The 121,896-nt window shown below is 42.0% G+C and overlaps 10 protein-coding genes across 18 annotated transcripts; 6 read left to right on the top strand and 4 right to left on the bottom strand.

The window, feature by feature from the left end:
• The first annotated feature begins 4,554 nt into the window (after positions 1 to 4,554).
• LOC109989978 (interleukin-8) lies at positions 4,555 to 5,883 on the top strand. Its single transcript, XM_020641909.3, has 4 exons — positions 4,555 to 4,725; positions 4,876 to 5,002; positions 5,140 to 5,226; positions 5,499 to 5,883. The coding sequence occupies exons 1-4, from the start codon at positions 4,674 to 4,676 to the stop codon at positions 5,509 to 5,511; spliced, it is 279 nt and encodes a 92-aa protein (XP_020497565.2). The 5' UTR covers positions 4,555 to 4,673; the 3' UTR covers positions 5,512 to 5,883.
• A 6,919-nt stretch (positions 5,884 to 12,802) lies between these two features.
• Positions 12,803 to 21,810, top strand: fbxo10 (F-box protein 10). Its single transcript, XM_020641860.3, has 11 exons — positions 12,803 to 13,039; positions 13,391 to 14,020; positions 14,651 to 15,469; positions 15,674 to 15,823; positions 16,790 to 16,926; positions 17,896 to 17,966; positions 18,137 to 18,289; positions 18,378 to 18,728; positions 18,825 to 19,135; positions 19,328 to 19,515; positions 20,691 to 21,810. Exons 2-11 carry the CDS (start codon positions 13,436 to 13,438, stop codon positions 20,869 to 20,871), a joined length of 2,946 nt encoding a protein of 981 aa, XP_020497516.2. The 5' UTR covers positions 12,803 to 13,039; positions 13,391 to 13,435; the 3' UTR covers positions 20,872 to 21,810.
• Positions 21,806 to 26,615, bottom strand: polr1e (RNA polymerase I subunit E). The gene is made up of 12 exons (XM_020641862.3): positions 25,420 to 26,615; positions 24,998 to 25,101; positions 24,818 to 24,894; positions 24,637 to 24,722; positions 24,380 to 24,435; positions 24,133 to 24,277; positions 23,311 to 23,415; positions 23,077 to 23,173; positions 22,850 to 22,980; positions 22,531 to 22,612; positions 22,129 to 22,260; positions 21,806 to 22,037 (listed from the first exon to the last, which is right to left on the bottom strand). The coding sequence occupies exons 1-12, from the start codon at positions 25,493 to 25,495 to the stop codon at positions 21,884 to 21,886; spliced, it is 1,245 nt and encodes a 414-aa protein (XP_020497518.1). The 5' UTR covers positions 25,496 to 26,615; the 3' UTR covers positions 21,806 to 21,883.
• Positions 26,616 to 26,618: 3 nt separating this feature from the next.
• On the top strand, positions 26,619 to 35,044 carry LOC109989950 (zinc finger and BTB domain-containing protein 5). 3 transcript variants are annotated; one of them, XM_065958923.1, is made up of 4 exons: positions 26,619 to 27,070; positions 27,808 to 28,021; positions 28,243 to 29,100; positions 30,219 to 35,044. In XM_065958923.1, the coding sequence occupies exons 1-4, from the start codon at positions 27,027 to 27,029 to the stop codon at positions 31,377 to 31,379; spliced, it is 2,277 nt and encodes a 758-aa protein (XP_065814995.1). In that variant the 5' UTR covers positions 26,619 to 27,026; the 3' UTR covers positions 31,380 to 35,044. The 3 variants fall into 3 exon arrangements, with proteins under 3 accessions (XP_065814995.1, XP_065814998.1, XP_065814999.1); XM_065958926.1 differs by having other exon boundaries at positions 26,620 to 27,070; positions 28,243 to 29,094; XM_065958927.1 differs by having other exon boundaries at positions 26,620 to 27,161.
• A 1-nt stretch (position 35,045) lies between these two features.
• grhprb (glyoxylate reductase/hydroxypyruvate reductase b) lies at positions 35,046 to 39,333 on the bottom strand. Its single transcript, XM_020641902.3, has 9 exons — positions 39,081 to 39,333; positions 38,101 to 38,234; positions 37,931 to 38,003; positions 37,111 to 37,227; positions 36,921 to 37,009; positions 36,721 to 36,825; positions 36,390 to 36,525; positions 35,942 to 36,072; positions 35,046 to 35,816 (listed from the first exon to the last, which is right to left on the bottom strand). The coding sequence occupies exons 1-9, from the start codon at positions 39,251 to 39,253 to the stop codon at positions 35,695 to 35,697; spliced, it is 1,080 nt and encodes a 359-aa protein (XP_020497558.1). The 5' UTR covers positions 39,254 to 39,333; the 3' UTR covers positions 35,046 to 35,694.
• Positions 39,334 to 41,882: 2,549 nt separating this feature from the next.
• On the top strand, positions 41,883 to 56,827 carry uba6 (ubiquitin like modifier activating enzyme 6). Of its 2 annotated transcripts, none has more exons than XM_065958915.1 (32): positions 41,883 to 41,932; positions 42,448 to 42,539; positions 44,094 to 44,188; positions 44,291 to 44,319; positions 44,458 to 44,552; positions 45,527 to 45,638; positions 45,725 to 45,805; positions 45,977 to 46,099; positions 46,265 to 46,388; positions 46,570 to 46,673; positions 46,777 to 46,839; positions 47,565 to 47,641; positions 47,788 to 47,854; positions 47,950 to 48,093; positions 49,221 to 49,367; positions 49,463 to 49,543; positions 49,648 to 49,725; positions 50,441 to 50,622; positions 50,813 to 50,918; positions 51,018 to 51,107; positions 51,202 to 51,282; positions 51,379 to 51,507; positions 51,622 to 51,673; positions 52,214 to 52,277; positions 52,361 to 52,430; positions 52,516 to 52,587; positions 52,676 to 52,799; positions 52,996 to 53,189; positions 53,340 to 53,467; positions 54,127 to 54,214; positions 54,348 to 54,442; positions 54,974 to 56,827. In XM_065958915.1, the coding sequence occupies exons 2-32, from the start codon at positions 42,499 to 42,501 to the stop codon at positions 55,113 to 55,115; spliced, it is 3,078 nt and encodes a 1,025-aa protein (XP_065814987.1). In that variant the 5' UTR covers positions 41,883 to 41,932; positions 42,448 to 42,498; the 3' UTR covers positions 55,116 to 56,827. The 2 variants fall into 2 exon arrangements, with proteins under 2 accessions (XP_065814987.1, XP_065814989.1); XM_065958917.1 differs by having other exon boundaries at positions 41,912 to 41,932; positions 42,468 to 42,539.
• Positions 56,828 to 57,310: 483 nt separating this feature from the next.
• polq (polymerase (DNA directed), theta) lies at positions 57,311 to 77,560 on the bottom strand. 2 transcript variants are annotated; one of them, XM_065958900.1, is made up of 35 exons: positions 77,283 to 77,560; positions 77,008 to 77,107; positions 76,513 to 76,931; positions 76,129 to 76,370; positions 75,455 to 75,631; positions 74,176 to 74,306; positions 73,936 to 74,092; positions 73,745 to 73,856; positions 72,783 to 72,984; positions 72,536 to 72,677; positions 71,589 to 71,735; positions 71,287 to 71,499; positions 71,039 to 71,181; positions 70,761 to 70,950; positions 69,695 to 69,837; positions 69,371 to 69,564; positions 69,051 to 69,175; positions 67,841 to 68,084; positions 65,148 to 66,624; positions 63,496 to 65,056; positions 63,207 to 63,347; positions 62,900 to 63,102; positions 62,030 to 62,237; positions 61,730 to 61,923; positions 61,150 to 61,278; positions 60,894 to 61,068; positions 60,271 to 60,394; positions 60,099 to 60,190; positions 59,918 to 60,000; positions 59,730 to 59,831; positions 59,539 to 59,650; positions 59,075 to 59,199; positions 58,830 to 58,965; positions 58,250 to 58,347; positions 57,311 to 57,703 (listed from the first exon to the last, which is right to left on the bottom strand). In XM_065958900.1, the coding sequence occupies exons 1-35, from the start codon at positions 77,339 to 77,341 to the stop codon at positions 57,590 to 57,592; spliced, it is 8,214 nt and encodes a 2,737-aa protein (XP_065814972.1). In that variant the 5' UTR covers positions 77,342 to 77,560; the 3' UTR covers positions 57,311 to 57,589. The 2 variants fall into 2 exon arrangements, with proteins under 2 accessions (XP_065814972.1, XP_065814978.1); XM_065958906.1 differs by having other exon boundaries at positions 60,099 to 60,187.
• A 1,479-nt stretch (positions 77,561 to 79,039) lies between these two features.
• Positions 79,040 to 90,735, top strand: ptpn9b (protein tyrosine phosphatase non-receptor type 9b). The gene is made up of 13 exons (XM_020641903.3): positions 79,040 to 79,155; positions 81,641 to 81,784; positions 82,303 to 82,392; positions 82,500 to 82,624; positions 83,066 to 83,171; positions 83,297 to 83,407; positions 83,511 to 84,379; positions 84,518 to 84,614; positions 85,895 to 85,964; positions 86,071 to 86,149; positions 86,266 to 86,416; positions 86,684 to 86,891; positions 87,899 to 90,735. Exons 1-13 carry the CDS (start codon positions 79,123 to 79,125, stop codon positions 88,120 to 88,122), a joined length of 2,307 nt encoding a protein of 768 aa, XP_020497559.2. The 5' UTR covers positions 79,040 to 79,122; the 3' UTR covers positions 88,123 to 90,735.
• A 1,678-nt stretch (positions 90,736 to 92,413) lies between these two features.
• On the bottom strand, positions 92,414 to 100,357 carry adamtsl7 (ADAMTS-like 7). 2 transcript variants are annotated; one of them, XM_065958891.1, is made up of 12 exons: positions 100,179 to 100,357; positions 99,232 to 99,361; positions 98,935 to 99,110; positions 98,711 to 98,819; positions 97,687 to 97,848; positions 97,106 to 97,235; positions 95,619 to 95,841; positions 95,291 to 95,464; positions 94,993 to 95,166; positions 94,647 to 94,826; positions 93,438 to 93,582; positions 92,414 to 92,935 (listed from the first exon to the last, which is right to left on the bottom strand). In XM_065958891.1, the coding sequence occupies exons 1-12, from the start codon at positions 100,314 to 100,316 to the stop codon at positions 92,781 to 92,783; spliced, it is 1,896 nt and encodes a 631-aa protein (XP_065814963.1). In that variant the 5' UTR covers positions 100,317 to 100,357; the 3' UTR covers positions 92,414 to 92,780. The 2 variants fall into 2 exon arrangements, with proteins under 2 accessions (XP_065814963.1, XP_020497539.1); XM_020641883.3 differs by having other exon boundaries at positions 97,687 to 97,875; positions 100,179 to 100,356.
• Positions 100,358 to 105,919: 5,562 nt separating this feature from the next.
• melk (maternal embryonic leucine zipper kinase) lies at positions 105,920 to 118,348 on the top strand. 4 transcript variants are annotated; one of them, XM_020641901.3, is made up of 18 exons: positions 105,920 to 106,062; positions 106,319 to 106,480; positions 108,187 to 108,272; positions 108,839 to 108,955; positions 109,068 to 109,211; positions 109,919 to 109,987; positions 110,181 to 110,273; positions 110,532 to 110,630; positions 110,983 to 111,051; positions 111,309 to 111,407; positions 111,738 to 111,824; positions 111,972 to 112,103; positions 112,710 to 112,874; positions 113,030 to 113,324; positions 115,927 to 116,020; positions 116,939 to 117,095; positions 117,184 to 117,287; positions 117,433 to 118,348. In XM_020641901.3, the coding sequence occupies exons 2-18, from the start codon at positions 106,402 to 106,404 to the stop codon at positions 117,608 to 117,610; spliced, it is 2,067 nt and encodes a 688-aa protein (XP_020497557.2). In that variant the 5' UTR covers positions 105,920 to 106,062; positions 106,319 to 106,401; the 3' UTR covers positions 117,611 to 118,348. The 4 variants fall into 4 exon arrangements, with proteins under 4 accessions (XP_020497557.2, XP_065814953.1, XP_065814956.1 ...); XM_065958881.1 differs by having other exon boundaries at positions 105,936 to 106,062; positions 106,322 to 106,480; XM_065958884.1 differs by having other exon boundaries at positions 105,976 to 106,062; positions 106,344 to 106,480.
• The last annotated feature ends 3,548 nt before the right edge of the window (positions 118,349 to 121,896 follow it).

The following is a 121,896-nucleotide window of genomic DNA, read 5'->3' as shown; positions in this document are numbered from 1 at the left end:
AATATGAATATACTGGACAGAATAGACTGAACATACATCCTGCAGCAGTTTCATTACGGACACAGATCGAACCAGTTGCGAGCGTACTGCCTAAAGGTCATGTGCCGGAAGCAGGATATTAACAGACCACTTGTGCTGATTTCTTTTTCCTGAATATTTCCTGCTGCTTTCTCCCATCAGCAGCTCATCCTAACCTCACACAGGACATTTACTAAGGGGGGCGGGCAGGAAAACATTCTGGGTATGATCGCAATAATGATTGAATTTGGCTGTTTGTGTTCACACATGCAGTTTAGAGCCCGACCGATAACATGGGTATCAGAATCAAAAATCTGTTATCAGTCTGACCCTAATGCAGCTCACCCCAAACATTTGAGGACATTTTCAGGAGTTTTTTTTTGCTGCGAGTGGGAAAGCCCCATGCCTGAAGTTTTCTAGACATTTTCAGGAGTGCATATGTGAAAACAGAGAAAAGTGTTCAGAATGTTTGCATTGGCATTTCTGCATATGTATCCCAAAGACAAATTATGAACACATTCCTCCAACCTTTTATTGGGCAGATTTACTTTCCAAGACACAAATTGGAGAACAAGCTTCATGGTAACAAAGAGGAAGTATAATGAACTCTAGTTTGACAGGATAGTAAAGAGATTTGGATATTACAGAACTTCCCTTTCTTGACCTCAGCTGAAAGTTTTATCATTGCAGCATAGAAAACCGCTGAATTTAGGAAAATGTTCAAGCTCAAATAAACTCAAGTTGCCCTGCATCAGGATAAGGTTTCTTGTTTATAGGGGACAGAATGGTATGATAACATCTTTGAGGGATTTCGGTAAAAAAAAAAAAAAAAAAGAGCAGAAGTCTGCGGGTGGGTCAGTTTACAACTTTGGTGTCGACAGTAATAACTCAAATGGAAATTCATATTTCAGATATTATAGCCTCTCGACTTTGTTGATTCTCTAACTTTTAATTTTTCACTGGCTCACATTTCCACCTCTGTTTCTTCTTGCGGTCATGCTCCATTCAAGATAAATTGCTTTATTTTCCTGAGAAGGGTTTCAAGCTCAAATGTCTCCAGTGGCCCCCATTTGTTTTTGGGATGTGTTCTCAATTGTCCATGACAAACCAGCTGGGCAGACACTTGAAATGTTGAGGGGATAGATTGGAGATTGGACTGAAACTCCACATTCAAAACTCAGCCTTGTGTTGGTTTGTGGCAAACTATCTTTGAAGCTTGTATCAGGAGATTTTAACTGTTTTAAAATAAAATAAAAAGTCTAATACTCGGATTTAGACCTTTACCTGAACAGCAAAAGCAAATGAGACCATCAGCAACAAGACTAAACATTTCTTCATAGTTCTTTATAATGCCTGAAACTTCTTCTGCTGCATGGTAAGGTTTCAGATGAAGTAATAAAGAGCAACTTGAAGAAACGGAATTAGTTTTATAAATTCCACAGAGAGCTTGTTGATGAGTGAAACATTTGACTGTCTAAAGAAAGCCAGAGGAATGTCAGCACATACAGGGCAGAAGCAGCAAAGAGATCAGATGTACTGTTTTGTGCCAAACTCCACACACCAAAAGTTCATCACAGGGGCTCTAATGCAAAGTTTCATGTTTAAAAACTGTAATCTTTCAAAAGTAAAAAAGGGATACATTTACCAGTTTCAGTGGCCCAACTCGTGCTTTAAGTGCATTCAGTGGTTTTAGGGACAAGTGCAGAAAACTAGCACCTGACTTTGAGACTGTTGCACTAAAAGAAATGTCACTTGAATTATTTTTTTGACATACTTTTGTGCCAATTTAAAGTAGGGCAAAATTGTCGTTCTTGAAAGGACTGTATAGTTCACATTTAGTTATATTTATTTTGGCCTTTTTCACCTTTATTGGAAAGAACAGCAGAAGAGAGACAGGAAACGATGGGAGGAAAGAGTTGGGGAGGACACGCAGCAAAGGGCCGAGGTCAGATTCAAACCCACGGCCGCTGCAAACAAGGTCTACAGCCTCCAAACATAGGGCGCACAACGTCCTTAGGCTGTTGAAGTCTTCTTTTTTTTTTTTTTCTCCAAGTGTTGTGCCACATATTTCCTACTTTAGCTTTTGCAAAGCCTTGCATAGTGCATAACTGATATAAGGACATTACTGTTATCTTGATTGACTCATGTAATGTTTACAATAACTGCTGTATCATTATCAGAGTGTGGTTTAAAAGCTAAAATGTGATGGCTGCACACTGAAACCAAATACACAAAAGAAAACAGCTGTGAAGACATTGTAAACAGCAGCTGGGAAAATCTGGAATGAATCATGAACCGGTCATATCCAAGTCTTTTTTTCTTTCCCATTTAGCGGCAGCCGGAAAGGTGTGCTGGAGCAGCACTGTTAGAAGAAAACATGCTCTATTGTAATGACTAACAATAAGTTTCAGCTGGATTATAGTTTGACTGTTGTTGGTATTAAACATGAGGAAGTGAGAGTCAGAGACAGCCAGTCACTCTGGATTACAAGAAATGTCACGGGCTTTTTTGGATTGACAAACAGCTTGGAGAGGGGATTGAAGAGTCACAGCTATAAGCCCCTCATGTACAAAAAAAAAACTCTGAGTTGGGGTTACGTATGTGACGGTGGGTGTTCCTGCAGGGGCTTTACATTCCACATTTGTGTAACTGGAACAGCACTCACTGCTCTGACGTTGAGCATCATGTCAGAACAAGATCACCATGTTGTCATTCTTTTCACCTAACATGAATTTTACACATTATGGGCCTTCAGTAAATGCCAGGCTTTAAATCTTCTTTTTTGCATGTTCAGATGCACATACTCAGAACATACTTTCATTGGAACTTGTGCTTGTTGAAAGTACTATACCCCTAATTTACATTACATTACATTTCCAGCATTTAATTATGAACCACCCAGACCGCTCAGGTCGTCCGGGACAGGTCTGCTCTCTGTCCCCAGAGTCAGAACCAAACACAGAGAAGCAGTGTTCAGCTTCTATGCTCCTCATATCTGTAACAAACTCCCAGAAAACTGCAGGTCAGCTGAAACTCTCAGCTCTTGTAAATCGAGGTTGAAGACTCACCAGTTTACAGTTTTCATTTGTTATTTTAATTTTATCTTTTCAATTATTTAAATTAGGGGCTGCATGGTGGTGCAGTGGTTAGCGCTGTTGCCACACAGCGAGGAGGTTCCTGGTTGAAAGCCCTCTCAAACAGGGCCTCTCTGTACAGAGTTTACATGTTCTCCCCCGTGCATGTGTGGGTTCTCTCAGGGTACTCCGCCTATCTCCCACAGTCCAAAGACATGCTCGCTAGGTTAATTGTTGACTCTAAATTGTCCATAGGTGTGAATGCAAGTGTGGCCGGTTGTCTGTCACACTCCAGGGAGTAACCACGCCCCTCACCCAACGACATCTGGGATTGGCTCCAGCCCCCCCCCGTGACCCCAAACAGGAAAAAGTGTTTGCTAATGTTTATTGTTTCCCTCTGTCATGATGCGTTTGATGTCTTGTGTGAAGCACTTTGAATTGCCTAGCCCTGCATGTTTGTATTGTCACTATGATTATTTGCACTCCACTGACTTGTTTGAGGGAGAACAGAGGCTACATGTCTTGATGATGTTGCAAGGTTTTTAAGGGTTTGTTGGAAATAAAGACGGCTGAATTTCAGAATGCTGAAATAAAACAAATAAGAGACGGATCAGATTACTACTCTGTTGGCCAACTAGTCATATTTATCTTCCAGGCATCTGAACACTAACTCACCAACAATGCAACATTGTAGGGGCAATTTTCATGGGGAAACTAGCTATTGCATGAGATACAAATCTGCTTATAGATTTGACAACTTCAACTTCAGTATGGCTTTCCCAAGGAGCATTTTTTTGGGTACTTGCAGATTCGTCCCTTTATTAGGGAGTCTCCCCTCCCTCGGTACTCACAAAATGAAGAGCCCTAGAATCCTTTCTTATTAACTGCAAGAACTCCTCCCATTTTAGCATGAAGAAATTAGGAATTTCATGTTTAATTTGATTTGCCTCGTCTGGTTTCACTTATTATTATTATTATTATTATTATTATTAGTTTAATATTATACTATTATATTAGTCGTAATATTATTGTCTGTTTTGGTTTGTTTTTTTGTAGTGGTTGATTTTGGTCCTTTGGTGTCATTGTACATGTCTTCTAAATGTTATACTGTTTGAAATTTTCAATAAAATTGTTATTGAAAAGAAAATAGAAGACTCTGCTCAGTCTTTGGAACTCAACCAGTTCTTTGGCACAGAAATCAACAATTCTAGCAGGGACCACATTCAACATGATATGTCATGCTTGATTGCTTTGCAAATCACAGAAAATCAAATGTGAAAATGATGCAACAGGAAGAAAAAAACCTCTTGCCACTGTAACTGATTCCCATGAATCCAGACAGCCTCAGTTAAGTGGGGAATAATGGAGCTGTTTTGATTTCAGTCCAGAAACCCAGACTCCACCTCTTCTCGTAACAAATGGAATAATAAAAACACTCATGCTTAAAAAGGGGTTTGTGAGGCAGACCTGCATCACAGTTTAGAGCTGCAGGGAGAAGAGTTGAGCTGGATATCTGCAGTTTGCTGAACGACACTCCTCCTAAGAATTTCATTGTTTCTCTGATAAAGCCTCAGAGTAGATATGTCTGTCATCAGTATTGTTGCCCTCCTCGTTTTCCTGGCTGTCCCTCAAGGTGAGTTTTTGTGCAAATCTTTATTTTTTCACACTTGCTATGCCTTGCAATACTTGCAATGCATGTTTGTGATATGCATTTAGCATGAGCTGTATGCTTCACCTTGTTTCTGATCCATTGACGGCCTTCTCTAACCTCTCACAACCTCAGCAATCAGCATCGGTGAACTGATCCCACGATGTCAGTGCATCATCAACGAGAAGAGGCCCATTGGACGGCATGTAGGACAGGTGCAGGTGATCCAGCCCAACTCCCACTGCCCAAACATGGAGATCATGTAAGCCCTTGGACAAAAGACATATATAGTTTCTCTGCTAATTGGACACAAAGGCCTGAAAATGTGTTTTAGTTGATCACCAGACCTTGCACAACACTGCTGTATATGAACTCTTGTGCCTTCCTTTGATTCTTCAGTGCCACCTTAAAAACGGATGGGAAAATGATTTGTCTGGACCCTAACGTTCCCTGGGTTAAAAGAACTCTTCAGAGTCAACGGGCGCAGTAAGTGTATCCTCACTATATTTCAATGATTGTCATTAAAGGAAGAGAAAGCACACTTTATTGTTATATAACAGTTGAAGTAAAAGTGATTCAGGAGATGAACAATAAAAGATAAGAATGTTTTTGCGAGCAGGAAGCTGGATGACTGTTTGTAAGTCACTGGCTATATGAGCCGGGGGAGGGGGGGGGGGCTATGATTTCCATATTTAGGCTGTGTTTAACTAAAGGGAGATCAGCTACCTTAAAACATGTAATTTTTTTGTTTTCTGTAGGCAGACTCTTTGAAATGCAAACCACTGCTTTGACTGACAGAATGAGAAAAAGCTTTCGAGACCCCATTTCATCCCCACTGAGGTTCAAACTGGAACTGCACTTACGGAGCACAAAGAGCTCCTTTTCGCTCAATGAGGATCGTTTGGCAGCTGGTGTGAGAGTCAAGAGGTTGTGCACAAATTATCTACACAAACTTTCCAATGACCTGAGAGGCTGCTAGAATGGATGGCAGGTTAATACAAACCTATAGTCTGAACAATATGTTACATATAACATGTTACTGTCAACGTTATTTTCTGTAAGCATTTACCGTGCATGTAGCAAAATGAATGTTTGAAGATTTGTTACAAAAAGTGTATTAAATGTCCCAAAAAAATACTCTAATCCATGTGTCTGACTACAGGTTATTGATACTAACAGCATCTGTTTGAGTCCTTGTCTTAAGAGATGTTCATAAAACAACTTGAATCTCTCCATGAAGACTACTCTGTTCCTGATGTCCTCTTCTCTATCCTCTGTGAAGTTTGTCGATGGCTCTTTCTGTGGTTTGTCTGAAGAGAAACTCTCCAAACTGATTTTCTTGGGTTGTTTCATGAAGAAGGACATACCAGCAGCGTCACACTGAGTTTTCAGTGGAATAACATCGCCACCTCTTGGACAAATGTGCACAATGTCAGGACTAAGAACAGCCCCTCCTGGCAGTACTCACTGCGTCTAGTTTTAGTCCATTATTATCCCAAAGTTAAATGCACTTTTATTGTGTCATTTCTAAAAAGACACCATCTGATCAATTACTTAAGTGCTCAGAACAACTGTACAGTCAGTCTGGTTATGTTTTGTGTTGTTTATCCTGAAGAAACTCAAATAAATAAATGTAACCATTGCTATTCAAGCCATACTACTGAAACTAGGCTCTAAGCTAGATTTGAATCTCACGCTTACTCTTAGCAGGTTCATCTAACTAGGTGCATAAATATGGAAAGACAAAGAAAAGGGAACTCCTCAAGAATCAGGATTCAAACATTTTTTTTTTTTTTTTTTTTTCAGTTCATGTTTCAGTTTATTTAGCATATGTAAGTCGTAGTTTGTAAACCGCATGTGCATGACTTTCCTGAGCAGTAAACACAGTCTCTGTAAAGAACAGATATACAAAGAGAATGTTACTAAGAGTATGTCTAATAATCTATTTGGAGTTGGATAAATGAGGGATGAGGTGTACTTTTAGAAATAACTCTGTGTTGAGTAAAAAAGACGTTGGAAAGTCAGGAGTCAAAGCACCTGGGGAAGAACAGTATGTCTCAACATTCCCCATTTCTTTATATGGTCTTTCTTGCCTGCATGGCATTAATGCTGTAGCCACTCCCACCTGTCCTCCAGTCACCCCCGTTTTCCCACCATTTACCCGATACTCGCAGCCACCAGCACACCTCAACCCCCTTAATCATCTAAGCTTTATTTAATTCCGGCTCATCCATGCAATGCAATCCAGACAACACTCGATATGTTGAGTCACGACCGACTCTTGATGTTGAAGTGCTTAAAATATTAACCAATCAACATTTTAAGTACTTCAAAAGCCAGACAGAAGAAAACGTCAAAAACAAACCAGACATCTGGGGCAAAATGTAAAGAAAAAAAAAACGTTGTTTAAAAGTGGTGTCAGTCCTACAGTAAAACTATTATTAGAGATGCAACGATCCACTTCTTTTCAGTTCCGCTCCAATTCTGATACACATGCACTGATACTGATTCCAAAATATTGTCATCATAACTAACAGTGTCATTGTTGTTGTTGGTGTTATGTGTAAGGCTTCACAAAGCCGTGGTTAAACCTGGCATTGCATTGTGCTGGCTTCACATACAAACAGGAAGCAGCAACAACTGTCAGGTTTTTAAATTCAATCTTTTAAGCTGAAGTGCAATAATTGAAGTTTTATAGAAGGAGCTGTTCCATCGATTCTGAACGTCGTCATGGAGACGGTTTGATGACACTTTTTACAGTCAATTCTGAATGTCTTCAAAGTGAGACTGTGTGAACTGAGAATGTTGAAAGTGCCCAACCATCTTTTCTGATCAGTGATGTGGATCGGCTGCGTCAGTCCGATATCTGATTCTTAACCTATGTCGATATCCGACCGGATACCGATATTAGATTGGATCTGTCCCATCTCTAACCATTATTATGCAAAGACCACAATAATTGTTTCCATAATAAGCAGTTTCTCATAGATGGACATTGAACAAGACGTGCATTTATTTATTTTTTAAAGAAATCATTAATTTTCTTAAGGTTAATTCCATTACAGCATGAAAAAACAGCAACATACTACGCTGCTTATACAACCCCTTTTTTGTGATCATACAGAAAATTGTTTGAATTAATTTAATCCAGTTTGGTTCCAATCGTTACCTGTGGTCATGGGTAGAGAGTACAGATGTTCATCAGGCCTCAATGTGGAGGCGAACCTCCAACACTGAAGAGGAAAAGAAGAAATGGTAAATTGACATTATCTTGTAGTCCTCTTACTACTCAAAGCACTTTTATGCCGCAGGTCACGCCAACACATTCACACACTGATGGCAGAGATTGCTATGTAAAGTGACCATCAGCGTTAACTAATTCCATTCACACACACTCATACGCCGCCAACGAAGCAGTGGGAGCAACTTGGGATTGAGAGACGACTGACTCTACCATGTGAGCCACAGCCGCCCTTGAAAACATACCATTTATCTAATTGTCAATGGTTACAGTGGAATTTAAAAACATGTTACTTTTGCACATCGACTAAGTTGAATTCCTTTTTTTCCATGCATGTGTCACCAGGGATTTCTAATGATTTATAGCATGTACACCATCCCACATCATTCATGAGAAAGACCCCATATGTGTTCTTGCTATAACATTAAAAAATTTGATTATTACTTACGAGAATAAAGTCGTAAATTTACGAAATATTAAATTATTATTTTTTTTTTAATTTATTTATTTTACGTGGCCCTAATCCTCCGTCGTACACTTGTATCGTAAAATGGGTTTTTCATAAAATACACACCTTCTCAAAGACTGAAAGTGAAAGTCTGCAGGCGTATTTCTTGTGCAGGTCCAGGAGCTGACGGAGTCGGGACACCAGGGACTTGAGATTCTCCACCTCTTTGGAATCATAATTATCTTCCTTAAAAAGAACAAAATTAAAACGTGGGTAGGGTATAGGGCTGCTCAAGTAAGTGCAGTTACATCGTTCTCCCAATGAAAGGATTTGCAACAATCACATCGCTATAGTCAGAATTTATCACAAGAAAATGTTATTTATGCATACAAGCAATGCTTTCTCACTCAGCATGTGTACATTTGACTGTGATTGGTTCAAATCAGCCTGTAGACAGTGTGGTTATATGTCAGTTACATGCAAAGGCTGCACATTTAATTGTACTATCATCCAGAGCTCTGCCGATAAATCAGCCAGCCAATCTGTGAATATTAGCATATCCAGTGATCTGCTCAGAACAGGCTGTTTCTGTGTCTGTAGCTTTAAATTTAAATGAGCTGTGTCTGACCCCACCCCTCTCTGAAAGAGGATGTGGCTCTTTTTGTGGACTTTCTCGCTCCATGCCCAATTTTTTACACCAAGCTGCAGTAACCCCTGTGGAGCAGGCAAAAGAAGAGGATTTACTTTTAACTGGGGGTTTGTAGACAGACTAAGGACACATTAGAGAAAGAAAATGGTAAAATGTATTTTGCATAATATTTGACCTTTAAGTTATAGACACAGACCCTAACCATTTTGGTGCCCTAGGCAAGACTTCAGCGGTTGGCCCTTATATTATACTGTCAAAGTCTGTCAAAAGTCCCTTATAAATCACTATAATGAGTCTATTTTTCTGACTTTGATGTCTTTTAAAAAAAAATCTTCCATAAGTAGACAATGATTCTGATATGGTTGGACTTAGTACTTCTTAGACTACATGCACAGGTACTATGAAGTACTTTTACTGTGTACTGTTTGAGAAATCCACTGTCTTTATAAATCACTATAATGAGTCTTTTTTTCTGACTTTGATGTTGAGGAGCTGTGCAGTGGTGCAGATATGTGCATGATTTGCAGTCTAAAACAGAGTGCAATGTAAACTAGTCTAGAAAATAGTCCAGTGAGCGTTAATGTATCGCATCAAATCAGTTTCAGCCTTATTCACATTACTGTCATGTATTGAGCTGAACTGTACTTTTGGCAGAAACCGGCAGCACTTCTATACAGAGGTGTTCCTAAATAAAAAAAATTGGTCTCAAAGGCTCAATGTGGGACATCTTACACACACTGTAAATATAGCAGAAATCCAGTATATCCTCTGTAAATATCTCTGTGAGTCATGACTGTCTACAATGAGTGTGACACCCGAGTCCCACTGTCTGTGATGTCGTCTGAGCCGTATCTACAGCGTGTTTACATGGACGGGACGGGACGGGACGGCCGGCTCATCCCCTTGCTTATAAAAGTTGTTTGTAAGTGAGGGACTATAGAAAAGAAGAATAACATACTATACTCACTGCTTATTTGAATGTCACATAAGCGTTTTTAGATCATCAAACACAACAACGCAGCTCGAGTTGTTTTGGTTTCATGCTGGTGCTCAAGGGCGACACATCTACTGGATCAAAAAGTCGCATATTCTTCCTTTAATGTATCATAAACATAAGCAATGTCATAAAACAAATCCTACCTTTTAGAATACACATGCTCAAAAGAGTCAAACACATTAAATTCTGCTATTCTAAAATAATTTATTTTCGAATAGTTAAGGACGAGACCTCTCGTTCAGTATTCATGAAGGATTTGGAGGGCCAAGGTCTTTGTTAGTTATAGATGGATGGATCCTTTATTGTCATTGCAGATCACAACACAATGAAATTCAGTCCAGCCTCAACCCCTTGATACTTTAACAAAATGTTTTTAAATAATTCAAAGATATAGAAAGTAAGCAAGTTTGTGGCACATATGGAAAAAAAGAATGCTTGAAATTACAAGGATTTTTACAAAATCAAGAAAAAGAAGCTGTCATGTGTTACCAGAGATTGTACTCTTTTAAAAAAACAACCTCTTCTTCATCATTCCCCCTACAAATTAAAAAATAAATGCATATGCTCAATAATGATATTAAGTCTTCTCATGGGAGATAGGAGCTCAGTTGTTGAGTAGATGATAATACATTATAAGGAGATGGATTTTATTGCAAACTTTTGCAAAGAGTAATGTAGTGGACACAAATTCCCACATACAAACCTCAATAGAAGATGATTGTGTGTATAGATTGCCCTGCCTATAGAAATGCTTCTCTATTCCACAAGATTCTCTATTCCTGACAAGTTCATAAAGGTTTGCACATTTTATTTTACAGAAACAGTGTGACACATGCCAAAGATGGTACCATGAGCAGTGCCTAGCCATGGATGAACAACAACTCCAACATGCAAGGGTGAACAATTGGGATTGTGCTTGTGAAAAGGTTCTCCCATACCTTTCACCTGCCCCCACCTTCCCTACACTGGCCTGCAGAGTGATTAGGCTGAGGGAAATCACCTGAACTTAATCAGACAGAGTGAGGCCAGTTGGGTTTTTTCTTGTATAAAGCCAGACTCAGCCAGAGTCTGGGGGAAAAATGTTTGTTAGTGGCAGCTTTCTGTGAGGCTGTGGTTTCTTTCAGTTTATGTAATCTAGTTGTTTTATTAGATTACCCGGGACTTTAGTTTTGTTGTTTTGTGCTATTTTTGGTTAATAAATCAACCACCTTATTTTGCATTGATTTCTGCCTCCTGACATCTTTTTTGCTCGCCACCAGTGCCAAACAGCCACACTTAAATCCCAATTTTAATGTGGACTTACAATCAGTTATGTTACAGTGCTCTTTGCAGTTAGTGCAGAAAATAAAACACTTAAAAATGTCATGTGGTCTTACCAAATAAAGACATGTGAGCGCTTGGGACAAAACGTATCTCATATTTTTAATTTGATGGCTGAATTTTTTGTTTGTTTAAATCTTTGTTAATATTTGTATTGGTTAAAATTTGAAGAAAAAAGATAGATGTACATAGTTGTTGGTGTTCACCGTCTTTGTAATTTCATATGTATGTTCTAAGAAAATGTTCATGTTTATAATAAATGTAAAAAAAAATCAATAGTAATTTTTTATTCGTGAAAGATTATTAATATTTGAAAAATGCTTGTATGTGTGTTTATTGCAAAATATTAAAAGTGCAACATGTCTCTGTGAAAGAGTGAATCAAATTGGTACTGTCGCATTCAAAACACTGCAGAGAGCTGTGCTGTGTAAGGGAGCTTGACAGTGGATTTCTCAGAAAGCACACAGTAAAAGTACTTCATAGTACCTGTGCATGTAGTCTAAGAAGTATTTGGTCCAATCAGAATCATTGTCTACTTATGGAAGACTTTTTTTTTTTACAAGACATCAAAGTCAGAAAAAAAGACTCATTATAGTGATTCCAGAAACTAAATAAAAATGACTGAACTAAATCAAGACCGTGTGTTTGCTTTAAGTTAATTCATACTCTGATGTGAACTGTTACTTAATGCTGACACAAACAAACCCGGGATAGTAAGAGCTGCAAGCTGTTACGCAAGCCAAAATAAATTAAATGCAGAAAAAGAAAGACAACTGTTTAGTTTTTTTTGCACATTCTTGGGTGGAAATGTTTTTACCAACAAGCCAGCACAGTATTTTATGTAAAATATTAAGATGTGCTATTTAATCTGTTCTGCCAAAGGTTGAAGAACTTAAGTTGGTTTCTATGATAAAAACTGATTACGTGTAGAGATGAAACCTTTTTTTAAATTGTTATTTGAAGGGAAATTGAAAGCTTCCACAAAAGCAAAGACAATCACTAAGAGAGCTGGTTTATACAGGGTCACAAACCTCCTCTGGGGCTTGATTCATGTTATATTTTGACCACAGCACAGCACAGATGTTTCATTTAATACCACAGGGGGCTGTTTTAATAGGTGGAAAATGTGTACAATATGTCCTCTTTAAGATGTAAAGAGGATGGAGATGAGATGGAGGAAACTTGGACCAAAATGAAAGTGTATAGTGAAAGACTGAATCAGAGCTGGATGCACAGATGTGAGAATTAAGATGTGGATGCTTTCTCCAGCATCACATTTAAACACACTCATATAGCATCTTTATTTAAGCAGTTAAAAAAACACCAGCTCGGCAGTCCATAGGTTAATACCCACTTTTTTGGAGGCGGAAGACAGACCAGCTCTCTCTCTCTCTCTGTCTCTCTCTCTCTCTCTCTCTGGTTGTGTTTCGTGGTGCATGTAAAGCTGCAAACTGGAAGCAAGCAGCTGAACTCCATTTCGATGGCACATCAGCACTCACCAGGCGATGTTATGAACTCTGCAAGCAGCGAGTCTGCACAAGTCGCTATCGCAGACATGTAAAGATAGAAAGACAGACACGATGCCTATCTGAAGCTGGAGCAGACATGTGTTGATGTATCCAACTATGGCGAGCTTTTAACGAGGTAAGGCTTCCTCTTTTTTTTAATTACGTTTACGATGCTGTTTACAGTGCGTTGTGATGTGGTATGTTGTTACGTGACGTCGTTAAAACGCTCACCACAATTGTACAGTCAGTATACGTAAGATAACGACCTAAACTGGAGGAAATTGCAACAATGTATTTTTCGCTAAGTGCTGTTTTCCTGCTGAAACGACAAAAGCTTGCAAGTGGTAGCAACAGCTAACTACTGTAGCATACTTAAAACGTGTGCTTTATCATTCAAAGCCCATGTTGTGTGCATGTTTATCTGTATTGTTGTTGTATAATTGTTGGCGCGAGGGGTTTCCTGTTATGTGTGTTCGACTGTTTCCAGGTGCCCCTCCCGTCACGGTGCTCCCCAGCCGGTGTCTGCGCTGCCATGGAGGTGGGCAGCCTCCCCGTAGAGCTCTGGAGGGTTATCTTAGCCTACCTTCCTCTCCCTGACCTGGGCCGCTGCTGCCAGGTGTGCCGTACCTGGCGGGAGCTCGTCATCTCTCTCGATAACACCCGCTGGAGGCAACTGTGCCTCCGCTGCCCCGAGTGCCGACACCCCAACTGGCCCAGTCAGCCACACCTGGAGCCCCCGTCCTGGAGAGAGGCCCTGAAGCAGCACGCCATGGCCACCAGGACCTGGACTCAAAACGGACCAGAGCTCCAGTCCTCTGCCTGTCTGCTCTTCTTCCGTCGTCGCAAAGACCGCAGGGTTTGGCACGTGGGACCCGGGTTGGAGTTTGAGACGCTGCGCGGGGCCCTCGGAGCGGTGGGGCCGTATGACCGTGTGGTTCTCCATCCGGGAGTGTACGAGGAGCAGGCTGAGGTGGTGCTGAAGATGCCTGTGGAGCTGGTCGGGCTGGGACGACTGGGAGAGGTGGCTCTTCTGGTGTGCATGGAGCAGCAGTGCCCCACCGCCAGGCTCTGCAACCTGGTGTTCATGCCACCCTGGTTCTCCACTGTGGTCTACAAGGTGAAGAAAAACTTTACTACTAGAAGCACTACTCAACAGTTAGTTCAGACTAAGGCGTGTGAATGGCCAGCAGTCATTCCATAAGGGCTACAGCACTGGGACTTTTTTTTACTGTGTGTATCACTCCTCCTCTCAATAAACTGTTCATTACCATTACAGCAAATAGTCCATTTTAATTCAGCTTTGAATCACACAGGAGCACCAAAAGCAATTGGCAATATGCTATTTCACGAGAAACTTACAGATAAAAATACATAATAGAATAAGCTAGTCTGAAGTAAGGTGTAGAAACACACTTGTGTTGCACTGATGGGCCCAAACACATTTTTAAATAAACCAAAAAAAAGGATAAATCTGTTGTTCTGTTTTACTTTTGACTACGAAATGCTGATTTTCCAGTTTTATGAATCCTATATCACTCTTGAGGTTCTGCCTTTCTGAATATCAGCACGACCGATTCTTTCAATTTGCAACAGTGCTAATGATAAGTAAAAAAGCACTCATTCTCATGTGGTGTTTTAATTAACCTGGCCATGCATGAAGTCTTATGTATACTAGAGTGAGGTCTTATTTTACTTGTTGATATCCTTGCTGAATCTACATCAATTTTCACTTCTCTATTTGCTCCAGACATCATGGGGCCACGTCCAACTTGATAACTGCAACTTCGAGGGGGCCCAGTTGCAAATCCGCGGCCCAGGAACCTGCCAGGCTCGCTTCTGCTCCTTCTCAAGAGGCAGCTCCGCCCACTTGGTGGGCGTCGTCCTCAGTTTATTTGACAGCTGCGACTTCTCGGGAAGCGACACGGCTTCAGTGACCGTTGAAGGACCTCCGGTTTCAGAAAGGAACTGGGCTTGTAAACACTTGGCGGCTCTGGCTAGGACGTTCCCATCTTGTGGCATGTCCGGGAGTTTCAATTGCCCTCCGTTTGCCGGCTCCAATGCTGGGCGCAAGCAACTTGGAGCTAATGACAAAAAGGAGCCAGTGAGCCTAGAAGACTTTCAGAGGAGGGCTGGGATAGACCCTGTGTGTCAAGGCACAGTGATTGAAGAATGCTGGAGTGATGGTGAACGCAGCGAGGGAGAGGAGGAGAATAGAGAAGGAGGAGGAAATAACGCCAAAAACTCATGTACAGTGGATTACAAACTCCAGTGTGACCACCATGGCCTTTCCCATTTGCTCAAACCTCGGCCGGAGGGCTCTCTGCCACTGGCCTCCTCCCCAGACCCCCCATCTGTGACCCCTGAACCCCTCACCCTTCAGCAGGAATTAGACAGGGACCCAGTGGCTCAGATGTTGGCAGCATCCACTCTTGGCTGCATCCTCAGACGCTGCCTCTTACGGGAAGGGAAGGGTGGTGTGCATTTGTCTAACTACGGACAAGCTCGCCTGGAAGGCAACATTCTCCGTGGGCTGAACTATGCTGTGCGCTGCATCCAGAACTCCACAGTAAATCAAATCAAATGAACCTTTTTCAGAATAATCAATGTCACTTTTAATTAATCTTAACACATTTAACTTTTAAATTTAAGGCGGGGTGCATATTTGAGTGCTGTATCAAGTGAAGAAGTAGCTCAGATCATGACTAATTAATTAGTAGTTTGCCATTCAGTGTTACCTGAGCTGCCCTTGTTTTTCGCTCACCTCCTTCAGATAGTGATGCTGAGAAACGAGGTGTGTGAGTGCCGGGCCTCGGGCGTGTTCCTTCGCCTCTCTGCTCAGGGCCTCATCGCAGAAAACAACATCCACTCCAATGGGGAGGCGGGTCTGGACATCCGAAAAGGGGCTTACCCGATCATCGTGGTAAGGCTGAGCCATCGTTTATTGAAGTGAAATGTTTAAAAAGAACGAAGCGATTTCCATGTTTGACAAAATAATGTTGAAACAAATTTTATTTGCATCTCATGGTTAGTTTCCTGAAACATGTTAAAAGTGATTTACTTACAGGCAACGCTGATTGCCTAGTGGTGAGGTTGCGCCCCATATACGGCGCAATAGTTCAGGTTCAAATCCGACCTGCGGCCCCTTTCCTGCATGTCATTCCACAGCCACTCTCTCTCCCGATGTTCTGCTCTATCCACTTTCTGACTAAATAAAGGCATTTACATTTAAAAATATGTGATGTTAAAAAGCAAACTTGTGTATTTGTAACAGTATGAACATTGCAAAATGTTACTGCTCATAGTTTGCTTCTACTAATACTTTAAATAAAATGGACAGCACAAGAGCAGGAGAGAAGTGAAGCCAAAAGATTTAGACCTTCCCATGCTTACTAGCAACAATTAAGGTCATAAACCCCGCCTCCTCCATGTTAACCGATGGGGCAGACTTTAAAATTAAAATACACATCACATACATTTTGTCTTAAATATGGTTTCTTTCTGTCATCATAGTTAGTTCTTATGATGCTGAGTCATGCCCAGCTGTTCACCTTTCTGAAAAGTTTAGTTTTATTTGTAATGTGTTGTATCATGTGTGTTATTTCCTAAAAGCCTAACCAGGGACAAGGACTGCAAATTAACCATGGCTAGACGTCCTATATACAATGAATAAAATGGATGTAAAGTTATGATTGAAGGTTCTGTTGACAAATGGAGATAGAAAATCTTGAGGGTATTTTGGCTTCAATTAAGTAAAACTCAATGAGAAGAAGACACCATGTCCATATATATATATATATATATATATATATATATATATATTTTTTTTTACAGTTTTTGTTCTTTCATACAAATGTTTTGCCCTCTTTTTCTGTCCTTCATTCCACAGTGTAATAAAATCCACAGTGGTTTGCGGTCCGGGGTTGTTGTCCTTGGCAATGGAAAAGGTTCAATTCGGAGCAACCAGATCTTCAACAACAAGGAGGCAGGCGTGTATATTCTCTTCAGTGGGAATCCTGTGGTCAGGTGGGTAAGACTCAAGAAACATCCAACCTACCCCAAAAAAAAAAAGTCAAGTACCTCCTTTTCCCACAGTAGCATTTGGATTGTAATCATTTTTGTTGGTATCCCATGTTGAGTTTTTCTTTGCCAGGATGAAAACTAGTTCATTTGAGAATGTAGCAAATAGTTTCTTAATGCATCAGATTTTAAAAAGTATTTTTTCAAAACCATCACTACAATTGGATTTTTTGACTCATAACAGAAAAGCAGATGTTTCCCTGTAAGCCATTCCACAACTGCTGTTCGCTAGAAATCCCCAAACCAGGGTCCTGCCACTGAGGCAGCTGAATGGAATGCAGCCATCCTTCATTTTACTTTTCACACCTGTGCTTTATTTACTGTAACCTGGACAAAAACCTGTGGAAAGATGTTCAATTTCTCTTGTGTGGAACTCTTCTCAACATGTAACATGCAGTAATGGAGTGTCATATGCCTTGATAATACACTCAAATAAATCACCATCCCTTTACTGCTGTAGTTCAGTTCACGTTTTGCTGCCATACATAACCCAACATGTTAAAGACTGAATGTGCAACATTTTACACATAAATGTAGCAGAACTCAAGTATATCCTCTGAAAATAAGTGTGTGAGTCATGACTGTCTACAATGGGTGTGACTCCTGAGTCCCGCTGTCTGTGATGCTGTCTGAGCCGTATCTGATCAAAATAAAGAGCGCTAGCATTAGCATGCTAACACAACAATGCAGCATGAGTTGTTTTAGTTTCATGCTGGCGCTCAAGGGGCGACATCTACTGGATCAAAAAGTCGCATATTCTTCCCTTAAAGTGAAGCAGTGATTTAAGCAGTGAAATGTATGTCATGTTGTGATTTCTCAGGGTGCTTTAGATAATATATACAAGCCAACCTAGCCAGGTGTTTCTGTCCTGTGTTTGTTCTCATCCACTCATTTTCACTTCACTTTTCTCCTCAGTGGGAATCACATCTTCCAGGGCCAAGCGGCGGGAATTGCTATCAACGAGAATGGAAGAGGAATGATAAGCGGTGCGTTTCTACAGTATCTGTACCGTCTGCTATTCAACATCAACATACTACATAATAAAATATGTTCTTTGCCCCCCCCCCCTCATTTCAAGAGCCACTAACAAAAAGTTAAAGCGCCATTTGTTGTTTGGTTATTTATTTTTTTTAACATGTAAAAAATGTAATTCCAGAAAACGTGATCAAAGAGAACCAGTGGGGAGGTGTAGACATCCGAAGAGGAGGTGACCCAATCTTGAGGAACAACTACATCTGTTACGGATACTCAGACGGCGTTGTGGTGGGAGAGAGGGGCCGTGGTCTTATAGAGGGAAACCATGTCTACTGTATGTATTTTCAGCCTGATAAGTTACAGCATCATACATTCATCTTGATTAAAAAAAAAACAACTCACCTTTTGATCTAATCCTTCAGGTAACAAAGGCTGCGGCGTGTGGGTTATGTCGTCCAGCCTCCCGCAGCTCCTGGGAAACTACGTTACCCATAACTGCATGTATGGGCTGGCCGTGTTCTGCAGGAAGGACCCAGAGAATATGGATGCCAGGGAGGGGAACTGGGCCGGGCAGGAGAGGATCGGGGGAGAGGACGGCAGCGGGGAGAGGAGGGGGGTGGAGGGAGAAGGCAGAGAAGGGCAGGAGAACTTGAATGAAGAGGGCGAACTGTTTGCATGGGAGAGTGATCTGGACAGTGAGGATGAGCGACACTCTGCGCGTCGTTCCATCAGTGTGGCCCTCGTGGAGAGCAACTGCATAAACTACAATGGAGGTAAGTCTTTGACCTGTTAAAAACAGCACAGTCTCCACACTAAGTTACTCCCCTCTTGTTGCTGATTCTCTTCGTCTTTCTTCTTCCTCCCTGCAGCGGTTGGTCTCTATGTGAAGAGCAGTGAACCCCTAAATGTTTTCGCCAACCTGGTAAACGGTAACCGCGGCACCGGCGTCGCCGTGCTGCAGAGCAGTCAGCTGACCCGGCTGGTTACAAACTGCATTCTCGAAAACGCTCGAGGCGGTGTCACTGTGGAGAAGGACTGCCGAGTGGAGCTTCGCGGTAACGGCATCTATAAAAACTGTGGCCATGGAGTCACTTTTACTGGGAACGGGCAGATTGTGGAGAATGATGTGGTCGGAAACCGTGGTTATGGGATCCAAGTCTCTGGCAGCGTCGACATTAAGGTGAGACTGACGGAGACATGAGCTTGGAGTTTGAGTTCATTATGTTTGTTGTTGGTTTTATCGCTGTATGGATGTTTTTGTAGTTTTGGTTATTTTTTGGTTTTATGCTTTGTTCTTGAGTGTGCTTTTTCTTGTTATTATTATTATGATCATATCTGTAATGGAATATTATGACATCACTTCTCATTTTAGGTGTTGCGTAACCGTGTGCAACCAGCACAGGGCTGTGGCATTGCTGTGCTGGGTCCGGTAAAAGGGGTCGTCCACGACAATCTCTTGTTCCAGGGCCACCCTGGGAACAAGAAAATGTTGCTACATATGGATCCTGGCAATGACAGCTGTGTGCTGCGCAACAACAGTGTTCTAAGGCACAATAACAGGTAACTAGGCAACCAGAGGAAAGAGCCAGAGATTCAAAGCCCAGCAGGAGCTTTATGGTCTCTGCTTTCTCTCTGCTGTCCTCACACTTAACGCACTTATCATACATACCTGCAAGCAACACATCATTGGCTTTGGAGTCCTATGCCGAGTTTCAGCAAACTTTTAGCGTTGCATTAAAAGAGGTGAACTAATGTGCATGTAATGTTTCATGGAAATGCTGAGCTTCTACCTGTAGAACATTAAGCAAAGCATGAAGCAGCCAATGTGTCGGGTATTTATCTGTCAGGCATCGTTAGAGAGCTGAAAGGAGGGTGACTGTTTGACCAGCTTTGCTAGGTGGCTAGTAACCGTACACTACATGGATAAAAATGTGAAAAAAACACCTCAGAGTTACATATTGCTCCTTTCATTACGATATCTGACATTTACTGACACCTAGTGTTTAAAATGGGTACTGCAGTCCAAATTCAAAACATTGCAGAGAGCTGTTTCCCCCCGCCCCCTCCTCTCTAGAGTCGATGCTCTCAGGTTGATGTGTTGCAGACACTGAAGCTTCAGTGTTTATCCAGCTCTGCATCAGTCTGTAAACCTTTCTGTGTTCTAACCTCTCTCCATTTTTCAAAAAGCATCTCCAATAATGATCCTAGTTTGAGCACGTTTCTGCTCGTGGAGCTTATTAGAAACATGCAGAGGCTTTGTAGGTCGGGTAGAATAAGTTCTATCTGAACCAGTTTGCTTGCCCGCTTCCATCGCTGCAACTCCTGCTGGTCTCATATTTTGTAAACCAAAAGGAAGTCCAAATTTGCTGTGTGGGGGTTGCCTTAAAGCCGCCTACCTTCTGTGGTTTAAAAAAAGACCATTCAGGACCAGAATATAATCTCAGGAGGAGGACACACTGGCTGCTGCATGTTGTCAGAGAAGCCATCACTTCAACATAGCATGTTTCCTTAATGTCTGATGATACAGGTCATATCATGATTTAATTAGGAAGATATCTTAAACATTTTTCCTTTAAGAATGTTTTGCTTGAATGTGGTATAAAATCTCACCAATTAAAAGGGGATTTGCACAACTTGTATATGCTGCCTGTAAGTGGACACACTAGTGGACAGTTGTTGAAGGTCTGACATCAGAACTTCTCATGATTTATGCTTATCTTCTTTTTTTTTTAAAGCTGTACATCTGCTCCTCCCTGGGTTTTGGAAAACCCTCCCCCTCGTCCACTGGCCAGCTCCCCGTCAGGCCTCTCCTCATCGCAATATCCCTCACGACTTGGGATTTCCATGACAACCAGGATCAGCGCCACTGTGGAAAGCGGTTGCCACAATGGCAGCATGTTCTGCTCCATTCTGTGAACGCTGGCAAGCACATAGAAACCCATTTTAAAGGACTTTTAAAAACTTTTGACTGAGTTTAAATCAAAACATTTGAAGCGCTCTGACCTTCCTCAGAGAAGATCTTCCTGAAGTGATTCCCTCCTGGTGAGGTGGAGTAACCGCTCCAAGAAGCAGGAGGTTACTCTGAGAATAACCACTAAACAGGACATCCACTTTCCAGAGTGCTGGGCTCGCACATTTTGTAAATCTAAAATCATTCTTTTGTAATTTTAATGATAAATATTCCTCTGCATTCATACAATTAAGTGAAGCTGGAGGGTGGAAAAAAAAAATCACCCTCTTACATTTCCAATCTAAAGCTTTAACTAAAATGTTCTTTTAAATGCAGATTTCATGTACAGAGCTGTTGACTTCTGTGGTGTTATTAGTTTGCTTCTGAGACTCCTTGGATAGGAAGTGCACATTTATGAATCCTAACAGGAGTTTAAGGCTTCAGAGACGACAGCTTGAACCATGTCACGGTAGCTGCCATGCTACCATCATGTTACGTAAAGCTGTGCCTTGGTTGACTTTTTTTTATAAATCAACGATTGTAGCTAGGGACGAATTGTAACAGTGTGAGGTGCTTATGCAAAAAAAAAAAAAAACTAAAATATAAAGCCAAACTTAAGCTTCTGCCTCTTGCACAGAGCGAGCTGCTGTTTCCTGCTGAGTCTGTGTTTTTGAATCCCGTCCTCCATGGGATGCACTAAAAGCTCTCTTTGACATTAGTGAGAGAGAACTTTAAACAACCGCACAGACTCACCCGGTTACGAGCGGTTCCAGGAGGCAAAATGATGTTCAGTGTGCAATATGTGCCGTCTACAAATGTGCCTACACGTTTTGACGTTTTCTGCTTCTTTTTTTATTTGTACCCTGCACAGCAAGCATTCATTAAAACAAAAGCTCACCACTTTATTTGTCTACAAAATGTTTTAATGAACAATCCTTATTTATGGCATTTTCCTCCACTCTCAGTCAGATGTTATCTTCAGCGCATTTTCTTGCGTTTGCGTCTCTCCATGAACTGATCATATTTGACCAGAGGTAGAACCAGAGAGGCGTGTCTGTGTTCGTCCTCCGCCGCCTTCCATCGGGCCGGCTTTGATAGAGTCAGGCCCATTGACTTTGCGATTTCAATCATCCTGTTTGAGCAACAACAACAAAAAAAAAAGAATCAGTCCCTGCTGCTATGTTCATCTTTGACCCCTCCCCCTTTTAGCGCTCTCCTCTTACCTCGCCTCGGTGACTCCCAGGTCCCGGTGCAGTAATGTGAGGTCGGCGGTCATGTGCCCCATATGCAGCAGCAGGGCGAGAGAAAAGGCTGCTAATTTGACCTTCATCGATGAAGACACCATGTTGTGGATCCTAAACAGGAAAGGTACAATGAAGAAAAGAAAAAGAAGTAGACTTAGAAGCCAAATAACTCCACTGTGTAAATTAAACCAGGGCAAGAACAAATGTATCTGCAAAACACTGCACCAGAAAATCACATCTGGAATGCAACATTAAAAGCAATCACCATGGATTTTATATCTAAAGTTAAAACTCTATCAACAGTATCAAAGTCCCAACATCGCCACGGTGATGAGACAAGGAAATGAACAATGAGTGGGGACATCTCCGTCACCATCATACCTGCCGTCTTTGAAACTCTCCGCTGTGAACGTTCTGAACAGTTTGCCCTGAATGACGCGAGGGCAGCCGTCCTCCTGGCCAACTGTGAAAGTAGACAGAAAACGTGAACAGCCTGTCCAGCAGAGACATTAACTAACGATCAGGGTGCCAGTGGCCTAGTGGTTGGTGCGCTCGCCCCCTGTGTAGCAAATGGGCCCAGGCTTAAATCCCTGGTTTCTGACTCTATCCACTGTCCTGTCGAAACTAAAAAGGCATAAAAAGCCCCAAAATAAACCATTTGAAAGACTAATGTACGATGGAAGCGGAGACGGTTACTCACACTTGCGCGTGATGCTTCTTTGCCGTGCCAGTTTGAGGAGCAGAGAGAGGTAGAAGGCGCAGCGGGCCGTTTTCTCTCTGGCTTCACCTGCAGCCGGCAGGTTCTCCAGGAACTTCAAAACACTTAAGCACCTAAATCAAAACGGTAGAAACCAATATAAGAACACAAGGACAAAAAAAAAAAAAGTAGCTTCAAACGTCAAAGTGTGAGTGTCTTTTTCAGCATACCCTCCTTCATCCCTCATCTTCTTCAGCTCCTCTGAGGTGAGTGCTGCCATCTTGGATCCACCCTGTTCCAAAGCTTCAAACTCTGCTGGACTCAGGACTACAGATATCGATTAAGGAAGGTGACCAGAACAAACTGCCTCAGATGAACATGTTTAACGCCGCCTATTCCATTTGCTTCAGCATCTAAAGTTCCTTTAATCTCTTATTTGGATCGCACACAAGACAAAAGGATACGATCGTCGAAGAGGTAGACGTTCTCAGCTCTGTCAGCTTCTTTAGAGCAAGGTGGGAGGTGGAGCGCGATGTCTTCCTGGGAGTCAGCCACTTCCTGTTGTAGAGCTAAGGGGAGAGAGAAGGAAAGAAATGAAAATGATGAGACAAAAAGTAACCAAGTGTTCAGGGTCAGCCTGACATCTTTTAGTTTTTCATTAAAGCTCCTGTGTCCATGTTGTCCTCCCCCTGAGGACCGTGCTACCCTTTATTCTTTGCTGATCTTGTCCTGTACATGTGATAGTAGTGTTTTTTGACCTCACTAAGTGTCTTTTTTAAAAGTCAAACACGTCACTTACTGATAATCTGTCCCGTCGAAAATGTAAACAAAGTCTGTTTTAACATGGTGCTCAACCGTCTCATCTGACAGCTACCCTACGACAGCATTCACGGGTTTTAATAATGAGCATCACCGAAATAATCAATCTGGCTGCTGGTGGTTTTGTTTAATCTTGTGGGTCGCCTGGTGCATTCATGTGGGGTGGGACACATCGGAAAAAAATGAGTTTCCGAGTCATAACACGCACATGAGCACGTGTTGAAGTCGGAACAACAACTTGGAAACTCAGAAAACACTTAGATGCCCGACTTGCCGACGGAAAAATGTGTTTTGTTAATGTTAAACTTTTTATTTATTCATGTTTGCACATCAATTTTTTGCTCAAATATAACTTGTAACAGAGATCTTATGTTGTAGCTAGCAAAAAACTCCTCACAGGTGCTCTAAGCGACCCTCAATTGACTTTACTTTGTGATCATTTCAAAGCGTCTGAGTGTGTGCCTTACCTTCCAGGCCCTTCTGATCGATCACGCTGCTGGCAGCTTTAGCCACGGCTTGATTCAGCGTGTCGCTGCCCACCTGGTTCAGCCTTCGGGAGCTCAGGGCTCGCTTCTGTTTGTTGGTGCCAAACGCCTCAATCAAAGAGTCGACCTAAGGTGAGAATGGAACATAAGATTTTAAACATTAATACTTAAGATTGTGGTTGATTGAGCCATGTGTTCTGTTATTGTGTGAAACACAGGGAAGGCCTGCCTTGTCTCTGTAGGTCTGTGTCGTATCCAGAGCAGTGGCCGTATCTGTTTCCTCTCCTGAGAAGAAAATATATTGTCATACATTTCATTCTTATGGTTTGAAAAACAAATAGCAGTTCATAAAAAGTCATTCTAAAGATTATTATGTTTTGATTGTAACAAGTAACTGTAGTTATAAAGACTCGTCATAGGCAGCTACATGAGATTTATGGTAAATTCAGCATTATAATCAAAACATGCTTGATTATTTTATTTTACCTGGTATGACAGGCTGCATGTTGAACAGCTGAGCACTGTGCACCTCCATCTGCATGGTCTGCTTGTTCAACACTCCTACATAATATCTAAAGGGAGACACCAAAAGTATACTGTATTTACTCACACTCACAGTGATGGCAACCCGTAAGCACAATATCTTGCAATATGTTAAAAAACGTACTTGCAAAGGTTGTTGCATTTCATGGACCCTACTCCAAAATTATTTCCAACATAGGAGAGTCTGTCTGATTCTGCAACCTAGGAAGAGAAATGCATACCACTGTGTCAAACCAACAAAGATAAACAGATCATCTTCAGCTAGTGGAGAGATGAAGGTAGGCATCTTTTTCTCCTTTCTCACCACTATCCGTCTGCTCTTCTTCCTGGGGTTGTTTTCATCTGCGTTTTTGTACATCGTGAAATCCAAACTGTTTGCATTGTTGACGTTTCCGTTTGAAAAGCGAACTGTGAGAATGAGAAACACAATCACAAACATGTCAGAGACACATGATGCCATAATGAGATAATTGAGACAACAATGGAAGCATCAAATACATAGAAAACATATGCTTAATGTAACTCTGAAATAGGATCTTATAGAGACATAAAGACACTTTATATCGACTTTTATTTATACACTGTTAATGCATAAATGCCCACGTGTTTAATACAAGAAAGCTGATTATAATAGAGAAGATGTACAGGACGGTACTTTAACTGGCGAGATTAACTAAACAATATTCCTCTAAATGTTTTTATAATAACAAAGTGTTGGATACTTACCAATCACAGCTTTATTGGAATCGCTCTCCTCTCCACAACACACTAACGAGCAGGAGGCAGCCATACTTGTTGTCATGAGTGTCCTTATGACGCAAGAGGTTTCACTCTATCCATTTCCGGCTTCGCCAAAACACAGCCCACTCTGAAAACACTCGCTCGAAGACATACGGATTTTTGACAAGTTATATATTTTTTTCCATTCCAATTTCCAAATCTAAGTTGGAGAATAATATCATAAAAATATATAAATTCAAACTCTGAATACAGAGAGACGCGGAATAAGTTTCGACATGTGGAAACTATTGGATTTTAGGGCATTATCTTGATATTTTGTGCTATATATTTGGTACATTGGGTTTTGTGCCAAGAAATGCATGCCAGGACAGGACAGAATATGGCAGACACAATTTCTACACTGCCAAATTTTGCATCTCCCTTTAAAATACTATGCTGCCGTATTTTGCATCCATTTAATTTACTCTGCAGACACTTCAGAGTCAAACACTGCAGGTCATATTAACGCAGGTTAACGAAAACACGCCTTTTGTTGAGTATACAGAATAATAAGTAAACTTAACTTTATTAATTATATACTTTACATACTTTGTAATCACAGATTTATTTTTATTTTTATTTATTTATTACCGACTTTATTGACACATTTAACATTTACAAAAACATGTTTATACAAACTCTTAAAGAGGATGAACATACAACAGCAAAATACACAGGAACAAGTTAATTCAAACATAAATCAAGACTAGGGGGGATTATTACATAAAAATAAATAAATAAAAATCTAACTTTTCCAAAAGAAAAACATCAGGAAAATGTAAGCAGACAACAAACTGGAGCAAGGACAAAATAAAATTCAACAAGGGCCAGAAAAGAATTTCAATAAGTCAACACTAATCTTTCTAGCAATCCTGCTAGATTTCATTTTTTTCCAGAGATAAGAAAAAAATATTTGAAATAATTTATAAACCAGTCAAAGGAGTAATCACAGATCTGCCCCCAGAAATAAGATTTTTTTTTTTTTAACACTTCCGCGAGATGCATGCATTGTTTGGCAGGGGCGCATTTCTCGTCACAACACCGGCTCAGGTGGCAGCCAGCGACATCCTGTGGTAAAAAACACATACTGCAGCCTTTTACCTAGTCCAGGTCATGAACACGTATCACAGCACAGCGCCACCCTGTGAGTCTGGCTGGTAATAATCCGTCTGAGGCGTGACAATTAACTAGAAAGCATAACAAAATGAATTGGATTACAAATCTGCATTTGCTTCGCCAGCGGTGATGATTTCTGACCTTGTCTCCCGGGGCGACCGTTGTCGTCTCCCATAGTTACCGTGACAGACGTGTCCCTTGCGCGCGCTCGAGACAAACGGACAAACAGCTACCGTGTGTGACCTCACATCACTGCCAGCTTCCGCCCTCACTGCCAACCCCATCACATGCGAGTGAATTATCAGGCAAGTAGGGACCGCGAAAAGATGTGGGACGCAGCAGCAGCAGCAGCAGCAGCAGAGATGTTTGCGACCTAAAGCGGCATTTGATGGGAGACGCTCGTCGCAGATAAGTGGAGCGGGGTTGAGGGGACCCGGATGCTAGCTGCTATCTCTGCTGTGGCTACCTTGGCTATTTTCTGGTCAGTAGCCAGCTAACTTTAGCCTTGTCTGTGTCTTGTCGAGGCCCCGTTTCTGCCTCTAATTTGCCTTCGTTCCTTCGGATAATTCAAGGTAAAGTTATTCATTACTGCATCTCTCATCATGATAACGTAATGCTAAATATTTGCAGTTTTAGGTAGTTATAATAGATTTACAAAAAAAAAACAACCCTGTTTTAGCCCATCCTGAATTGCTAGCCTACTCTCTAATATGTATCTTGTGAACGGTATTGCAATGTAAAGCACACTGTGTACTTCTGTAAAGTTAGATAGATATGAAGCTTAAGCATCTGCACACAGCTGGATTCGCCAAATTGCAAGTTAATAGGAAGCCTGTAACTTCAAATTAAAGATGATAAACATTGCTTTCTGGGACATTAACTACTCTCACTGACAGTTTTGTAGTTCTTTATTTGTAGAACTACAACTTGTGACTTTTTGTCAGTGTTCAAGTTGGATCATTTACTTGCCCTTAAACACATCTGGCCCAAATTAACTACTTTATCTTGTGTAATACCCTCCTCCATCCATACTCTCTTTAAAGGCCTTTTTATTATGACACTCTCTAAAGTTGCAGCTGTTCTAACTATAAGAAAATCTGTAAGTTAAAAGATTAGAAATCTTAAAGGGTAAATGTCTGATCTCTTAATGTTGCAGTGTAACAATATTTAAAAAAAATATCTCTCCTCTGTCCAACCGTTCACCCCCTGCTGTTTCAGGACCATGGATTTCCCAGGCCACTTCGATCAGATCTTCCAGCAGCTCAACTATCAACGCGTCCACGGTCAGCTGTGCGATTGTGTCATCGTGGTGGGCAGCCGACACTTCAAGGCCCACCGCTCGGTGCTGGCAGCCTGCAGCACTCACTTCAGGGCCCTGTTCACCGTTGCAGAGGGAGACGCTAGCATGAACATGATCCAGCTGGACAGCGAGGTTAGGAACGGAAAATGATTTGTAAATGAGGCAAAGGATGATGATGTTACTTTAATGTTTATGGCTTTGAGTGTGATGCTGTTCAAAACAAGAGACAGGATCTTAAGAGAGAGTAAATGTTTTACGTTAAAAGCGAGGAAAGTATTAAAGTGTTAAAACTTTCTTTAGCTATCTTTTGAAACTGTGCCATCTAGATTAATCCTGCTCTTGTGCCTCTGCAGGTGGTGACAGCTGAAGCTTTTGCTGCTCTAGTGGACATGATGTACACCTCCACACTGATGCTCGGGGAGAGCAATGTCATGGATATTCTCCTTGCAGCCTCACATCTGCACTTAAACAATGTTGTCAAGGCCTGTAAACACTACCTGACGACACGCACCCTTCCCATGTCTCCCCCCTCCGACAGAACCCTCCATCACCACGCTCAGCAGGAGCAGCAGAGGCACAGACAGCAGCAGCAGCAGCAAGTAGCAGATGCGGCAGTGAACCCCACTCTAGCAGCTAATGCCAACCTCAGTGCAAACGCTGCCACATCGAAGATGCAGCGCTCCTTCCTCCTGCAGCAGCTGGGGCTCAGCTTGGTGAGCTCAGCTCTAGGTGGGATGGAGGAGGACGGAGTTGGAAATGTTGGCGGCAATAGAGTTGAACAGCGAGCCTCCTTCCCAATCAGACGCTTGCACAAACGCAAGCCCTCTCTAGCCCTGGGCCTGTCAGAGGAGAGACCAAGGCAGAGACAGCGCCCCTCCGCCCCTAACATGGGGCTGTTAGGTGAAGGAGCAGGGAATGCAGACCGTGAGGAAGGAGGGCTCCTCTCACCAGACTCACACAAGATGGGGGATGACTCCAAAAAGGATGGCGCTATCACTGGTCTAGTAGGGATAGGGGCCCAAGATGATCCTCAGATGCCCAGCCAGTCGGATAGCGGACGCTGCGAGGGGGAGGATTTGGGGAGAATGCAGGGAGGTGTGAGCAAGGAGGAGGACATGGAAGACCAGGGCCACCAGGACATCAGAGCAGGGGTGAAGATCAAATCAGGGACAGAGGAGGACGAGGCTGAGGAACAGGAACTGAAGGTAAAGGTGTGGCTTGATTTGTTGATTTTGACCGGCTTACTTACTCTTTTTAAGACTCATCAAACAACATTTTAATAATTTGCTGTTACTAGAACAGAAGAAAAGAAAAATATTACTCAAGTTTTCCATGTAGTATTTCCAAAACGTTCCCCCACCACTCAGGTTTATTGTTGACAAATCTCATATTCTGACCTCATGCCACTGTTTAGAACTACTGAATCCTCAGAGCAGAGCCTTACTGACTCAAATGGTTTGACTTGAGGTTAGCCGTAACAAACATCTTGCCAAATCAAAGGATCCAATGACTCTTATGCAGATTGGCAAAGGAGTACATTGTAAATAATGAGACACTATTTGGTCCAACAGTGGATTATATCACTTTATGTAGACTTATGAATGGCTTAATGTGTGATTATTCTAGATAAGTGCTAAAATGTGGAAGTCTCCATGCCAAGCTGTGCAAGTGACAAATCCTAATTTGAATGTGTCACGTCTCCTTAGATTGTTTGTGTGTGCTGGGGAAGAATAGGGTTGTCACCATACCAGAATTTGAATAACACATTACTGGTAATAATCAAACAATATCGATACCTGTTTCAATACCATGGCAACAAATGTATACTATATAGTAATCCAATTTGGGGTCATTTTAATTACCAAATTTTGCAAGCAAACTCATGCACACTGTCTAAATTGCAGAAAAACGTGTTTAGGAACCAACATATTGCAAATGTATTTCCGCAATTTAAACAGTGTCACCTCCTCTGCTCTCTGTAACAGACATAAATATAACTTTAACGACAAAATGACTTGAAAATCCTGAATGCACCACAGACCACACTCTTCATTTGTTTGTGGAAGCGTTGAGTTAAAATACGGCTGAAGGTCTGTAGTTTTTTTTTTTTTGAAGTTTGCGTAGGCTGAACATCATATTTAAAAAAAACAACCGAAGTAAACAAAAATGATCTGTGGTTCTTAAAGGAAACTCATTGACATTCATGTAAGAATTTAACACATGCAGGAGCAAACCACGCTGCTGTAGTTTAGCTGCTGTCCTGAATGCACATTGACTTTTTAGAAATCTCCTTTAGCTTTGATTGAAACTCCTCTTCTGTTTTATGTAGGTGGTGGTTAAACGAGAGCCGCTTAGTTCACCAGAGCCGACGGATGAAATCAGTGATGTAACATCGCAGGCTGAAGGCAGTGACCCAGCTGAGCCTGGATGCCGGGAGGAGGACGAGAAGGCGGAGCTTAGCCCAGAGAGCAGCGACCGCAGCTTCACATCCGAACCCCAACACAGCTCTGACTCGCTGCTGCAACCCAGCTCCCAGCTTCTCCTTAAGAACAGCATGGGAGGAGGCAGCGGAGGGAGAGGCGGCTATGGATGTAATAGTGGACTGGTTAGCAAATCTGGTTTTAGTATTTCTAACTTTCTCAGCCCTAAGGATTTTGGAAGTGCCAGTGCTGGGATGGTTGTTGGAGAGGATGAACTTCCAAACACAACCACCGGTGATGCGGTAACACATCACTTCCTGCTCAGACAGGAATCTGCTGGGCCATCTGGCTCTACTTCTTCTTCTCTCCTGCAGTCAGGTCCGCTTGGTGCTGAGAGTCGGAACGGATTTGGAGACAACCTACAAGCAGATTCTTTATTCCTCCGTCCTCTGCATGATGGTTTAGGGAACCCAAGAGCGAGTGGAGGGAGTGGTAGTGGAGGGATGGATCCCTTCAGTTTGGACTTTCAGCACTCTAGTCTGGGGCTTCACTCCTTCGGGCGACCCTCTCGAGGCGCTGGAGGAGCGAGTTCGGCTTCTATGGGTTACCCAGGCTACAGGCGTATCGCCCCCAAAATGAACACTGGCATGGGAGGAGACGAAGGAGTAAGCGGTGTTCTCCAGGACGCCGCCTCTTCCTCCTCAAGCCTGGCAAACCCTCTGCTTCTAAACAAGAATGGTGGGTATGAGATGAACAGCGGCAGGCCCACCTCCCTCCCCCCTCAGCTGACCCGAGCCTCAGCCGACGTCCTGTCCAAGTGCAAGAAGGCTCTGTCGGAGCATAACGTCCTGGTGGTGGAAGGAGCGCGGAAGTACGCCTGTAAGATCTGCTGCAAAACCTTCCTAACCCTAACTGACTGTAAGAAACACATCAGAGTCCACACAGGAGAGAAGCCCTACGCATGTCTCAAATGTGGAAAGCGCTTCAGTCAGTCGTCACACCTCTACAAGCATTCCAAGACCACCTGCCTGCGCTGGCAGAACAGCAACATGTCCAACGGCATGCTGTAGGATTGATGTTACAGCACCTGAGGACAGGAGGAAACTGTTACAGATGTAAAGACTAAAACATATTTCTGAAGCTGAGGCAAAGAGCTGGGATCTGATCAGCTGTTTGGTCCATAAGAATCAGTCCTGATCACAGACCAAAGACAGGGATGGTAATGTAATCATACGTTTTCTTTTTTCAAGAAGAAACTTTTCATCTGTGTTGCTGAAATCTGTAGTTGATGGTACGATTATTGATGCATGTTTAGCTCAATAACCACACACTCAATCTGAGCTCTGCAGATCACAGGCAGCTGTGCAGCACTAACATAATAAAGTAAATATCATGTAAAGTAGTGTGCTTATCAGTTCCAGACCGATATTGGATTTTCGGGGCAGATACAGATATCAATATTATAAAGAAAAAACAGCCAATACTGATATATTGGCCGATAACTTTCTTAGATCAATGTCCGAGATAGATATAGATATACACATTTATTGCATTGATCCCTCAAATGCAGTTATCAAACACAACAGGAAAGTAACTGCACATGGACGTGCATCACCTCTTGACACTCTGGAGAGTGATAATGCTTGTTTTAATCCATATAGCGCCCTCTGCTGGTGTAAAAGAACTGCTAGTGTCATTCAATGAAACTCAAATGAAATGCTATTTGACTGGTGGATAGATCTAGTAATATCAGCGCATATCTGCGATAACATCAGCCGATACCGATAGTCACTTGATACACTAATATCAGCCGATATTATTGGCCGGCCGATTAATCGGTCGGGCTCTGGTGCTTATATGTCGCTTTTTCATTGCACATTTGAAAAAACATGTAGCATTACCCAGCGTCAGACTGTTGAATCATTTTTAACTGGACATATTGACTGTGCTTTGTATTGTTAACGAGCAGCAGTCATATAGACTGAAGGCTAACTGATTCAAGTCAGTCTGAGCCCCAGAGATTATGATGGTGCTTCTGTAAGAACTGATCATGGACGTGTTCTCTTTATACCTACTGTAAAGTACAAACAAAGATGGTTCAGTCCTGTGAGGCAGACTTAGGCAATGCTAAGATCTGTCTTCTTTATTTTTTTCAACACACAATTTTCAAGTTCAACACACAGAAGAGATTACTCCCGTTTGCATGCAATGGAAATATTGTGCAAAAGGGACTTGTGATATAAAACTAACTTGATCGACAAAGTGACCATGACAGAAAGAGTTCAACCACAGAGCTCAGTGTTATCAATTGAGCATGTTGAACTTCTGTAGTTGCCTTTGAATGACCATCAATGAAAGTGTTGCTGAACTCAGTCAAGGTCGAGAAAATGATTATCAGCTTTGGAGAAACATTGATTTGCTCTGATTTAACTTCAAGCCTCCAACATTAGAATTAAATTGCATTGTTTATAGGAGAAAAATATGTTACACTGACACCGTTGTTGTTATAAAATTAAGGGAATAGGGATTTTTCTAAAACCTTTCAGTCCCTTTTTAAGTCCTTTGTCTATATATAATTGCATCACATTGCAATTTTAGTACCTAAATAACATTATTTTTTATTCTGTTATGTGAAAATCTTAATCTGATGTGGTTTTCATTCCTCCATGATTGAAGTGCACTAAGAAAATTTTCCTTTATTTTGGATCCTGGCCTCAAAAAGATCCCTTGTGGCAGACGAGTTGACTGGCCGTCCACACATCAGCACGGCTTCCCCCGCTCACTGGTGTACTTGTGTGTGCAGTTTGTCATTTAAAAAAAAAAAAAAAAAATAGATGAAGAAGAACGAAATATATATTGCACATTATCTGTTGGTTTCATGGATTCCTCTTGGAAGAGAGACAAAAAAACTCTTAAGCATTAAGTGTTTGTTTGCTAACGTACTTGATACATGTGCTTTATACATATATCTTTATACATATAATGTTCCATTTGTTACAAAAGCACTACGACAAATCATTCTTTCTCTAACTTATGTGTTCACTGGAACGTTGAACTACATGGAAAAATTGCTGCGTTGCATTTTTTTTTTTCAACTCTGCCCTCTCTTCAAGGTCCTATTTTACAAGCGAAGGGTTGAAACATTTCTGCCAACACTTGATCTTACATACATGATTTTCTCAGTTTGTGCAATGAGAAAAAAAAAAGAAAAGAAGAGGAGCTGACCCATTTTGGGTTGTCAATAGGAGCAGCTTCAAGTGTAGAAAGTTGGTCTATGAAATCAGTGTTCTTGCAGTTGTTGTACAGTTCGGTTTTAGTGAGACCAGATTGGAAAAAAATAACACTTTAAAAAGGCAGGGTTGGTAATTACCTCCAGATGCACTTTTTTTTAAGATTTAGGTTGAAATTGTCTTTAGGTCCTGACAGACATTAATAACTCATGTTCTCTGAAAAAGGAATGAAGAAAATCCGTCATCTGTAGCAGATGTAAGCCTGTAAAAACTTTGACCAATGTCTGCCACGAGGTACCAATCTGATGAACCAATCAGATGCCTCCCTGTCTCCCTGCTCATTCTCTAACCCTTGCGTGCTCTAGCCCACACTCAAAGCTTGTCACCGATGAAGGAGTTTGTCATTGGCTGTTGTGAGTAGTAAAATAGTCACACAGTTTTTAACATGTGTTATGATAAAGTTTAGTGTTTACTTTCCGCTGAATGAGAAATGAGACGACGTAGTTTCTACACAATGCAAGCGATGAGCTGAGGTTAGTAAGTGAGGGGCGTGGCTTTTGAGGGAGCACAGAGGGGAGGGGGTCGATGAAGACAAAGCACTGAGGGAATGCTACTTTCAAAATCATGCTAGTTTTTGAAAATGACCAACCCTGCCTGTAAGTACATGTTTGCCTTTTTGTAGACTTCTTTTTAGCTTGCTGTATCGTCTCACCTACACTGTCAGTGTGAAACACATACTTACAGCTTCCACTTCTTGTCGGCACCTTATCGTACTGTAGAGTCATTACACTGTCAGCCTGTACAAAAGATTTTAATACAAACATATGATAATGGTTAATCTTGACTTGTGACTTCAGAAAGCTGTTCTCTCTGTAAACATAAGCTAACATACCGTTGCCGTACCCCCGATGGTCCTGACACTATGGAATCCATTGTGAAGTCTTTTTTAAAGCTTCGCCACAGATGAAATGACCACTGACGATGAAATCTGTCAAAAAATCGAATCACCTTCAGCCGTCTCCACCTGCTGCGGTAACCTCTTGATACATGGAGTCTGAATTAATGTATGGAGAGTTGTTTAGACCAATAAGAGATGTGACCCTAATCCAAAATAGTGTCCATGTCTCACACAGTGGCCTGTGAACGATTATTATGGTGCTGTCTTCTAAAGCTGTTCTGCATAAACAGTTAATGTGAATCTCGGAAAAATGCACTGACTGTATCCACCCTGTATGAATATGCCAAAATGTAAGAATTAAAAAAAAAAAAATGGCCTAAATTGATCCTTAAATTCACTGCCTTACGCCCTGAGCTTAAGAAGCTGGGCTCTTGTTGATATGCCAAATCTGAAGTTTTTCTGTTTGTCTTTCTGTGTACTGTACGTAACATAGTGTAACCATGACGAGACGTACTGTTTGTCTCTTTACTGTTGAAGGCTTTTAAGATGGTATAGTATGTTCAGTTGTTGTAAAGACTGAATTAAAGAACAAAAACAGTGAAATACAGTTTTGTTGCTCGGCTCGTTTTTTATTAAATTTGAGCGAAAAAATGTCACAGAAACTGTACAAGAATGAAGCAAAATCTGACATAATCGTTTTAATGAAGTTAAAATGTAAAGCTGCTGTGAGGAACTTTCAGATTGTGTTGACTTTAGCACCCTCCTGTGGACAAAGCTATACCTCTTCTTTCCTGATTGAGTCCTGTTGATGGTTTAAGTCATTTTCACGTGCAAATTTCTGGGCAATTTCAGGCAGGTTCCCCCCTGAAATCTTCCCAAGGTGCTTGTTAACACATGCACCTCACAGCAGGAATCTATCCTAGTCGGACTGGGGGCCATGGGGGATCTCAGGAGACAAGACCGCGTCAAAAACATGACCTGGAAGCGACAAAGGCTGATGCTGTGATGACAATTTGCCTTCATATCAATGCTAGGTGTATTTGGGTATATTCACATCATCAACAAATGGCCGCTGAAGAACATACCGGCCAACAGAATATATCTAGAAGCCCTTTTAACTTAAAATTCCTCACAGGAGCTTTAAGCACAAAATAAATCTTTGATTACAAAACTAAAGTCCTGAGTTTGCGTTTGAATCCTCCAAAGCAAAAATGAGTAATGTTGGTTGAAGTGATGAAGGAGTGGAACCAGCTTCCCTCACAGTTTGAGTTCTTTGATCATCGGCTTCCCCTTCAGGCCGAGGAGGAGGTTGTTTGCCGCCATGGAGGACATGGCGTTACGGGTACTGTAAGAGGCACTAGCAACATGTGGAAGAATCACTGTGGGCACAAAGAATAAGGAAGACAATCAAGTGAGAAAAGTGGTAATGTCTAACACTTAAAACAGATTTCTGAAAAAAAAAAAAAAATTAAGGCTTTTATAAACAGTGATCAGACAGCCTCACCGCAGTTTTTAAGGGTAAAGAGTGGGTGGTCTGTTGGCAGGGGCTCAGGAACAGTGACATCTAATCCAGCTCCTGCAATCTGCCCAGTGGACAGAGCCTCATACAGGTCTTCCTGGTTCACCACACCACCTCTGACACATGACACAAAGACCAGAATCACAAACTGAATCAAAAAAATCACAGACACCTCACTCATGGCTAGATAAGCGTAAATTAACCCCACCATGTAAATTTCCAGAAGGTAAAGGCCAAACACTGAGATAGACTGGATATATTCATCTATAATAAACATGAATTGTTCTTAGATTAATGAGTGTGTGACATTTTGCAAGCCACTCCTGGTTTTAAATCCAGCTGTTGGATCTTAATGTTTGTAGTCAGGTGATGTATCCACATGCCGTGCAAAATAAGTTAAAAGAAATTGTGTTTGTGTTCAACATGAGGTTACCTGCTGGTGTTGATAAAGATGGCGTTACTTTTCATCTTGGAGAAGAGGTCCTTGTTGCAGATCTCCTTTGTTTCAGGTGTTAAAGCACAACACACAGCCAGGAAATCGGACTGCTTTGCCAGCTCATCGAAGGAGACTACAGAGCGACAGTGCCACCGCATATCAAAATCATTGGATTCGATTTTCATTTTATTAAGTTGCTTAAATAATGTATGAGCATATTGAGTAACTGTGAGGTTAAAATTATCATATTGACATTGTGTGTTAAATATAAGAACAAATAATATTAGCATGACTTAATGGATACAGACGATAAATCTGCAGTCCTTACCGTACTCTGCATTGATGGAACTGGCCAGCTCTGGTCTGGGTTCTACGTCTGTGTAGATAAACTTCTTAACTTTGAAAGGTGCCAGACGCTCAGCGATGGCAACACCTGAATGAGCACAAAGACATTGTATAAGATGAATCAGGCGTAGAGAAATGGCGGTTAGATGGTAAGCTAATCTTGATGTCCTGTTCATAGCGTACCAATCCTCCCCAGGCCCAGGATTCCCACAGTGCTGTTGGCCAGCTCATGTCCACACAGCCACAGAGTTCTCCATGTGCCCCAGCCTCCACTGATACAGAGGGACATAGAGAGAGGTGTGTATTTTAACCTCTGTTCAAAAACAGATAAACATGGATAGATTTGAGTACCAGTGTGATTGTGTAGCATTACGTCTTGGCTTCATGTGTGGCCTCTACAAGCCTCCTGGAGGTCGTGAGCAGCAGAGCCACGGTCAGCTCAGCCACAGAATCTGTCAGGACCTCAGGAGTGTAACCCACACGGATCCCTCTGAGGGAAAACACACACAAAACGTTTGACCAATCTTATCAATATCAACAAAACTGTCTCTTCTATACCACTGTAATATTTATCTTTATGCAGATGATGTTGTTTTGTATTGTTCTACTGACTCTTTCTGTAGAGGAACTGCAACTTGCTTTTAAAGGTCACATATTATGCAAAATACACTTTTCAATGTTTTCCAAACACTAATATGTGTCCCTAGTCTGTCTACAAACTCTCCAATTATGAGAAAAGTCCATCCTCTCTGTCTTTTCAGAAAATGTGTGCTCACAGGCCGTTTATAGATTTTCCCTTCATGACGTCAACAAAAGGGCAGTAACCCCTCCTCCAGGTGGGTGACACTCCCACAGCTAGGTGTTTGTTCTGACCTCTGAGTCCACGTTTCCATTAAACAATAGGGCATGGAGCATAAAGCCGTTGCTCCAAGTTTCTTGGAGAAATCTGCATTTAGCTATTTTGCTTAAAAATGGGGAATAATTTACAAAACAATCTCAAGATTGACTCTCTTGTTACTCTTTGACAAATGAGGACAAATGATCTTAAACCACTTCATCACAGTGTGCCATTTGTTTACAACTGGGAGTAATATTTTCTTGGTTTGTTTTAATTGTGCTTTTTGTATCTTGACGTCATTGATCAATGATTTACAAAGCTCAAAAAAAGATTTGAATTGAAGTTTAGGAATTACCTTTTTTTCAGCTCCTCCAAATTGAGATGGTCAAACCCCACTGACATAGTACTGAGGACCTTCAAGTTCGGACCTGCAAGGGTACACCAAAACCAGACATGCACAAATATGAGACTTTTTCTTTTTTAAGTTAGCATAATTCAAATGGCTCCAAGGGAATGTCTTCAGACCTGCAGCATCCAATAACTCTGCATCAATCTTCTCTGTCAGCATACAGAGCAGACCGTCGACACCTTTGACCTTCTGCAGCAGCTCCTTCCTGGGCACAGTGTCATCATCGGAGTTCCACAGCTCGAACTGCACCCTGGGAAAAGGGAAAGCATCACCAAAGAGGAAACCGTTCTTTTAATAATCCTCTTTTAAAAAATGTATTCAGAGTTTTTCAAAGCTTCCGTGAGGAATCTTTGTTTTGTGACATTTTGGCACCCCTTGTAAACAAAGTGGTAGTTTTATTTTCAGGGTTAGTGGTAAAGTCGGCTGTCTCTCAACCACTCAACTGTGTATGAATTGATTAGTTACTTCTGATGGTCACTTTACACAGCAGCCTCTACCATCAGTGTGTATATGTGTAGGTGTGACCTGCAGTGTAAAAGTGCCTTGAGTAGTCAGAAGACCAGAAAAGCACTCTACAAGCTCAAGTCCTTTTTACCATAAGTATTTATCTTTACTGATCTTGTACAGCACATGAAAAAGTAATCTTGTATAAACAAATGTATAACTCACTGCAAACTTAGAGAATGTAAACAAAAGCTGTTTCTGAAGTGTTTATCTCACCTACCCGGTGGCAGCAGCTTTAGTCATTACAATAAATTTGAATAGAAATACTCTTTCTGCTGATGGTCTTGTTTGATTTCATAGGTCATAAAAGTATAACGTGCCTCAGTATGTATTCTGTAGGCCCTCGTAAAAACACAGGGACTTTAACTGAACTGGGGGAATACCCTTTAGGCTACCAGTCTTATCTGACTAACCTGAGGGCAAACATTAGCAGCCCTGTTTACTTAAAGTAAATGATGAACTTTGAAAAAAAAACAGACATTTCAAATTCAGAAAAAGTATCATTCAAAACAACAGTCATATTTTCCAGAAGTTTGTCTTACTTAACGGTGTAGATTGCCTCAAATTCACTTTTAAAAACTCTATGACTCACTGTCCAGATTCACGGAGGATTTTCAGGCCATCGGGTGGGATCTGTCGGGTGACATACACCCGCTTCATGGTTGACATCTCCCTGTGCACACTGCCTGTGAGACCCCCGGTGATATTCAAAGGAGCAACAGCGATCCGCTGGAGCCGCCGCAGTGCTACAAGGCTGGACCACATCTCCAGCAGAGAGTAAATCTGTGGGCAGGTGTCTGAGAGGTGGAAGTGGTACTTTGGAGTTCAGAGTCTGGTGTGTGCATAGTCAGGATTTTGGCTCTGGCTAAGGGGGGAGGTTCCTGTCTGTTTTTGACCAATATGATAAGAGGGAGGGTGTCTCTGAAGTCCGAAGTTGAGGGGAAACACGTAAACACAAAATCCCTTGAGTTAATCTCTCCTCAGCTTTGTTTAGTGAAATTTGAGGTAATTGATTCACCGTGGTCAAATAGGAAATGAAAAACACATACAAACCAAAAAAGACTCATAAACTCTACTCAAACTTTTCCTTAAATCATCACCCCAAATAAGAGCCAATAGGATGTCAATGTTTCACTTGGCTGTTGACCTTTGCTTCTTTAAACAGTACAGGACCACAACTCTGTGTTCATTTTCTGCCCTGTCTCTTTGGCGAGGACTTGATCAGCAAATGACTCTTTCAAGATTTACTTTACCAAAAACTGGAACTGATGTAGCGACTCCCTGAGATACAAAATATATGTTTTACCTTTTATTAACAAAACAAATAATCAACTTGTGAAAAAGTGCATTAACACATAATCAAAGTAACTCAAAGTTATAAAAATAAATCACAGTGAGCTAAAAACAAAAGCGGTCAACAAAAAATAACGCAACCCTGCTCCCCCTCTGTCTATCACTGAGAAAAGAAATGAACAGGTGATTAAAATCAATCATCTTCCTGCCCATACCCATGTGACCACCTACTCAATATTATCCTAAAATAAATATCATAAACAAATAACCCAAAAAACCAAAAGAATATAACACATTACATACATTAACCTTAAACATTACACTTCAGATTATTCATGGAGTTTGATACAATATGATACTTTTTGGGGGAAATTCAAATGATAAGCCTCCTTCAGTTTTGAAAAGCAGCCTAACAGTCCAAAATAAGAAATACATGTAGCAAGAAAACAGCAGTTTTCTCTGTAGCAACTGAATTTATAGAAACACGTGTCCCAAGAAGATAGACAGACTTTTAAACAAAATGTAATATTATTGATTGTTTGGGAAGTTATGTCACAATTTAGATACAGTCTGCTTAAGCATCCAACCAAGATCTGATCTGAGTTCCAATCTGTGAACCTTTTCTCTCCTATTTACACGAATTGATAAAAGTTGCTGAAGCAGGCCCAGCTCCAGACACTACTGCTAAACTTCTACTGGACCACCACTGAGAACATCCTGACCAACCGCGTTACTGTGTAGTATGACAGCTGAATGGTTATTGAGTGAAAGAGCCTGCATGGAGTGGCAAAGGCAGCCTAACATGTTGGGTCGAGCACCCAAACCTGGATACCATCTATTCCACACGTCTCAGGAAGCAGACCACCAACATCTGCATGGAACCACAGACACTCACTGTCTGTATGGCAAACGGTTAAGGAACATAAAATTTATCACAATCAGACTCAGGCTTCTCCCGCAGAGCTGTGGCCTACAATAACCAACTCAGAATGAATTCCAGAAACAATGAAACACACACACAAAACACACCAAAGTTGCTGTACTTGCACATGCACATTGTTAACTTCAACATGCGAAATACATACAGGAGAGCAGCTTTAAAGCACATTGGTTCTTTATATAGCTTATCTGCACATTTATTACTTTTTCTGTAGTCCATGTAATGATTGAGTGTAGTGTTCAATTTCTATTTTGAAATAGATAGAGAGATAGATAGAATCTTTATTATCATTGTATACAAGGACACAATAAAACTTGGTTAGCAGCAATCTTAAACAGCAGCGTTAACAAAAACAACAAAAATACATTTGTGGTGATATGAGAGAGAAGTATGCAAAAAGTGACCAGAGCTATTGCTGTTCAGTGAATGAATGATAATAATAATAAATAAATAGACAGTTGTGGTGACTGAAAGAATATATACAGTTATTATTTTTGCAGTGACTGATTAATTAAACAAATATAAATATAAAGATAATGCTGTTTTTTTTATTCCATTTATATTCATAGTTGTAATACTTCACATATTGATTGATTGATTGATTGATTACATTTATTTCAGACATATCAAATAAAATCAAACATATGAAAAATACAAAACAAAATGAAAAGCACGAAAATACTACAAACAAAAAACAATGTTCAAATTATTTCACAAAAAAAGAAAAAGAAAAAGAAAATCACATATATTCAATTGATATGCCTGAAAAGGAGTAGGAAGAAGTATAAAACTTATTTAATCCTACCCCTTTTCCACAGCTCAATTATTAATATTTATTCAATTAAATTCCTGTGTTCCTTATAATCTCTCTACATATACAGTTTTCTATACTATATTTATGATACTACAATCCAATGATTTTCCATACATATATACAACTTGATATACTATGATTTTTTATAATTTGTATATTTATACAATCCTACAAAATCATACAAAATGAATACATTCAAGATTCAATAACACATTATATTTCTTTATAAAAGGGATCGAAAATAAATCAAAAAAACGAAATCACAAACGTCTCTTAAAATACTGTAAATCTATTGGATGACTTTGATCATGTGACTGTGGTAACCCGGAAACAATCCACATTTTTTTAACCAGTCACAGCCATTCATTCGGGTATAGCTCGTCGCGCATACTGACAGGTAGGTAGCTACGTGTGATTATACATTTGATTTTTTACAATAGTTGCAATTAAAATATTTACACTGACTGATAGGATGTTTAAAAATGAAACCGACTGTCTTCCCTGGACAGTTATTTGCAGCCTAACTTCTGTGTCATGACTTTTTTTAACGAGTTTTTTGACAACCGGTCGTCGCCACCGGCACCGGGCTGCAGTGATGGAGCACTCAATGCTAACTAGCCGTAGCTGCTAATGCTGAGCTTCTCTGCAGGTTCACACATAAACCAGCGTTAATGTGGTAATCATAATCACCGACACTTTATTAGTTATATCCTTTTACTTTTTTTGGGGGGGGGGTCGACTGACGGTTGTCACGGCAACAACACAGCTGACCGGCATTGACAGGCAGTTAGCCTTGTAGCTAGCTTACCTACAAACAGGGCGTTGTTTTGTAAGATCATTACAGATTAAAATTACAATGTTTATAACGTTGGTAATCTTTTTTCTTTATACACTTCTTGTATGCTTTAACAGGTGTAGTCGTTATCTCTCAGACAGTTAAACCCCCCCCTCTCCCCTCCCGGCATGGCTGCAGACTCCATGGAGATTGACGACTCTCTTTACAGGTGAGTCCACCTTTTTGTCTCTGTGTGTTCCTGCAGTGTGATCTGCCTTTAATAAAACACCTACAGGTAGCCTTACATGGCACCTGTCAAGACAGGAATCGACTGCCATCAATACAGATATTGCTCCACACCAGCTTCCTTCTCCTCCTTCTTTCTCTATGGTTGTTTTTATTGTTTTTATTGAGGTATGTTCTCCACTGCTGCCCCCTCCCCAAACACATCCGTGACTCTATTGACCTGTCACTATTTAACTCCCTGATCACCCCCCCCCCCTTCAGACTTGTTTTTAATTGCTTATCTTGCTTTTTGTGAATTTTTTTTATGTTTTTGTCTCCTTCAACTCTGAATGTAACTCTGTAAAGTGTCTCTGAGCGTCTTGTAAAGCGCTAAATAAATAACATTATATTATTATTATATATTGTATCATGGATAAAGATTATGCCTTGACCAAAACAGGATTACCAGACACCGTCATTAATTATGAGGGACAAAAAATGACTAAAGAATAAATGAATTAATAAATAAATAAATGTTGGGAGAAATGCATACAATAATGTATAAATAAATAATTAAATAAATGCATCAATAAATATATAAATGCTGAAAACAATACATCAATGAATATATAATAAATACACTTTGTTAATGAAAAAAGCTATTTATATATTTTTACATGTATTTATTCATTTATTAGTGTATTTCTACAGTTATATATTTATCAATGCATACATTTCCACATTAATTGAGTTATTAGTTTATTTCCGTATTTTTACATTTACACATCTATTTATTTCTGTGTCCAGGTCGTAAGAGGAAAAGTATATATATGTAAATGTGCTTCTCTGTTTTTCAAAATTTACCAATCCTACTTCAGTAATGTTAGGACGGCCCATTTAATTTACATATTTACTTTTCCTTGTACAACATGGACACAGAAATACATAAATAAATATATGAATATATTTATTTATGTATTAATTTTTATATGAATTGTTGCATTTATTTATTTATATATATATATTTATTGATGCATTTATTTAATTATTCATTTATTTATACATTATTGTATGCATTTCTCCCAACATTTATTTATTTATTTATAATTTAGTCATTTTTTGTCCCTCATAATTAATACAAGTAGACTGGAAACCAAAAGTAGACACTAAACAATAATAACAATCACAACAAAAAAACAAATTGATGTTTCTTCCAAGAATTCGAGACGAACATGGCCAGCTGATGAACAGAAATTAAAAGAAATTAAACAACCCTCCCATCCTGTCATCATTAGTGCTCCAAAACGTTTCAGGTTTTTTAGCGTGCATTGCATTTATGATAGGTGTTCTTAACTCATCAAAAAAGGGAGAATACAAAAGAAAAGGAAATTCATTCTCGGCTTGTCTTCAGTCACATGGCTCACACAGTTTGTGTTTTTCTGGATGTTTTTAAATGTAATCCTGTTCGAATGGTAAATTATTTCTGTAGATGTATTGTATTGTCATGTTTTTTTGCCACTTTCTCTCACATTTCCTCTTCCTTTCCTTTTCCTCACAGCCGCCAGCGATATGTGCTGGGAGACAGTGCTATGCACCAGATGGCCCAGTCCTCAGTCTTTCTCAGTGGAATGGGAGGACTGGGAATTGAGATAGGTAAGCTAAATATCACATTATACACAACAACAACAACAATAAGGACGTTTCAGTGTATTCACATGATCTTAAAATGACACGATGCAACTTCTGGTTTCACAGCAAAGAATATCGTATTGGCTGGTGTCAAGGTATGTACTCTTCCTAAATGATATAACTAGAGTCATGTCAGAATATAATGTTTTAATGTTGACTGTCTAAACAGTCAGTCTTCCTTAACTGTTGTATTTGTGTGAGTGTGTTCAATGTATTTTTTCTTCTACAAACAGGCAGTCACACTTCATGACACAAAGCAATGTGAGACGTGGGATCTGGGCTCCAACTTCTTTATCCATGATGAGGATGTGTTGAGCCAGAAGAGGAGGTAAAATATCCTTTTTTTACTTTGTAGTCTGAATTCCAGCACTGGAAAAAAAAATGAAGAGACCACTCCATAATTCCCTTGAATTAAGATCTATATATAAATGGAAGCCAATAATGTTACAGGTTCACCTTATTCTACTGTCTGAGGTACCTGATTTGACAACCTGGCAAGCCATCTATTGGAGCTGAGCTGCTTGAATTGAAAGAGTAGCATAAGGTCACCCAACAGGAGTGTGCAAAGACACATAGAAACTGTGATTAAATCCGGATTATTTCACCAAGTATTGATTCCCGAAGTCTTCCAAACTTAAAACATGAGTAATCTGTCATTTTTTGCGTTATTCAAGGTCTGAAAATACTGAACCATTTGTTTTCTTAACCAGTTGGGAGGGGGAAATGTTGTGTAACATGAACAGGGAAGTTAATGTTTTATTTTGTTTTACCTGCCAATTGTAAAAAAGATGCTAATCCATGCTGCGCTTAATTAAAGACACACAGAGCAATTTAAGCACATGGCTTATCACTGTCTGTGTAGATTCACAGTCTCATAGCCTATGATGGTACACACTGACATGAGGAGGGGGCGGAGCCCTATGGCCCTCGTTTAGGACTGCCTGTCTCTGCTCATAAAGTCAGAGGGGAACAAGCAGGAGACCGAGATTCAATTTACGTTGTTTGTTGTCACAAACCATTCTGTTGTGTTACTTTTATTAACCCGCCACCATGACTGGTAGGTTGATCAAATTCACCCGTCACTGCCAAAAGACACCCGTATTTGGCGGGGGGCAGGTGCTAATTTCCAACCCTGAACATGAAACTGGAGACTAGTTGTCTCCATGTGTTCTTGAGCTGTATATCTTACACTCGGTTTTTGTATGAATTCATATACACAAATGCAAACCATTCTTTTGTCTCCCACTACCTTGTCTGTATTTTACACATTTGTAAATATCCTCTTTGATGTTAATGTCGCAGGGTGGAGGCGGTGTGCCCTCGAGTCGCAGAGTTGAACCCTTATGTCCACGTTGACATGTCTTCCTCCGCTCTGGATGACAACACTGATCTCGGCTTTCTGAGGAAGTATCAGGTAAGGCTTCCCTTTTCTGCACGGTTTAACCAAAAATATCCACGGCTTCAAACTGGCTTACATCTGCTGTGTGCTCTCTCCTCCAGTGTGTCATATTGACTGAAGCAAGATTGAGCCTCCAAAAGAGAGTAAATGAGTTCTGCCACTCACAACAACCCGCCATCAGGGTACGTCTACAGTCCTTTTAGAGGTTATACATGACAGAGCTTTAACTTAACCTATTGATAACACACACAGAAAGTTATTATTATTTTATATCTAAAGTGCCACAGAGTACATAAAAGAGTATAAAACAACATGTACTGAACAGATTGTTTAACTTGTCTCTTCTTTGCCAGTTCATCGGCTGTGATGCGTATGGCATCTGTGTGCGGGTGTTCTGTGATTTTGGAGAAGAGTTCGAGGTTTCAGATCCCACAGGAGAGGAGCCCAAAGAGATTTTCATACAAACTATCTCTCAGGTGAAATGAACACTTAGGACACTCTCAACAGTCCTGTAGGTCCCACAATTTGTAGCCTCAAAATAAAGTATATAAAAACAGCTGGGGGGAATGAATTCTTTCCTATTGGGTTTTCATTTTACATTTAAAAAGTTAAAATGTTTAATAATATAATTTTAATTTTAGGACAATCCTGGGGTGGTTACCTGCATGGACAACCAGCCACATGGCCTTCAGACCGGCCAGAGTGTTGTCTTCAGAGAGGTCAATGGCATGTCCGAACTCAACAGAACTTCACGACAGGTTTCAGGTATTAACGCTACACCGCAGTTAATGACTTCAATATTATATTTGCAAGTTAGTTATTGTATTTGCTTTCACCAGCTAACCGTATGTATTAATGTTCTGTTTTAGATTACGAAAAAGAGCCTTAATCTGAACTATTTCTGTCTGTTTTTGTGTCTGATGTTTGAATGTGTGGGCGGGATTAGTCCTTTCCCCTCACAGCTTTGCAATAGGAGACACATCTGGACTACAACCATATGAACACGGAGGCTTCTTTGTTCTGGTGAAAACCCCCAAAACGTACAGATTTGTAAGTGAACTATTTCTCACATCAACAAAAAGTGTCAAAGCTGGACAAATATATAATGCATACGTTTTACACCTCCCTGTGTTTATTTCCTCGTTTATTTCAGGAGACCTTAGAGAAACAGTTGTGTGACCCTCAGGTCCTGACTCCAGACTTAAGTAAACCAGAGGTGAGAATTTAAAACTATTCCTCGAGACCGCATTACAAAACAGAATATATAGGCTGCTAAGCTAGCTAACTTAAACAATGGGCATCAAATAAAAAGCATGATCTATGCTTCATAACCTGGGTGTGTTTGCATTGTATCGAACTATTCTAGACATGTAGACTTACCTGGCTTCTTAGGGTGACTCACACTAGGCTCGGTTTTTCCGTATTGTGCTGAAGCATGATCGCCCTCCCCCTCCTAGTTCCCCGCTGGCCTGCACTCACACTGCTCCAGGACTAACTGGGCCTGAGCACGCTAACCTCTTGTACATAACGTCTTTAATACAAAATGCATGGCTTTACACTTTACATGATCATGATTATTTTACAAGACAGGCAAATGAACCCATCTGATACATAATTACATCATTTATTGTCCTGGTAACTTCAGCATCTTTTTCACTCCTCCCCCATGCACTATTGTCTTATATAGACTTGTCTATAATAGTTCAACCACAGTCAAACTCCTTGTTTGTCGACACAAACCCAGCCAATAGAGGTGATTCTGATTCTGTGTCATTGTGATAACCACTTTTAATTATTCAGGATTTTTAACGTTAGTTTTTGGGTGACACCGGATATCTCCAATTGGTCTTCCTAATTCAACCTTTGTATGTGCTACAGCCCCCTCATCATTTATGTTACCAAAGCAGCTTCCTCACAATCCTTTTTAAATCTCCCTTTCAGGCCCCACTCCAAATCCATGCGGCCATGTTGGCTCTGGACACCTTCCAGGAGCAGCACAGTAGAATCCCTAACGTCGGGTAATCAGAATATTTCTCTTCAGCTTGAATTCACTGCTCTCCTTCCTGTTCTTCACACTACCTGAGGATAGAATTAGTCATGGCTGTGGTTTCCTTGTGCAAAGTGTGACACATTCAATGAAGCAGTTTCCCTTTGATGTTATCAGGTGTTTACAGGATGCTGAGGTTTTACTGAAGCTCACCCAAGAAGTGAATGCGACTCTCAGGAACAAAGTAAGAGAGTTATTTATTTGCACAGTATTTTCGTCTTTGACAGATAATTGTCCGAAGATGACCTCACACCCTCCTTCCTCTCTCTCTCCATTCAGGCTTCTGTAAATACTGAGTTGGTGCGCTGTCTGTCAAGAACAGCCCGAGGATTTCTTCCCCCCTTAGCGGCAGCTGTAGGAGGTCTAGCCAGCCAGGAAGTTCTTAAAGCCATCACAGGGAAATTTGCACCTTTGCAGCAATGGGTGGGTTAAAAATGTGAACGTCTGGTGATTATTGAAGAGGCTTGTCCTGATACCATAATTCTACCTCAGATTAGATACTGGTCAAAACAATCAATACTGAAACCTGTTTAGATACCATGGAAACAAAACTAGAAATCCCATGCACCAGATATAGGGACATTTCATGTTTTTTTTGTTTTTTTATCACTGATCTATATACAGTGCTGATACAGAAAATGTCAATGAACACAAACCAACTCTTTTTAAATACAGTTAAAAGTAACATAAGCCAAAATTTTTCCAAAAATTGGGTATAGAAGCATTTTTAAATATTCACTCATAATCTAAAGCAGTGTGTGGTGATGTCTATGTCTCCACAGACACGACACTCTGTCTGAATTATTCAGTTTTTGTCATTATGTTGCTGTGTTTCTGACATTTCTGCCTGTCAATCATTGAGCGGTGGTGTGGAGCTCGCACCCAGCACTCAGCCGGTCAGGACGTGGTGAAGATGACCAGATGACTTTGCTGTTTCTCCGCTCTGCTCTCTGTCCGTCTGCACCAGATGCTAAAGTAACTTGTCCAGTTTTCTGAGACGCAATAGAAACTTCACTAAACGTTGGTATTGTTGCCCCGCTGTGACAGAGAACGGTCTGCTCTGTGGGAGCTGTGTCAGCGCTACAGCTCTGACAGAAGCGGAGTGAAGCGACAACCACAACTGAAGAGGGCGAAGCGTGACAGCATGTAAACAACATCCGGCACCTTACTGCGGGGTTTTGCGGCGGTGCAGACGTGTTTATAAGTTCTTCAGACTGTAACTGAAGAAACAATCAGAAAACACCTTTTTATTTTCAGTTTCATCGCTTTGTTTTCAGTTACAACACTCGCCTCCTCCACTTCCTCCCTCTGTCACTCGACCACTGTGCTGCTCTCTTTCTCTCTTTTGCTCACAGCAGCTTTGGGTTGATAATAACTAGATGTTTAGTTTTCTAAACCTCTTTCCAATTCTATCAAACCTGAAATGAGTGGAGATTGTATTGTTTAAAAATGTGCTTTAAGACTCTTATTTATAACAATGTTTTTTTTCCTTTTGGATTATTTCCCATAACTGTTGATTTGATCTCCTTCTATGTTCCTTCTTTCTTTAGTTTTATCTAGATGCCACCGAGGTAGTCAGGCCGCTTCAGTCTCTCTCTGCGGAGGAGTTTTCCCCACGGGGCGATCGATATGATGGATTACGAGCTTGCATTGGGGAATCAATGTGTTTAGAACTTCAAAAGCTCAGGGTCTTTATGGTAAGGCGTGTGTGGTCAATATAAAGTCTTTTTCTTTGTATTGGATTCTTTGAAAGGTTTTTAACTGAATGAAACCTATAACGTGTGTCCTCCAGGTGGGCTGTGGGGCCATAGGCTGTGAGATGCTGAAAAACTTTGCCCTGCTCGGAGTGGGATTGACCAAGAGCTCAGGAGAGGTGGGAGTTCTTTGAGTTTACTCTCGTCTGTTTGACTGTTCTCTTTCTGTTCTTTACAGTCCATTGCTTTGTGATACCGATTCAGTGGATGTTTCTATTTTCAGGTATGCATCACAGACCCAGACCTTATAGAGAAATCCAACCTCAACCGACAGTTTCTCTTCAGACCACATCACATACAGGTGAACACATCTCTATTTCCTGTCTTATTTTGCATCACCCTACATTCCACTTGTTTCTTTGTTCAGGCAAGCTCAACCTCACACTCACACTCTGCAGGGTTCTACATAACTCAGAAACTTTGATGCAGCTTTCAGCCAAATGTACTCACTTTTACTAGTTGATGTAATCTGTCTTTGACCGTGCAGCGGTGTAATGTGAGGAATGGAAAAGCATTGGATCTGACTAAGTATGTACAGACTAATATGACATTTACTATCTCAATACAGACTCTGCTGTTCCTTGCCCATAGACTTCAGACTGTATAAAGCATAGATGTAGTTCAACAATGTCACCCAACGGTTTCTGAAGCAGAGCTCTGAAGTCGAACACTGGCAGTTTTGGTTAACCTAGAAACAGGAAACAAGAATCATACAGTTCTGTCAGTCAACTAAGCCATGCCCCTAACTAGGCATATTTCTTAACATTAATACAATCAAAACACAAAATAATCAAGAAATTGTTAAGTTATTTTTTGGCCTTTATTGTAGAGATAGGGCACGAGGGGCAGCAGGTGTTGATAGGTGTTACAGATGTTTTATGTCATGGGTCTTGTAAAATGCTAATGGATGCCTGACAAAGTATCTATTCATCCATCCGTCCGTCGCACAAGAAGAGCAAATTAGAGCCAACCACTCAGACATTCACACTCCACTTTGGGGTCTCCCTCTCTCCCAGAAACCGAAGAGCACCACAGCAGCAGAAGCCACCTGTGATATCAACCCAGACCTGCAGGTGGACGCTCATCTAAACAAGGTGTGCCCGGCTACTGAGAACATATACAGTGACACCTTCTACTCGCGCATGAACATAGTGGTCACTGCGCTGGACAACGTGGAGGCCCGGAGATATGTAGACAGGTAGGTGTTAAAGTTAAAGTAGGAGAGGCTACTTTTTAAAACACTTAAATGATTTTGGGTTTTGCTTCCCTGAGCTGTAGCTCCAGTTTGATTTTCAATGACTGAAATAAGAGTACAGTTGTATTTCACAAAACGTTGCTAGTTGGGCATTGATTGATCTTGTGTTTCTGCGTTCTTTTTTATTTTTAAGCCGCTGTTTATCCAATCAGAGACCTCTCCTGGACTCTGGCACCATGGGAACCAAAGGACACACAGAAATAATCGTGCCAAATTTGACAGAATCTTACAATAGCCATGTGAGTATGAAAGAGGGTTTGTTTGTGACCATGGTTACTTTTTCTTAGAGATTAGTTGCCTCAGTCTTAACTCATTTTATTCTTTCCTTTGCTTGCCAGAGGGACCCCCCAGAAGAGGAGATCCCGTTCTGCACTCTCAAGTCCTTCCCTTCTGTCATAGAGCACACCATTCAGTGGGCCAGGGACAAAGTCAGTCTGCATTAAATAAGTGATTATCACTCCTGATAGTGTCTCAGAGTACTCTCAGAGTCCTAAACCTTGTCCCTTTTTTTTTCTTTTCTAGTTTGAGAATGCATTTGTCCACAAGCCCTCCATATACAACTCATTCTGGCAGACCCACCCCTCCGCTGAAGTGGTGCTTCAGGTCAGACATGTCACAAGTGGTTTAGAATAGCTTGGTGTTAATCAGTGCCAGACGTTTAAAACTTGTGTGTGTGTGTGTGTGTGTGTGTGTGTGTAGAGGATGCAGACAGGGGAAAGTCTGGAGGGATCCTTCCAGGTTATTAAGCTGCTGAGCAGACGGCCCAGTCAGTGGGAACAGTGCATCACTGTTGCACGTCTGAAATTTGAAAAGTATTTCAAGAGAAAGGTAATAACGTCTCCTCCTGAAAATATCCACTCATAGAGTGTATGAACATGTTTGTTGGTGTAAGCTCCATAATATGTTATTAAGGGTTTACATGTTGTTTATGTTTTCTTGAAGGCCCTACAACTGTTGCACTCTTTCCCCCTGGACACAAGGTTAAAAGATGGAAGTAAGTTATCGAATACAAAGCGGTTCCAAAAAGGAGTTGGGACTCTATGTAAGATGTAAATAAAAACAGAATGTGAACAACATGGCTCTGTAGTCAAAGAGCTGATACACTGGACTTCCTGCAGTGCTGACTCTGTGCTGAAGAGTAAAATAAGAGTAATGAGACCCTGAGCTGTTGGAACAGCTGTAATTCAACATAAAGGAAGAATGGTAAAACATTCCACTTTGAGTTAATACAGTAATAGAAAAAGTGATTCAACAGAGCAGGAAACACGACCCTGTCCCAACTTTATTTGAAAAGGGTTGCAGGCATTAAATTCAAAAATAATAGAAACCTTAGCTTCAGCCTACTGCATTATGCTTTGCTCTTTTTTCAATCAAATATTAAGAGCTTTACATTCTGTTTTTGTTTTATATTTCACACTACGTCCTCTACCTTTTATTTGAAATTGAGCTGTAATTTCAGAACTATTTGATGCAAAACTACTAAAATAAAAACATAGAATCGAGCAGTCTAGTGAATTGTTCTTCTCTTTCTTAGGTTTGTTTTGGCAGTCCCCCAAAAGACCTCCAGCTCCTTTTGATTTTGACTTGACAGACTCTATGTGAGTATTCTCTGCGATAGCTTAATCTCTTCTTGTTGACTATGTTCTCAAATCAAAGCTTGCAAATCCTCTTTTCCCATCAGGCACTTCACTTTCATTGTCAGCACTGCCCGACTCTTCGCAGAGACTTACAACATCCCGTACTCAGAAAAGGTAATTCACATCCCCTCACTCGCTCTTAGTCTTACACACACACGGTATTATATTTACTGACTGGCTGCTCCGTCTTCTTTCTCAGGATCTCTCTAAGGAGGCGGTGGCCCGGGTTCTCTCAGGTGTCAGGATTCCCGAGTACAGGCCCTCCCAGAAAGTAAGCTTCTCCATCGATCGGATCCTTGATTTCTGTCCGTGTGAGACTTCCTAATCCTGTTGATCTGTTCTCAATCTGTTCCTTCCAGAGTATAGAGACGGACGAGACGGCAAAGAAGCCCGATCAGGCGAAGATGCCTCTGAGCAGTGAAGAGGAGAGGGAGGCCATCATGCAGCTGGAGCAGGCCATCGCTACTGACAACGTCACAGCAGGTACACATTTCATCACAACAAATTCCCAAAAGGCCGATTTGTAGATGGACACTCAAGATGGTGGTTTAATTTGTATCCATAACTAAGGAGGATCTGGTTAGGAAACACGATGTTACCATCATTAGGACATGAAAAAGAACTGTCCGTCTACTTTGATTCATCACGTCTCATGTGTGTGTGTGCGTTCCTCGTGTAGAGCGGTTACGGATGAGTCCACTGCAGTTTGAAAAGGACGACGACAGCAACGGCCATATGGACTTTGTGGCGTCGGCATCTGCGCTCAGAGCCAGGATGTACTCCATCGAGCCCGCCGACAGACTCAAGACTAAACGCATCGCCGGCAAGATCATCCCTGCCATCGCCACGGCAACAGCTGCTGTGGCTGGATTGGTGAGAAGTGTTTCACATTTCAACATCAGCTTTCCCAGTGATTGACAGAAAACGTTGATGGATGTTAAGATACACCGTGTTGGTCTGAATATAGTGCAGGGTTTTATAGTACTAGTGTATCAGCTGTTTTGTGTCTTGTTCTCTACTCAGGTGGCCCTCGAGTTGATCAAGGTGGTTGGAGGCTACGAGTTTGAATCTTTCAAAAACTGCTTCTTCAACTTGGCCATTCCTGTCATGGTGCTCACAGAGCCCGCCCCCGTGAAAAGGGCACTCATCAGGTAAGAGGCATGTTTACAGTGTGTTTTAAACCCTCTTTAAGTTGAAGCTTGGTTTCACATTAGGGACCCGGACCCAGATCCGAGTACCCTTGACCCCCAAAAGTCCGGTTCATTTGATCTGTGTGAACACAAATGTTCCATACTCGGGTTCTGTGCCCGCGTCACGATCCATGTGTACTCTGCGGGAGATGCGAACGCACCCGTGCTCAAACAAGGAAGTAGACCGTTATATGACGTCATGCTTAACAGCTCCAGTCGCTACAAAAACCATCAGCACGGGCTCCTTACATTCTCTGAGCTGCATGATAGATGTGGAAGTAGGAAGACGGTTTCCGAAATAACAAAAACATCGGCCATGTGTGGGTCTTCTTCGTCTTCCTGCTTCTTGGCGGATTTGCAAACCAACTATGTGCATACTGCCACCTGGTGTATCGACTGTGTACATATGAACGATGTTACTAATGTGAACACAGACCAGCGGGGGAGCGGGTGGCAATCATTCTTGGGCACAGTACAAAACAATCGTGTCTAATGGGAAAACACCCTGAGATTCACTTACTAATATTCCTCCAGCAGCAAAGTGACACTTTTTTTCGGCTACAATAAATCAAATGCAGAATCTTTAATCTTATTTTATTTATCTGTGGCTGATTTCCCAGGGATAACATCTACTTCTCCATCTGGGACTGCTGGACTATCTTTGGCCATGAAGACTTCACGCTCTCTGACTTCATGAATGCAGTGAGGGTGAGAATCATTTACTATTATTTCACCTTGATGTGGTTTGACCTATTCTGATGCAATAACACAATAAACATTTGGAGGTTTTGGATAGCTTCTTTGTAGTCTGTCCTTTTGATCATTTCTTTTCTTTTTACAGGAAAAGTATGGAATTGAACCCACGATGGTCGTCCATGGTGTGAAGATGCTCTATGTGCCTGTGATGCCTGGACACTCAAAGAGACTCAAACTAACGTAACTGTTTCCTGATTTCGCTCTCTCTCTTTTTTCACCCCTGTGTCCGTCCTCTTACCCTCTCCCACAATAAGACTTCTGAAGGTTGTAAGAGATTCACACACTCGCTTAAGCACATCTCAGCATGGTGGATTTTATTCCTCATCCTTGTACCCCCCTATGAGCCTTTGCACGATTGTGTTGTTCAAGCTGTCCTCTTCAAAGGTTACTGAGAATCATCAAGTGCTAGTCTGCTTCCTGTCTGTGGTAGTTCTGTAGAAGCAGCTGAATGTTTGCAGCACTTTGAGTCCAAGACAAATTCCCCCCAGAGAACAATAAAGTGTATTATATCATAATAATTAATGGAGAAGGGGTGGGATTTAATTATGTCTATACTTCTTTCCGCTCTTTTACACTTTCTTATGCATAATGCTTTTCAACGTCGGTAAATATGAGGGTTTTTTTTTTCTGAGCGTCCGCTTGTACGGATGTGCATTTATCTTTTTTACATGTTCAATCATTTTCATATTTGAAACCTCCATCTCTCTGCAGGATGCAAAAGCTGATCAGGCCATCCGTGGACCGCCGCTACGTCGACCTCACTGTGTCATTTGCTCCGGAGACTGACGGAGACGACGACCTGCCCGGTCCTCCGGTCAGGTACCACTTCAGCCGCGACGGAGAGACTCCCTGACACCTTCTTAGATGTCATCCTCTAGCCTCTCGTGTCCTTACTTATATCTCATGTAAATTGTTCTACCCCTGATAACCTTGGCCGGGAGCCTTCTCGCAGGATGCTATCTGACACGGGAAAAGCTCTTGGCCCCAGCTCAAGCCCCTCCCCCCCCAAAATCCCCCCCCAAAATCCCCCCCTGTACTTCGTGGAGCAAGCAAAGGCGAGTCCTGGTTCCAGTATTTCTTGCCACAGATCTAGCCAGTGGAACACGAGGCTGCTGAAGTAGCACTTAACTGTACCTGTGTACATATATTTTCTCTCTTATGTTTTGTACTCCGGTGAAATGCACAGCTCTGCCTGTGTCGATGCCTTAATTGATTAATGATTTTATTTCTGTTTGTGGCAGTGAGTCTGACTAAAATCTATGTTTACAGCAACCTGCATACTCCCAACACACATCGGTCTCTGTTCTGTTTGAAGTCGGCTAGACCCTGAAGGGGGCTGTGATTGGACTATTTGGGCAGTGAAGTGGGATTGTGATTGGAAAGCTTCACATCTTCTTCTTCTTCCCAAATGTCCTCTCAAATGATTGCCAACTACAGAATTTGCCGGTCACCTCCCAGTTTTAGAAACAGGTCAAAGCTGATATTTGTTGTATGATTTGGAAGTTTAACAAAAAAAAAGGTCAGTATAAAACAGCAAAACCACCAAAGATACTGATGATCATTGTGTGCAGATTTGTTTTCATTTTTGATCACTTTGGCGGCCTCAGAAATCACATTTGGATCACAGGGGACGGGTATTATGAACCGACCATTACAGAGCAACACACACCAGCAGCGTCTCGAGGAAATCCATTGACTCCTTGAGACTTAGAACTTTTAGTGATGTATACAATTTCTCACACTGATCCCCAGCCGATGAAGCTGCCGACATGTGTTGCACTTAATACGATGGGTGATACCACTTATTAACTGTAGCTGCTAGTCAAAACCTACCACTGAGGTTATGACAGCTTGAAATTGTAAACATTGTCCTTCGTTATATTAAGTAACAACATGAGGTCAACGGCTTTTTCACACACAGGAAGCCTTCTTTTTGTTTCACAGACATGAACACCTTTATCATCATCTGGAAAGAAACCATCCCTCTTCTTTTTTTTTTAAGAAAAGAAAATCTGTTGATGATTTATTTGTTGCATTTGTGGATGTGTGCCCATGACATGTATTTATTTACTTGTTTCTCTTTTTTTCTGTCAAATCAAAGCGTGTGTCGACGAGCTCTGTTGATTGGTGGCACACTGGTTAATTGTGAATCAACAAAGAACATTTGTCCTGACAGTTCTTATCCAGACATGTCATTTAAATCTTCTATTTAGTTCCTGATAAACATCGAGTGAAGGGTTGAGCTTCTGAAATAATGTTGATGTGGAACCTTTAAAACGTTTTGTTTTGACGTAAAGATAGTCACCAAACGTTTGATCATTCGATTCTTTAAAACACTTGAGACTGAAGTCAGCCAAACTCGTTCCTCGACCACATTTATTTGTCTCCCTACGAGCAGAGGTGGTGAATTTGACGTCAGGCGGAACAGATCTCTCATACGGACAATACTTCTTGTGTAAAACAAAACAGTGTTAAAGAGTGACTGATGATGTATGTTCCTGTGACAGACAACTCAACCAACGGTCCAATAAAATGTGAGATTTCAGGATGTCCTCGATACTAAAACGGCTTTGTGTCTTTCTTCTGAGAAATGTAATCAACTGGATCGGAGTTTGTGAGACCTGCCTCCCCCTCCCCTCCCCAGGGGGCGCCACTGGACTTCAGGGGAGGGACAGCATGAGGGGAAAAAAAGATTTGCAGACATTCTGTTTGGTTAGCTAACTTCTGCTTTGTGTGTGGGGGGAAAAAAAAAACATTTTTTTGTTCTTACAGGGGAGGCTCACTCTCCCAGACTTCAAACCCCCCCGACCTCGATCACTGTAATATTCTACACGGCAAAAAAAAAAAGGTGGAAAGAAACACGACGTTCTTAAGTTCAACTCCACACGTAGGCCGTATTTTTGAAAACAGGTTTTTCTGTGCGTTTTGGCCTTTCGTACGCAAACATACTTCCACATTTGATTGGCCACTCTCATCACAGTTTCCTTTCTATTCGATGATGAAATTGTTTCCTTTCAGTAAAAGAGATTCAACATGGAAGAACAAACAGGAACTTGAATATTTATTAAATGTCATGACGTATTAGAAAACGTATAAATACAATATATATCCTCCTTTGCTTTAAAGTTATTTGTGACACTTAGAGAAAAAGATAAATAAATACATTTCATAGTTAAAGTTCAGCTCATGGTGCAGCAAACCGACTGAAGGTTTATTTTACATTTCATTATTCAGGTGTTTTAGAAATTATAAGTGATATTAACATGCGTATCAAACATGAAGCACTACCTGCATGGTATTCTGACACCACTTGTCGACACTTTCAGATTAGATATCTATGTCCTGTAAGTTTCCCCAGCTGGGGCCCACCTTGACTTTGGCCTTGAGCTTCACATACAGTTTCACGGCGGTCTCCATCTCCCTCTTGACGATCTGGGCAACCTGACGGAGAGGGGAAGTCGGTAGAAAACAAAGAAGTCAGCACGCTCCATCTCCTTTAAAGTTTCTATTATCTGGGTAGAGCAGCAGCGGACGCGTTTCAGCACAAAGCCTTCAACAGCGTTACAGACAGTGAGAGGAAACGCGCCTTTTAAACAGGAAGTGTTTCACTGACAAGGTTTTTTTTAACACAAAAGGGGGCTGCCCTCTACAACAGGAAACAGAGCAACACATCAATGCAATAAATACATAGAAAACTCTTTACACTCACTGATTACATGAGAAGAACCTGGACATCATCATAATGCATATTCTATTGGGTATCTTAGTTCTTTGTAAAATACTTGTTTAATAAGTAGACCACTCTTTAGGATATTGAGCCGGTGGTCCGCCTCTCAACTCCATATAAAGGTAACGCCTCCACACACACATTTACAAATACACTAAGAAGAAATATAGTTACTGAGGTGGTAAAAAGACAAAGGATTGTGTGTATACATAAGGTCTTTTTCTTAAAGTGTTTCTGTAATAATCCAATAATCTACACACCTGTATGAGGTCTTCCTCTGTGGTTTCATAAATCAGCTCATCGTGCAGCTGCAGCACAAAGAAGGCTCCTCTAGGGCGACTCCTCCGCACGATGTTGGCTGTATAACGGACATAGACAGATAGATAGATAGATACTTTATTGACCCTGAGGGAAATTCAAATCATCCAGTAGCAGCTACCAAAAACACTCCTGACATGAAACATTTGTGACAACACCCACTGATTCCCCCTCCTGTATGTATATATGAACCCAAGCAAAGATTTAAAGAAACTCCTACATAGTCAGAATTAAACTCATACAATAAAAAATTTGACCTATACCAAGAAATGTACATAACCTGTGCAGGAATAAGAATAGTACGGAGCCCCTGAAGTCCCAAAAAGTAAAAAAAAAAAAAATCTGCGCACACAAGTTATTATCTTGTGTAGAATAGAAACCTGTAAACAATGTAAAAACAACAGTGAAATGAGACCTGTAGACCTACAGCTGCAGACATGTTACATCATAGACTTGACGGGTTGTCTCGTTCTGGTGCAGCGTTTATACAAAGTGTGAAAAACAAAGTGAAGATGAAGTCACCTGAGCTTGTGTGCTGGTGAGAGAGTGGAGCTGCAGGATATGTGTTCCTCAGTCGTTTCTGGATGTTCACTGTGGCCAGTTTCACAATGTCTGCTGCTGATCCCTGAACCGTTGTGTTCACAGCCTGACGCTCTGCCTGTTATGAGAGAGGAGGAGATAAAGACGAGTCCTTAAGTAGGGAATACATTTAAAAATGATACATGTATTTAACATTTGACAGCTTGACACGAATCCCGATGACTTACATGTGCTTTGATGTGCGCGTTAGTGTTAGTGATCCCCGGTAAGTATCTCCGGCGGCCCATTAGAGTCTGAACGAAACCGTTCTTTACACACTTCTTCACAGTTTCTCGAAGGAAAGCATTGATCCCTGAAACACAGGGGAAAAAAAGTTCATTCATTTCGTTTCTTCTCTAAATCTTGATGTTTAGTGGACTTTCATGTGTACAGGTACCCATGCAGTAGGTTTCTCCAGTGCTGCTTTAACAACTTAAAGGTCTTTTAATAATGATGAGTTTAGAGTCAGTTACCATGGTGATCTAGCCTGTTAAAAATAAAGTGAATTTTCCACCATATTGATTATTATTTAACTTTCCCCTCTTAAAGACACTTTCCTTTTTCGCCCTCAAAATCCACCAAGAAAACACTGAAAGTGCACAGAAAATATACATTTAGGCCCCTATCAAAGTAATGATTTAAAGTTGTGTACCTTTGTATCTGGCCTTAAAGCTCTCTATGTAGCAGGCTGCATCATTCTCCTCCACTCCCATCTGCTCCCCCAAAGACTTGGCTCCCATCCCGTAGATGATGCCGTAGCAAATCTGAAAAGACCAAAACATGAACACAGTGTTTGTCCGAACACTGACATAATAATGCATGTCTTGTTCCTCCTTCTCGTACCTGTTTGGCCTGCTGTCTGAGGTTGTCGTTCACAGACTCTGGGTCGATACTTTTCCACTCGGCAGCGATGCAGCGGAACACGTCTGCTCCTCCATTCAGCACCTGGGACAGTTCATCATCTCTTTACATATCACTGATGTTCGATTTTTTTTATTCATGCCTTTTCCCTATTTATCTACACCACAGACCTGTAGGAGGCGCTGGTCCTTGGAGAGGTGAGCCAACACTCTCAACTCCAGCTGGGAATAATCTGCTGCCAATATCATCCCACCTACAGATCAGTACGGTGCACAACGACACAGCTTATTGAGCGGTCTGAGACAGAATCACAGTCAGAAATGGTTATAACCACTCTCTCATAATGGTCACCTGAAAAAGGGACGAATGCATGTCTCATGCTCACAGAGAAGGCCGGGCCTTGTTCTGCACGGCCAGCTGCAGTCACAGAGCGTCTTTTCCTTCTGAAACAAAACAGTAAGAGGTAACCTCACTCTTAAACAACAGAAGCCCGTCATGAGCCCCCTTATTCCCCTGAACCTACTCTGGTTTGGCGTTCATGTGGCGGCTCTCCTGTGAAGGCGGGCTCTCACCCACTACTGTGGCCATTTGGATCTCGAAGTCTTTGGGGACGTTCTGTATGTTGGGCTCAGTGAAGCTCACTCTACCTGACAACAGAAAAGAGACGAGTCACTGCGTGCTGTACGTACACCTTTCACACATCTGGGTCACAACAGTGGACAGATGTTCCAAAGTCATTTTCTCTCTCCATGATTTCTGACTCTATCCACTGTCCTGTCTCTTAAACAAAGTCATAAAAAGCCAAAAAATAAAAACTTAAAACTCAGATTCAAGAACTCAAATGAATCCTCTTCACCTTAGTGGACTTGTGACAATCTGGAAATAAGTTTGTGACAAGTGAAAGAGAAAACTATTTTGTGTATGCATTTAAAAATAAATCTTGTATTAAAGCTGCATGATGTCAACTCTAGTGGACACTGACTGAAAAAATAAATACATTTGAAAATCTCTTTCCTTTGTAAAGTTAACATCTGAACTCAATCTAACTCTGCTTTTTAATAATTCAAGCATGAAAGGAATATTCATACAATTGTACAGAACAATATAATCAACTGAGAATGAACTTTGTGTGTGTGTGTGTTTTACCTGTGGCGGTGTGTGTCTGGGCGATGGGGTATATTCTGTCCATGTTCAGTGTAAGGTGGCGTCGCTTCTCTCTCTGCAGCGGGAAGACCACTTTAGTCAAGGCGTTAGTGATGCGCCTCCACTCCAGAATCACTCCTGGTAACGGGTGCAGTGGGCGGAGCTTCTCCAGAACATCCTGCAGGTATCATTTTGGTTTATTTTGAGACCTCTGACATTTATTCCCTTTTTTTCACTTGCAGCAGCTAAGTAGTTTCACCTTGGTGGTGCTGAACTGCTTCCCAAGTCGTACTCTGCCAGCCCCTCTCCTGGTGTAACCCAGAGTCTTCTTACTCTTTGATCCACTCACGTCGCCGTTTGGAGGAAGATGGAGCTCTAAAAACAACACCTGCAGTCCAACGGTTAAAAAACATGAATTTAAAGCTCCTGTGAGGAACGGTTTGTCTCATTGTGGTGATTTTGGCGCCGCCCTGTGGACAAAGCGGTCTAATCGCTTTGCTGATTTTGTCCTGTACGTGTGTGAGTAATGCTTTTTTTAAACAAGAAACACATCAGTTATCACGAATCTTCCCCTTTTTAAAAAAATGTAAATAAAGGCTGTTTTGGGAGCATGTAGTTAATCACTTTGTCTGACACCTACCCCGACGCTTTGGATTCAGGCATTAAATATAACTTTGTAGAAATGATTCATCTTGCCCCAGATGGTCTTGTTTGCTATTTTAGGTAAAAAAAGAGTCATAAGTATATATTTCAAACTGTTTCATGACCAGCTGAAAATTCCTCACAGGAGCTTTAAGCTACATATAAACATTTCTGGGATAAAGAAGCCGGGGTCCGACCTGCGCGATGTCGTCGATGCTGGTGAGGGAGAATGTGTGTCCAGCCAGGTTATAAGCCTGAGCCTCCAGCGCTGTGAGTTTGGCCTGCATCACATGTTTCTGTCTCTCACACTCCTCCACACTGAAGCCGACGCCATTCAGTTCCAACAGGGCCAAACACACCTGGGAGGGCATCTCGATGCTCCTGAACACATCTGACACACGCAAACAAAAACAAAAAAGCAACAAGTTAAAACATCTTCTCTGATTGTCTTTCCCTCTGAGGAGTTATATGTGCGTTAAGAGGATTTATACTTGTACCCAGCATGCCGTCTTTCTCCAGCAGGCCGGTGAGATGGTTCATGACAGCGAGGACGAGCACACTCTTAGTCGCAGCCCTCAAACGAGGACAGTGTGAGTGTGGGTTCCCGAGTCCGTCCAGCAGGGGTAACTCTTCAGGACAGTAGACGGTCACCATGTTGGGAAGAGTCCTCTCCTCACTGCCGGGGTCCTCCATCCAGCACGCAACCTACGTTTCACATTTAAAAACCCGGTCAGCTGATTTATTATTTTGTTTCTGGCATTTTATCAAAAGGTCTTTTCAGCATATGGAAATGTCCAAAAATTAAAGAATTTAGCATATTGCAGGCTAAAAGACCAATAGCATTAACATGGAAAAACAGTGGTAGGCTGAGTATTACACAATGGTTTATTGAAATGTCTGTTCTTGGCTCTGGGAAAGATAACATATACACTTAAAGACAAACAAGAATTATTTGACGATATCTGGGGCCTATATATTAATTCTTTCAGGATAAAGATCCGTCACATATTTTGAGCTAGGCCGGTAAAGAGTTGGCAATGTCTGTAATTGTGGTCATTTTTGCAGAATATTTGTGATTAACAAATCATCTATGGCAATGCACTCCATTTGGTTATTTTTATTTAATACGGACAGTAATAATTTTAGAACATTTTGTAATTAATTTTTTTTTTTTGTATTATTATATTTTACTTTCCCCCCCTTATTTTATAACTGTGTATATATGTGTATGTGTTTATCTTTTTTTTTTTTTCCTTAGAATTTATTTAATTGTAATTGTGTGTCTTGGAAAAATGTTTAAAACTCAATAAACATATTGTTAAAAAAAAAGAAGAAGGTATTTTCAAATTATTATTTTATTTTTTTACCTTTGGGTCTTCACAGTTTCCCTCCAAACTGATGCCACAGCTAAGGACTAGCGTCTTGTACACCTCGATGATGTCATAAGTGACGACCACGCCCCCCTCCTGACCTTCCCTTGACCTGCTCAGACACGCCTTCACCTTCTCCGCCCTCTCACTAACTGGCAAACCATCATCAAGTGGAGGTGGAGCTAGACTGGCGCTCAAACCTAAGGGGTAACAGATGAGGTTACATGAGGACACTTTTTGTTTTGGAAGGGGAGGGGGGGGGGGGGGGGCTTACAGTGCATGCATACAGGAGAGTGTGATATACCTCTGCTCTGCTCTTGCTGCAGAGATATGTAGTATGCATCTCTGGCTCCCCAGCAGACAGACAGTCCAATCAGCACCAGTCCATCTCTGTCTCTTAATGGAAACCCGTCGACCCTGTGGATCTTCTGATGAGCCGCTGACGCTGCGCAGGAAACACGTGGAGAGGGATGATTTTCATACAACAGTAAGCGACTGTGCTTGCACAACAATGAGGAGTTTGTATGAAGAATCTGTGGGGCAAAGATTAGAGGAACAGTGTGAATCTGAAAACGACTTTTTTGAGCACTGACCTCTCTTGTGTTTCCCTCCTATGCCCCCCTCTGGCTGCTCTCTCTGCTCCCTCTTCTCGCAGGCCAAAGCCAGAGAGAACCGCTCCTTCGTCTTCCACTCGGCGACGAATGTCTCGAAGAGGCGCCTGTCGCTTGCCACGTCTATGATGGAGAAGGCGCCCGGGTTGCCGGAGCAGAGAGCGGCGTCCTGGGACAGCTGCAGAGTGAAACCTTCATCCGTCACAGGTGACTCCCCGTCAGACGGAAGCCTCGGTTGAGGGGAGGACGGAGAAGCTGCGTGTGGTGGAGGGTTGATGAGAGGCAGGGGCTTTGATTTTGAGAGTGGAACAGGTGCAGTCTTTATGTTATTGCCCCGTCTGTCACTCCATGTGGATTCAGGCTGTTTGGATTCTCGATTAGATTCGGCACATTTGGCGGTCGCTGGTTTGCGCGTCGAAGGCGTCGACTGGTTAAGCGGCCGAGTGATCAGAGGGGATTGGACGGACGAGGTGGTCAGTTTCACTCTGGGTGTGACAGGTGCCGTTTCCTGGGTTGGGGGAATGAGATCAGCAGGAGAGCCCAGTCTCTCTGTGACGTCCTCGGTCTCATGTCTTAAGTATATTTCCTCCACAGAGTCTCTCCCGGCAGCTTCGACCTGCACGTTTGGTTTTGCAACTTTCCTGTCCACCCGAGGTAAATCCTGCACTTCTGCCGTTACTGCTTCTTCAATGTGTTTATTACTGGCTGTGTGACCGGCTGTTGTGTGGTTTGAAGGCTGGTCAGACATGCTAGGCCAGCGGTCAAAGATATCTTGTAAACCAGGGCTACAGTAAAGAGTGCTTTCAGGTGCCTTTTTTAAAAGTGCATTATGTGACATCATAGCGCTCGTTTCCTCAACCTCCTTTACCTGCTTCCTGTTTCCTCCCTCTGTCTCCTCTCTGATGTCTACGTTATTATGATTTTGTGCCTTATTATGCTCTTTCAGGACTTGATCATTACTGGCTCTATCCTTGTCCTGCTCGTGTTGAGTTGCAGAATGTGACTGTGCCTGCATGTGACCGGGTTTAGGCCGTGATTCTGACGCCTGTCCTCCAAGCAGGGAACGGTCCACGTTAGGTTTTTCATGACTCCCTTTTTGCTCTTTTCGAGCACTCCCCGTCTGCTTCGGCAGGCTCCGCCTCTCCAGGAAGTGTTGGCCCACGTAGAGCGAGTCGCCCCACTCGGACAGGTTGAAGGAGGACTCGCCCCACTGCATCGCCTCCTGCTCTTCCGCCTCCTGATTGGCCAGAAGCTCGCTGCGTCTGCGCTCCTGGCTTGATGGAACGGGGAACTCCTCTCTGATCTCCTGGCCGGCTGATTCCTCCTCCTCCTCCTCCTCCTCCTCCTCCTCATCTGATTGGTTAAGAATCTGTGGCGGGCTCAGACCAGCCAGCAGAGAGCTGCTGTACAGGCTGTCGAACAGGAAGCTGTTGCTCCTGTTAGCGCTCTCTGATTCTCCCTGATCGACACCGAGGGCCTCATTCTCTTCGGCACCTTCGTCTTTATCTTCAACTACGTCATCGACAGCTGGACCAGGAGAAATCTGTCAACACAAAATCATAGCTTTAGATTTTTCAGATGCAAACTATTGGTACACAAAAGATGTTAAATCAACATGTTAATGGATGACTCACCTGTTGGCTGGTGTTGAGGAGGAGCTCCATCTGGCTGTCTGTGAGAGATATATTAAATCTGGGACATGCATCTACAGGAGCTTCCAACCTCTCCTCGTTTGTGTCTCTTTCAATCTCTACAGCCGCTCCTCCTGTTCCCTCCCCTCTTCTCTTAATCGTCTCTACTTCTTGGATAACACATCTATCGTTTCCGTCTCTGTGTTGGCTCGCCTGCTGAACAATGATCCTTTCCGTCTGAGTGTCCAATTCAAAGCTTTCCCCGAAGCTATCCTCTCCTTTTTTAACGCCTCCCTCGGCGTCTTCCTCTCCATCACTCCCTGCGTACAGCTCAGGAGACGAGAACTTGTCCGCCTCTTTGCCATCTATCCTTCTGCGCTTGGCTTCAGGAGAGAATAAGGGGACTGAAGCAGGAGACGCGGACATGGGAGAATCTACATCTGCATTGGTCGGTGTGGAGACACACAGTGGTTTTTCTGTAGATGTTTGGCCTACAAGCCCTACATTTTGGACACTTGAGGGGTGTGGGTGGGATGTTTGTGCAGCCTCCACGTGATCTTGTATTCTTCTGTCAGTCTGAATAGAGTGGAGGACTTTGCTTAAAGCTCTTGAGTGCTTCAGTCTACCCGGCTGCACAGGTGAGGCAGAAAACCCTGCGCTGCCCTCTCCTCTTGGCGTCACACTGCGTTGCTCTTCCGCTCGGGCCGCCGGAGCTCTGAATCGAGGTGGGGGCATCGGGGAGGGGAGGGGCTGACGAGGTGGTGTTGGTTGAGGTAGAGGGCTGGATAGAATCTCAGCCAGTTCCTGTGTCAGACTCTTTTCAGGAACAGGGTGATCTCCTTTGTGATTCTCAGATCCGGCAGAGTTATTCTCTTTATTCGTCTCCTTTTCTTTTGCCTCTGTTTTCCTTTGCGTTTCTGTTTTTGGATCCTTAGCTTCAGACTCTCTTTCCATTAATTCTTCTTTATTTGTCTCATCTTTCTCCGCTGCTTTGCTTCTTCCCACTTGCACTTCACCGCCCTTTTGTCTGATTTCTGGCTCATCAGACATAAACGTCCCTTCTTCCTGTTTGACTTCTGCCTCAGCTTCTTCTATTTTCCTTTCAGTCGTCCTTTTCTCACGATTTTCATCTTTTGCTACCTCTCCACTTTTACTTTTCTTCGCCTTGTGTTCTCCCCGACGGTCTTTGCTGTCCGCCTGTGCTTCATGAGGGCTGACACTGGACGCGGACGATGAATCAGAGTTCCTGCTGTGTCGGTCACGCGGGCTGTGCACAGCAGGAGCCTCGGGAGGAAGTGACGCTGGGTCCCATTGAATCCCCAGCTGGGCCAGGTCTTCTTGAAGGAGGAGCCTTGCCTCGGACACGATCTCAACAGCTGCTTCCTGTTCGGTCAGGGCGCGACCACCAGCGACCCAGACGCAGCGGAGGCTCCGTCTCTCGGCTGCCTCCATCTCACTCTCATCCACGGCCCGCTTAGAGCTGAGGGAGACAGGTGGTGACAGCGTCAGATCACAGTGTTGTCAAAATGTTGTCTAGTGTGATCTAGAACCATATGATCTCTGTCATTTTAATGATGGACAGTAGTGTTATAGCCAAGAACACACTAACCAAGACCAAGACATACCAGAGACCAGACAAAGACCAAGGCAGGGCGAGCACTCCAACTTTCTTGGATTTATGAACTTTACACAGTTTTCATTGCACACTTTTTGATTCCTTCGCTGATCTGAGATAATAATCGACTAACATGTTAGAGAGTTAACCTGAGAGGCAGCCTCCAGTGTTCAACAACTGCAGAAGATGTGAATCCCCACTCTGTCCCATACTACAACACACATTTCAAAGCAGAAATAAACATGTTTACAAGCCTGGTTCAAAGAACTAAATTGGTATCGATAGCTCATGTCTTTATTGGTCGACACTCTACGGGAGGGGAATTTATTTCTTATTTCTTCAATAATTTGCAGAATCTTGGGCATGGATAAGTTGGCCGACAGGTGGACATGTAGTGGATGTTTGCTCAGCTCAAACTCTGTGCTTGTTTCTAGATTGATCAAAACTTATTTCAAGATATCATTTCCAATACGGCAACCGCCAGTGTTGGCCTTTAAAACGCCACTTCAGAAACCAATGGCTGTTGTCAGTGAGATACGTCCATCTTTCACACAGTCTATGGGTTAACCACACATCACCACAGAGCCCATTACTTGATAAGTAAGAACAGTATGAGGCGGTGACTAATGATCAAAATGATACAGGTCTTTGTCCCGCTGAAATCAAGTTGTGGTTTGCTTTCATGGAATAAAAGCAACATTCATACATATTGAAGAGGTATGCATTAAAACCCTTTCATTCATCAGGGCTACTTTATGAATCTGTAGCCCTGATGAATTAAAGGTTTTTAATACATACCCCTCTGAGTGCCCCAGACCTCTTCAATATGTATGAATGTATTGGTGTTAATGCATTAAACCCTTTGTATTTGTTTTATGAAATAAGGGCAAAGTCGGCTGTTTAAGCTTTTTTTTAAATCACTTAATAAATGTGTCAGCTGACAGTGGGAACAAACCCTCAGCAATTGGTTCTTACCTTGTAGTAGCTTTTGCACCGTTAAGGGCCTCAAATCCTTATTTACCTTAACCCATTATGCATTCATCTTGTACACAAACACACAAGCAAACAAACACAGACACACCTCTTAAACGGCACAGCGTTCCTCAAGGCTTTCTCCACATCAGCGACAGAAGCTCTGGCGAGTTCAGCTACAGTGCAGAGGCCTTGAGCGTACAACGTTCTGGCTCGTGTCGCATTCAGCAGGGAAACTCTGACCAGGTCCACCAGCTCCCTCTGGACTCCGAAGCTCAACCTGGTCTGGTACTGAGACAACAGCAGCTCCATGTTGTGCCAGCCCAGGCGCTTGCAGAACACTGTGACCATACCTGCAGGGACGGGGACGGGGTGAGCATTTAAGGTCTGCTGCAGAACTGTGCATTTGAATAAGAGTTATACCCACATGGAGACAAACACACGGCCCTCAGAAACCCTCTCAGAGTAACTTGATGCAGGAAACATTTGCACTCTAGAATGATTGATACATGGCTCTTAAAGAAGCATGCACGGGATGAAACACCAGCTAATGGAAGTCCAGGCTGTTTATCCATCAGTCTAGAGTGCTTCTGCTTCTTGCATCATGTTACTTTACCTGTAACAGCCCTACCTTTGGATTGTCAAGTCTTGTGTAGAATTCTATGGTACGCTGCTCGCCCGTAACATTATGACCCACCTGTGCAGCTTAATGCAATCTAATCTGTCAGCTCTACCATAAATTCTACTTTGAAGAAGCTTCTACATTTTCATTTTATCTTGACAAGGTCAGATAGGTGATCACTGCACTTTATATCTATAAATTAAGTCATAGTGGGTGGTGGTGCAGGTGTACTGGGGTGCATTATTTTGAAAGGTGTTTTAAAAATGTTTTGCTCCCCACGACTTCAATAATCTTGTAATTTATTTTTTATTTAACCAGGAAAGAAACTCACTGAGATGAAAAATCTCTTTTTCAAGAGTGTCCTGGTCAATACAGGCAGCAGCACACAGCTGTGTGGATTTCATTATGCAGGAAAGGAATTTTATTTTAAGGAGCATTTTTATTTATAAAAAACAATTGTCACAAAAACACTGTTTATTTTATGTATTTTCACAAAAGTACCTCGGTGACATTTGGCAAAAAAATCTAGATATATACATTGTGTACCGCCATTCAGCTCAAAAATATTGAGATATGATTTGTGGTCCATAGATCAGCCCGAGTAGAACTAATGTATTGGATTGCATTAGATTGCATAATGGTCATAATGTTGTGGCTGCTAGTGTTTTTTCATTCTGCAGTGTAACATGAAACCTACCTGCATATGTAGAGGCAGACTGCTGGAGAGACTGTAACTGACCACGATTGCAGTTGTATTTGGACGCCACTGTTGCGAGAGGCACCTCGTTCACCAGATCCTGTAGCACAAGTGTGGTGAAAAACCTGGGAGGAGACAACAAAACAGACGTCCCAGGTGATCAGAAACACACTGGAAGCTGTTTCTGTTTGGATCAATCCTTTAACAGTCATTTCTCTTGGTAACAATGTTGGGAGGCGATAGGAAAAGGCAGAATAAAGAAATAAAAAGCAGTTGGTACAAAATAAATATACTCGTCATTGTAAAAACATGTTCGTTACCTTTTATGGACAGCCATCTGTCTGCGCTGCTTCTCTGTCTTGGCTACAAGTTTGCCGCTGACTGATCGGGCGAGAAAACCTTCCTGAACGCCCACCAGCTCTGCCACCCTCTTCATGGATGACGACAGCTGTTCCCACAGACGGAAGAACTGATACCAGTCTATGGTGGTCCACTCTGCGTACAACGGCGTTATCTGAGGAGCATTGAGGCATGATTTTGAGTTTGATTTTTTTTTTTAGCTCAAAACTTGAATTTAAGTTTTTAATTTATATCATGAATGTATTGTTTGAGGGTTCAGGAACGATGGTAATTGCATTAAGTACCAGGTATAATATGTGCAAGTCGTTTTCCAAAACAAAGCCCTTCATGGCTCGCTGGAGATCCGCAAATATTCCCAGAGCCTCAGGAGGGGAGAGGGACGATGAAAGAGTGGCAGCACCCAGCTGGGTTGGACAGTAGCGCTCCTCTAGATATTTAAAGACACACACAAAAAAAGAAATCACATCAGCCCAGAATCCAAATAACTTTACATATCCCAGAAAGGCAATTCATTTTCTCAACCATCTATCCAGTACATCCATGCATTCTTTTTTTTTCATCTTATAAAAAGGTCAGGTCACTGTTGCAGCAGGCTAAGCAAGTAGACCCAGACATCCCTCTCCCTTGCAGTTTTTCAAGCACTTCACAGCCAGATTGGATATTCAATCCCTCCAGCAAGTTCTGGGTCTACTCTGGGTTTACTCGCAGTTTGACGTGCCCAGAAAACCTTCAAAGGGATGCTTCCAGGAGGCGTCCTTATCAAATGCCCGAATAACCTCGGCTGGCTCCTTTTGATGGGAAGGAGTAGCAGGTCTACTCCGAACTCCCTGACTTTTGTCCAGCCACCCTTTGGAGGAAGCTCATTTCAGCTTCTTGTATCCCCGCTCTCATTCCTACCCAACGCTCATGACCTTAGGTGGGGGATGGGAAAATACATCAGCTGGTAAATCGAAAGCTTTGCCATTAGGCTCAGAACCTTCTTCACCATGACCGTCTGGTTACAACAAGCACATTACTGTCAATCTCAAGATCCATCTGGAGGAAGCAATCCACCGTTTCCCATCAGTGAGCCATCGCCTCAGACTTGGAGATGCTGACCCGCTTTTTCACAACCAAACCAAACTGTATACATTAAGAAATAAATCTAAAATAAAATCAGCACAAACAGTAAACAGCAATCAGACATCAATGTGTCAGAGACACTGGATCAATTTGTCACAGCAAAGGTGGCAAATCTTTGGTTTGTACACTTTATAATGCTGAGGAAAGAATACAGAAAATTCCTGCTCTTGTTTCATAAAATGTCAAAAGATGCTCATTGAAGATGAAGAAGAGCACAATTGGCCGTACCTTGTTCTTCTCTCTGGATGCTGATGAATTCATTCTCCATCAGCCATTCCACGCAGGCCTCAATAGCTCCTTTACTGGTCTCTTCATTTGAGTCTTTCTCGCTGTCACTTTTCATGCTGGCAGCCAGTAGAGAGCAGGAAGCGTACAAAGTCACGTCCTGTGGAGTGCTGGCTACTCCTCCGACGATAATCTGCAAGTAGGTATTCATCATGATGTTTTTACTTTACTTTCTTAAGTCTTTTTCATGTGTGCTCGGGTCATTGAGTTTTCAGGCTTACTTCTAGGATGGCTCTCAGCATGCTGGTGGTGACTCCCTCTCCCTCCCTTCTCACCAAGCAGCTGCTGATTGGCTTAAGGGAACCTGTAAGGAGACTAACGCCTTTCTGCCGCTCTGCCTCCTTACACACCAGCACACTCTCACCTGGAAGAGATCAAAACGCACAATGTGTTTTCCTTTGATAAACTTATTAACTTATAATCAGGTTCTTGTGTTTTTACGTTTTTTTTGTCCAAACTCCCTCCATACCTATCGTGTCCACTCCCTTCCTCCCAGCTCGTCCGGCCATCTGTTTGTATGTGAGTGGGTCCAGCAGGCGTCCGTTGAAGGTGGGTGTTCGAATGATGACCCTTCGAGCGGGGAGGTTGACCCCTGAGGAGAGGGTGGAGGTGGCGGCCAGGACTCTGAGCATGCCCTGTCGAAAAGCTCCCTCCAGCACATCCCGCTCATCAAACGTCAAACCTGCAGAATCAAGATGTTTCTCATTTTATGAACGGGTCACCCTTCACTGGAGTTTGTTATTGTAAACAGGTTGTGTAAAGTGGGTTCACCTGCGTGGTGGAAGGCCACCCCCCATGGCACAGTTCGCTGGAGGATGGGGTCTAAACCAGCTGGAGTTCGTCTCAGCTGGGCGATAACATCCACCAGTCCCTCCTGATCCAGACTTACAGGCTCAGGCGCTGCTTCACCCTGCCGATCTGGAAGCAGGAGACCACAGTTTGAATACATTTCAGCCCCAATTCTAATCTCCAGTTTTGGAATCATGGACCCGTAAAGGCTTTGATGTCGACTTTTCAAAGTAAAATTCTGCCCTTTTACTGAGTCCACACAATCTGCAGACTTTCCTGTGCAACTTGCAGATAGTTTGAGCTACATTTTTGATATATACAGCCAGAGATGTTCTGATACCAGTAATGACACCACGATCAGTATCTGCCCTTGTAAAGGCTTTGGAACTGACGTTTTAAAGAAAAAACCCTGCTCTCCCATGAATCCACACATCTTCAGAATTTCTTGTGGAACTTGCTCAAAGGTCAGGAATCTTTTTTTTTTTTTTTTTTATACTGCCCAAGTTGTTCCAATACCATTACCAGTATACCAATACCAAAGACAGTATCGGCACAAAATTGATGAAGCCGTGCATGGGTGGTATAGACAATAAATCTGATGAGAAGTTAACTTGTAAGTGACAGCATTGGACTTCTCAACTGCACATAGTAGCTGGATCCAAAGGCAACTGGACTTGGTTGAAGATTTTGAAGACGTGTCACCTCCCCTTTGAAAGGCTTCTTTTAGTACTGCAGTTCTTGAAAATGCTTCGATTTAACATTAAGGTTATTAAGCCCCTGAGTTCAACTTGACTCTCAAACCAAAGGCCATCCTAAAAATCCACAATGCTGCACAAAACAAGAACAAGGTAGTTTGACTTCTTCACACTATCAAAAGCAGCATGCATAAAGGCTAAATGATTATTAAAGGATATTTAAATCCAAGTTACCCATATGTCTGAGGTTGTAGAACTCTCTGGCGATGCTGTCCACCAGTTTCTCACACCAGTTCTTTGAAGGGCAGAACAGCAGCACAGAGCGTCTCTCTCTCACCGTCTCATAGCACAGGCTAACGATGTGGTCACCATCCCCCTGAATGAATGTGAAACATGGAAACAAACAGCGCGTCAATGGTCTCATGAGACGAGACACCCTCATGACAGCACACGCTTTGCATCGGAAACTAGATTCCATTACCTTAACGTGGAGCACAGGCGTGAACTGCCGCACCACAGAGAGGCTCCTGTCGTAGATGTTGCAGCCCACCTTGAGGTGCTCCTGCAGGGGTACGGGTCTGTAGTCTGTCTGGTAGAGCTCTGCGCCTAACCAGCTGGCCAGGAGGGAGAGGTTGGGCAAGGTGGCGCTCATACCTATGATCTGTACGCCCTCAGAGAGTGACCTACGGAGAGAGAGTGGATTCACTCAGTCATACATGTGGCAGAACACACTCTAGTTATTACATAAGACCTATCTGTTGTTATTTAAGTGTTCTTTATGTACGTCTTCCTCTCTGTTTGTGTGGTTGTCTCTCATTATGTGTGCTATTTTACAATCAAATATGGGGTTTCGATGTTTGGAAAATCACATTCTGTTTGTTATCTTACACAGTTACTGTTTTCCCACTGGCAGAAATTGCAAAAGTGGAGCTGAGAATACAGCCGAATTATTCACTCTGTCTTCCCCCGGAGTTTCTCCTGCCAGACCACTAGTATTTTTTTCCGCAGCAAGTCCGAGTGGGCTGATGTGAGAACACCGCAGGATATTCCCCGGAGAATTCACCTCGAGCCAATAGGAGGGGGAGTGACGTTTCTATCCTGGGACCGCTGCACGGTGCATAGTGTTGTTCTCCGCTCTTTTTTGAGAGAACCCCCCGCCCCCCTCCCCTCCCGTCTGACAGTGATAGTCTCCAGCTGTGAGGAGCATATGTGAACAGCCAGGTCTGGAAAATCTCTGGAGCAGTCCTCGATATTATCCTGAGTGCCTATGTGAAAACTGGCTAGTGTCTCAACCTTTTTTTTTTTTTTGAGACAGGGTTGTGATATAACAAAGAGAACGGTCTAAAACTGAGCGATGTGCAAAGTGCCAAGAGATGACTTTTGTTGTGTTGTGTTGTGATGCTACAGTATATTCGATATATTCATTGATAAATGGACACTAACCCGCTTGTGTTCTGCTTCTGTGCAACGAAGCGGATTTTGGTCAAGAGCAGTTCCAGTAGGTATCCTCTCCCAGAATCTCCGACCATATGCAACTCATCCACGACCACCACACCTGGTAAAACACACATTACAAACGACTTTAACCTATCATTCATACTCAATAAAACACAATCATATTTCTGGTATATTACCTAGCAGACCCAGACTGTCCTCTTCAATCAGTCTGTTTATGAGAGAATTGGCCTTTTCGATGGTGCAAACAGCCACATCCAGAGCTTTGAAGCCTCCTGCAGCCGAGGTGCTGCCCATGTATCCCTCCACTCGGACTCCCGCCTCTTCAAATACACTCTACAAAAACCCAGAGGTACACACCTGTTATCAGACTGAGACGGATAACGTGTACGTTTTTTTATGTCCACCTTTTATGTCACCTGAAGGTAGTGCATCTTCTCTTTGGCCACGGAGACAAACGGCAGAATAAAGAGAGCTTTCCTTTTGGTCTCCAACACACGTTTCAGCATCAGCAGCTCTGACACCAGAGTTTTTCCAGCACTAGTGGGGGCTGAACACAAAGGCATCATAAGACGAGAAAAAAAGGTTACCCACCCCTGTGAGCTGCCTTGTAGAGTAAGATTACCTCTATACTTTTCCATACACCATGTTTTAATATGATACAATCTGTTGCTCTAACGACAGATAGTATGGAAAAGTACTGAAGCCTTGAAAGAAATTCAGACCTTCAGTCATATTTTCAACCAAAAGCTGAGTGAAAGAAAGAGAGAGAGAGTACTGTCTTCATTTCACAAATACATTGGCAACATTGAATATTGAAATGTTGCCAGTGTATTTGTGCAATTAAGACAGAATGCAGAAGTTTGCCTGCATTTGTTTTGGTAATTAAAAATAAGAAATTGCCCAATATATTGGTTGCTTAGGACCTGTCGTTTTTTCAGAATCAGAATCGGGGTTTATTGCCAAGTACATTTACACATTTGACTTGGTGTATTGGTGCTAAACAATTAACAAGGAAATAACGCAAAACTAGCAACAACTTAAATAGTACAGCATAAGAAGCCAGTGTTTCCCCTACCATTATATTGGGAGGGCGGCCCACCCCCCTAACGCCCCCCCTGGAGGTTAAGTAAGATTTATTTTGGGGCTTTTTGGGCCTATATTGTAGGGATAGGATAGTGGATAGAGTCAGAAATCAAGGAAAAAAGTCATTTAAGGATACCTTTCCAATAGAAAAGGACATCTGTCATTAAAAGTAACACATGAACACCAAGATTCCTATAAACATAAACAGTGTTTGTGTCGGCATGTCGGCTTGTCCCCACCCCCCCAACGCTGTAAACCTAGGGGAAACACTGGAAGCTATTACAATATATAAAATAGAATTTAAAAATGTAAAATATAAGATATAAAAAACAAAAATAAACAATAAAAAACACAAAATGTACAAAATGCGCAATGTGGGAGCTGTGCGGTAAAAAAATAAAAGTAAGACAGTGGATAAAGTCAGAAACCAGGGAGAGAGATATATGGGGCGTGACCTGACCGCTTGGCCATGAGTGCCCCAGGACATGTAGCTTTTGTTGCTGAGTTATTGAAACAGGTATCAACATCATTTGATTTTTACTGGAATCCTATCCAAGTTTCAAAATCTGATATCATGACAATCCTATCGTAGAGTGATGTGCAGTCTCCTACCAGAGTACACCAGGTTTCCTCCCTGCAGCACCTGTCCCACAGAGAGGCACTGAGCCTGCCACTCGAACATGTGAGTCACTCCGTGTTTGTGGTAGCGCTCCAGGATGGGTTTTGGTAAACCCCAGCTGGAGAGCAGCAGCTTCTCAGCTTGTCCCGCAGGAGCATGCAAGGCAATGCCTAAAGTCGAGCGGAAAAGAAACGTGACACGAGTATGAGGATTATTTTCAAACATCAGATACACAATCAAGTGTCATTTATGTATTTAATTATTTACAAAAATCTGGAGAAATATTCAACAATAGAGGAAATCTGGACAACCAAGTCGACAAAGTGGGCAACTGGTGTTCACAGAATTTCATAATTTTATAAGTTTAACTACTTCAACATCATGTAGAGCACTTTGAACTGTAATATTCTCTCATGTCTCGTTGGTGGGGATGGCCTGCTGTTTGCTTTGGACACATTGTTTTTCTTTTTTTTTCTACATTTGAAATAAAAACTTCAAATCAAATTAAAAATAGCATAAAAAAAACTGCAATGGCAGAAAAAGATCTCCCTTAAGGACAGGTTTAATCAATCAATTTTTATTTGTATAGCGTCATCTCATAACAAGTGTTATCTCGAGACACTTTACAAAAAAACAAAAAGTTTAATGACTGATGAGATGACTCCACCTGGCTGAGGTAACGTATCAGTCAGAGTGCTGAGGTCTAACCCGCTGGGGACCGTGAGCACGGAGACCGACTCGTTCTGGATGGACTGCTGCAGTTTGGCCTTCTTCATGGCCGCTGCGAGGCGGGTGGGGCTGAATAAGATGTAGTCCCTGGATACTTCCAGAGGTGGATCGGCATTCACGTTCGCTCCACGTTCGCCGTCGCTGCGAGGAGAGCTTCTTCTTCTGGATGTTACCGTCTGCCTATTGAAAGGCATAAAGTAAGAAAAAACATTTGTTAACAGAAGAAAACTGTCCATAAATCCATTTGTACAGGGCTAACATTATTTAAAAACACTCGTAATAATTTCAACAGTTAAAAACTGATGTGCCGGTGAAGCCTCACTTGGATGAAATGCCTTCTCGCTGATCAGTTTTTATTTCTGGATGAGATCCCCCAGAGTCCTCGCTGAAGAGAAGCCTCTGAGCCAGGTCTTTACAGTCATCTCTCCATCCTGGTCTGCCGCGCTCACAGACTGCCTCCAGGGTGCTGAGGGCTCTGTGGGGTCCTGAGGGCTGAGGGGCTCTGTCGCTCGCCCTTTTATCGCCTGAAACTGGTGCAAGAGGCCGCGGCAGGGCAAAGACAGATGATGATGATGACGACGATGCTGCTGCTGCCGGCTCTTCCTTCTCATCCCTCTCCACTGCTGATGGGCGAGCACGCTTAGCGACGGGCTTCGGCTGGTCTGCAGCTTCCAACACCTGCAGCATCTCTTCATCCAGAGCCAATGTGGATTCTCCCAGTGGGAAAACGGCTCCTCCGCCCTGCAGTGAAAGTCAAACGAGTCATCTGAGAAAGAAGGCTTGAGACAAATCCTGAACTAATCGCTGTCACACTCACCATGAGGCCCGTGTTCTCTGATCTGTTTGTTCTGTCAGACAGACACCTAGTTTCATGACACGGTCTGTCTCCGTCCGCTGGCTCATCAGGAGCTTGGAAGCTGTGGTTAGAAAGATGTATGCTCACATGAGGATGGACAGAAATGGAAATACACACACACATAAAGACATGTGACAATGAATGACAGATGTTGCTAAGCAACCACGTGAATCCGGCAATAAGCATCCTTAAATGATTCACATTAAGTATGAAATTAAACTGTGATGTAACCTCACCTTGGTTTCTTCTTCACCTGATGCTGTCCCATGTAGCTTTTCTTCTTCGCGGTGTTCATATTGAACAAGTGTTAAACTCGTGTGTGTGTAGGTTTGATTGGGCATGACATCAGTCGGATTCTTGACACGCGTTTACAAACAAAACTCTAAAGATGAGGAACAAAGGAGAGGCCACGAAAACACGCGTGGACAGAGTACACGTTGTTATGAGTACAAAGTGTAAACATGTTTCATGTTTCTGTAAGGCAGAAACAAGTCAAAAAGGCCGCCGAAGCGCTGCCCCGGTGCTCCACAAAAACAGTCCGATGTTAACAAAAGCCCCGATTGAACAGTTCCTCTTGCCCTGTCGTCTTTGCGACTTATTCTATCAGTCTTTACTTTCATATTTACAGTTATCCTCAGCTACACGACATATTAAAAACGTATATTATCATGTACATACACTCATTAAGTCATTGAGAATATTACTTTATAGTTATATCATTCAAAATTCCTCACATCCTCAATGCTCATTTTCTTGTGGCTTTTTTTTTTTATCAGATCCCTTCCATAGTTTAAATGTTATCAATTATTACCACATATTATGTAAAAAATAATATTCATTTTAATACTAAGAAATTTGAAACTTCACTTCTGCAACCCAACTGGAGACATTCATCTTCCTCCAGAGCCAGTTCATGTATATAACTTTAGTATATATATTTTTCTGTTAATAGATCCGTAGAAAGCTGGACATTGTTGCAATATTTTTTTACAACAAAATAAGGGGAAGGGGGATAGAAAATGTCCTGCTTTGAAGGGAAACAACATCTTACTGAAACTTACAAGGCCCCTGAAGGCTAAGGTAAATTTGATAGTCAGTGCACACGGATATGCAAGTTTACAAATCTGTGGGCAAAGTTCAGGAAAAATGAACACACTGATATGTAAACTGTGGAAACTGTGGGAACAGGTTCAGTTCTGCATCAAATATGCTCATGGCTAAAGTAAACAAGACTATCTAATACTTAACAATTTGGAACATGTCAGTATCTTTATGAATACTAGAGTTTGTAACTTTTGAAAACTGTATAGCTAACATAAATAAAAGAAAACACTGGTATGCTGACTTTATTTGCTATACTGTCAGTTGTAAAACTTTCTGATTAAATGCAGTTTATGAATTTTTAATTGGTAACAGTGATAAAAAAAAAATAATAATAATTTAATATATATATATATATATATGTCAAAATATATATATATATATATATATATATATATATATATATATAATATGGCAAGCCGTTTAGGAAATTAATATATTGAATGAAACTTTGAATATATGGAATGAAACTTCCATATATTCAAAGTTTCATTCAATATATTAATTTCCTATATATATTCCTATATATATATATATATATATATATATATATATATATATATATATAAAATTATTATTTTTTTTTTTTTTTATCACTGTTACCAATTTAAAATTCATAAACTGCATATATATATATATATATATATATATATATATATATATATATATATATATATATATATATATATAGTAGGCCTACACATAAAAAAGAAGGCTCTGCTCTGTAGTGAAGCGAGTACATGTGGGCGGGGCCTCGGTGGTCTGAAGCGAGTACATGTGGGCGGGGCCTCGGTGGTCTAAAGCGAGTACATGTGGGCGGGGCCTCGGTGGTCTGAAGCGAGTACATGTGGGCGGGGCCTCGGTGGTCTGAAGCGAGTACATGTGGGCGGGGCCTCGGTGGTCTCTGCCTCGGGGTGTAGGGCGTGAGCGAGCGGCTGGTGGGCGCGCCCGCTTCGACGTCGCGGAGGCTTCAAGATGGCGGAAGCCCTGACAACTCAGGAGCAGCTGGTAAGGCTCTCTTTACGACACATTTCCTCATGTCCCGGTCCCGTTAACAGTGTGTACATGTCAGCTCCAGACACAGCGCCAACCGGAGATTTCTCACGTGTATTTTGTTACGCTGAATGTCACTGGAGACGCCGAGGGGTCGTGAAATAGTCCCGGCCCGTTCGCCCCCTCCGAAGTCTACTGACAGCAGTTAGCATGTGTTAGCATGTGTTAGCATGGTGGCGTTTGCTGAACAGTAGGGAACACTAAACCGGCTGTGCACTCTTAATACTCGAGTCCTCGTTAACATAGACTCCAACAGCATGTCCACGTCTGTTAAGAAACCCCGTGGCACCTCCTCACCTTTTTTAATTTGCTCCATAAATCCGTGACTTCTGGTTTTATTACGCTTTTTTTCATTAGCTCATCCAGTTGCCACATGTATCCTAGCCGCTACATGCTAACAGCTATTGTTGACTTGCAGGGAATTTCCTCCACTGTTATTCTTGTGGGAAAAAAAAAAATCATGTTTCCCCCCCCAGTGTGAAGGCTTAAAAACGACCAAGCAAAGACTACTGCATGTGAGGGTTGTGTGTACGTGCAGTGACACAGTTCATACAAGCCGAGGTGATGAACCTGAGAGTGTTTGGTGTGAGCCGCACAGCTAGCTGATCAGACGCAACTTGAGGAGAATTCACAGAAGAGGGTTTCCTCTGGTTTCCTAGCATTGTTGTTGCCATCGCTTTCTAGTAAAAGGGTGGGCCTTTACTTTGATCGCAAATAGCAAATGTCATCGGGATGTTCTGCTGAAATCTCTGCACCCCCCCCCCCCCCCGAGCTTCTGCTTTGATCTCCCATCAAGTATTCAACAAGGTTATCTGATCAGTAGAGGTCTCAGGTCGAGCTGCTGCTGATAAGTTAACTTACAGCTTCCTTCACCAGGTCCACATGCATGAATTACTGCCCTGAGGGATGCAAAACAGAAACCAGCGACTTGTTGATGTGTGTTGGATTACTGCCAACATAAACTCAACATATATCACTGATGAAATATTATCATGGACATATTTCTTTTTTTTTTTTTCTTTTTTTTTTGTATGATTTCATGGCATTTGTCATGTTTTTCTTCATGTTTCTAATTAATTGATATTTAAAAATTGATCTGAGGGTCACGTTGAGGGGTTGATGGAGGGGGGGGGGCATGAACTGCAGAGATGCACTGATTGCAATGAGGGGGTTGAAGCGGTGCAATGTGGGCCCCCATCGACCCCTCAACCCTTAACGTGGCCCTCAGATAAATTTTTAAATATCAATTAAGTAGAAACATGAAGAAAAACTTGAGAAAATCTGCCATTAAATCATAACAGAAAAAAACAGAAATATGTCCATCATAATATTTCATCACTGATATATGTTGAGTTTAATTTGAGACATAATTGATTGTTTTTTTTTATACTACTATTTGGACCTCTGGCGGTGAGAATTAAATGAATGTGGCCCTTGCTGTGACCAAAGTTGCTCATCCCTGCTGTATACCCACAGAAGCTAATAACGACCCTGGTGATGCTGTTCAACAGAGTAAAGCCCAAAGCTTGATTAAAGGCATCCTCCATGAGCTCCAACCAGGGGAAATATGATTTATGATTTTTTTTTTTTAATACTTTATTAATCCTTGAGGGGGATTCTGGTTTACACTGTTATTTCAGAGACATGCTTCTCACACACACGGGACACAAACAGGACCTGTGGACATGCTTTAGTGGAGAGATGTCAGAGTGGGGCTGCTACACAGGGAGCGAATCAGTTGGGGATTTGGTGCCTTGCTCCAAGATACCTCGGCAGTACTTGGGAAGTTACCTCTCCAGCTTCCCTATTTTTGGTCCGCACCGTGACTTGAACCGGCGACCCTCCAGCTCCAAACCCAAGTCCCTACGGAATGAGCAACTGCCGCCCCCGATGCACTTGCAATATATCTCATGCATGGTGCCTTTTTTTTCTTATTGCAATCAATCTTGTGGGCCAATTACACCTTTAACTTTCTGTCTGATGTTTGGCAATGCTCATGACAGATTTGTTTTTTTTTGTAGTTCTCTCTGTTTATTTTAAAAGTATGGTTATTAAAAGGCTCATTCAAAAAATATAAAAAATAATAATCATGAGACTAGATGAATCAGGGTCTGGTTGTTTTACCGAATAATTCACAGGGACACCTTGTACTTTCATCAGTTTTTCTTTGGTCCTCGTGGACTGACACCTCATGCAGGCCAACACAGGCTCACAATTGTCTCCTGGCTCTGCATCCAGTGTATCTTCCAGGAGCAAAGCCTGCTGCTGCTGCCGCCTGTATGACACTTCAGGAAATGGAGTAAAAAGCATTTAATTTACATCCTGATCTCCCTTATACTCTTTGTAATGCTGCACTCCCTAAATTCTGAGCTTTTATGAATTGTCCTCTGGTTTGTCTCACCTTTCTTTTTCTTACATGTCCTCTTTTGTGTTTGTCCAGGCTGTGGAGGAGTTCCTGAGTGAGGTGCGTAGCAGGGAGCAGCCTCACAGTGCTGGGCTCGTCTCCCAACCGACAGCTGTAAAGTTTCTTATGGCCCGCAAGTTCGACGTCACCAGAGCCATCGACCTCTTCCAAGCATACAAGGTACGGGCGTGCTTTTATTGGAGAAATTCTGAGATCACTGACCACTGGGCTTAGTTAAGGCTGAAGGAATCCAGAGGGGGGAAGATTCAGCTGCCCTGACCTGAACATTGCTCTGTTGTGATTAGAACTATGAATAATTTCATCAGGCTTATATGGTCGTACATGCAATTAGAGCTTAAGTACATTTATACCCATGAACACAAACTGTAATCGTTTTTACATTAAAGGGATAAGATCATTTAATGTTGCTGCCTCAGGGTTCTTTTTCTGAGCGCGTCTGTTTTACTCTCTTCTGAGTAAGAGCAAATAATTAAAGAATCTTAGATATATGACATTGGAAGTTACATTGCAGTCCCCCTCATACTAGAAAGACAACATTTCTATTGAATTTATGAAGACGAACACTAGACAAATTAAAGACAGGTAATTCATTTTTTTCATGCTGTTTGTTTACATGCCATTTTTATCTGCAAGCCAATGACTTTGCTATTCCCTTCCGTCTCATAAATCAAATGTAGAACACAAGAATCAAAGAGGGCATCATCAATATCAACCCTGACGAAGACCCCCTACGCTCAGAGCTGCTGAGTGGCAAGTTTACAGTCCTGGTGAGTGTAGAGGAAGTAACTACTGACAGTTACACACCAACACATGCAGGTCATTAACGATGAGTTTGCCATTGTGTCTCTTCATGAATGTTTTTTGTTCCCTGCAGCCCGGCCGTGATGCAAAGGGTGCTGCTCTGGCACTCTTCACTGCTCGCCTCCATCGGCCAGACATCACCACCCACAAAGCTGTGCTGCAGGCCATCATCTATCAGCTGGACAAAGCCATAGAGAGGTGATTCCCTGACATGCTCTTCTTTTTTCACTTTACACAACTTGTTGCTGTCGTTCGCTTGCACCTTGCTTTATGTCAGTGCTTGTTACTTTCCTTTCCCAATTCTTTCACTCTTTCTTTTTCTCCAAATTAATTTCTTTTTCACCATAGGGCTTAATGTGGACTTTGCACCCACACTTAAGACCCATATTACACAGAGCTGGTGCAACAGGCCTAACAGCTAAACAGCTATAGAGTGTTTACAAGACCCTCATAGGTATAGTTTCAGGGCCATATGGTAGGTTATGTAACTTACGAGCATATTGGGATCCCTTACCCTTTCATTAGGGCACAAGTACCTTGTGTTTATTTCAAATTCAATATTTAGTGTATTTAAACGGCAGACACCTTTTGTCGCTTCACCTCTTCTTTTAACTGAAAATCTTGTTCCTTTCTCCTCAGTTTACAAACTCAGAGAGACGGCCTCATCTTTATTTACGACATGACCAACTCCAGCTATGGAAATTTTGACTATGAGCTCTGTGTCAAGATCCTCAATTTGCTCAAGGTAAGAATGAGGATTACATTTTTTCTCTTTTTTATTTTTTTTATTTCAAGTTTTAGTTGTAGAAACAGTCTCTCTGACATTAAAAACATTTTCATCAACGTGTCTCTTATGTTTGTGTTTCAAAGGGGGCCTTTCCAGCTCGTCTAAAATGTGTCTTCATTGTGTCATCGCCTCTTTGGTTTCGAGCACCCTTTGCCGTGTTACGCCTATTTGTGCGCGAGAAGCTAAGAGAGAGGGTACGTGTATCTGTTTTTATCAGGAGTCGATATCATAGTGCAGACGATTTTTCGCTCTCACTCTGTATTTGAATTTACATTTCTGGGTCCTTTGTCCCCTCAGGTTTGCACAGTGAAGGCCCATGAGTTGGCCGGCCACATCCCAGTCTCCTCCCTCCCTGAACACCTGGGTGGGACATCTCAGTACAGCCATGTGGCTTGGATCCAGTCCTGTGTTAACTCCCACACAAACACTGTTCAGGGTGACACACAAGACCACGACACACACGACTGTGTGGGAAGCCTGCTGCGCTCCTACAGCTTAGAGTGCAGCAACACGAGCGCGGGCGCTACACTGTCCCACACACACATCAATACGCAGCTAGGCTCTGAGCTAGCCGTGGCTAACTCTAACTGCTATGATGATAGCAATGCTAACCCACACAACCACTGCGGTGTGGTGGAGGGCAGGACTCAAGGTCAGTACCAGCAGAGCCCGCAGGGTAACCACCAACACTGGAATGGCTCAGCAGTGAGCGGGGCTAATGTTACTGTTAGCAGCTCTAGCCCCAATGCTAACATGAACGGTCGAGGTCGTCAAGCCCCTCCTCAGTCGGATACGCCCCCAGACACACCGCTCTCCCAGGCAGGTGATGGGGACGATGTCGACGGCAAGGTGACTGACTCTGCCCACATGTCTCAGACTGAGGGTGTCAAGGAGGAGGACGAAGAGGAAGGGGTGCCTCCATTACCCCAGAAATCTTTGCCCCGCCCCCCTCACCAGCCTTGCTCCCAGTCTCCGCCCCTGTCTTCATCATGGGATCCTGAGGAAGAGGAACGCTGCATTGAGGTGTCGGTTCACATGCCAGAGCAGGGAGGCATGACGGTGCAGGATCTGGTGGAGCATGTGAAAAGGAAGAAGAAGAAGGGGATCTACCAGGAGTACGAGGAGATCCGCAAGGAGCCGCCAGCAGGCACCTTCGACTACTCCAAGTAAGAGACAGAAAATACATAGAGCTCCTGTTGCTTTACTTTCTTGTTTTTTCAGTTTCTGTGTACAAAGGTGAAGGAAAATGCTGTGACAGATCACACGTCAGCACATTCTTAACATCTGTTTTCTTGCTTTTACAGAAAACTGTCCAATCAGATAAAGAACCGGTACAGCGATGTTCTCTGCCTGGATCACTCACGGGTGCGACTATGTCAGCTCTCTGATGATGAAGATGAGGTAAAAATGAATTCTTCAAACAACACATCTCTCTCTTTTTAATGATAATAAGCACCTTTTCTTTAAAACGTTCTCACACCGGGATGCAGTATTTTTTAAATTCACAATATAACTATTGTTCAAGTTTACTCGTTCATTATAGACCCAGTGCGCTGCAGGCGGATGAACACGTTTGCGGTGAGACAAAGTAGTCCTAAAACAAAGCCGCTTGCTGGTGGTAAAGGGAAGCACTGACAAAAATCTTAATATAGAGAACACTTACATCGTCATTGATTAATGGGTTAATTTCTCTTTAAATATGTTAAATTATGAGGTACAAACGGGATGTATAGCCGAGCCTCTGTGCCTGCACTCCCACTGGTTTCTCAGTAAAGGAGCTGACCTGCATCTCCTGAGGCTGATACACCCACTGTTGACAAGTACCTCATACAACCCCGTTTCAAAAATACCACATTTAAAGGACAGGCCGTGGTTTTGGCAAGCTGTTTATGTTTTTGTAAAGTGAGTCCACTGTTATTGTAATCCATGCTAATAATGCTTTCTGAATATAAACCAGGTTTTAAAAAGCCCTTCAGACAAAATAATGGCCGTGTATAAATGTTGATATTGGCGACTAAAAGACTCTGATTAAATGAAGAAACAGAAGAAGGACTGAACCTGCTGCGGATTCATAATGTATTGTATATATTAACATTTTTATTTGATTTCTGTCTGGCCTCAAATGTGAGAAGACAGACGCTTTGTTGAACCCGCTCTTTCAATCAGGGGTGTGCGATTAGCATCGGACAAACATCTGTTCACATCATGGAATTTAGTTTACTAACCTCTGTTTCAGCAATATTTCTGCACTGCAGAAATTCTACAAGTGTAGACCGCATACAGGTTGCCTTTGTGTATTGAATAGTCAGGGTTTGTGTGTGATCATACTTAATCAACACATGGCTGTTTGCTGTGCCGTTACCTTGCGGCTAACAGAATATCATAGCCTTCATGTATGGAAGGGCAAATAAACTCAAACATTTAACACGGCTCACCGCTGTCGATTTTAAAGCGACAAACCTGAACTCAAGCTAAACACAAAAATTAGTGTATATAAATGAAAAGCATCATCGCACAATTTAGTCTGTGGGTCCTGTGGGTCTCCTCTTAAGGTTGGAAAATCCAGTTTATTCAGGAGAATCGCGTCCCTGATCCAGTGTAATGTTCATTGTCCACCTACAGGAGGCAGTAGAGCACTAAGCAGTGAATCTCACCTCTCTTCTGCTCTGTCCCCCTAACAGACATCCGATTACATTAATGCCAGTTTCATGGACGGGTACAAGAGAGGAAACGCCTACATCGCAACTCAGGGTGAGCAGCTGTTAACATGGACTTTGATCCTACTCCAAAGATTTTTTTATTGTCCCCCTCCTCTTGTTACCACCACCCCCTCCTGATGGTTTATTTTGACCCTCAGGTCCTTTGCCAAAAACGTTCGGCGACTTCTGGCGAATGGTTTGGGAACAAATGGTACTTATCATCGTCATGACTACCAGGTGAGACTCCTTTTATCACTCACTTATTAAAGTCAGAATAGGATGTCCAATGATTGAAATGTCGTTAATTGGTCGATGAGAAAAGTTTGAAATGATGTGATCCCTGTTTGCCTCAGGGTGGTGGAGCGTGGCCGAGTGAAGTGCGGTCAGTACTGGCCTCTTGAGGAGGGCAGGACCGAGCAGCACGGACACTTCTTGATCAGGAACACACACATCCAAACCTTTCAGGACTTCAAACTCTCCCATCTCGAACTTTATAACACACAGGTAAAGTGACACCGACTGCATAAAGTAAATCTGTTCATTGAGCTAAAAACAGACTTTTTGAATTCTCTTGTAGCTTTCTAATCTACATAGAATTCTAGTGCAGTCTAACTTGGACACACACTCATGACTGAAGAATGTGGGAATGCTTTTGTTTGTGGAATCTCGGCCCTTTCATAGAGTGTACCATTTATGTAATATTGCAATACATGACATGCATACTGGGCCCTTGTGCTCGATCATCCAAGTTCCTCTGTGTCCTTCCCTCAGTCTGGAGAGAGACGGGAGGTGTACCACTACCTCTATGTCAGCTGGCCAGACTTTGGGGTGCCGAAAAGTGCTTCAGCCATGCTGGACTTCCGTGAACACGTACTTCAGAGGAGGGAGGCTGCAGTGCAGAGTCTGGGCACCAGCTGGACAGGGCCTCCTGGGGGCCCTCCTGTGGTTGTGCACTGCAGTGCTGGCATTGGCAGAACAGGTAAACTAATGGGATTATGAACTATGAGGGTTCAAACACACAGTTATAGTAGATTAAGAGACCGATTTCTCTGACCTCTGAGTTATGTGTCGTTGTTTTGTCCCATTGGTGGAGTTAAGACAACAAAAGGTTGAGCCTGCTTTGGTTCAGTATCAGAGCTTTGCCACAGAGATGAAATTATTTTTGATGTGAAAATCCACAACCATAAGAGAAACAAACCAATATTTCCACACAAAATTTGAACTTTTTTTCTCAAACACAAGCAGTCATACTTACAGCGTTTCACCCTACAAATCTACGAAATTCTCATTTTAATCATAACCACTTAAGGAACAAAAAAATGAAGAAAGTTCCAGATTTCTGTAGCTGTTGGTTTTCAATTCTTAGTTTTCGTGTACATGTCCAGTCAGAACAAAAAAGTATTCAAAGTGACCTCAGTAAATTTGTGCTTGCATTCTGAAAGAAAAAAATGTTTGAAGCATTCTTGAAGGTAACCCACCAAGATTTCAGATCACTCTCATGGCAAATTAAGTCCTCGACAGCTGGGCCCGACTGATGTGGGATTTTTGGGCCCAATAGTGATTTCGTTATTGGGGAGAGAAAAACCTGATAACGATATCCGCCGATATCTTTCTTAGATCTAAGAAATCTGTAGAGATAGATTTACACATTTAGTGGGATGATCCCTAAAATGCAGTTATCCAGCACTTGTGGAAAGATAAACGGTATAATGAAGACAAAATGGTCAATCAAGTGGAAAGTAACTCATAATGTACATCCATCACAGATACTCTCGAGAGTGATCATGCTTGTTGTAATCCGTATAGCGCCCTCTGCTGGTGAGCGAGAACTGCTAGTGTAATACAATTAAACTCAAATGAAATGGTTTTTGACTGGTAAATAAATCTAGTAATATCTGCACATACCTGTATTAAATTGTCCGATACTGGTACTCACTGGATAAGCTAACATCGGCCACCTATACTCCCCTCCCATCCTCTGAACAGGCACCTTCTGTACACTGGACATCTGCCTGTCCCGGCTGGAGGACATCGGCACCGTCAACGTGCGTCAGACGGTGCGGCGGATGCGTACACAAAGGGCTTTCAGCATCCAGACCTGGGACCAGTTCTACTTCTGTTACACGGCAGTCATCGAGTATGCCCAGCGCAATGGGAAAATGAGCCCGGTGCAGTGGTCTGATTCAGACCTGGAGACTGACAGCGAGTGAGAGACACACACACACACACACACACACACAAACACAAACAAACACACACGGAGAGATAGAAAAAAAAAAAACTGAATATCCAACCTAAGCCGAAGTCATAGGAACAAGAGTGAGGAGAGGCGTTTCAGAGTCGAGGAGGGAGGTGACTCTTCTGCCATAAGAGAGAAGACACGAAGGATGGAGATCTTGTTTTGGCTCTTGATGAAATGATGCAGACTCCCACAGCTGCTCTTCTTTTTTCATGAACAGACAGTCATAGGCGGTGAAGAGCTGGAGAAAAAAATAATAATAATACAGGGAGTAGAGACTGTGCATTCATCACTCACGAGCAAGCAGTCCTGCCAATATCCGAGCCCCTTTTCATTTAGCAAACTACAGGGGGACCTGGCCTGCCCTCAACCTGTCTTGTTGACGAGAGAGTTGTACGACTTGTAGCATTTTTATATTGACTTGCACATGAGGAATGGCAAACTTGAACTTTACCCCTTTGAAGCCCTCCAAACCCCCCAGTATTTGTTCCTTTTTTTTTTTTTCAACCCTGATCAAGTCTGTGAACGCAGATCAAATGTGAAGGGCAGGAAACGGTCAAACTTGAAAAAAACAAAACAGTTTTTCTTTGTTTTGACAGGAAATGGTTCTGTGTGAGCAAGTGGTCGTATGTGAAAGTAGATAAAGTGTGTGAGCCATTTAGTCCATTTCCTTTTTGTTTTGATTTCCACGTCCTTTTTTTTTTTTTTTTTTTTCTCTATGGTGCATTTTCTACGTGCGTGTGTCATATTTGTGCATATGTAGACTCACTTTTCAAAGCCAAAGTCCTCACCCTGAATGCTTGGATGTACTCCTTACTGAGATATTATATTGTCTGAAGCCCATGTATATTCATGTAACATACATTTATACATTATTGTGTATAATAACAACCTCTGACATAAGAGAAAAAAAAAAAAAGCCTTGTTTAATACAATTTGACTTAACCATGACAAGAAGTATCTTTGTAGCGAGCCAGGCAATGACAAAATATAGATGGAGTTCTGCTATTTTAACTGATATCTTTTCACAAATCTGTTTGATTTGTCAGGTCTAACATCCTCTTTACTGTCGGAGCGTTCTGATTGGACAATCTTAAGTAGTTTGGCCTTAACTTGTTTCACTGCCTCGTCGTTTCTCAGACCTAAACCACACCTGAAACTGTAACCTTCTCCTTTTTTGTTCTTTCCCTTTTTGTATCTTAACTCCTTTGAAACCACAACAATAGTGTTTGATTCCTGAGGCGTGCTCTGCCTCAGACGATTGTGCCTTCAGGTATTCCTTAGCTTAACGTCTCGCTAGTGTAGTAATAACACCCAAAACCAGTGCACTTGAGAAGTACATGCTGACGTATGTGTCACGCAGGACGCCCACATTTTGCCTACAGTCCTGTACGGAGTTCACTGCTTCTGAACACCATCAGAGTAGCGAGTTAAACCGGGACTAAGCTCTGGTTTGAGACATGGCTATTCTTTTATCATTTGACCTCAGGGGGTAATTCTAGTGTTTTTAGCCTAGTGTCAAAGATTTGTTTCTGGGTTTGCCTCTGGTAAATTATCATTTAAGAAAAAAGAAACTATATCAACTTTATTTTGTATTTTTTACTGTATTGTAACCTACTATATTTATGTCTTTGTAAAACTTCTACAATATTGAAATCAGTGAATGTTGGTACGATGCTACAAAGAAAAACAAACCAGTTATTGCATTTGATAAGCTGAACAAATCACAATGGGGGAGTGAAATATATTTTTTGTTGTTCACGATGAAATATTTGGTGGAAAATGTCACTTGCCATTGTATTTTCAGAAACTGACTTGTATAGATGGTAATTGTTCAGTTGATGGACAGAACAGGGGGGCAGGAGGGGGGGTAATGATGTTTTTAGAACGCTTCTTGTTAAACCCTTCAGTAACAATTACATTAACGTCTTACTGTCTGGTACCCTATGCCAAGGACAAAGCAAAAAAGAACTATCAAGAGATGAAGAAAAGCAAAAAAAGAAAAGACAAGTGGCTGCCGTTTGTGTTCACAAAAACCCAGCTTTGTGTCTTTGAGGAAATCAAATATATATTTAGAATGAGTTAAGGTTTATCAGCATGGAAGAAAAAAAAAAGAGAGCCTTGAATGTTTTTTCGGGGTAATGGTGTCCGAGCATTTTTTTTAAAATTTGTTTTAAGTCAAGACAGACACGGATATCGTCGGTGAATGTGGACCCTGCATCCCTCAAAGCCAAAGGCCCAGGCTCACCCTAAAGATTGCTGTCATATCACACGTCCTCAACAGCCTATTAGCATGGACCTACCAATGCAGCCTTGCATCCACTGACACGGAGAGACTCGGGAGCACCTCGGGAACATTACTAAAGATTATGTATAGCTACAGAAAATGGGAGAGTGTGTCTGTCAAAGAGTCCCCATGTGACTTCTAATATGTTTTATGAGTAACAGTGAATGCGATGTGCATTTTTGTCATCGATGTTCATTTTTAATGTTCCTGTGCTTTAAGTTCTCGTGATTGAATTATGGCCTTTTACATGCTGTCAGCCCGGCTGTCCCATTAAAGCAATGGTATTACTATCTCGAATGAGTACAACGCTGATGTGACTTCCTCTTGACTCGATTGTGTTGATGCAGTTTAAAGCTCCTGTGAGGAATTTCTCAAAGCCGTACCTCTTATCTCTTGGCTGGTCTGGTATAGTACACTTGTACCGGTAGGTGTAAAAGTCTTAACCTGCTTTCTTTGAACCATTAAATCACTCCCTATATACACTCATCTTTGCAACGGAAAATGAAAAGGGGAAAAAAAAGCCATGTTTTAACACCTACTATATACTTTTGACACCTACTCAATGGCAGCATTTACAAGCTTAAAAAGTAACTGTAAAAATAATCAGTCTTTGTCGCTGATGGTTCTAAATTGCTTTTATGTCGTATATAAGCATCAGTATTCACCTCAGCCTGTTTCATTACCACCTAATAACTCCTCACAGGAACTTTATATGCGCAGAGTGAACATGTTTTGTGTCCTTGTGAATTATGAAATTGTCTTTGCACACTTTAGGGGAAGTTGGGAGGTGATAACTTAGGGGCCTATGTGAGCAGTTGTCCCAATGTGCGGAAGCAGCCAGCATTGATCTTGTACATCTGATCAAGTATTGCATTTAAGTACAGACGTGAGATTCTTATTAGTTGTACCTTTTCACATTTTGAGAGGAACATTTAGTTTTTTGCTCCACATTAATCAGCACATTCACAATTTTAAGACTTAAAATCCAAGTAATAATTAAGAAGGTTAAATATGATTCCATTTTAATGTATCAAACTGTATTTAGAATATTGAACCTCCAAAAATCAATAATCATGTATGAAGCCTACACATTAGGCAAGGTTTTTTTATTTTTAAAAATAAACAGCCGCATGTGCTGGGGATTGAGACCATGATTAGACCTTTTCTCAGGAATATGTGGGTGTGGTCAAGTTTGCCTCAAATTTATCACATCATAAATTCTCCCCACAGCTCAACCTATTTAGAACCTGTCCTGGTCGAATCAGTCAGAATCATTAAAAACACCTGTGTTGGTGTAAAGAGGCTTTAAGAGGTGGGGGGGGAGAGGAGGGGGTAATTTTCTGCAAAAATTGAAGTATACTTTGTACTTCTTGCTTGAAAACCAACAAACGGAGAAGGGCTAGCTGTTTTTCACCTACTACCAGTCCTTACCAAGGTAAGCTTTCCAGTTGCTTTTCCTCCCATATATTACTTTTGCAGTCATCATACACTGTGAAATGTAGACTTGGTGATGTCACTAGTTGGTTTCTGAAGAAGTACTGTGAAGCCAAATGATGGAGGTGTCATATTGTAAAGGCTATGAGAACCTTACTTTTCGCTAAATATAGAAACAAAGGTGGAGCTGAGACAGACCTCGAAACTCCTTGCAAACTTCTACAATCTGCTCGCCTATCAGTCAACACAGCCATAAAATATATTCACACCCTCGGCATTGTGTACAGCACCAGGAGAAATGAGCCATTGATAAGAAGCCTGAACCAGGCTTTAAATATATATGTTAATATCTGTTAACGTCTTTAAATCAGGCTTCCAGGGCATTTGGAGCCTCAAGTGGACACTCAAGGAACTGCAGTTTTTTGCACTTCCCCATTGGCTTCATCTCCCAACCAAACACTGGAGGTTGCTGCTTGGTTGTTAGAACTGATTAAGCTTTTTGATTACATTAAAAACGCTGTGACCTTAAAATGTAGGACATTTTAAATTAACATCCAACAGTTTAATTGTTCGGCAATATTTTAATATCTTGAACAACGGCTGAAGTAATATAGACTTTATTAAGAATAAATACACAAATACATCAGGAAAAGCAACTTGTTCAGTTTGAAGTTACACTGAAATTTAAACATAAAGACATTTGAATGACATGGAGTGATCAAAAGAAGAAAGTTGTTTATTACTCCACTTTGGTGTCCGATGAAATACAATCTCACTTTTGTGGTGGTGTGTGTGGGTAGTTTTAAGAAGTCTGAATATTCAACCATGGGTTACTAATTGTCATTTTCACAGTGCTGTTTTTATACTGAAGTGTGACATTTGGTTTATTGAACCTATCTGTAGTTCCATCACCTGTGGATGTAGTTCTCTTGAAACAATTTGGGGTATGATTTCTGGGCGCTGGAGCAGGAGTCACAGCAGACACTCCTGTAGTATGGATAAATGCAGAGTCTGGCTTGAACCACCACCACGCAGTTATGATACTGGTCACTGCAGGACGGATCTGAGAAGAGAAAACAAGTATATGAATGAGTAATTCAGAAAAAAATGGACGCATGTCTCCTCTAATGGTCCGCCTCTTCCACAAACCAAAGCACAAATAGAACTTAATGTTAAAGTGACAACGATCTCTAAGGTTCAATGACTCTCATGTTAGTACCTCAACTGTGCTCATCCTCATTTGTCAACAAAGCTGTCAATCATGGTGTTACACGCTCTTCTTTTTTAACATTAAATAAAACTAAACTTCTCAGGAAAGTGAACACTTGACATACATCAGCATGATATGAACTTACTGTAATGACAGAAACCATGTTTGAGAGAAATGTATTTGACGTGTTTTATTCTTATATTTTTAAGTTCGACGCATGATTTATCTGAAAAGGAGGCGGGGTTTATGACCTATACTGCAGCCAGGCAGCAGGCGGAGCTCTAAATCTTTTGGCTTCATTTCTCAAGAGCTCCTGTGCTGTCCATTCTGGTTACAGTCTGCGGTACAGACTTACCTATTTCAGCTTTACAAGGTTGTTTGTTGCATTCTTCTCGGCTCTCTGGCGTCAAACTTGGGTCACACTGCTCGCTGGGAGCAATGTTGTCGGTGAGACACCGCACCTCACGCACTCGGTAGCCACCGTTGCAGGAGCGTGAACACTGAGGTGACAAAGAGAGAGAGAGCAGGAGCAGAGCAGAGAGTTACACATTTATGATCCTTCCCCTGAAATACCTAATTTCACATAATCTTTAAATAATGAAAAATCTGCCCAAGTTTAATTATATATAGCACATTTCAGCAACAAGACAAGACAAAGCCCATGCATATTGTGTTAGCTTTATGTGGTAAGATATCCAACCGACATGGACACAGTAAATTAAAGGGAAATAAAGTTTCTTGAGTTCAAAGCACTTATACTTAATGGAAAATATTTTCATTCTCCCCCTGGCAAATTGTCTCTCCAGAAACAGCGGGTGGGTTCTTTTTGTAATTCCTAAACATGTTACTGCTTTGTTCTTATTAAAGAGAAGAAAATTCTTTGCAACAAAAACATTGTTAATGAAAAATGTTGAGATGATGATGCAGTGCTTTTTCCGGTTCATTTCATACATCATGATTTAACACAAAAACCTCTTTCTTGACAGACTGTATCACAGCGTATTCGTCAGCACACAGAGTTTGCCCTGATGTGATTGGGGTAGATGACATGGCAGCAGAGTAGCTTCTATGATTTCCAATGACTTGATGATTTAAAGTTCACTTTTAACCAGTTAGCTTTAATGTCAGTCATCATGACAACTGACCCCTGTTTGTGCGGTTCACTTAAAAACTTCAGAAAAAAGCTTAGAGTCTGACCTTGAGTTGATACTGTTTTGTCAAATAAATTTAATCTAAAGAGCCAAAGAAATGTTGCAGGGATTTCAAATTCAAAAGTATATTACATTAGCATCAAAATGAAAATGAGCATTTAAAATATTTTGATTGACGTTATTGATATAAAGAATGAATTGAATAGGTCCCAGTACCAACCCCTGAGGCACACCTTTGATAACTGTGCGAGAGAAAATGCTATGTAGAAGCAGAAATATAAAATGTAGGACTGAATCAGGACGGAGGAAGAGATTACAAAGAATAATGTGACGATACCTGGGCTAGTGATGACCTAACTATATGTGGTGAGTATATTCATTAAAGGTTGAAAGAGAGACTCTTTGACACTTACTGTACTCCAGTCTGTGACATACCACTGGATCCCACATGGTTTCAGTCTGCAGGGCTGAGCTGTGATTGGCTGAGAGACACCGGAACATTTTGAGTTGTCCATAACCTCCATGACACTGTTGTTGTTGAAAATACAGACCACGCTCCGGGTCTGTGTGCCATTCCCGCACTCTGATGAACACTGCACACACACACATGGTTAACGTGGTGAGTCTATAAGGTGTGAAACTGTTTATAGAAGTGGTTCTCAAACTGTGGGATGGGACCCCCTGGGACATGAAAGGGGTGCACGGGTGGCCTGACCCCTTGAAATCAGAAATTCATACATGTTTTTGCTTGTAAATTACCTGACCCCAGGGTCCTGTGTACCACTCAAAGCGGTTCTGGCAGGGCCCTGAGTCACATGATGTCACTTCTGGAGGGCGTTCCCCTTCACAGCTGCCCAATGGGAGATCAGTCACGTGATCTGTCAGGCACACTGTTGCCCGGGTTCGATTGCCTCCACCACAGTCTGCTGAGCACTGTGAAATATCACATACACACAAATAAAATCTTGATCTGTGCTGTGTCAAGATTTCATACATAATTTCATATCCTCCCTCTCCATCCACACACACACACACACACACACAGTTTTTGCGTTACCCGCTGGCTCCAGAGAGAGGTGAACCAGCTGCGTGCACAGGCTCCCATGTCACAGTTCTGTAGTGTGTCTGGTCTCAGGTTCATGTTACACTCTGTGTCGTCCTCCACATCACCCTGGTTGCTCATACACACCACCTCCCTGCTGCGCTGGCCCACCCCACAGGGCACCGAACACTGGGCGACAGAAGTTTGGAGAGAAGGGTGAAGTAATAAAAATACCAGGCAGTGGAGAAAAGCAGGGACAGTTGCAGATTTAATCCTGTTCTTCACAACATTTCAGGGGTAAATGTCCTTTTGTATATGAATATGTGTGTGTGTGTGTTCTCACTGGGCTCCACTCAGACCGGATCTCCCACTGGCTACAGATCTTCAGCTGACATGTTGACTTGGTCACCGGCATATCAGACAGTCCGCACAGCTTCGGTGCCACGGTCACTGAGGTCTCTGTCCCGTTGGCGTGGATGTGAGTGACCTGGCGGCAGATGACCTGGCGCTGCTGAGTGCCAGGGCCACAACTCCTGCTGCACTCTGACCACTCCCCCACGTCCCAGCTGTCAGGCAATCACAGAACAAGGAAATGGTTAGATGTAGTCATAGATTGGCGTGGTCTCAGTGACGTCACCCGTTGGTTTCTGAGGAGTCCCATATGAAGTCCATTGATGGCAGTAGCTTGTTGGAAATGCTTTCTCGACCTAACCTTCTATGAATTAGTAAATGACAAAGGCGCTTTTTACGCAATTTAATATGGGATCTATTGAGGATTCCTTGGCTTTTGCAGCCAGCCTCAAGAGGACACTTAGGGAACTGCAGTTTTTGGCTTTTATTCTCAACACTGGAGGTTGCTGCTTAGGTATGGCAGGAGAAGCTTTGGTTACAGACAATTAGCTTGGCAACGGCCATCCTCAAACAGATCTTTTCCCAGTGCAATGTCTCCAATTTAACCACAACTATTACCCCCCATTAGCCATCGCAAATCAACAGCAGCGCCATTACACAGGTCCACTGTCAATACACTTTGGACTTCCACATGTGTCCAAATATTGGTGTTCCCCTGTGTGGTTTCACATTGCATTACAGCATGAGAGGCAAAGTGCTAGACAAACAGCTGGAGCTTCACATACACACACACACTCAGGCATGCACTTTCACACACCCCCAGCGTTGATGTTCTGCCCTGCCAGCTCCAATGTTACTCATCATCCACCGTCTCCCATTCCATTGCCCTTCTGTTACTACCTCTGATGGTGGATTGGGGCGGAGGGATTTTGCACCGGCCCTCCGCCTCCATGCGTTATACATTAGTAATTTAGTAATAGTAATTTATTTATTATTTCTTTAACGACACAAACGCAAAAAGGAAAACTCCACTGCAAAATGTAATGTTTGTCTTTGTTTTTTCTGTTACTCCTGAAGTAATAGTTTTGAAATCTCTGCCGCTGAGCTCCCAATAGAAACATATTGCTGACTGACAGCTGTCATAGATCACTGACATCGTGGGCCACAACCAAACATACAGTGAATGCACTTCATTACCCCATAGATCTTGGCCGCTTTAATATCTAATAATATTTACCACAAAACATAAAAAACCCAAAACCACAGCAAAGTGGCTCAGTGTGATTGACTCTGACTGATTTATGGCTGGAATGTGTGAGAGAGATGAAGGTTCCCCCCCCCGAGAGTCTCAACAACATGTGGAACTGATGTAATGTGTGAGTCTCACTCTGTGTATTTACTGGTGTTTGGGACATCAGGTGTGTACATGTGTGTGTGTGTGTGTGTGTGTGTGTGTGTGTGTGTGTGTGTGTTACTCACTATGCGGGACATGACTGCGTGTTGCATTCTTCTTCCCGGTGTGTCGGTTGAAGGGCGGGGTCACAGAGGTCAGCAGGAACAGTCACCTGGGAGTCTTTCTCAACACACTCCCACAGTACCTGGCGCCTGCCTGACAAGTGTGCAAAACACACACGAACATATCGATAGATAGAAGGATGATGAAGCAAGTGAAGTTCAATCTGTATGGTACAAAAACTATGAAAAAATACACACATATTTGACATTAAATAAAATAGTTTTCATGATGTTGTAGCCGAGACACTTGGTCTCTGGTTCTGGTTTACTGTGGATTACAGCTAAAAGCTTTACAACGACCTTTAGGTGGACACTTGGCCAGGACCAGGACATCTCCTATGCAGCTTTCAGTGACACTCGTGTGCCAAACAAAGATCACACAATCTAAAATATGCACTTTTTTATGGTCTCAGGCTTTTATACTTTACACATTCTTGGGTCTTTTTGCAAAAGAATTCAAGCTAAAGTAAAGTAATCTTCATTCAGCAACATGTTAACATCAAGAGACCACAGACATTTGCTTAAAATCTAACGTGTGTCCTCACCAGTGCCACAAGTGGTGCTGCACTCAGCATGTCCACTCTTTGCCCAGGTGTAGCTGGGCCGAGGGCCGGGTGATACATTAGGTTCAGAGGGTACGTGGTTGGGCTGGGGTCCCTCTTTAATGATGTCATTGTTGGTGACCTCATCTTGGTCGACCTTCTCACCTGAGTGGGATGGAGCTACCGTGTGAACTGCAAGAAAGTTGATTGAGTGGAGCCCAAATTTGACATGCGATTAAAGAGTGTGTTCATTCTAAATATTGGTTAGATAAAAGGTTAATGAAGATGAGAGATTTTCTACATTAGTACTGGAAGACAACGTTTCAACACTATAACAGCCTCTGAGCCTCCCACCCTGAGGGGAAATGGTCAAAATGTGACAACTTCCCAGCATTGCTCCATCCAACTTAAACCCGAGTAGGGGTCTGAGTACAAAGTTTACCTGTGAGGATGTTCAGGGCCCTCGAGAATATTTGTTTTTTTGTGGAGATGCTCAGGAGATATTTTGTAATTGTACGATCATTTTTCAGCATCAACAGAAATAATAGCAATGTCTCTAAGCTCCTTAATAATGGCTTAAATATTAGGTCATGAAATCGAATCCGCCCCAAGTGACTGGTTATTGTCGAAGTGTGAGGTAAAGATATTTTTTGCAATAGAAAGATTGGCTGCCTTCCTGTATCGAGTGTCTTCAAAAATCCTAATCAAATCTTTAAAAGAAACGTTGTGGAAAATGATACCATTTGGCGTTACCAGGACACTGCAGTGAAATCTGAACTGAACATACACACACACACACACACACACACACACACACACACACACACACACACACGCACACACACACACACACACACACACACACACATACTGAACAAGCAGTAACAAACAAAACATCTGTTATGTGTTATGCTCCCTGATGGTTAACCAGAATACTGAGCCTAAGAAAATGGCACTGTGGTCATTTGGGGTCACTTTAATAAAGCTCTAATTGTGCGTTCATGCGTGATAGTGTGTTTTCACTCACCCAGGGGCAGAATATCAGGAGGTGTGACCGGCTCAGAAGTCGGGTGTGTGTTTTTCAATGGCACACTGTATTCATAGAATACACTGGGACCTGGTTGCTGATAGATCAACTGTTGAATTAGAGAGAGAGAGAGAGAGAGATAGAGAGAGGGAGGAGGGCTGTGCTGTATATGACCCCATGCTGTATGGTATAGTAATCATTTTTGTGTGCAATGTGCATCTCACATAAACATGTATGTCTTCAGTGAGTGGTCCGGGTGCCGTGATGGACTCGCCGTTGCGAGAGCGGATTTCATTGGGTCGTTGGTAAGTCAGCTGCGTTCCCACAGCAGTGAAGATCCCCGGCCTGTCGATCACCCAGTTTCCATTGATGATGGAGACGCCAGAGTGTGTCCGCAGAGCTGAAGGGAAACCAAATATTCATCCAGAATGTTTGTTAGAAAATGTAATCAATGTATGTGTGTGTGTGTGTGTGTGTGTGTGTGTGTGTGTGTGTGTGTGTGTGTGTGTGTGAGTATGTACCCAGGTAGTTTCTGCTCTTTACAGTCTCCTGTATGCTGATGTTGCGTGCTCCTGCAGGAATCTCTCCAATCTTATGGTAGCCAACACGGAGGAAAATGCGAGAGAAATTCCCCTTCACCAGCTCAAACCCCTGCCAACACACACACACACACACACACACACACACACACACACACACACACACACACACACACATTCAGAGTCACTTAATTTAATAAACACAAAGCCAAAGGTACGAACACTGCACAAGCCTATACAGTATGTGCACTCCTACATACACAATCTTTACACCCTGGTGCCACCATCACATGCGTACTGTATATATTGGAACATCATAATCCTCATTTCCACTGTTTCACATTAGTGCTCCGTTTCTCTTATTATTTTCACTCATACATCCTCCTCTCTAACTCTCCCCTTCCTTCTTGCATGAAATCCCACAGCTCCCTCAATTCAGTCCAACAGTTGGTTTGAGTTGGGGAACTTTTCCGCTCTACTTTTCTACTCTCAGCACACATCTTCATTTTGCCAGTTTTGCCTCTTCTGTTCTTTTCATGCCCTGTATTTTTTAACAGTCTCTAAGCCTTTTTACTTCTCTTTTGATGCTGAACTCAAAAATCTGAAAAACAAAAAAAAACTTGATGTGTGTGTGATCAATCTGCCTCTGACAGAAGATACATAATTCAAAACTGTTCATTTTTTGCCCAGTAACACCGACCAGATCTTGGTGTTGGATCTTAGGGTGCATGAGAAAAAGTAAGGAAGTACTTTCAGAATTTACAAGATGAGACTGTACCTCAGAGAAAAAAATATATTTTTGGCTTTTATATCACTAACGCTACTCTCAATGAAGCTTGCCAAAACCACTAAATTACTTCTTGAAACTTGCATCTATGTAGCAATTCCTTTGATTTTGTATGTTTTCCATGACCACATGGTTCTCTTACCTCCAACGGGGGCGGACTGGCATTTGTGTCCAAGCGGAGAGCACCTGAGGGCGGGTAGAGAAGACAGATGAAGTAGTGGAGGAGAGCCAGCGCCCGAAAGTGCCGCAGGGAGCCGAGCTGCTGCCACAATCCAGCCATGGAGAGACTGAAGTAGGAGGACACTCTTACACACACACACATACACACACACGCACACACACACGTTACATGGGGGAGTGTGTGTTTGTGAGGTGGGGTTGGCTTTAGGGCTGGGAGGGATAAGAAACAAAGTTTGGGAAAAATATTGAGAGAAAGTGTTTAGAAATTGTAGAGGCAGATTTCTTAAAGTTGTTTCCAGTCGAGGTCACTTGTATTTTGCACCTCAGTATGAATGTTGTGACAGCTCATGAAGTGTGTTTATGGCCAGAGAACAAGCCCTTGAAGTGAATGCTGAAATCTAATCCAAAAGAAATAACTCTCCCTCTGAAGCTTTGGACACACATCACTCTTGATTTCACTCTGAATTCTCCGCCCTTTTCTTGTTTTCACTTTATAGAGCTTGTCTTGTTCTAAATGATTCCTTTTTATTTTTTTATTTTGCGGATGATATGGGGGGGGGGGGGGGGGGGGGGGATTAAGGATGAAAATCAAAAAATTAAAAAATACCACAGTATTAATGGCCTGGATTCAGGCTAATAGAAAAAGTATGTAAAAATATTTCCACAGCTTATCACTTCCTCCTTGTCTCTGACTATGAAGAATACAATCCATGTAAAATGGAGAGGATGTCAGTGGTGATTCAATATTCTTTCATCAATGATTCGCACCCAAAGGATGCCGATTTTACCATGACTCAGATTAACACCAAACTGTGTCGGGAAACAATCAAATCCACAAGTAAATCCACTTGTCAGGGATCAAACCCCCACAGTGACATACTCCCCAGGTCCTCATCTGAAGAGGTTATCGTAATATTTGATTGGATATAACAGATTTTGGGGGCGTTCAAACACACATGGGGGTAATATATTCCTCTAGCTGAATGTTTCAGCTCTGGGAAGTGGACCCCCTTAATGCACAATGTAGTGTAGTCTGCTTGACTCTTTAGCCTTCCCCTGCTAAATGTTAGGAAGTGAGGAGAAGTGGGAGTTATAAATATCACAATGTACTCTGAATGTCTGAGAGGAAACATTAAGACACACTCTGCAGAGCTGACTTTTTTTGTTACCTGTTTTGTGCTTACAGAAACCAAAACATTTCAGATTCTTTCCCCTTGTTGATCGACACTACAGCTGTTTGAATCATGGGTGTGAAATGACCAGAGCTGAGAGTTGTCCAACTTATTTAAGTACCTTAGTTTCTTTGTGATTGTGTGAGTGTGTGTGTGTGTGTGTGTGTGTGTGTGTGTTTGTGTGTGTGTGTGTGTGTGTGTGTGTGTGTGTGTGTGTGTGTGTGTGATTGTGTGGGTGCATACTGTATGTTTTGTCTGGAGAGCTACAAAGATATATGAGACACATATGTGTGAATAAAGCAATACAAGGTTATGCAGTGTCCTTAGTTCAGGGTGAAATGATGGGAACTGTGAAAGAAGCAAAAAAGAGAAAGAAGCGTCTCTTAAGGACATCGTAAGACAATATCAGAGGGACGATTTCAATATCAGTTTCTCTGTTATGCCTCCTTTTGCATCTGTTGGTCTGTCTCAAAACACACTGGGGAACACTAAACCATAAAACACAAACCATAATAATGCATACACCTACATGTTGTACATCTGAATACACAAAACATACAAGCTTGTGCATTTTTTTTATATCCCCGTCTTTGTAACACAGCCAGATTTTAGACGCCAGTCCCCTGCAGAGAAAAGTCGCTGAGCTATGACACTGAGGCATTCTGGGTGCCTCCAAAGGTCTGTCAGGGAAAACCGGGAATTCTATCCAAGACAGAAACTGTTACGTCTAAAACGTCTGTTTTCCACTGTGACAGCTTAATAGCTGTCATTTCTGATTACATACACACGCACAGAAGCTCTCTTACAAACAGTTTTGCTTAAAGAGTGACGAGAGCAAGCACACAGCCATACATTCATGCAATACAGGGACAAGCCATGTCTTGTGCAAACCATTGACTGTATATTAAGATGGACAGACCAACAGCCACTTGAGAGTGAAGCCTAAATATTTAGCATTCTCCCTGTTGACTGGTTGCAGTAAAGGTAATAAACCCTGCCTCCTAGTTAACAGATTGGACATGAGTCAGAGTATGAAGATAAAAAAACATTTCATATACATTTTTGCTAATATAGGATTCTTTCTTGATAGTTAGTTAATATCATGCCGATTAACAGTATGTTGACGTTTTGTTTAAATAGTAATTTAATGCAAAAAGAGCGGATGTAGCAACATAATTGACAGCTCTGTTGACACATACTGCTCGTTGCCAGGTTCTAAAGATTTAAGATTTACTTAAGATTAACTTTTTATTGATTCCCGCAAGGGGAAATTTCACCTGGATAAAAACTAGATAAAAATAAACTGGATAGATAAACTGGATTAGCAGAGTAGTAGAGGAGGAAAGTAGTGAGAAAACATAATTGTAACTAACACCAGTTAGTCAGAAATATTTCAGTGTGTCATATACAACAACATGCTCTCTGAGTCCTGTGCTGTTAGGCATGGGGTTCTGCAGGGGTCAATCCAGGGTCCACTGTCTTTTTCATTGGGTACGACTGGGTCAGATTTGTGTTTTTTTAAGGATTGCTTTCCACAGATGATTTGCAGGTGTACATGCCAGTGACATTAGCAGGTGGGTCCAATACAGTTAAATGTGATGCCTGACTTGCTACAGTTAAGAGCTGATTGTCTTCAAACTTCTTGTTACTTAACTCAGCTAAGACAAAAATGATGGTTCATGGTCCACCCAGACTGAATTATCTGTACCATAGTTATACTCTGTGTCTAGATTAATAATTAAATGAACAATGGACAGATATAAGGAGAGTCCCCATGGTCAGTAATGAGACGATCGGTGAACTGCTGTTTCATTTGGTGAACAGACACTATGGAACAGACTGGACATTAGCAGGCATTTTTGGTTGAGGTATTTAAAGAAAAACCAAAGACTCCCTTCTTTACTTTTATGTATGCAAGTCTGTTTCTAAATTATACTGATGTCATGTCATAGTTTGTTTTTTAAAACATTGTTCCACTGTTAAATGTTTTCTAACTGACATTAGTTTTATATTATGCACAGCACTTGCAGCATCACCGGCACAGTGTACCTGTGCTGGTTGCTTCACTTTTGTACACCTGAAGGAGGCCGAGATGCACTGTCCATATTAGTATACAGTCAATGGTGCAAACAATGAAATAAATACACTTAAGTTTCTTACTACAAGTGTCTAAAAGTGAATTAGTTTTAGCTTTTGCAGTTTGTTGTGTGATTACATAGCAACACAAATGATTTTGCCTGTAACAGCTTCAGTACTTAAATTGTTTGTGAAACTGAAATGGAAAACCCTCACAGCAACTAACATGGAAGGCCTCTGGTGTCTGTAAAAAACATTAACTGTAACCCAACTTGCTCTCCAAAGCATTACAATCATTTTTTTTTTTTTTTGTTCATGTTAGAAGAAAAACCTTTCTCCTGAGTTGCTTCTTCTAAAAGGACCCAGAGGGGGAACACCCACCGGCTAACACTATGTTACAGTACATTGAAAATATGTTTTAATGTGCTGTAAAATATTATGAGCTCATGCAGATTTGGGAATGAAGGAGCCATTACTGGTAGATTTCTTTTTTTAAAAGATGAGAATTTTCCAAGTTCTTTCTCGAGGATCAAACATATGTGACTATTTAAAATCTGTTTTAGTCAGTGTTTCTTCCAGCTAGCCACACTGACCACAGACAAATTAAAGAACAAAGGAGGATGAGATGCTAGAAGACAGTGAGAATGAACAACACTGTCAACAGACATTTAGCTCAATAGTGATATTAAAGTTTCCGTGATTTTCTTCACTTTCCTCTCTTCTCCCCCTTCTCTTTTCATTTCCCTCTCTCTTCCTCTCACACTCGCCTTACCCACTTTTCTCCTCCAGCTGTGGGTTGTTTGATGTCCCTCTGTCCCGTCCTGGCCAGCTGCCTCTGCAACCAAATGAGGGGTTCTGTCATACCGCTGACACCTGGACGTCCCCAAACCCATGGTTACATCCCTAACGACCAACTCCTTCCCTAACAACCATGAGAAACACTGGGCGACCATCGATCAATCACTGGAATTCCTCTGCAGCTGTCTGTCAGTGTTGGCAGAGTGTCAGGATGTCATATTTCCACCCGATAAACATGTCTTTCTTACTTTTTAAATTCAAATGCATGACTCGGAAGGTATGTTTAAAGACCTAAGAAGCATGCTGCATTGCTACTCGTTTAAAAAAATACTTGTCCCTTGGCCTACAGCCAAAAAAGAAATCTCTGACAGTGAGAGTGATTGTTTACGGTCATTACAGGTCTGTTAAATGTGCATCCAGTGGTCTAAGCTCACCTCTCACCTCTTCCTAATTACAGGCTCGAGTAGTTGCACAGGTGAAGGCACACACACCTTCTGAAATGAAAAGTACACCTCTTTGGTCAACTACTACAACCACATTCCTTTGGGGTCAAGAAGAACAGTTCACACATTGAAACACAGGGTTTGCTTTCCATCCTGCATATACCTGTCTTTGAATTTAACATGGAAGTGTGTAAGGACCTCAGTCAAACAATGCTGCACGAAGGGGTTCATAAGGGTTTATATATGGAGTATGTGCATAAGAGTGAGATTAAGGGTGATAAATAAGAGGGAAAATCCAACATTTCCGACTTGTACTGATTTTATACACTGGTGCAAGTCATTCCTTTTTAGATTTCAATGTCATCAGGAGTCCCACTGCCATCATCACTCCTGTAGTGATAAATGGACAGACTGTTGAAACTGTGAAAAAGTACAAATATCTTGGGACAGTGGTGGATTCAAGTGTTTTCAAGCCTCAGGTGGATGATGTCTGCAGGAAAGTATACATCAAAGAATGCACTTTTAGAACAAGATCATAATGTTTTATTCTTGTTTTATCAAATATTTTCTTACCTTCAATTTTATTTGCTTGTATATGACCAATTAATTAAATAAAAATGGAAACAGGTTGCTGGACATTGCCAATTTATGCTGCAAAAATGCAGAAACTTCCCATTTCAAAAGGAGTGTGTCATCTTTATCATAAAAAATGTTGTTCTGCACATGTTCAGTGCAAATGATAAGGTCTAAAATATCTCAAAACCATTCAGTGACAAACGGTGGGTGGGAGCTCTGCATACTTGTCGAGACAAATTAGTATAAATAGATAAAAAATGATCCTGGGATCGGCCTACATGTTGTCACTTGAGAATCTATATGAAATAAAATGCTTTTTCATATAGCAAAACAGATTGTAAGAATTAAAGCCTCTTTCTTTAAACCCTTAATGCAATTTTCCACCATTCAAGAAAAATAAGAATTTGAACTGATGCTAATGACATCAGTTTAAATAATCCAATTCTATAAAACAATAATGACATTATGGCATTAAAATCATTTTTTAATTTTCAAAACATTCTGGAGAAATTCTATTAATATTCTTAGTTTTGTACCCATCTCTCATACAGTGACAGAAGTAGACTTTTAAAAAACATTTTATTGGTAAATGATCGCAGTACGATATCTCACCGCTAGAGGGCGTGCGAAGAACAAACCGGAAACCGGAAGTGGCGTCAACATCAACGTGCGAAATTCAAATTTCTGTAACAAAACACTCCGGCCAGAGTTTTTTTTTTCTCCATGGTCAAAAGTGTTAACTGATTTAACCTGCTTCCTCTGCTGTTTTGTACAACTACAGGTAACATTTTTTAACGTTTAGAAGCTGTATTCTGTTATCTCGCTGTCGCCTTTAGACTTTAATATTTTATTTTTGGTGGTTTTAATGTTTTCTTTTGGCTGCGGTTTCAGTTTTTATTGACGTTAGCTCTCCAGGAAGGTGTTACGTTCTGTTTAAGTCTAAATATGTTGTGTCCTGTTTGTTTAGTTTAGTGTTTCAGTGAGGTGAGGTTTCTGATTTAAAGCATTTTTCTCTTTTTGTGTTTGTGCGGCTGCAGCAGGTTTGTGTTTGTGCGGCTGCAGCAGGTTTGTGTTTGTGCGGCTGCAGCAGGTTTGTGTTTGTGCGGCTGCAGCAGGGAGGATGCCGGTGGAGAGGACGGAGCAGCGCGGAGCCGACGAGCTCTACAAGTATTATGAAATCTACGACACGATCGGCTCAGGTAATCTATCAAGAATCCATCAAACTAACTTTGTATAGTCCAGATTTACAACAACTGTTATCTGAAGACACTTTTCAAAAGGACAGGTGAAAGATTCCACTCATATGACCTCAAATCAACACCGCGATTAATCGAACATTTGACCTCGATTACGATTAATGAACGATTATTTAGTTTTTTGCCCTCATAGTTATACTTCAGAAGGTCAACACTTTTTTATTTTTATTTTTTATATTCAGGTCTAATTACAGATTTTTTTCACTCAACTGTTTAAAGGTTCTTGTTTTAATTTCACATATATTTTTTATCCCTGCACGGGTTTTGTACATTTCTTGTTATACAGTAAGTCTATTTTTAGTTGCACAGTTTAAGTTTGATTCATCTAGAGCAGGGGTGGGCAACTGGCGGCCCGGGGGCCACATGCGGCCCCCACCAACCTTTAACGTGGCCCTCGTTAATTAATTAGAAACATGAAGAAAAACATAACAAAATCTGCCATGAAAACATAAAAAAACAGAAATATGTCCATAATAATATTTGATCACTGGTATAGTTTGAGTTAAATTTGAGACACAATCGACTGTGATTGTTTTTGTATACTACTATTTGAGAATTAAATGAATGTGGCCCTCTGTGACCAAAGTTGCCCATCCCTGATCTAGGGGGTATTCTTTAAATCTTTTTTTCAGGTTAATATATATGTATGGGAGGGGGAGGGGGGGGGGGGGGGGGGGGCGTCTGTTTTGTGGTTTAATATGTAACAAATGTTTCATGTCATGTACGTCTTTGTAACCTGCTACTGGATGCTTTGAATTTCCCTCGAGATCAATAAAGTATCTGTCTATGTAGTTCACTGACATGGTCTCTACTGCAAATGTGAGAGTGCATATCTGATGAACTATTTTGTGGTTATTTGTGGAATATTTTGAAATGAAATCAAAGCATTGTTTGAAATGAAAATGACAGATTTTAGGTCGAAATTAACTTCTCTAAAACGGTAGAAAATAAATAACTTTCATTTCTTGCAGCGTTTACATTTGACCTGTTCGGTGTCTTCTTCCCTAAAGTCAAAATGTGTCCAAGCGACGGACATTACTTCCATATGTGGATTGACTCTGCCCTGAAAATAATCAAAGTAATCGACAGGGCAAGATTACGTCGGTTGGTTCTGAATGTCTGTTTCGATTAATTGCCCTCATTAGATTAAAAAGGCCCAGCTCATGAGCACTAAGCAACATTTAGCAAAGTTATAGTGGCAAGAAAAACCTTTTTTACTCAAGCAAATCCAGACTCATGTTGGACAGCCGTCTGCAGAAACTGTGTTGGGCTTGGACTGTGGGATAGAGGGAGATGCAGGAAGAAGGAGAGAGACAAACAGAGCAACAACAAAGAATCAGATAGATGTTTAGCTACAGTGTCAGTAATAATGGTACAAGTATGTGTAGTACTAGCAGTAACATCTCAGTATGAAATGAACTGATCAGTCTAATGTTAACATTAGAAACTGTAATGATGATGAAACAGAGAAGAGGACTGAGTATGTTAATTATAGAGGTTGAAGTTGAACATCTCTAAGATTCACTTTAATATTTATGTGACTGATAATAGATGTAATGACAACTTTAATCAATGTAAACTTTAATGTCATGTCAGCTCCATCATTGTGTTCTGAACCTTTTGTGTGTGTGTGTGTGTGTGTTTTCCAGGAGGCTTTGCTAAAGTCAAGCTGGGCCGACACATCCTGACCGGAGAGAAGGTCGCCATTAAAATCATGAACAAGAAGGATTTAGGGGTGAGTCAAAGACACCACTTGTTTTAAGTAACATGCTTACGTTCAAGCTTCTGTGAGGAGTTCTGAGTTGGTTAAGAAACAGGTTGAAATTAATAGTGATCCTATTTTTATGGCCTAACAAAGCAAATTTGACCAAGAGAAGACAGGATCATTATTTCTATATTGTGATTTTTAATGCCTCAGATGTCTGCAGGGGGCAGGTGGCAGATGATGCGACTTTAGGCTGTTTCCACATATGCACTCCCTGAAAACTTGTAGAGAATTTCAGGAGGACTGCCCCTGAAACCCTCAAACATGCACCACCACAGTGTCTATGTAAAAAAAAAAACAGACTCTGCTATACAACTTTATAAAGAGAATATCAGCTTTTACACCGATGCTAAGAGTTCTTAAACAGAACCACAATATCATCCAAAGAGCATAGAAGACCGCACAGGCTCTTTGTCACTCATTCTTCATTATATATTTGCAGACTTAATAAAGCTCTTCTGATGTTCTGTATTCAGCAATGTAAAACAAATACACCGATTAAATTCAACTTAATAACAAAGCGTTCATCGTCCCAGGATGACCTTCCTCGTGTGAAGGTGGAGATAGACGCCATGAAGAACCTGAGTCACCAGCACGTCTGTCGTCTCTACCACGTCATAGAGACCTCCACCCAGATCTTCATGGTGCTGGAGGTAAGTGAGAGATTACACAGATTGTGTTTATATGAGTCAGTTTGAATATAAAGTGTTACTTTTCCCCCTCTCTCTCTCTCTCTCTCTCTCTCTCTCTCTCTCTCTCTATCAGTACTGTCCAGGAGGAGAGTTGTTCGACTACATCATAGCGAAGGACCGTCTGTCAGAGGAGGAGACCAGAGTGTTCCTCAGACAGATCGTGTCCGCCATGGCCTACGTCCACAGCCAGGGATACGCACACAGGGACCTCAAACCGGTATAACCAAACAATATGTTTAAATTATCTTTAAAAAAGTCCAATGATTGTGTTGGTCCGAATTAAAACTGGACTTTTTCAAATTAAAAGTCTGATTTATATTGTACAAAGTCAGATTTCTCCAAGTAAGTCTAACAAACTTAGAAACTTCAGGTAGTAGTTGATTTACTCTTTCATATATTCACCTCAATCAGCTCTAAAGCAAGTGCTCATCAGTTCCCACGCCGAACGGGGATAAACGTGGAGAAAGAGAAAAACCGGGAGGAAAAGAAAACGATGGTATCTACATGGCGAGTGCTAGAGAGCGACAATCAGGCATTTGTGGACGGACTAGGAGACAGTTTGTCATGTCCACTGGAGGAGTCAGTTCACCTTTTGGACTAACAGTCAGTTTGGCGCTTGCTAACTCGTTTGTCAGTTATTTAGTGATGTGCAGCATGCTGGAAGGGAACATCTCGAAGCGGAGTCAAACCCACTATCGTCAATAAATCAATTCTCCTGCTGTGTTTGTGAACTGGGACGAGGACAGTAGTCAGACTGAAGGCCTAATTGAGCTGTAACTGTAGTTTAACCGTGCATGTTTGAGTCCTGACTGATTACATGTGAAGGATGAACTGGAGGAAACTACTGAAACATGTGTTCACCTGATCAGGGTTGGATTGTTTTTTCAAATGTCTTCTGTGATTCTTTTTCTCTCTGAACTGTAGGAGAACTTACTGATTGATGAAGACCACAACTTGAAACTGATCGACTTTGGATTGTGTGCCAAACCTAAGGTACAGGACTGCATTCATTGTCTCGTTGAGTTATGACAAATGGGATCAGATATGGGGTTTAATGGGAGATGCTGTGTGGACACTAATGGATTAAAATAGTTTTTTTTTTTACATGGCTGTCAGTGCCAAAAAAAAACAAATATACTGTGTGGTGTGGTGTGGTGTGGCTATCATGTGTTAATCTCTGTCTCAGGGAGGTTTGGAGTTCCAGCTGATGACTTGTTGTGGGAGTCCTGCGTACGCTGCTCCTGAACTCATCCAGGGAAAAGCATACATCGGTTCGGAGGTGAGCGTCCCCGTGTTTACTAAACTTTTAAGAGCAATCAGCGTTGCCACGTCGAGATTAGTCGTCATTTAAATCCACCAAAAATCGTACTTTTATTTATATATAAGTTGTGATTACCTGCCCGTTCCACATTTCTGCTTTTTTCATGCTGTCTTGATCATATCTGCCGATGCATGACTCAGTGCAACCGAGCTGTGAAATCCTACCTGTAACACTTGAGGCTGAAATGCTGCTGTGTGCTGATGTGTGACCCTCCAGGCTGATGTGTGGAGTATGGGAGTGCTGCTGTTCGCTCTGCTCTGCGGATACCTTCCCTTCGATGATGACAACTGCATGGTCCTCTACAGGAAGATTACAGTAAGAGTGCTGACTTTTTTTCCCAAGCAGCTAGATGTCACGGGAAAGAAATAATATTTGACAACCTGACAGCAAACTTAGCGATGAAATTAATTTTTACTCTTTATTATTAAACCTTTGAAAAGAGATACGATTATAAACTATTACATTACAAATTAGCCCTCAAACGAGCCCTCTCAGTTTACAGTGATTATTTCATTTTGTTTATTGTGCTTGTGTTATTTTTAGTAAGACTCTCTTAGGAAATATTTCCACCTAAGGCAAACCTCTGCACTGTGAAGCATGATGTTTGTTTTCAGTTTTTAGTGGATCAATTATCCATGATGTGTTCTTGTTTTCTTGTTGTCTCCAGAGAGGTAAATATGATAATCCCCAGTGGCTCTCTCCAGGTAGTGTCCTCCTCCTCAACCAGATGATGCAGGTATATTAACCTATTTTTAACCCTCTTTAATCTACACAGAGTCTTTCAATCTTTATTCATTCACTCCCTAAGCAAGCAGTTTATTACAAACTGATTCTCACTGCTGCAGAAGAAGTCAACTGTCTGCCTTTATATCATGTTAGCTTGCTTGTAGGTGAACTGAAAGAAAATATAATTGACATTTCAGATGTTTAAAAAAAAAAGATGATTCAGGGATAATTGCATACTGAGTTGTAGTTTCTGTGTTTGTCCTGTAGGTGGACCCAAAGCGTCGTATTAGTGTTCGTCATCTGCTGGACCATCCCTGGGTGACCAAGGACTACAACAGCCCTGTGGAGTGGCACAGCAGGCAGCCGGTAAACACACACACACACACACACACACACACACACACACACACACACTGTATTACAGATATAAAGAGTTCTGAAAGTATGGCAGTGAGACAAACACCATTAAAGCTTTTAACTTCTTTAAGTTCTCAGCATGTGTCTATTGATAGAAATCTAATCCATTTCCTTTTTTTTTCTTTCCTAATATCATCTAGCCACTACAAATGTTGACTTTTCTGACATGCTTCAAAGATTTTTATTATGACAACGTTTTTCTTATTGGCTCTCATTGTTCTTGTCCACACTTACAAGAGGAATATCTGTCTTTGTGAACATACCTGGTCTTCTTTGTAGCTCGGCCACATAGATGAGGACTGTATCACTGAGATGGCTGTCAACATGAAGCGATCGAGGCAGAGCACCACAGCGCTGGTTAACGAGGTGTGTGCCTTGATGTTTGTTGTGCTGATCAGTTCATTTACATGTGTTTTGGATTGTAAAGAAAAGAATTTGCAGTATCCTGTGAAATGATCATCTTTACGTTATTTGTACCTGATATACAGTCTTAATGCGTCTCTACTCCTGCAGTGGCGCTATGATCAGACCACGGCCACCTACCTGCTGCTGCTGGCAAAGAAGCAGAGGGGCAAACCTGTCCGCCTGCGCCCTGAACGAGCTGTCTATGAGGACTCTTGCTCTCCACTGCACCAGGGACGACAGGTCAGGCTCAGGAACACAAAACCCCCAAGATGCTTTGAACATTTTACTGGCTGTTTCCAAAGCCAGATACTGCTCTACAGCCTTCTACCTACTCCAACAGAGCATGCTGCATACTAACAGAACCGTTAGTATGCTGTTAGCAACATACTGATGCACCTCCTCTCCACATCACAACACTTCATGAGTCATGTGTTTCTGTTCTAAACAACATTTACCCGTCAGACAGTATAAACACTTTCATTACTGATGCAGCTACGCACTAATTTTAACATTTTTCGACCACAGTATTATAATACAGTAACTTTCATTTATTCCCTTCTTGTTGTCTGACTAGCAAGCAACACTATTGGTTAGTCCTGAGAGCCGCAATGCATTGTGGGGCGGTTGAGTATGACCGGTGAGCTCCTGTGTCACACTTAAAAACGTAGGCCGGTCTTGTAAACATCCAGGTGTGTTGCGCACACACACACAATGTCATACCGTGAATACTGAACACACTTGTTACTCGATGTGACGTCATGCTCGTTTGTTTTTGACACTGACTCGACAACGTTTCCATGTGTTGCTTTGGATCGGCTTCTTCTTATTTTTGTCTCTCGCTCTCAGACCAGAGAGGTGCTTCACTTAAGCGAGGATGAAGACGCAGTGATCGTGGGCTCTCTGGACTTCTGCTCAGAATACATTGATGATTGCCCGTGGGTTTCAGCCTCACAATACACACCCCAGGGGGCCAGAGGTCAGCCAGATGGAGCCGCAAACCCCAAGGACACGGTATGTGACAGCTGGACTGGGAGTGTGTCTCCGCTGTCTACCTTAAATCTGGATTAAAATACTTGATTTAAGGCTCGTTAAGCCATAGTGAAGAGCTATGACTGAAATGTCCTCATCTCCGCATGTACCTCCTTTTTTTTCCTGTATTCCTAAAGAGACCAGCATCTCCATCAGTGGAGAGAAGATGTGGTTACAGCCCGACCCTAGAGAGGGGGCGAACAACGGCACAGCAGCAGCGTCAGGAGAGGAGGTGCAGAGACCAGGAGCAAATCAGTGAGAACAAGGAGAATGTGGCCGTGCAGGAGAGAGATGTTGACATATTTGTTTTGCCTCCTCCTCGAACCCCTGCGTCAAGCAAGAAGAACGCACGGGCCAACAAGAATGTGTTGACCACGCCCAACCAAAATACAAACACTGACGTCACTAAACCCAACTCAGGCACACCTAAAGGTAAGAGAAATCTCTTGTTACTGAGCCAATGGGAACAATGGAGTGCTGCCTGCAGGCTTCAGTTCATCAGGCACTTTATTTGTACACTGTAATTGTTTTTCCTTCCAAACAAGAGCTTCAAGTACAATCTCTATTAGATTATTTGCATTAGCCAACTGCCCCTCTCCACGTTGCTCTCTTTCATTTATCTCTCTCCCCCCAACACTCGGTCTCATGCAGCTCTCGTAATCACGAGTGCCACATCCACATGCTCCACATTTGCAAGTAAATTGTCTTCTGGTAATAAACTCATTTATTGGTCCTGTTTTTATTCCAAAGCCACTCGTATTTCTATGATTTAGCTGTCATAGCACTACTGAAAAATGGACACACACACACACACACACACACACACACACACTTATCACTGTCAACTAAAAGGTGAGGTTATTATCAGGAAGCTAATTCTACTCTCTTATCTATAAATTAAGGACGTTAATAATATAAATGGAGGATCATTAAACTCCTAATTATTTGTCAAAGTGACAAAGATGTCCGTCCTTATTGGTTTCTTTTTTCCTTTTTTCCTCGGACACTAACCACTAACTCGCCTATCGGTGACGCCCCCCCCCCCCCCTGCTTGTCCCTACCCTTCTTCCTGTATCTCCCTCTATCCCGTTTGTAAAGTGCAGTTTCGGCAGATGGCTGTCCATCACGCCCAAGATTTCTGCCTCTTTAAGGAAGTTTTTCTTTCTTGCCTCTGTAACTTGGCTGAATGTTGCTTAATGCTCATGTTGGATTCATGTTGAATCTTTGTGGGGCGGCTGTTGCTCATTTGGTAGAGTCGGTCGTCTCTCAACCGGAATGTTAGAGGTTTGATTCCCAGCTCCTGCAGCAACAGGTCCGATGTGTTCTTGGGAATTTGTATGAATGGGATTAGTTCCTTCTGATGGTCACTTTACCCAGCAGCCTCTGCCATCAGTGTGTGAATGTGTAGGTGTGACCTGCGGTGTAAAAGAGCTTCGAGCAGTCTGAAGACTAGAAAAGAAATATACAAGCTCAGTCCATTTACTATTTACCATTTGTAATACAGCAATGAGTAAGGTGTTTTACCTTCTCTTTGTAAAGTAGTTGTTTTAATTTGGTTTTACACAGACAGGTAAGATTGATTGATTAATAAGGATGTCAAAATGTTCTCGAATAGTTTTTAAAGTCATGTATTTTAAAACGGTACAATCTCCATTTTTAATGATCGATGGTACCCAAAATAGCAAAGCTTGACAAAAATTCAAGATCTTCAATCCTGTTCTTAACCGATGCTGCTGCAAGCAAAAGAGAACAAGCACTGTCTTTATTGTACATATTTGTTGCCATGGTATCAAAACAAGTGTCAATAGTACCATTTTTTTTTTTTTTACTAACATCATATCTGTAAGTTTAAAGTTCTGTTATCATGAAAACCTGAGTGCCAAAGCTGACCTAGTTGGTGTGAAACCTGCTTGACTCCTGCTCTGTGTTCAACCTGCTCTTCTCTAACCTACAGTACAGACATGCTGCCTCTGACACAAACACACACACACACACACACACACACACACAATGTGGTCTGTGTGTGTGTGTGTGTGTGTGTGTCCCTAGGCGTGTGCTGTGACAGGTGTAGCTGTCTCTTTCCTCTGCTCACTGTCCCACGTGGGCTGTAGTGACATGTGTTCTCTTGCCACTAAAGCTCTGGCTTTGTGTTTGTGTGTGTGTGTGTGTGTGTGTGTGTGTTTGTGTGTGTGAGTGTGTGAGGCTCAATGTCAAAGCAGGCCAGGTCCATGCATAAAAGCAAAGGGCTATACTGGTCACTTTCTCAGTTTATTTCCTTTCGAGAGGACTTCTGAAAGTCTGTCTTAGGTGCTCTTGTTTTAAACTAAGCATTGCTGAGTGACACTAAACTTAAACTAGTGATGTCACAATGTTAGAAATTAAACTTAACAAACAATATGTGGTATGTTTCGATACCACAAAAACAAGAAACAATAAAATATTGGGAGCCTAGGTTTTCTATTTTTGCTTCTAATGACCAAAAATTGTGAGCAGACTGTCTTTATATGGAAGAATACACGCCACCTCCTCTGTCTGCTCTCTGTCTGTCTGTAAGAGACAAAACGTAACTTTAACATCAAAAAGGACAATGTGTGATGAATATCTATCAATCTAATGTCAGTGTTTACAAAGCTGTCAATGTGAATGGACCACCGCTGGTCCGCTGGTAGTGGTTAGTGCGCCCGCCCCATGTGCAGAGGCTGAAGTCCTCCAAGCAGGCGTTCAAATCCAACCTGTGGCTCCTTTCCCGCATGTCTGTCCCCACTCTGCCTGATTTCTGACTCTACCCACTGTCCCGTCTCTAAAATAAAAAGGTACAAAAAAAACCTAAAAATCAAACAATAATATTATTATTATTATTGATCTCTTTGTCTGACCAACTTTAAAAACCCCAATCATTTTTTATTCAGATTTCTGAAGGACAAAAAATGATTTTTTTCCCCCCTATGAAAGTAGGACATATTCTGTTTTTTTTTTTTTAAAGTACAATAGGATGATTGTTCATGGCGTGTTTCTGTCCTCCTGTGTGCTGTAGGTGGAGTCAGTGCCTCTAAAGAGCAGAGTAAGAAGAAAGCGGAGAACAATGAAAGTTCAAACATGGAAATGCTGGCCTTCAGTCCTGAGAGAAGGTGAGTGAGCAGCAGGGGGAAGACGGCCCTGAGGGGAAAGAAACTGAGTCAAGACTAGGGGACGTTTTGAAGCAGCCTAATTGGGTGAAGCAGAAAAGATAATAATATGAAACAATATGAAAAGATAATAACCATATATTTATGTGTATAAGACAAACTTTAAATACCTTTTTTATTTTACATCTATAATATTCACCCCCGTTCATTGTGTATTGCAAGTGGCTGCGTCTCTGTGCAAACTAGCTGGGATGCATCAGGGAGCGGATCAAGTTTTTCTCCCTCATGAGTTCAAAATCATGCATTAAAAAAAAAAAAACAGTGGCATACTGATGAGTAAATAAAGCTTGTGGAGAGTTGGTCTGGTTGAAAAGACTCTTCAATAAAAGGTATCAAGTGACCAGCAGAGGTTTGCCTACCTTGATCAACGTAAGGCTCAGAGCTGAAGGCCTGCAGGCTTACAAGCTCTGTGGAATGAAAACAGACAGTATTAGTAGGAGATGCACAGAAACTGCGCGATGTGGACTTTGCTGAACGCTATGGAAAGCTTTAATAAAGAGGAAAGTTTAAACCTCTGGGAGACCTTCAAAAACAGACCGCTTCTTATATACCAGTGTGACTTATATTCAGGACTTTACCGTATTAAGAGACAGAAAAGTCAGCACACAAATGTCCTTTAAGTTTCCTTTATCTGGGTAAGAACAGATAAAATACAACAAACACGTTTCAGCACTAGGCTTTCATCAGGACATTTGTGTGCTGACTTGTCTTGTTGCGGTCGTGCACCTGAAATCGTATTAACTGTCGATCGTTCTCCTTTTTTGGTTGTTTTAGGACTCCACGAGTCACTTTAATGTTTGTTGTCCTAACTGTGGAATGTAAACCTGTGACTACAAACCTGAGACCCTGTGTGCTCTGCAGGTCTCGCTCGTTGGACATGGCTGTTACAGGCAGCAGCGGGAAGAAGAAGAAAGGAGGAAAGGTGTTCGGTTCTCTGGAGAGAGGTCTGGACAAGATGATCACCATGCTCACTCCCAGCAAGAGGCGAGCCCTGCGCGACGGCCCGCGCAAGATCAAGGCATGTTGTCACGCGTGTCTTTTCACCTGCTCTGAGTCACACAGGTTGTTTGGACACATGTCAACATTTCTTTGACTTTAACTTCTAGGTGCAGTACAACGTGACTCTGACCAGTCAGACCAACCCAGACCAGGTGCTAAACCAGATCCTCTCCATCCTGCCGGAGAAAAACATCGACTTCACACAGAAGGGGTAAAACATTTTTTAAAAAACACACACACACACACACACACACACACACACACACACGTCTTATCCTCTTCTCTGAACAGAAAGAACACTCCATTTTTGATCCAACCCTGATGTGTGTGCGTCTTCTTCTTTGCCCTTCATCCAGCTATACCCTCAAGTGTCGAACATATGGCGACTTTGGAAAGGTGACCATGGAGTTTGAGTTGGAGGTGTGTCTGCTGCAGAGGCCCGAGGTGGTCGGGGTCCGCCGTCAGAGGCTGAAAGGAGACGCCTGGGTCTACAAGCACCTGGTGGAGGACATACTGGCCACATCCAGGATCTAAATGACGCACTTTCCTGTCCATTTCACCCACTGTCAAAGGACACAGTGATGGTGGTGATCTCTGGACTACATCGCTGAATACCTGTATCTACACAAACACTCTCAGGACAAACACATCAACAGACAGTATGTGAACGCTGAGGGTAAAAAAAACGTCTTCTCGCTTGTTAACAAAGGAGGTGGTCTTCACCCGTTAATGATCAGTCCTGAATTATTCTCAGTAAATATTTGAACCTGTCCTCAGGCCAGCCTGCCATCCCTAGAGAACATGTTACATGAAATCTATAAGCATTACATGACATGTCTTCCTGTACAGAATATCTTGTTTTATGTAGCATGTTGTTGTTTTACTTTTTCTCCTCGGCTTGAATCTGAGCTCGGTCAACCCTCGGGATACGATCGTGTATATGTATGAAATGTAACAACGCTCTGCACAGCATACCTTCTGGCTACGTATTACCATATTTATGTGTGGATGTTGTTATTCCCCCCCCTTCAGGTGTTAAACTTGATTGAATAAGAGAAAGAAGAAGCAGAGCATTACTAATTTGCTGTCGTCGTTGTTTATGATGTACATGTGTTTACACTTCCTCCATCATGACACTTTTACATGGTTGTCTCTTGTGTGTGTGTAGCGTCTTTTTCCAACTTCTCCATCTTTGTCCTGTTTTAAACTGTCACATTGTGTTTGTACGATTCCTACTGAAGAAGGAAAATAAATGATTTCTGGTCGATTGAATGTTCTCGTGTTTATGGAGACGGGAGATTGAGATTGATATATTTATGCTTTTGACATCAGACGTTCAGTTTTATTTATTTTTTTCTTCATTCAGACGTTTGATGGAGCAGTGGTGTGTTTTACACTCTGTCATCGTCCTTCTGTTCTTCTCCTCGTCACTCCTCTTTGGTTCACAGTTTGACGGTGACAGTTTCTCTTCATGACAGCAAACATTTAGTTACCACCAGTTAAATAAGTGGTGAAAGGTGTCCAATATCTACCTTGTTTATTCACTCGCTGTAGGTACTATACATTTAATAATTACATTTTTATTTTTCTGTAATGATCACTCACATACTTGGAATGTTCCCAAAACTCTGACAGAAAATTCAGACTCCAGAGTCCGACTGTTTTTAAAAGTAATCCAACAGAGTTCAAACTGTCAGATAGAATCAGATCTTTACATCAGGTTATTCAGAAGAAGAAAGAATAACGTGATCAGGTAAACTCATTCTGCTTTTTATCTGAATAAAATCTCCAGTTTGAGTTCAAAACCTTTGAGTGGGATTGGGATGATTTAGATCAAAATAATCTGGATTGTTTGTTGATCTTTAAAAGTCTGCCCCTCAATCAAGGTGATCCAATCCACTATCTTTTAAACACCTGGATACAAAATGAGCTGCGTTACATGATCATGTTTAGATAAAACCTTTTAAACTGTGTCCAGGTCATTAAACTGAACAGATTGTGATGTTCTCAAGAGCTTTTACTCCTAAAATGAAGGATAATAATGACTCCTTGACACTCAGAATGGTATATGATCATTGTTATGGTGGAAGCGTCTGTAGGAGCGTGATTGTTATGACCGCGTGAATGACTAAATAATGATGATCATTGCCTGAAACATGGGAGAAAAGTAAATCTGGGCTTGTCCCCCCCTCCCGACTCCAAGACAGGGAAGCCACTTAGTCAGAGCAGCGCCGCTGCTGACTGGCGTTTATTAGTGGCAGGTTCTCCTTGATGTCTCAGCAGGGAGGAGAAGGGTAACGGTGGGTGTAGGTGATGATAGGAGGGGAGGGGAGGGGGGGTTATCCTTAATGGAGTCTGAGAGGAGGAGGGTGATGGGCATGATAGTTTAAGACGAGGTGAAGGTTGTAGGGAAGAGAAAATCTGCCTCGGCCCGTATTCTCCATACTCGTTCTGTTGTGGTGATGAGTCCTGCTGGGTGGAGGTTGGAGGATCAGAGCGTATGTGTGTGTGTGTGTGTACAACAGCTGTAAAAGCCAGTTGACACGTTTGTCACACATCAGAGAGACTCCTCCCTCCTTTTCTGGCTGTTTCACCTTTTTCTTCTTCTGTTTTGCACAAAATAACTTCACAATGAAGCGACAGCATGGGACAGATAATTCTCGACTTCTGAAAACTTTTAGTGTGTATTTGCAGCCTTCAGTGTTAAAATGAAGCCAAACCGGAAATGGAAAAAAAAAACTGCAGTTCCTCGAGTGGCCACTTGAGGCTGGCTACTAGAGCCAAGGAATCCTCATCAGGTCCCATGGTAAAATGTCCATGTTAAGAGCAGAAATAAACATGTTTACAGCCTGATTCAAAGGACACATGTGGCATCAACAGGTCATTTCTTTATAGGTGCACACTGAACAGGGGGTTAGTATGTTTTATAACTCATCAGTTTGATTACAATAAGGCTAAGAGTTATCCCAAAACAGCAGTACTAATTCAATTTTACAACCAGAACCTACGTTTTCTTTTCTACAATACAATTGTTCAACCATGATTGAATCATCTGGCTTTCGGCTGATGACAGCTGGGGCGTATGGTTCCGCGTTCTGCAGGAGCTAACGCAAAGCTTCATTTAGTAGAGAAGGTTCCCCATATTCAGAGGCTACAGTCCTCGACACATCGGCCACACACTCTCTCCTCCCCACATTTTCTGTCTCTCTTCAGCCGTCCTTGTCTAATATCACCCAAACAACAGTTTGAAGCTGATTAATCCATTGGCCATTGACATGACTTCAAACAAATGATAATAATGCTCCATGTCCTCTGAATGTATGGATTAATGGCTTCATGCTATCAGCAATAAGAACCTCAAAGTGTTGTAAAGTCACATGTTTGGAAACCACTTAAAAGACACTAATTCTCCTTTTAGGCAGTATCTATGAGTGAGGCAGCAGTGTCTCTCCTCCTGTCTCCTCTGACTCTGTGCTCCTGGCTCCTCTCCGCCCCCCCTCTCATCCTCACCTCCCTCCATCACTCCCTGCTGCTGCTCCTGGCCCGGGCCTTGCTGCGTCGTCTCCGTCTGTGTGTCTCTGCTGCTGACTTGTCTCCATGTGGCTCTGAACCTGCTTCACCTGGCATGGGTGATCGGAGTGGTGGCCACCCTGATCCTCACGCAGAACAAAACGGCAACACAGCGACTCCACCAAACCCAGATTTAGATTCTTTGGTCTTGGAGGTTGCACAGCAGGGCTGATATCTGCTGGATTACGTTCTGGTTCTGCTTTTCTTGATTAAAAATCCACCTCAATTATCCTGGACCTGCTTTTACCTTCATTAATTTAATGAACATACAACTGCAGCAGATTTTTTCCCCCATTGATTCGGTGTGTAAATTGGCTTTGGGACACTCTTCAAGAAGGAAAAAAAAAGCACTGATTAGCGTGCATCCTCGTGACCTAAATGAGGGTGAAAATATATGTGCTATTTGCTTCTTTAACCACCAGCCTGCTGTTGTCCAGTTATCTATCTCTCTCATTTTCTCTCTCCTCATCTATAAAACAGGGCCTCCCAATTATCTGCGGATTGTTGTGCTGTTTTTCCTCCATCTGCAGATGTTATCATTAGACATGCCTGTCAAATGGAGATGAGCAAATAAGAAAAAAAAAAAAACTCAGGAAGGAATCAAAGAATTTTCTGCATTCGTAGCGCCTTTAAATGTGTGTGTTTATACGGAGCGGGGCCATGCAAACCAGATTCCTGAAAAACACTAATAAAGGGAGTTAACAGGGAGAGAAACTACATGTGGTGCAGGCGTTGAGCCAAGTCGGGGGAATGCTTGGCCAACCAGTAAACAGTCTGCTGCTGACACGCTGAGGCTCCCCGATCACAGGGAAGCGTTAGAAAATTTGCACGGGAAAAACAATTTTATCAAAACTATTAACACTCCAGCCTGAGGATGCAGCTGTAACAAGTAATGGGTGAACTTTGTGTGCAGTTGTGAACGTGTGTGAGTGTGTTTGAATGAGACAGACGGAGAGACAGAGGGGAAATGAGGCTGGATCATAGAGATTTATTACATGGCCGTGGCATCCTAATTAGCATAAAGACTGGACCGGCCCACTCAAGCAGAGAATTAAAAACCTTAATTGTGCTGTCAGCCTTCCTCTCTCTTTCCCACTGTTGACTCTACTTCATTCCCCTTCGCATTCGTCTCCGCCCCCCCCCCCCCCCCCCCCCCGCTCCTCCTCCTCCGCGCCCTTATGAAGTAGCCTCCGTCCATGCTGTTTAATTGTTGGTGATAAATGGGAAGCGGGATGTTTTGTAATTGTCTG

Source organism: Labrus bergylta, chromosome 1 (genome assembly GCF_963930695.1).
Source record: "Labrus bergylta chromosome 1, fLabBer1.1, whole genome shotgun sequence".
Taxonomy (NCBI): domain Eukaryota; kingdom Metazoa; phylum Chordata; class Actinopteri; order Labriformes; family Labridae; genus Labrus; species Labrus bergylta.
The sequence above is the reverse complement of the archived record's forward strand: the minus strand, read 5'-3'. Positions and strand labels throughout refer to the sequence as shown.

Bases quoted from the DNA above. Each gene is read 5' to 3' on its own strand.
- ptpn9b (XM_020641903.3), top strand. From the start codon at position 79,123: ATGGCGGAAGCCCTGACAACTCAGGAGCAGCTG. The intron at 82,625-83,065 runs GTGATTCCCTGA...CTTTCTCCTCAG, and splicing joins CTGGACAAAGCCATAGAGAG to TTTACAAACTCAGAGAGACG. The intron at 86,892-87,898 runs GTAAACTAATGG...TCCTCTGAACAG, and splicing joins TGCTGGCATTGGCAGAACAG to GCACCTTCTGTACACTGGAC.
- LOC109989950 (XM_065958923.1), top strand. From the start codon at position 27,027: ATGCTAGCTGCTATCTCTGCTGTGGCTACCTTGGCTATTTTCTG. The intron at 27,071-27,807 runs GTCAGTAGCCAG...CTGCTGTTTCAG, and splicing joins GCTACCTTGGCTATTTTCTG to GACCATGGATTTCCCAGGCC. The intron at 28,022-28,242 runs GTTAGGAACGGA...GTGCCTCTGCAG, and splicing joins TGATCCAGCTGGACAGCGAG to GTGGTGACAGCTGAAGCTTT.
- adamtsl7 (XM_020641883.3), bottom strand. From the start codon at position 100,316: ATGGCTGGATTGTGGCAGCAGCTCGGCTCCCTGCGGCACTTTCGGGCG. The intron at 97,876-98,710 runs GTGAGTGAAAAC...ACTTTCTTGCAG, and splicing joins TCCTGATATTCTGCCCCTGG to TTCACACGGTAGCTCCATCC. The intron at 94,827-94,992 runs GTAATTTACAAG...GTGTGTGTGCAG, and splicing joins ACACAGGACCCTGGGGTCAG to TGTTCATCAGAGTGCGGGAA.
- polq (XM_065958900.1), bottom strand. From the start codon at position 77,341: ATGAACACCGCGAAGAAGAAAAGCTACATGGGACAGCATCAGGTGAAG. The intron at 59,200-59,538 runs GTACACAACTTT...CCTGTGTTTCAG, and splicing joins CTTTAAGGCCAGATACAAAG to GGATCAATGCTTTCCTTCGA. The intron at 58,348-58,829 runs GTGACTTCATCT...TCCGTTATACAG, and splicing joins TCACCAGCACACAAGCTCAG to CCAACATCGTGCGGAGGAGT.
- uba6 (XM_065958915.1), top strand. From the start codon at position 42,499: ATGGCTGCAGACTCCATGGAGATTGACGACTCTCTTTACAG. The intron at 46,840-47,564 runs GTGAGAATTTAA...TCTCCCTTTCAG, and splicing joins CAGACTTAAGTAAACCAGAG to GCCCCACTCCAAATCCATGC. The intron at 49,368-49,462 runs GTAAGGCGTGTG...TGTGTCCTCCAG, and splicing joins AAAAGCTCAGGGTCTTTATG to GTGGGCTGTGGGGCCATAGG.
- grhprb (XM_020641902.3), bottom strand. From the start codon at position 39,253: ATGTGGTCCAGCCTTGTAGCACTGCGGCGGCTCCAGCGGATCGCTGTT. The intron at 36,826-36,920 runs GTACGCTATGAA...GTGCTCATTCAG, and splicing joins CCTGGGCCTGGGGAGGATTG to GTGTTGCCATCGCTGAGCGT. The intron at 36,073-36,389 runs GTAACCTCATGT...GTCATGTGTCAG, and splicing joins ATCTTTATCAACACCAGCAG to AGGTGGTGTGGTGAACCAGG.
- fbxo10 (XM_020641860.3), top strand. From the start codon at position 13,436: ATGGAGGTGGGCAGCCTCCCCGTAGAGCTCTGGAGGGTTATCTTAGCC. The intron at 16,927-17,895 runs GTGGGTAAGACT...TTTTCTCCTCAG, and splicing joins AGTGGGAATCCTGTGGTCAG to TGGGAATCACATCTTCCAGG. The intron at 18,290-18,377 runs GTATGTATTTTC...CTAATCCTTCAG, and splicing joins AGAGGGAAACCATGTCTACT to GTAACAAAGGCTGCGGCGTG.
- LOC109989978 (XM_020641909.3), top strand. From the start codon at position 4,674: ATGTCTGTCATCAGTATTGTTGCCCTCCTCGTTTTCCTGGCTGTCCCT. The intron at 4,726-4,875 runs GTGAGTTTTTGT...TCACAACCTCAG, and splicing joins TTTCCTGGCTGTCCCTCAAG to CAATCAGCATCGGTGAACTG. The intron at 5,003-5,139 runs GTAAGCCCTTGG...TTGATTCTTCAG, and splicing joins TGCCCAAACATGGAGATCAT to TGCCACCTTAAAAACGGATG.
- polr1e (XM_020641862.3), bottom strand. From the start codon at position 25,495: ATGACAACAAGTATGGCTGCCTCCTGCTCGTTAGTGTGTTGTGGAGAG. The intron at 24,895-24,997 runs GTGAGAAAGGAG...TTCTCTTCCTAG, and splicing joins AGAAGAGCAGACGGATAGTG to GTTGCAGAATCAGACAGACT. The intron at 23,416-24,132 runs GTAAGGCACACA...CTCTCCCCTTAG, and splicing joins CGATCAGAAGGGCCTGGAAG to CTCTACAACAGGAAGTGGCT.
- melk (XM_020641901.3), top strand. From the start codon at position 106,402: ATGCCGGTGGAGAGGACGGAGCAGCGCGGAGCCGACGAGCTCTACAAG. The intron at 109,212-109,918 runs GTATAACCAAAC...TCTGAACTGTAG, and splicing joins CACACAGGGACCTCAAACCG to GAGAACTTACTGATTGATGA. The intron at 111,052-111,308 runs GTATATTAACCT...TTTGTCCTGTAG, and splicing joins TCCTCAACCAGATGATGCAG to GTGGACCCAAAGCGTCGTAT.